The following is a 117,242-nucleotide window of genomic DNA, read 5'->3' as shown; positions in this document are numbered from 1 at the left end:
GTGGAGGTGAAAGCAACAGCTTATAATTCACTTATGTTTGGCAGCAGCTATTAACCCTCAGCAGCAGCAGCAGCAGCAGATAGATCGCTCATGCAGGATCTAGCACACATCTCTCTTCCTCGCTCCCTCCCCTCGCTCCCTCCATCCTCTCCTCCTTTGCACCGCTAATGAACCGGGCTGCTCGCTCGCCCCTCTCGGACAGAATCGGACATGAAGGCTGTTGGCTCTTTAAAAAAAAAAAATGATTAAGATGTTTCTGATTATCACTGATTTTGCGGGACGTGCGTGAAATGAAGACGACAGCCAAGCGTGGATTCTGCTCAAGTTTGTTTAATGTTAGGAGTCTTTCATTTTTTTTCTTTTTTTTTTAAACCATAAAAAGAAATCATATAATTTGACTTTTCCACTCAAAATAAATTACAAAGCTCACTGCTGTGACTCACACACTTGGTTATAAACAACAAACTGTCTGATTTTCAAACTTGTCTCCCCCCCCAAAAAATATATTTTGTGATCAGCTTTGTCATAAAACACCAGAAATTATTTCCGAAGTGAAAATCAATCAAGCGTGGCTGAAAAATTTCGGCGAAAAGTTAATTAAAAATTAATAGATTGATAATCATGTCTTAGTCTCTCAAATCACTGTTGTTTTAATTACAATTTAATGAAAGCAAAACACCCCGTAGCACACAGATCAAAAGCAGAGTTAAAACATGGATCAATTTGAAAGGAAAAAAAACTTGATTTGTAAACACTGAAATATGATTTATGGCCTTTTTTCTCCTCTGGATTATTGAGATGCTTTCGTTACATGAATGAACACAAGCTTCCAACAAATCAATGTGCCAGAATTATTCCAACTGAATCCAATCTAAAGATATATAAATAAAAATAATATAAATATCAAATACAACAACTTGGAATCAAATATAATCAACACTCAATCACGAGATTAACATTCACCAGGCCATCATCATCATCATCATCATCATCTTCCTTATAAGAAAAAATAACAAACAAACAAACTCGGGTGAAGTAATTCTTGCATTCCGAGTTATTATTATTATGTTGATGTATTTGTTCCGTCCTTATGTGTGATGTTGCACCCGGGTCTGAATTGTCCATATCATTAAAAAAGTCAAACTCACCACATACGGGGCCTAAGCAAGAGGAGCGAGTGAGAGTGTGTGAGTCTCACCAGGCTGCAGCACTATCGGGCTGCAGCCGCGCGCCGGAGCGCCGCGGCTCGACAGGAAGCGTCAGCGCGCCGTATATGGGCAAGACTCCGCCCCTTTCCGCGTCACGTTCTGACAGCGCCTCTCCCGTGGGTTTAGAGTTTTGGCTCCCGGGAAAGATTTCAGTCCTCGGGGAAAGAGGGCTTAGTTTTGCATGTTCCCATCCATCGTGCACGACGCGAAAGGGCCCCTTATCCGCCTCTCCTGTGTGCTAGGAACACCTCCACTGGTGCTCAGCCTTCGCCTGTGTTTGTCTTGTGGAGAAGCGAGCAGCAGCCACCACCTTTTCGGGAGTGGGGTTTTTGTATTCAGCGAGGAAGAAGAAGGAGAAGAAGAAAAAGAAGAAGAAGAAGTCCTGAAGGTTTTGGACGGCGGCGCTTCGGGGATGTGGGCACTTTGAGAGCGGCATCACCCACAACACTCAACGACTGACATCGATTTTTCTGTAGAATAGCGCAAAAAAACCAACAACTAACCTAAACAACAAAACAAAGAGGAACAATCGCAACACACACTCACTCACTCTCTTACACACACTTACACACACAGAGAGATAGAGAGAGAAAAAGGCACCCTTGTCTATTGAATAATTTCACTTTCCCAGTGTGTGGATACCGCTGTAACTAAGTGCAGCACTTTGAGAATTGTTCACATCGGACGGACTGCAGAGGGAGGAGAGACCTGTGGACCGACCGGGCTTGACTCGGGCTCTCGCTGCTGCCGCCGCCGCCGCCGCTTCATCCCGAGCGCACACACACGCCAATAAAACACACCCGAGCGAGACCCTGAAGGATAACACGCCGTGGACGTTTATTTGCCTGTATCATTTTCGCAGGAGGCTCCTTTCTCTTTTTTTTTCTTCTTCTGCCCTTTTTTTGGGCTTCTGCTTCTTCTTCTTGTGTCTTCTTTTCTCCGAACGCCAAACAATAACAAGAAGAGAAAAAAAGCCTCCCCAAAAAATATCAACCAACAAAAATCCGTCCTAAATGTTTGGGATTCAGGAAACTATACCGCGGGGTGGTACGACGATGAAGGAGGAACCGCTGGGTGGACTGAACTCGGTCCGCTCCTGGATGCACACAGCTGGGGTGGTGGACGCGAACACAGCCGCCCAAAGGTACGCAAGCCAAAAAAACACGCATCTGATTTTTCCCTCTCCTCACGCATTTCCCTTCCTCATCATATCGACCCCTCAATCCCCTGAATACTCTGTATCAATTACGGTCTCCCAATAAATGCCCCCCCTTCGGCTTTCCCTTCTTTCATTACATCAGATTACACCATTTATTGTGACAAATCAAGAATTCTTCCCCTCTAGAAATGGACCCGAGCGGGCATCTCGCTTCTTCACGTTTCTCTCTTCATCTCCAAAATGTTACTCCACCGGCTCCTCGCCACCACCGCCGCCGTCGCCACCGTCATCCTCCTCATCCTCCTCCCGTTGTTGTAGCGTCCCCCGGTGTCCGCCACTTAACCGAGCTGGTGTCTTGTTTTCTCCCCGCAGCGGTGTCGGCTTGGCTCGGGCACATTATGAGAAGCAGCCCCCATCCAACCTACGAAAATCCAATTTTTTCCATTTCGTGTTGGCGCTGTATGACAGACAGGGGCAGCCCGTGGAGATCGAGCGGACAGCTTTTGTGGACTTTGTGGAGAAGGATAAAGTAAGCGGCGATTTATTATTTTTATTCCTATTATGATGCATTTTTGTGATTATTTAGCGGAAACGCGAGCACGTAAATCGCGCACGTGTGTTCAAATTACGCGATGGCTTTCAAAAGGGGCAGTCACGTGTAATATTGATTTTTTAAAAACTCAATCGGTTGATGACAGAAGGTGGTTTAGATGAGATAAAGCTGTTAGGCAGTAGAAGAGATATTATTGTATTTTTTAAAACACACACACTTTCACACACACACTTATACACACGTGTAATGGTGATATTCAGTTTTCTATAGATGTTGATTTTGCTCAAACTGTCTTATCTGCCTGCAGGAACCAACCAGTGAAAAAACGAACAATGGGATTCATTACAAACTACAGTTATTGTACAGCAATGGTGAGTTCACGTGTCACTGTGCTTCTGGAAACACACCTGCAAATAATATAATATAATAACAACAACAGCTATAATTATAATAACCCTTCCATAAATTGTGACATTTGTTGAAGACACTAAAGGATTTTTTATTCTTAATCTGAAAAATTGCACAACTTTCCTGCAACATTTCCCCCTGAATTAAACGTCTCATTTCTTCCTCCTCTTCCTCCTCTTCTTCTCCCCTTTCCTCTCTCCAGGCGTCAGAACAGAACAGGATCTTTACATTCGGTTAATCGATTCCATGACGAAGCAGGTAAGCTGCTGTTCCACTTGTTTCCACGCACACACACACTTCCACCACCGCCCTGCACACACACACACCCATACACACACACGTCCACGCTTTCACACGTGCAAAAATCTTAACACGCCGTGCAAATTGTCACCCTTGAGATATAAACACACACAACCTCACACAGCATTTACACACACACACACACGGTTTTCTCATTTCACTCTCCAAATGCAGCTGTGTTGCAAATAAAATCAAACGGTGTAACAAGAAGAGACAGCTTCCATTCCGACTGTTTACGTTCGCTCAGATCAGATTGCGAGACTCACAAAGTCATTTTTTACTCCGCAGAGTTTGTGCAGCATTAAAATTTAAACAGCTCGTCTGCTGCTCATCATCTGATTCACTCCGCCGCCATGAATCAGCGGCGACACACACACACACACACACACTCTCTCTCTCACACACACACACACCTTTTATTCGCATCACGTATAAATTTCTCCTTATATAAATATTAATATTATCGTAGTGATTTCACCCAGTAACATATAAGCGACTTCCCCCCCCCCACACACACACACACACCACACACACACACAGCCACACACACTCATTGCTATTATTGACCCTTTACTTGCTGCTCTAATCAGACGCGCAGGTCTGCAAACCCAATTATAATTAGGGGGATAAAAGCAGGCGTCGTTATTGCGGCTCTGCGCGTCTTGTTTTGTTATTAAATGGAGGGTTGGAGGCGCGGAGCTGCGGTGGAATAGAGCCGTGCAGCTCTGACTGGGCCACCGGTCACACGCACACACACACACACTCAGTCACACACACACAACATTCCTGCGCGAATGATCCGAGTCAATGACGCGGAACAAGCAATTTATGGATTTCTGTTTCTACAGCTGCAAATAGCGACATAAATCAAACCAATATAGATAATCGCCCCGGTGCTGCAGGAAAAGGGAGAGACGAAGAAGAAGGAGAAGGTGGAGGAAGAAAAGACAGAATAAAAATATAGTAATACATGTGTCAAGTCAAGTAGGACAGCTTTTAACAGCGTGTGTGTGTGTGTGTGACGCGACCTGGTTCAGATGTGTCACTTTCACACACTTTACGTTAGTGGCGTGCAGCGTTCGGGACACACCGAGACAAATCCGAATTTATGGGTGAAATGGTGGGGAGAGAAAAAAAAAATCCTTGTGTTTATTTATTTTTATTTCCTTATTGCGTTAAGTGTTTATTTTTAATTGCGTTTTTTTTTCTGGCTTTTATTAGTATTTTATTTGAATTTATTTATTCAGCGTTTGCACTCGGTTTGCACGCTGTAATATACGCAAGCCAGAGTGAAAGTGGCTCGTAGCAGGAGGAGGGAGAAAAAAAAGAAGAAGAAGGAGGGAGGGATCGAGGGAGAGAGAGAGAGAGAGAGAGAGAGAGAGAAGAGCGGCAGAACTGATAGCTCCACGCCATCTGTTTCAGCCAATGCTCAAAAATTACTCAACCGTACCGCCAGACACCGCTTTTTATCCACAGAAAGATCATTGTTAGCGGCTCAAAATAAACAACAGATTGCCCATTAACACTTTCCCCCAAATATCCCCAGATTATAAGCATATTGATGACACTTCTATTGGATCTGTGCTTATGAAAATCCCCCCCAGCTCTCTGTTCCTCTGCCTGCTTTAAAAACAGAAAAACACACTCACTACTATTATTATTATTATGAGCAGGCTTATCAATACTATTCACATGATATTTGATCAGATTTATTGCGGCTGTTGTTCATTGTGAATAAATATTTGTCCCGCTTTGTTTACATGGAAGCAGGTGAATTTAATTTACAGCACATGTGAGTGAATATGAGATATATTTATAAACATGCTCACTTATATTTATGAAGCACAAACACACACATGTCAGAGTCTTTAACACGCGTCAATGCCACTTTACACACACAACTCCTCTCCTGTCTGTCTGTTTCTATAGATCCATATGTGTATATCTATATCTGTATATCTATATATATGTTTCCTTTTTCCACAGGCCATCATTTATGAGGGCCAGGACAAGAACCCAGAAATGTGCAGAGTTCTTCTCACTCATGAAATTATGTGCAGGTAAGCGTTATTTTCCTACTATCCGTTTTGCAGATACAGGCAAAAAAAACACACACACCAAAAAAAAAACCTCCTTCCTTTCCTCCTTTCCTCACCCCTCACCCCCTTCTCACCCCCCCCCCCCCTACTCACTAAGTTCTGGCTCTGGTGGTGATCCAGACTCTGGAGTTGGTGTCCTTATGTGTGGTCCTGCAGTGGCCACAACACCACAGATAAACCAAACCAGCTGCACACACACTCACACACTCACACACACACTTCAGCCTTAACGTAGCGTGTGGTGGATGTAACGTGTTAAATATAAGGAGAACAAGCTGGGTTGTGACGGTAATAATGTAAAATAAAACACACTCAGCATCACATCTTTGTGTTTGTGTGTTCCTGCCCCTCTGTCGTTACACACACAGGCCTGTCAGATCCACTGTGCTATCTGTTTAGTTATGCACAGACATCTCCAGCTTATGTATGTATGTGTGTGCGCGTGTGTGTGTTTGTGCGCGTGCGTGTGTGTGTGTATGTGTGTGTGTTCTCCTTCCTTCCTTCTTTGAGCACAGAGTCAGTTCTCGGTTGATCCCACCTGTCAACAATGATCAGCCAGCCTTTTAGCGTCATTTAACCACATAAATCTCCACCTCTCATATTGCGCTGCTATTCACCGGGTGTCACTGATACTAAAAGGAAAAACGTCTTTTGTTGTTATTGTCGAGCTCAGCACGAGCTTTGTGAACATTGAATTCGGATACTGCTCGGTTAACCTCTCCCTTTGTTGCACCGGTGCATTGTTCAAGTTGCTTTGGCTTTTTTTTTTTTTTTTTTTTTTTTTTTTGAGAAGCAAGTGCAGCACGAGCACCACGAGGCTGAGAATGATTTGTCTTTTTCCATGCATAAACTCATCACTCACGCTCAATTTATACATGCATCCATCACTTATTTGTGACACGTTGAATATGCTCGTGCTCGGAGAGGTAATATTTTTTTTTTTTTGGTGTTGTCAGGAGGAAGTGTGTGTTTTGCTGTAGAATAAAAGACTTTAACTGCTGCTGCTTGCCTGCTTGTGTTAGCAGATGAGAAGCTTAACTTAATTGACAATTAGATGCGTTTTTTTTATTTTACCTTTAATAAGACTTGGCGGAAGTGCAGAATATATTTTTTAAGTCACGTAAATCAAATGTGTTTAATGTGGTGACTGACAGCAGCTATGCAAAAAAAATAACAATATGTGTTTTCCCTCAGCTGCATGTAGCGTAAATCACTCTTACCCGCGTTTGCTTATATGTTTGCATTTCAAACGGAGGCAGGGAGGATGTTTTGTTTTTTTGTTTATATTTTAGTTTTGATTCAAGTTCCAATCCAATCAAAAGAAAGTGAAAGGCACTCAGGAGCTGTGTAGGCTTAGAGAGGGAGAAGGGGCTGAAACATGTGCTGGAAGATAGATTAGTGCTTTTGAGGCCATAATTGATAAATGCCCCACAGAAATATTGGTTGAGGGTGGCACCTTGCATCTCCCTCAGAAATAGCAGCTTGGCAATTAGAGGTAAACAAAAGCTGAAGCTGTGAAAAGTGACTCCCCTGCCTCCTGGCCCAATCCCCACTCCCCTCCCCTCCAACACCAAGCCAAACAACACAACATGTTGTTTTCACCGTTTTTATCAGCCATCAGCATCAATGGAACCCAGAGATTGAGTGGAGAAAATCTCATGGCAATTTCCCTTTTTCCTTTCCCCCCCACATCAAAACTAATCTGAGCCGCTTAATAAATGTGTTTACTTAACGTGTGCTATGTGTGTATTTGTCTTATATCTGTGTTAAAGTGTACCGTACTGCCTTGGTTCTGACTCAAACTGTCTCTGCTTCCAGCCGGTGCTGTGACAAGAAAAGCTGCGGGAACAGGAACGAGACCCCATCAGACCCGGTGATCATTGACAGGTAGGCCTCGCTCCGTATGTGCGACGCTGTGTGGGAATGAGAGAGTGAACGAGTGAGCGACAGGGTGAGCGGATGAGCGGGTGCGAACAGATGATGAGAGGTCCCACACCCCCCTCTCCCCTGTCGTCCCCCTGCGGCGCCAGACGGCCCGCTCGGGGCTGAACTCGCGTCCTCCAGGTCCCGGAGTGGCGGAGTGTGGGAACTGTTGGGTTGATGCTTGTGTGTGAGTGGCTGTGGGGCGTCTTTCCCAGGTACCTGTGCCACGGAGGGGGCGGTCACCACCTGGATGGGGGCGGGAGGGGGGGATGGGTAGGTTTGCTCAATCACAGGTGGTTCAATCGCTAGAGGATCATGCTGGGAATACAGCTAATTAGCTTAGTCAACTTCACGTTGACTTGGCTGGCTTCCTCTCCCCTGTCTTTGTTTACGTCGGTTTGCTTACTCTCTCTGTCAATAGTTTGTTTTTCCACAAGTGTTTTCCTTTGCTGTGAGCGAGACATCCGTGAAGTTTCCTTTTAGCGCGGATAAAAGCAGGGACGGAATCTGCCGCCGCGCTAAAGAGGGAGCATAACTCCCCCAAACTAGACATTCTTCTTGCTGCATATGCCTGGCTGAGGGTGTGTGTGTGTGTGTGTGTGGATATAAGGGTGAGGTAGGGGGTGTTAGCCGGAGCGTCGATCTCAATGTAACTCTCACCACGTCGTAGGGAGAGGCAGCAATGCTAATGTTTGACTAGGCGGAATCACTGTTTGCTTAGCGGAGAATGCCTGGTATCTGACAGAGGGGACAACTCTCTTATTAGTAATCAAATAGGGCCGAGCAGTTGTTGCTGCCACTCCACTCCAGCGGCTTCTCATGCATCAGGAAGTAGGAGCTGGCTGCCCTGGGAGCCTGGATGGATTACCAGAGCTACTGCTGTCTGAAGTCAACTCACACACACACACACACACACAGGGATACACACACACACACACACACACACACACACTCACCAGGACAGACACCAACACGCACACGCACGTCCATGTGAGTGTACTTGGCCCCTGTAAGGACGTTTAGCACCGACGCCACCACGCCGGAATTAATTTGTTATCCGTGCGGTATATAAGAAGATGGCCCCGGACATTAACATACAACTCCAGACGTCTACTTTGTCTAATTTCCGCCCCGGCTTTCATGTTTGCTTTGTTGCCTCTCGGGCTGCGTAGAGTTTCGCGCGCCATTGTTCTTCAATCTTTTGCGAGGAGGGGAGGCGAGGGGGGGGCAGAGGAGGGAAGGGGGGGAGCAAAAAAACGTGTAACATAAGTACAATAAGCGAAATGAACGCAGGAAGAATTAAAGTCAAGAAGAGGGGTGGGAAAGGGAAGAGAGGAAAAAAAAGAGCAGGGGAGGGAGAGAGAGAGAGAGAGAGAGAGAGAGAAAAGAGAAGCGGATGGATATTGTAAGCTCAACCGGCTCAGGGAGGGCTCGGATTTTCATTGTGACGAGCCTGAATAGGAGTGGAGTATCCCTTTCCTCGCACAATGAGCGGCTCTGTTGAAACACAAAAGCATATGTTCCTCATTAGACCCTCCCATTGTCTCCATGTCGTAACTATGAGCCCGTCAGCTCACCCTAACAGACCCGCACAGGTTCCCAGTGACTGAAGGAGGCTCGGTGAGGAGGAGGAGGAGGAGGAAGAAGAAGAAGAGGGGGCGTTTGGGAAAGGTTGCAGGGTTTAGCTTAGAGAGTTACTAAGGGGGTTTCGGCGAGGAGAGGTTATTTACTGCGATCGCACCGCCCGCCGTCGTTCCCGCCGTCGTTCCCGCCGCCGTCGCACATATGGGCGAGCTTTTAGTTAAAGCTTTCCATGTTTTACAGCCGTTTCTGTTACATCTGTCATTTTCTCATGCACATCATTACAGGCACCTGTGCTGCGGTCGCTGCTGGCAGAAACTGATTATTTCCAATTGAGTAGAACATAGTTGAGTGACACAAACCTAGAGGAGAGAGTTTGATTGTTGAATCAGGCATGTCTCATCTGTCTACAATTACAGTATGAAAAACCCGGGCGAGCGCTTGCCACATTTTTTCCCGGAGAAACAGTAGCATGGCCGAAAAAACCTTAAGAAACAGATTTGGGAGTGAATCATTGATGGCGTTCGCTCGCTGTAACATTTTCCCAGATGGTAAGAGGGGGAAAGCGCACACAGCTAGCTGGCATCTAGCAAGACATTAACTGGCGTTCCCATGGATCTGGCATATCCAACGGAGTTTGGGAAACTTATCATTCCAAATGTGTCCTATTTTCCTGCGGTCAAGCCAGACATCTGTTTACCCTATTTTCTCTCAGAGTTTTGATACAGATTTCTTTTTTTTTTTTTTTTTGAAGAGGAAGGATTCGCTTTAAAAAGAGAGCGGGCGAGAGAGAGAGAGAGAGAGAGAGAGAGCGAGCAGAAGAAGGAGTAGCAGAGGAAGAGGGAGTGAGTTAGATATAGGCCCAACAGCTGTCGCAAAGTTTCAGCGCTGCTTTGGTCTTTAAATATTTCAGCACTCAGATTTGACGCCCTTTCATTTATTCATGCTCATTTTGGGGGGATGAAGAAGAAACGTCTCATCTTTGTTGTATTTGTGCTGGTTCCTATGTGTGCGTGTGTGTGCGTGTGTGTTTGTGTGTCGCGCCTGGAATTTCACAAATTTTCCGGGGGTGGGTTGGGAAAGAGAAACGTGTTATCGTTTGAACGGCAACGATCCGAAAATCTCAAATGTGGAACGTTTTTCGTCGAACGGCATCGGCGGCGTCGCTTTGCACTTTGCTCATAATCATCTGTCGCCTTTATGAATTCAGAAGTGCTACAGATGTCACATCTTTAAGTTAATGGTGCCTAAAAGTAAGCGAGCGCCTGTGTGAGTGTGCGAGTGTGTGTGAGCGTGTGTGTTCAGACAGTAATTTGAGTCTTTAGAGTTACAGTGATGAGGAGCCAATATCTGATTAGATGGTTTCCCCCATTTACAGTGAGCAGCGCGCAGCCAAACATAACTGGATTTGTGACGACTCTCCTGCTCTGGTATCCGTCTTCACTCTGGCGGCGTATTGACTTTGTCTCCTCTTGTGTGAAAGATTAGATACATTGTTCAGGCTTTACACATGGATTTTGTAATAAGAAAGCACATGTTGTTGAAAGAGGAGAGAAAATGACTCATTCGGCGTGTCAGGGGGTCGGAGGTCGCGCTTGACTCTGAGAGAAGCCGCCGCAATTTATGCAAGGAGCCTCGGGAGGCAGAGAGAGAGAGAGAGAGAGAGAGAGAGAGAGAGAGAGAGAGAGAGAGAGAGCTGCGTGTGTGTGCGCGCGTGATCCATACATGAATTTTTTTTCCGGGATTTAATGTATGTTCATAGAGTTTAACATCCTGTGTCAATTTAACGCTGCCGTACCCCAAACGTTGATTCTGGAGCAGATCTAAACATGTCAGCTCCATTTATACCGGCAGCTACTGCGCTCCCTTTTCACTTCCTGTCACAAAGGTCAAAAGAGCGCTGACCTCTGGAGTGCAGCCCAGCCACTGAATAATTCATGACATTGACTTGTTTTTCCCCTTTTATTTTCCCCTCCTCTTCCTCTCTCTCTCTCTCTCTTCCTCTCCTTCTCTCTCTCTTTCTCTCTCTCTCTCTCTCCCTCCCTCTCTCTCTGGTCAGCACACATGGTTGTGCTGTGGGAGGCTTTTATTCATTTAGCTCATTTATAAAGGCCTCGCCGCACCTGTTCGTGTGTTAATGCAATTAAATTTTGTCCTAATGTAAATTTTGCTTAGCTTTCCGTTATGTCCCTCATTAGCGCGCCTGTATTTTCTAAACGACTTTGCGTTATCGTTCATTTGCCGAACACCTACGAGGTCATTTCCCAGAGTGCACTTGACTTGTTGTCAAGTTGTTTACCAGGAAACAAAAGAGCGCAGCCTTGGAGCGTCGCTCCCCTCCGCCTTCTAAGGAACAAATCGGAAAATTTGTGCGCTCCCATCTGGTTTTTGCAGAACCGTGATTACCTCCAAAAGCTGAACAAATGCCAGTATTTATAAGGTCAGCCCTTTATGTGGAAATGTGATGTAAATGAGAATCAGCGAAAGGGGACATTAAACAAAATTAAATTCATTGTCTCCTTTAATGTCATTTACATTTTTGGCTAAGCCCCGGACTGTCAAAGAGGATTTCTAAAACCATTTTAATTGCACATCAGCAATGGAAAAGAGGGGAGCGATCTGAGAGAGCCGCCCGCCTCCCTAACCTGCCGAGAGAGAGAGAGGGAGAGAGAGGGAGATAGAGAAGGAGAGAGAGGGAGAGAGAGAGAGAGAGGATTCTGTTTATGAAGTCCTAAATGACGCTCGTTCCTCCGCCGCATCTGTGGAGGAGGGAAATGAAGATGGCACGCCGATAGGTGGTGTTCATCTGGCGGAGGGGTCAGCGTTGTTGTGACTGACAGCTGATTGCTGCAGGTGTTCCTCCACCGTTACACCGCCAGCAGCAGTGGAGACTCGCCTGCTCGCCTGCTCGCTCGCTCGCTCGCTGCTCGTTGTGCTTTTTAGGCGTCACACTGTAGTCAATTAAAGCCGTTAACTTGTATGGGAAATGTTCTCCTTCTAATTCATACACACACACTAGCACACACACACACACACACACACTTCTTGGCTGCGGCTTAACGGTATTTTCATCTCAACGTGTTTTTTTCCCTTCCTCGTTGTAACTTTATGGCCGCTTTACGTGTAATTCACGAGACAGATGTGAGTTTTTGACACCCATTGAGAAATGGGAGAGAGCGCGCTGGCCACCCCGGCCTCCTCGGCAGCGGCGGTGGCGGCGGCGGGCGTTTTGAGTGAAGCCTGTCTCCTCCCCGGGCCAGGGGCGGGAAGAGCAGGAAGTGTTGAGAGCGAAAGCTGTACTTGGCAGCTCTCCGTTGGCTTGCACTTGCCGAAAAAATGAAACCCAGACCCTCTCTGCAGCCCCCCGAGCCAGAACCTCCTTCCCAGAGCTCCAACATCCAGGATTGGGTAATACTGTTCACTAAGCAAAACATTACCTCAAATTATTCTCGCCCTGTTTTCTATTCCCTCCTCCCTCATGTCGGTTTTATCGCAGTTTGTAAATGTCAAGACACGTACAAAGACGCACAGTATAAATGATATTTTCCAAATTATGCTCTCATGTTTGGGTTCACATGAGTGGCGGCTGAACGTAACGCGGTGCCTGGCGCTCCCAGGGGACGCCCACCTCACTGGGGTAGGATTCCCCAGTGGCATCAGCTAATGGCAAGACTTGACAACAGCAGAGAAGCCGGGGGTGTTGTGTTTTACTAGCGCTGAGCAGGGGTGATGACTTTAACATGTGTGCGGAGAGGGAGAGAGGGAGAGAGAGAGATGGAGAGAGAGAGAGAGAGAGAGAGAGGGAGAGAGAGAGACGGAGATGTTTGCGTGGCGTGTGCGAGCGGGCGTGCACGCGGGACACCGCTCCCGTGTGTGTGTGTGTGTGTTTTTTGCTAAAGACAGAGAGAGAGAGAGAGAGAGAGAGAGAGAGAGAGAGAGAGAGAGAGAGAGGTGTGCGGTGCGAACGAGTGGCGCGGGCCAACAGTGCGACGGATTCGGCTCCAGCTTGACGGCAGTGAAAGACGAAACATGGTTCCACATGTGTTGAGAAAGAGCAGTCCATCTGTCCATGGAGACAACCCCTCCCCCCCTTCGCCCCCCCTCCTCCCTCTCTTCCTCTCCCTCTCCCTCTCCCACTCCCCCCCCCCCGCTCTTTACTCCCCTTGCTTCACTGCTGACAGAAACAAGGCCAGAGCTGGGGTGATGGGATGAATACTGGGCCAAGAGCAACACTGGCCCTTGTATACACACACACACACATAGTCACATACACACACACACACGCATGCATGCATGCATGCAGAGGAGAAGTGAGACGAGGTTATCGCAGATTTATTTAGGTGTGTGTGTGTTTGTAAAGTTTCCCGTCCTGCTCCTTGTGTGAGCGCCTGTGTTAGTGTGATGCAAAAGCAGCTGTGGCGCAATGGAAGTGATTTATATTAATATTATGAAAGAAAACAATCTATTAAGATTTATTCACTGCCCCCCACGCCCCCCCCCCCCCCACACACACACACGCCACAACACGCCGCTGCAGTGAGACCACATGGTGAAAATCTTACATTATTGAAATTAAGTCTGAAGTCAATAAAACATGCCACGCTTCCTCAAATATTTAACAGCTCTCCTTTATAATGAAGCGTGTGGCGGGTTTGAAGGCGCTGTTTGGTTTCTTAAAGCATTAATGACGCGGGGAGCTTTGTCGAGCAGCTCCCGATGCTGTGAATCACATTTAGGTCACTCAGACCAACCTTGTTTTTTTTAGCCCCTTTTTTCTTTTTTTTTCTTTCCTCTTTTGAAAAAGGGTCTCCTTTCTTTCTCTTGGCATGTTCTCACTTCCATTCAGCCCTTATTAGGTTCCCCCTAATTGTCAAACAAACTGTTGGGTCAACCTCAGTCGTATCTGGCCGTAAAACAGCACATTAGGCCCTGGTGAGGGATATATGTGGTATTTCATCGGAGACGGAGTAATGCTGGGGTTTTATGGTTAAGTACCAGTTCACGCCCACGCCATTTGTTTCGCATTAGAGTGGAGGTTTTGTAAATCAGATCAATATGTTCTCTGAGATGTGATTCCTTGTCGGGATCTCCCGAGTCGTTCTTTCCTCAAGTATTTTTCTTAGGGGACTGGTTGTCGATTCACAATCCTCCGCTCCCCCTCCCTCCCCTCCCCTCCCATCCTCTTCCCCTTCTCCCTGCCTCCTCTCTCTCTCTCTCTCCCTCTCTCTCCCTCTCACTTTCTCTCCGTCCCTCCTTCCCTCCATCCCCGCCTCAATCTATTTCCATTTTCTGAATGTAGCAATTTGTAGTGTGACACGGGCGAGATTAGGATGGGAAGCAGTCTGAAGATTTCATCGGACATGGTCCTGCTCCCGCCGGTGTGAGGTCACAGGACAAAGACGGGGGAATTCAGGGAGAGGGTCATCAGTTACCTCGGGGAAACGAGCTGGTCTGCTTGCTGCTCCGTTGGCCCCAGGGGTGCCTGGGATGTATCGGAGGAGAAGCCCCAGAGAAAGAGCCCTGAACCAGTGTCATTTATTAAAAGTGACAAGTTATTTCTAACTATAGCTCTGTTTTTATTGTTTTACAATGCTGTCACTTGGAACAGTGCCCCTCTGTTCAGGAATCACAAACAAGTGATGAACGAGCGAGGCGACCCGCTTCTATAACATACACGCCGTCTCCACGCACTCCCGTGACATTTGTGCAGCGTTGAAATTAAATCACGCACATGTTGTCGCGGCGCAGTAAATTAAACAAAGGTGCAGGTTTAATAAAGATGGAGCGGACGATAAGCGGCGTGCAGATATTTCACCATCCACCCGTTTGCTTCTCCGGGACATTTGTTCAGTAAATGAATAACAGCTTTACAGTATGAATCTCAGGCCTGACCTCTGCATAATCAGGAACAGGAGTCTCACAGAACATGACCACATTGCGGTGTGTGTGTGTTAGCGCACATGTGTGTATGTGTGAGTGTGTGTGTGTATAGACAGAGCAGAGCATCGTCTATTTTAGTCGATGGACCTTTTTTTTTTTTCCTGGAGTTTCTCACTAAGATAACATAAGATTCATGTTAATAATGGAGTATTTATTCAATGTTTGGCCAAGCAGCTACACTCAGGGTCTGGAGGAACTCTGCCCCCCCCCCCCCCCCCACCACCACACACACACCCCCCACCTCGCTATTTTTTTTTTTTTTTTTACTGCCTGCCCCAACTGCGTTAATGATATATGACAGAAATTTCCTTGTGCTGGTTCAGTGGCAAGAAAGGTCCTGGCTAGTCTATATCAATCCATCTGACTTATGTTCCCATGTCTTGAATTACCGCTTGATGGAAACCTGCTGCGGGCTCCTCTTGCCAATTGAAATCAGATCTCCTCCACAGCCCGGTGTGATATTGATCCATATTCAACACCCGGGCTGCCGATCGATCAGTATTGATTTACAATAAAAAACACTCCTCTGCTTGTTCAGCACCGCGTTCGATACTTTAAAGCTAAAAAAAAAAAAATACAGCAAAAAAAAAAAAACAGGAAAGGGGGGAAAAACAGGCAGTGACCAGTAAAAAGAAAATGCGAGGAGATGTTTCATTTTGTGGAGTTTAAGTGTCCAAACCTGGACCACACAGCCACAACGAGGTTGGGACAGCGGCGTCCCTCTGCAGCCACGTGAGAGCGACCAATAAAAACGCCAGAGCGGGATGACACCTCTATAAGGACTCGTTTATTGAGGGAGGCGTGTCTCCGTCTGAATTAGTGGCACATCTGCACGGCGATGTGGAGCGCTAAAGCTGTCATATCAAATCAGCCCGCAAATTGAAACGGAATGCTAAAGTACTGGATCAAGCCGCAGCACTTTAGCTTGATTTCTGCATGTTAACACCATGACATGATTTCCTGTGGTTTTGATATTAATTTGCGTCTCGCTCTCCATCCCGCCCTCGCTCAAACACTCACACACACACACACACAGACAGGCGTGCGCGGGGGCCCTCGGCCTCCCACACGGTCATCATTAGAGCTCAGTGCAACACTAAACACACTGGAAGAGAGCGAGGCGACCCATTCAGCTCCATTCCAGATCCACTTTTCTCCCTGTCACATCTTAGTCCTAATCTCTCGGACTTCCTCCCCTCTGCCAAATAACTGTTCCCATCCAGCAGGTCCCAGCGTTGGCCCGGGCTGCCAACATCTGAAAGTTATTATCCCCAATCTCTGACATCCAGGAGTTTACAGTTATATAATGATGGGGAAAACCACATGTCCCCAGGGGCAGAGAACATTTTTGAGATGCCTCCCCATCTGTTTTGGGGGAGCTGCCCATTTTGGGCCAAACTCAGAATGGCAGGCAGGCAGATTTTTTTCTAATCTTTTTATTTTCGAGCATTGGAACAGGCCAGTCTGGGAGTCATTATGCGGGGTGATAAAGCAAATCCAATTGGGTCAGGTTCCGCTTGCACACAGCGCTGGTGGCACCGGCTCTCCCTCGCCTCGCCGCTCGTCCCCCGCCTGTGTAAGTGCTGGTTGTTTGTTTGTCCTAGAGAGGCTTGGGCTGGGGGACTAATGCAAGCCCGGGGGCCAGCCAGGTCGGAGGCGACGGTAAACCCGAGCCGCCTGGTGCAGCAGTGTTCCCTCTCTGCTGGCTCGGCCTTGTTTGGACTGCAGCTCCGGTTTGCTTTCTTAGAGGGAAGCTGAGCCCCCGTAATCATTGAGCCCTTCCCTCGGGTGGGGAGCGCAGTGGAGACCAGAGGGAGTGATGACATCGGTCCGCAGAGGCCTGGCCCGTCCACCCCTGCTGCTCTTAGCATATTTATTTTCTCTTCTCATTGTATGGTTTAAGTCACACCGTATTTTGTTCGGCCCTGGTGCACGTGCACAGCCACTCAGATGCGATGAGGTGCATGCCGTAAAGCTGTAGGCTTTGTTTTTACTAATAACGCCGGGGATTAGTGACTTGCTGACCTCAGTGTTATCTTTATTAGTCTGTTAACCATATAGTCTGGTGATGAAGAAGCCATAATTGATGTGAGTGCAGTGACACAGACGTGCATGTCAGGACAACAGAGGCTTAAAGCAGCGGAGCAAACAAGGGCCAAAGCACTTTATAACAAATCCATCTGCCCGACATTATTGGATTGATATGTGCTTGATATGTAGTATGTGGAGATTCGTGTATGTTTCCTCAAAAGGATTCCAAAAATCTCACAGATTGAGATCATTTAAGAGCTCCATCTTAACCCCCTGGGCTCCCCTCCCTCACAAATGTTTTATTCAGCATCGCGACTCTGTTTCTGTTTTGTTACGTTATTGAAATGGGTTGTCGATTCGAATAGAGTCAACCTGGTGGGCCAATCTCATTGTAGCCAGTGGAGAGTGAAAGCCATCACTGCAGCATAGGCTCACCAGAACACACACAGAGAGATTGGACAAGGGGGGCAGTGAGAGAGTGGCTTCTCCAGATGGAGATCCCAGATATGGGGGAAAATGTCCGGGCCATTTTCCAGGGTTTCCATAATGGGAATGTACCCCTTGCTTGCTTATTAAGTTGTGCACACAAGGAGGAGTGAGAGGAGAGACGGAGAGCAGAGGAGATAAGGGCAGGCGGCGCGAGATGGACAACCTGCGCGCTGTCACCTCTCTGTTGTAAGTGTCAAGCAGACCCTGTCGGAGAAATCACAGGTCATGTGGATAGATGATTGTCAAAGAAGCGCGTTGATATAAGGGCTTTTTCTTTCTCCCCTCCTTACAGCCGCGGAGGCGCATGATAAGATTTGTTTTTGTTTTCCGTCGGAGAGGGAGAAAGTATGACGTCCGGGTCAGGGGGGTCAGCGCCGGGGGTCACGGGGTCACGGCTCTTTTGGTACCTGAGTGACCTCACATGGCTAACCCATTTCTCAGGCTCCCTGAAATGATGATGGGGGAGACGAAGGGGGGGTTGGGTGGGGGGTCCGAGGAGGGGGTGGGTGGGTGGGTGGGCAGGAGTGATCTATCAGCGGCAATAGCAGACATGCAGACAGCATGGCAGCTACTGCAGCTAAACAGAGTGAGACAGATCGGCAGGAGTCTCTCATACGTAACACCAGGAGCTTCAAGAAGACAGCGCTGAGTGTTATGGATGCTTGACATTGACCTCATATACAGAGATGGTGTATTTATCAGCATTGTAGCACCACAGTGTGTTTCTCGTTAAATTATTTAGTTGGCCGGGTGAGATGTGTAGCGTTTGCCACTCCTGCAGGGATCTGAACAATCGCTCTCTCTTTTGCACCTTTTTGCTTCCTGTCAGCTGTTTTGCGCCACGCTCAGAATGGAGGTGATCATATTTTGAATACTGTCACTTCTATCACGCCGCATCCACTTTGGAGGGAGCGGGCGGGAGGAAACGCTCTGAAGCTTACATTTTTCTTGAAGAGAAATATTTGTGTATAGATAGGCCTGTCATTTTGTGAAACAACATTCATGATTCTTTTATTGGTGCTCAGCCATCACCCCCTCTCTTCCTCTGTGGAAAAAAGGGCTAGTCTACAAAGTGGCTTTTTGTCGTTTGAGAGAAGTAAACTTCATCAGGTCGACGACGAGGTGTGCTTCACATGTCACTCAGTCGAGCTCTCTCCTAATGAAATGCTGCATACAGATTTCTGCCTGCGGGCTCAGGGGGATAAGACCGTGGTAACAGAATGAAACAAACCCCTTCCCATTCCCTTCACTCACAAACACACACACACACAGTCACACAAAAACATACACACACACACACGCACACACACACACACACACACACACTCTCTCTCTCTTGCTGGAGAGCATCCATGTGAGGAGATCCAAATCTGCAATTTATTCAAATATTGATATTTCTACTTGTCAGGAGAAAGGTGCCTTGAAATTTCCTCTGAGTACTCCTGTCAAAAAAATAGCAGGAAATATGTCAGATAATTCATAAATGGAGTTCAGCGCTGGAAAGTCAGTTGGGAACAGCAAAAAATATATATGCTTGTCAATGAAGAATAGGAGCAATATTACAGAGGCTGCTGCTCATTCTTCCATCATGTCAAGCAAACAGCCTCTGCAGCCCATAAGTGTACGCTTCAGCCTGCCTGTGTATTTGTGTGTGTATGCGCGTATATTTGTATATGTCTCCATGTATGTACACGTGTATGTATATTTATGCATGTGAATGTGTGTGTGCTTTGGCTGTGTTGTGACTTCTACTTAGATGTGTTTGTTATCTTTCTCCATCGAGACACCCCATTTCCCATCCCAGAGCAGCCAATGGGAACGTGTCCTTTTTTTCCCGCAGAGGTCCGTAACCGGACGCTGGCCTCCATGTGGTTTGAATTAGGGCCCCCGAAGCTGTGAAGGACGCCTCGAATGACGTGAGGCACTTGCACACCAAATTCCATTCTGCTGAATGGTGGAGAAAAGAGCTCTCTGGAATCCTCCGAGATTTTTTGGCTGGAGCCCGCCAGCGATTAAAACAGGGCGGAAACCAATAACTCAATGAATCATGGGGCAACGTCCCATGAAATCTCTGGCTGCTCTGTCACACCCTCGCACAGACCCGAATCAAGTCCAACTCTGCTGATTAGTCTTTTCTCCAAAGTCCAAAGACAAAACTCTTGTTAGCTTGCGAGAAAAAAAAACAGAACTTTCTCCTGTTGGAGCGTAAAAGGCACCGGCTCCTTCCTCTCTCTCTCTCTCTCTCTCTCTCTCTCTCTCTCTCTCTCTCTCTCTCTCTCTCACACTCTCCCTCTCTCGGTCGCCTCCATTTTGACAGACAAACTGGAGGCTTCCCGGTGATGCATCGGTTGACCACGTTGTGCCAAGGCGAGACAGAAAAGGGCCGCCCGTATCTGCTGTGGTCATGTGATGCCATAGTTCATAGCTGTTGATGAGATGCGGTTTGGCACAGCTTGGGACCCATCTGGGAGATGCAGATACGCAGACAGGAGAAGTATTTTACAGCAATGCATCTGCGCGCTTGAAGAGCTATTTAGCATATGCTGCTATATGAGAGAATTTGCTTTGCTGTTGCCAGCTGCAGATTAGTCTTCATTTCTCAGAAATCCTCTGGAGCAGCTGATCCATTGTTAAACACAGCCAGCAATGACCAAATTAATGTTTACGTTAATATAGCACGCTATTTGCTGCTTTGTTGAATTAATTCGGCAATAAGTCGAATCATTTTTAATATTAAAGGCCAGAGTCTCTTCCCAGTTATTCCTGTATCAACACTAACAATGTCAAGCAGCGCGGAAATGCTGCTGCCAGCACCGACTGGTTTGTTTCTGTTAGCTCTAGCAGGAGTCAAAGCCCATGCTGCTGCTCTAACTCAAGTGGCTGATGTGTTAGGCCATCTAGGGCATGGCAGGCGGTTGACAGTCCATGCAGCCTGTCTACCCACAGGACATCTCCACACAGTGTGTCCACAGCAGGGCCAGCGCTGTCATCTGGGCCCCACTATGGACCACTGCACTGCTGACAGTGAGAGGGTAAACGTTTACCACCTCAATCCCCCATTAACTCGGTGAAGGCGCTTCGATCCTCTGTGAAAATAATGATATTGATTGGAGCTTGGCTCTACAAACGAAACGGTTGCAACTAAAAGAGGGATGGGCCCCTGCATTAGAATATGGGATTTTCGAGGATAAAAGAGTGTTTGGATCTTGTTATATTTTTCCTCTCCTCCATCTCCCTCCAGCTCTCCCCCACCTCCGCCTCTACTCGCTCTCTGCATTTTTATGTGTGTGCATGTAGTGTGAGAGCGCCTGTGTGTCTCCTAAGATTACCCTCCGCTATCCCCGCAATCAAACAACAAATGACAACATCATTGCTCAGGCCTTTCAAAATACGACACAAAAAAGCGCGTTGTAGCTACATTAACTTGCAACAACCCCCTAATAGACCCTTGTGGGTTCTGCAGCGCTCCCCCTTCCTCCCCTCTCTTCTCTCTACTAGGCTGTCACATATCCACCCCCCTTACAGAGCGAGCCTCCGAGCCTCGGTGGAGATCAGGAGCTCCCTGTCGGAGGTGCTTTGTCACGTAGCCCAGGGAGCGTGGAACTCACCCAGAGCTGTTGAACAAACACAAGCACAGGGGCTGTCAATAGCAGCTCCGCAAACTAATTGCCTGTCAAATGAACCACCCTCGTTAAGCTGCCCACACACACATGTGCGTGCACGGTGACACACATGCGCGCGCTCACACACACACGCACACGCGCGCACACACACACACACCATCAGCCGATTTGATTCAAAGTGTAGTGATACCTTGTTAGAAGCAAAGACACACGAGTGGCACTTCGCTGTTTGCCACCTTGTTTCTGCAATCGTTACCGGCGTGTGTAGTGCAGTCACCGTGAGATTGCCTTTTTGTTATTATTAAGGGAAACATAGCATTGTATAGTGTAGCTGATGTAATCCAAACACATCCCACACACTACAGTGCATCAGCCACTGTTATATTTCAGTTTTTAAAACCACTCATTAGATGGTAGCAGAGCTCCATACGCCGAATGTTATTGTTTTTGTGTTTGTTTAGCTTTTTTTTCTGTAGTCATTAGGCAGTAGCAGTGTAGTGCCCAGCGCCTTGTCTGGGTGCCTGTAACAGTGCTGTCGGATTGACACAGCTGGGGAGAGCAGCTTGAGGCTGCACGCTCAGGAATACACAGGGGTGTTCAAAGCCCCTCTCTGAATCCTGATCAGAGCGCTGCCCCGGCCAACTGATGGCCTATTAAATATACATGCGCAGAGGTCAGAGCTGGAGGTCCCGGCTTCCTCCCAGCCATGTGCACTTAAGCGGAAGGGCTGGGCAACAATAAAACCTCCTCTCGCTCCAGCGAGCTCTCCCCTGACACCCTCACCTCCAGTGTGTACGTCAAGTACAGTGCTCACCTAGCGCTATATTACAACTGCCTTTGTGAAAAGGCCAAATGATGCATTTTTTACATGGTTATTATATATTTATATTCAATAACACCAAGGACCACTCTTGCGTCTGTCTGTCTCGCCTTTTTCTCCGTCTGTCGTTGATAAATAGCTTTAGTTGATAGGAGCGGGCACTCCTCCTCCGCTCTTTGATGTTTACCCCAGACTGAGACGAGGAGGAGAAGGGAAGAGCCCCATAATGGCCGGTCATGATTAACATATTCAGAGTGACACTCTCTCTGTGTTCGTTCGTTAAGCCTGGTCTGTCTGACTAATGAAGTGGAGCGACAGTTTATCAATTAACCAGCGCTGAGCCGTTTGTGTTGGGGCTAGCGCTCGCACCGGGCGTCACGGTGATCCAGTTTGGTGCCCTTTCACCTCCGCCGCCGTCCGACAAGGCAGGAATCCGCAACAATGACAGAGAGACACGCGGGCCGACAATCGGCGATCCGCTAAACAGGATTTGTGCCTGCTGCCTGCCTGCTGCTCGCCGGTGAAATGCGCAGGGAAGGGCGGCGGATTGATTTGGTAATAGGATCGTGAAAAAAGATCTCCACAAACTAACATTGGGGGTTTTCGGCGTTCTCAGAGTTCACATAGATCATAGCAAACAACTTAGCGCTGTCTCTATTAAAACAAGCCCTCCCTTGCCATTATCTTTCCCCCCACTGCTCCTTCCTCCATTTCACATTGTTTGTGTTCATTAAGACATAGGCGACCTGCCTTATCCACACATCAGACCTCGCTCTCAAGAGTAATTGCGATGGTCTCGCAGAGGATAATGTGGTTTAAACTCAGTATAGCCTGTCTATTAGGAGAGACATGATGGCAACCACAAATAATAAAGAACTATTTATTCCTCTCTCTGTGACGCTAACTAGGTAACATATCAAGCCGGCAGCGCTAAGGGTCTCTCTTACTGTCAGATATGGCACCCTTCATCCATTCCCAATGGCCCTCGCCTCGACATGTCTGCTCTTCATTTTCTACATGAGCCCGGTCATAAATGCACACACACCTCATATATATTTGATAGTTAATATTTATCCTCACTAGGGAAGTGCACTTTACATGTGGTAACATACGATTACCTGCAATTCTTATGGCAAAGAAACAAAATCGATATGGATATATAATTCATGACGGAGGGGCTATCAGTTTTTATGGCTCTCTATCCAGCCTCATTAAAGTTTTATCGTAATTGACTGCAAGCAAGAGTTTTTAAGGCATGTTTCTCCCTCACTTTCTACCTTAAATAATTAAGTAAAGTTTAATTGGTTGTATTTTGAAGCACCTAGCGGACGATAGGAGTCGCCCAAATTCAGAGCCATGAATTATACAGGGTGATATGTTATGCATTAACCTGTCAGTTTGTTCATTTGTTAAGGCAGAAAAGTGCGGACCCTCCCCTCCCGACCCCCCCAACCCCCCCAAAAACACAGAAAAAAAATCAAATAACTGGCTGGCCGCTTCAAAAAAAATTCCCTTTTACGTCTCTCATTGCCGTGTTAATGTAGTGACATGACGCTGTCAGTCAGAATGCTCCCGTCAGGCGGCGCGGCCCCCCAATCGACTCCGCCGATTGGTGGTCAACTTGTTCTCTTGAAGGGAGATTGACAGACGGAAAATTGCACTCTCAGATTTCACCCTTCATTCGTCGCAGTTGTTCTTCCACTCGTCAACTCTCCGCCATGCCTGAGACAGACAGAGGCTTTATCCATTAGCTGCCGGCTTGGCGGGTGGGTGGGCAGATTGAGGCGGGATGGAGGAGGAGATGGGGGTAGGAAGACAATCCTACATTTGAGCACTCTGAGGGAAAATCAATCATGTCATCATAAGTGAGAAGTATGGATGAATTTCATCAGCTGGTTCCTGTCCTGTTCACGCCGCTGGCTCCCTGACTGGCCTGTCCCTCTGATTGGCTTTCTCAATGACCCTTAAATCCGGACAGGGAGAGGATCTTGGAAACACTTAAGCTGGAGAAACCGGACAGAACTCTCAGCTTTATAATTTCCCACTTTGCCCGCTGCTACACTACAGGAAACATCAAGCGGTTTCTTGACAGCGGTAATAGATTTACCATATGATTTTGTGCCAAACCAGCATTAGGCAGTTTTGTACGAAAATGTTTCTCAACAATTTTCCACCCGGCAAACACGGCGGAGTGTTATAAAGGGCAGCAGCACTCTTGACTGGGAGAATTCATTCTGTAATTTCCCTCCCGACTCACAAGGTCACAGATGAGCCCTAAAAGCAGCACAGGTACCGGGTGTGAAGCAATCAAAAATGGATGAAAGTGAAGACATGGAAATCACAGATGAGAAATTGACAGGCGTTTACAGCCGCGCTGTCGATGTGAGTGACACAGAGCGAGGGAGGAGCGGGCGGGCGAGCGAGCGAGCGGCAGGGAGAGAAAGGGAGAAAAGGGGAGTTAAAGTGGTGATAAATTTAATGGAAAAATCAAATACAAAACAAATTCATTCCTCTGAACTTGATGCTTGAGTCGTTCTTTTCTTGGCCCGTGCTAAGCCTGAGAATAAACTGTCACTCCTTATCGATCGCATCTGAATTGTTACCGAGATTTCTGAAAAGTAGTCTTGACACACACCCGGCGAATAGTAATCTTGGGAGACGAGAACATCCAGCCTGAGCAGCTAACACCCCTGACTTAAAATAAAAGAGGCTTTTCTTTTCGCGTCTCCTTCTCAAATCCTCACTAATACACTTTGGCGAATTACAAATTCAGCGATAAATATGTTTTGCGGTGAAGGATGCGCCCTCGTCGCCGGGCCGTCATTGTCTCTGCTGATTAAGCGTGAGTTGCGAGCGAGCCGGGCGTCGCCGTTTTGTCACGGGGAATATTTATACACGACAACCGAGCGTGAAATGTTTGTACACGATTTGTTTGCCATTTGTGATGGAGATGACATGATCAAAAAATCAATTCACTTCACGTTTGATTTCCAGCGAGCGGTTAAATGACTGCTGTCGAGAGCGCCCGCTGAAATCCATGTATCATGGTATGGTTCATTATATTCCGATGGTGTATTAATTATGGCTATAGATAGAGAGCTCTGCTGTGAGCTGTAGCCTGGCTGCTGTGTGCCAGGGGGAGCTAGCCTGAGGAGGAAAGCTCTGCTTGTATCCACTCATCCCTCAGCTGACAGGCCTGCTCCAGGAGAAAAGGATTTCTCCGGATTGAGTGCCATTTTCTCTTCTTTAACAAGGAAATTAGTGTGTAAAGGAGATCTGTCAGGATAAAGTGCAGCTTGACTGCTGCCGCCCTCCCCTCCTCTCTGTCTTTCTTTCCCGCCCTTACCCTCCCTTCCTCATCCTGTAACTCTCCGTCTCTCCCTCGCTTTCTCTCCCTCTATCTGCCTCTCTCCTTCCTCTCGCGTTCCTTCCCTTCTCCACTCAATGGCTCCCTCAGGGGATCTTCCTTGAGCATTAGCAGAACACATCCAATGTCCCAGCTACATGATTTCATGATATGATTTGTACCGGGGATTTACAATAATCCGCAAATAAAGTTGAAAGTGAATGACTCTCAATAAGAGGAGCAGACAAGCAAAACCAAACCTTTTAAGATTTTCTTTATCTTTAATGGCATGAAAAATGAATCCATTTTGCATGAGATCGCGGCAGTTTAGCGATGGCCTGGGTATGTTGTTTTGTCTTTGGCTTTTATGATCATGATTAATTCCTGCACAGGAACCTCAGTGATATACATAATGTATCATTCCCTCATTTAAATGTTCAGTTCCTCTGCAGTTGCCGAGTGCTTGGTAGCTCATTACACATTATCCATGTGTGCCTGGGAGTTGGAGTCTGCCAGCCACTCACTTGTAGTCAAAGATAGAGTATCTGCTGCTTTAGCAGGATGTCATGACGACGTGATTAAACCCGGTTGTCATCCCGGGCGCTCCGGCTTCACTCACCTCATGTTAGTTCCTTTATTTTGCCTCCACATCAGGGAGAAGCAAGTTTCCAACCTGGAGTAGATGGACAGGGATGAGCCCCACCGGCACATTTTAATAAGTCTGCTTCAAAGGTGGAGGGTGAGAGGGGGGGAAAAAAAATCAAAACATTCCAGGTTAATTTGAAATGTACTCTGCATCTGTGATGGGGAAACGGCCTCACAGGTAAGTAAGGGAGACAATTAGGGAATATCCGTAAGTGTGGGAGCTGCATACTAAAAAACGCAAATCGCTATTTCCCCCATCTGGCCCCCACTGTGCCGAGAACTGCAGCTGAGGTCCGATTTCACCCGTCAATCACGGCCGCCTCACGGTGGGGTGTGTGTCCTGGTGAGAGAGCCTACCCCCAAGTCATTAGCACACACAGTCAAACTGTACTGAGAACTGCCCTGCACGGCTCGGCTCCGCTCTGCGCCGCGGTTTAAATATCCCCAGCCTGTGACAGGATCAGTTTAGCGATCTGTAGGATTGATCTCCTCTTTAAAGTTTTGCCTGAGGCGACTCTAATTGGGAACGAGGCTGCCTCCCACTCCCCTCACTCCCTTAACTGTCAGTCTTGGCTTTGTTTACTGAGGACATGCCCAAACCTATTTACTCAATAATGAGGAGACGTGGTGGGGATGCTGCTGATCACATTGAGGCCCCCAGCGGGACTCCTGCATGCTGGGAAGGGCGGGAACATCATTTTTTTCCCGACTTTTCGGCGAGCCGGTGAAAGTTAGCCTACGTCTGTGTTACGGGGGAAGATTCTCCTCCTCGCTCGCTCCTCACGGCTCTCGTTTCTTGATTTGCAAAGCACTTGTCTTCCTCGGGGGAGTTTGTTTTTGTTTTTTTTATTCCTCCCTCTGTCGCTCCGTGTAGTTGTGTGGAAAAGAGCAGCCGCGGCGTTCCCAACACAAAGCAGATGAGTCGCAGCGTTTTTACACTTTGTAAAAGCTCCTTCCATGTGTTTGACTAAACAATCTATTTAGGACTTAAATGGCGGGGGAGGAAAGCCCTCTCCAGCCCGAGAGAGGCCGTGCCAATGCCGCGCCGTAAAGTGGACTATTCATGACTGGAGTGCTTTGGCCTGTTGGGCCCATTTCCTGATCTCTTTGAGCGGATTCCTAAGATTCTCGCTCTCATTTAGGTTGTTTTCGCTGGCAGTGAATGACGAAGCCTTTGGTGTGGATGGCGAGGAGGCCGAGTCCATTGATGCCCATTGGGATTATGAATGATGAAGTGGAGAAGCCGGCGCTATCAGAGGGACACAACACTGCGCTTAATAGAAAAGCATTTAGAAAGGCAGCGGGGAGGAGGCGTCTGTGTGTGTGTGAGTGTGTGTGTGTGTTAGAGAGGGGGGGGGGGGCTCTTTCTGACACTCGACTGATAAGAGGCAGCTCTTCAGAGGTGGTAGTGTGTACAATGAAACACGCTGATGGGGATACAATGACACACATGTTGCATCTGACAGGAGGTGATTTAGACGTGGGGGTGAGGGAAAAAAAAAAAAAAGGGAACACACAGAAAGAGAGACAGAGAGTTTAGTGACGCGAAAACACGCCGGTGCAGCCGCGTCTCGCACGGCAGCCACGAGACGGGATCTTTTGGGGGGTGCGTGTTTGTACTTATTGGTTTGATTTGAGGGAAAATGCATTGTCATTACTCATATCCGGCCCTGACAGATTGGCGAGAGGGAGAGGGAGAGGGAGAGGGAGTGAGAGAGGGGGAGAGAGGGGAGTTAGCAGTGTAGTGGCTCGGGAGTGAGAGAGAGATATGCAGAGAGGGAGAGCTGTCAGTTTGAGGAATGAGCTTGATAAGAGGAAGGGACTCAGCAGATGGGCAGAAGGAACCGGCAGCACACTTCTCAATTAAACATGTAAATACAGAAAGCAGGCAGGAGTCGGGGATGAGTGAAGTTAAATAAACATCTCGCCGTGCTGCGATTAGCGGCTCCAGAAACAGCAGCACCTTTGCCATTTTGTTCTAAGCCGCCGTAACCACAAGGAGCCTTCTTCAAATCCATCTTAACTTCTGCTCCAACATATTATTCTGTATATTTAATTTTTTTGCCCGCCTCTCTCCCTCTGCCTCTCTCTCTCTCCCTCTCTCTCTCCCTCTCTCCCCACTGTTTTGAAGCGGCTTTGATTGATCATCTCCCGTGGCGGAATTAATTCAAGCAGAGTCGGAATCTTTGGGAAAGTTGCGAGGCCCACCAGGAAATCTTGATATTGAGCTAATTGAACTATTCTTCCTCTGACTCCATCCTTTATTGCGGCGCTATCGCTTTAAATTTTTTTCCCTCCTTCCCTTCTTCTTCTTCTTATAATTGTTGTCCATCATTTTTACATACGTGCCCCCCCGAGCGCACCCTGCTGGGAACTACAGGGAGTATCTTAAATACTTCTGTAGGCTGTGTTCCTGACATTAATAACAATGAGCTTGGCATAAGCACAGTGCGTTCTTAGGGAAGATTCACAGTTTGACATTCAGCCCAGATGCTATCGCCGAGCGTCGGCGTTTAAGAGCGCAGAGGAGACAGACATCTGTCACTTGTTACCTTTTGAAGTGAATAAGAGAGCCAAGGCGGAAAAACACAGTGGACAAAAGGCCATTCTGACCACAGACCCTCAGTGTTTACAAACGGAAAGAGAGAGTGACAGGAGAAACTCAAGATGAATGGATGAGTGCCGTTGATCTCTCCGCCTTATTCCGTGTGCTAAGTTATTCCGTGGCTGCTGCCCCACTGGGGGGGGGGGGGAGGGGGGGTGTGGGGGAAACAGGAAGTTGAGAGAGGCAGGCAGAGGCAGACAGAACGCCTCAAGGACTCTGGAGGAGCAGAGGAGGGGGGAGGAGGAGGAGAGGAGGAGGAGGAAGAAAACCCCCCTAACAACTTACTGTACACTCCTCTAACCCGAGGTAGCAAATATTACAAATGTGAACATAATCCAAATTTTAATGAGTAGATGATGCTATATTAAGGCAATATTTGCAATCGTGTTGATGTGTTTCACTTTCAAACACACACTTCCCATCGCGTTGGCTTCTATTTATATCCCGGCTCTGCTTCGCGCTGCAGTTGGAGAGGAGAGGAACATTCAGCGTAAAGAAGTGCATTTTGATATAATTATTAGAACAATGGCCAGATTCATTTATCTCCTGTCAGATCTCCTCAGACCTGTTTCTATTTCAGGTTGCATGTCAAGTGAGAGCAGCTATATCTGGCTGGCAATTAAGCCGGTCCTGCCTCCCCTTGATGCTTGATTAGTCCGATTGATGGAGGAGGCCATATGTGGCGGTGTCAAAACTTGGCAGCCGGGCTCCATCCTCTCAAATGAGAGGCAGGCAATAAAGAGGCAGGCTGCCCAGAGTGGGTGCACGTATGTGAGGGGGCCTGCAGCGCCCCGATTCAGGGCCCCCTCCCCAAACCCCCCCTACCCCCGCCCTCCTGCCCCGATACCGAGCGCTTTCTCCAGGGGGTCTCCGGGGCGCTGACCGCTCAAGCCAAGTCCTCGTAGAAGGGGCCAGGGGTGGCCACCGGCTAGGGGGTGTCCCTGTACCCGAGCCCTCTGGGGGGGGGGGGGGGGGTGCGGGGGGGCCGGGCTCCAGGCAAAGGCGTGAGGGTGGAGGGGTGGGGGGGTGTGTGTGGGTGGATGTCTGGGTGGGTGTGGTGGGGGGCTGGGAGGTTTTAGAGAGCTGAAAGATATGGCCCCCTTCCCAATCTCGCTCGGAGACAACAAAAAGGGAATGCTTGAGAAGGGGAAGCAGCGGGAGGAGAGCACAAAGACAAAGGCGCGGGCAAGGTCAGTCTAGCTAATGGGCCTGAGCCGCGGGCTGCCTGGGGCTAGGCACACTTCTGTTCTCTCTCACACACTGGGCCTTCAAAGACCCTTCAGTCCACCCCTCTCCTTCTCCTCTCTTCTTCCATCTCTTCCACTCCTCTTTTCCTCCCTTCCCCACTTCCACCGGTGACACTTCCTCCCATCAGAAAGGATCGGCACAGGTGTCGCTCTTTTTTGAAAACGCCACTCCGCCACCGCGTCGATACTTTGCCTCCCCCAAACGGGCGAATTACTCTCCCGTAATTCCATTAAACTAACTGGGGTTCGCAAATTTCCTCAGGTTTCGCCTGCCGCCGCGCGCCATCATTAGGTCGGAGGTGGGGTCCCGGGGAAAGGTGCGGAGAGGAAACTGTTTGCGAGGAAGGAGGAGGTGGAGTGTTGTTGTCAGGTTGGCTGGCTGGCGTTGCTTGGCTCCACTCGAGGGCTCCTTTAATGTGCAGCGGAGTAGAATAAGTGAGTGGCTGTGGGCACCAGCTGAGCTCACTCTCGTCTTCGCCTGGTAGCTGAGGGGTGAGCCGCCGCCACCTGACACTGGGCACACGGCTCAGGGCTCCTCTTGGCAACGTGGCACGGCACACATGTCCCCTCATTTGGATGGAGATTCAGACACAACACACAAAAGCTTTACCCCTCCTCCTCCTCCTCCTCCTCCTCTCTCTCTCTCTCTCTCTCTCTCTCTCTCCCCCCTCCTGTGTGTGTGTTTTTTCTCTCCTGCCTTCCTTTAGTTTTTGACGGCATCATAATAATCGGCGGATCTTCTTGATCATGCCCCGTGTTTTCTCTCTTCTCTCCCTCCTTCCTTTTCTTTTTCCTCCTCGTCTTCTTCGGAGACGAGTTTGAAATTGCCTGCGTCAGGACTTTGCTAATTAAAGTCATACTTTCAAAAATGCCATAATAACTGTTAATTAGCTTGATGCTATTTTCAGCATAATTTGCTAATTAGTGGAAAACCTGTACAGCGTTTCTCTCTAATTACAGTATGGCTCCGCACGGCGCATCTGTGCCTTGACTCCAAATGATACCATTACAAAGTCCCGTATTACGCATTCTCTCAAAACAGTTAATTGCCTCCACAGATAGTGAGATACTTCAGTCAGCTGATTTTTTATGGTAATAAATGGACAGGCACAGACACAAACCTCCCTGGTTCATATTTATGAAATATGAAAAAGGAAAACAACCTCCTTATGATATGCGGCGTCTTCCTCTGGAATCATCCGGCTGCTGTGTGATGATTTTGTGTGCTCATGCGTTGAGCTGCCGAGACTTTTAATGAAGTTTGATTTATTCGCCGTTATAACCTTTTGGGCAAGAACGCCGCCACGTTTGTAATTAAAAGCTAAAATGGCAGCGTGGCGACATTAACGGGCGGCGTGTTAAATAAGGTAAAGCCTTTCAGACGTGGTTACCGTGTAAATACAGTCGGCGACATAATGCGGCCGCGCCATCGCTTATTACCGGGGCGATGTAACCGCCTCGTCCCCCCGCCGGTTATTTCCATGTAGCCGGGCGAGGGGAGAGAATTATGGACATGACCACAGGTTGACCCTCATACACGTGTATACCAGACACAAATTATGACTCATTAAGTGCGGCGAGGTGCGTGATTGGCACGACCTTTGACCCCGGGACGTCAGCCGTGCCCATCCTCCGCTCTGCCCCGCTTTTGACAGCCACCAGTCTGACAGGGCTGCAGCAGCGGCGCCGGCTAATTAATGCACCACTTCAGAGACCCTTTCATTTATGGCTTCTGAAAGGCATTATTAAATTAATTAAACCACCAAGAGTTAGTCATTATGAAATCAGGAGGTTTACATGGATGACAGCGTTTATGAATTAAACATCCCCAAAGTTCCTCGCAGGAGATACCCCGAGCTGCGTGCGGGTACCTAGTGCGACAGATGTTTGCCCCCCCCCCCCTCCTCCCGCCCCCCCTCTCCCTCCCCGAGCTAACCTGTATTGCAAGCGATTTAGGTCTCATTTGGGGGTTTGAAAACTGAAAGCAGGAGAGAAAGAGGTTCAGGATAGCTAATGAGCAGAGAAAGAGAGGGGAAAAGGAGGTCAGCCGCTCTGTTCATCTGTAGACGGTGCAGATGGTACTGTTTTATACAATACAACAATGGCGTACATCAATTTGTTGATCGTTAATAGATAGCTACTCTCCCATGAATTGGCCCGAGTCGGGATGGAGTTGTCGGCGGCGATGGAGGGAGGGGAGGCGAGAGGAGTCGGGGGCGTTTTATTTTTTAGTTGTTATTTGGGCGAAAGAATCCCACATTTGTAGCCTGGAAACATTTAAGAGGAGAGTTTGTTTGTGTGTGTGTGTGTGTGTGTGTGTGTGTGTTTCTTCTTTTTTCTTTCTTTTCTTAAACTCAATGGCGGTACGATGCGAAAAACTACAAATGGTGGGGCGAGATAAATCCCATAAAGTCGGGCTTAGCTGGAGAGCACGGGGCAGAGATGAGTGACTCCTTTTCATCTGCCGACTGAGATTCACAGATTATCTCAAGAGGCTCTCTATCTCTGTCCTCCTCTCTATCGCTCACTCTCTCCCTCTCTCTCTCTCTTCTTCCCCTCTCTCTCTCTTCCCCTCTCTCTCCCCCCCCCCCCACCCCTCCCACCTCACGAAGCGATTCAGGAAGTTTGCCAGCTACTGTCTTTGTTTACAATGCCAAGGGAAAATGTCAGAGCCGTTGAGAAAAAAAAAAAAAAAATCCTTAGAATCTCTCTCTCCTTTTTTTTTTTTTTTTTTCATCTTCTTAATCTAACAGTTTACTGAACTTGATAAGTGTCCTATCAACATGCTAATCAAATTACTTCGGAACCAAAATTGACAGTTTTCATTAATTATACAAGATTATTCTAATTGCAATTCAAATTTATTCATTCCGAACAGAAGGTATTCAGTAATATTTTACAAAATTTGCATATTAAATGGAGGGAGTTGTGCATTATGCATGGTAATGTATGCACAGTTTCTTATTTTTAACTTCACGGCCATATGTGGTGTCGTTGTAGGAGCAGGTGAAAAGTCTAAGTGTGTTTAATTTGCTTGACAAACATTCGGCTGGAGCTTGTCAAGGGGAGTATTGTGAGTGCCAATCTTTATTCCCTCTTTATTGATTACCCCAAACTCCAAACATCTGGAGGTAAATGGCACTGAGAGAGATGAACTGAATCATGGGATTAGTACCTTCAATGACTGAATCACTATCAATTACTTCAATAGCATAATTCAAGTGTACCGCATAAAAAGCTACAGTAGCTCAGCTTCAGACCGGATTAATATTGCAATTTAACGCCACAAAGGAAGCACGGGAATGATATGGAATGCGTCCAACTCCTTTTCACATTGATGTCATAAAAGCTAATGCCGTTATCTAAATACAAAATGTATTTAATTCCTAATTTGGGCTTTTGTTTGTGAAATGAAAAGGCTGAGCGTATTAGCGCGCATGTTTTAAAAAGGTAATGGATTCTGTGAGTAAAACAACCTTATTTATTCACTCAGACGCAAAACCCCCAATTTGCTCTTTGTTTTTATTTCCTAGAGCGGGCAGTGAAGTGCAAACAGCTTACTGGGGGAAGCTGTTTACTACTGTATGCCACAAAAAGAGCGCCCGCGTCTGTGTGTGTGTGTGTGTGTGTGTGAGTGTGTTTACGGTGGAAACGAGAGAGAGAGAGGGGAGAGAGAGAGTGAGGGGGTGAGGGAGGGGGGTGGGCTCCTCTTCCCAGCTCCACAGGCAAGGTCTTGTGTTGTAATGTAAGCGTAATAATTATCAAACAGCATCGGGGGCTCTGGTGTTGGGGCTTTAACAGGGGGAGAGCATGTTTGATATGTAGAATCAGCCCATAGTGCATCCATAGAGGGTGACTAAATCGCACGGTTCATGGATCACATTAGTATTGCTCTGCATCCACCCGCCGCTCTATAGGTGATTTCCATTTAGACACACATTTCCACATGAAGATAAATATGACTTGAATCGTAATTTCCCTGAAGTAAATATAATACAAATACAACATAATACAGTGTCAGGCCAAGCGGGCTAATAGATTACTGGCGTGTTTTCCATTTGTATGGTAAGTGGCGAGCCTGGGCGGTGGTCTGGCGAGTAACAAATTGAATGTTTAATCCATCTCAGTGCAGATTGAGGGTATCGGAGAGATCGGGACTGGTGCGAGTTCTCCTGTGACTGCCAGTGTATTAGATTTTTCTTTCTTTTTTTGTGTGCGCGCGTTCGTGTTGTTACGGGATTAGCGCGAGGTGCAAAGTGGTAGATAAATGCGTTTCCTTATCTTTCTCAAAGTCCTCTGTTACGTTTCCCCCCCCCCCCCCCCCCGCCCCCAAATAGGTGTTGGGGAATTTTTTGACATGCAACATTTCCATCGTCAGGCGCCTGATTACCGCCGCAGATTAAGACCCCGCGTTAGTCGGACGTGCGCGCGACTCAAACAGCTTTACGGCTTAATTTGAGTGTTTTATACAGGCTGTCTCGGCGTACATACGGGCACCACATTACGCTGCACTTTATGGTGTTTTCCTCTACTTTGGGAGGCTTTTCCCCCCCCCGCCCGTCTGAGTGAGAGCCAAGCCCGGCGTGAAGAAACCATGACAAATCTGCCCGAGACGCGCTCGCTCTCACTACATATTTAATTCCTTAATAAATGTTTACTCTGACATTTTGGAGAAGCCAGATTAGCATCGACCTCGCAGCGTCTCATATAAAGTGTGACAAATTGATATTTTTATATAGCTTAATCTGTTTACTATGATGTTTATGCGAGGAATTATTACAAACTAATTAAAGAAATCACTTTGATATAATTAGTCAGATTTCAGGAAGCTCATTAGGAGTAATTTGCATGAAAAATAAGCCCTGTAGTGGTGCTTAGGCCCAGCTATTCAATCTGTGTTTTATCTGGTTACACATCAACCCCCATTGTTTGTTGTTTGGAGGCTGTCTGAAGTGGCCCACCATATTTTCAGTCATTGCCCTGAGAAGCGACGGGGTGCCTTTCAACAAATTCCTCCCCTAAAGCAAGTCAACCTGTATGCGTGCCTGTGTGTACATAAGGCAGGAGGAGAGAGAGAGAGAGAGAGAGAGAGAGAGAGAGAGAGAGAGGCAAAACACTGTCTATTTATCTGTCAGGCTCCTGACAAAGAACTGAGCTGACAAGCCAGGGTTTCCCTCAGCAGAGCAGGGGGGCTTTATTCGCCGCACTTACATGCCCAGTCTATGCCCAGAGACTCATGTTATTTGCAAATCACACTCTTTGAAAACTCACAAACGGGGCGAGACATGCCACGCTACGGGTTTGTCAGCTGCCTTCACAACAGCGCGGCGTATCGCTCACAGCGCGCGGGTCGGCACGGAAGCGGCTTTCTCCCAGCATTTGCCTCGCTGTCACTTTTTCCAACACGTGCGATCTGTGTGTCTGTGTGTGTGTGTAGTGTGTGTGTCTTCATGCTTGGGGTCTCTCCTCCCTCTGAGGGTTGCCATCTTCCCTTTGGACTGACAAACACTACGCCCACGCTCCCGCTAAAATACAAGGAACACTAAAAAGACACTCCTGGAATGACATCACACACACACTGTTTGAGTAATTGAATAAAAAGTGGATTTATATGTTAGATGCAGCTAATTAGACGGGGAGGAACGTCGGCGGCGGTTCCTCTGCTTGTGTTTTAGCGGCGAGGGGGCACAAACACAGCTCCTGTTTATTCTTTATACCCTTTTCCCACCGCCGACGAAATCCTTCCCTAAACATCCGGACAGAGGAGCGCTTGTGTGGCGCTGATGTCACAGACCTACCTGGCCTCCCTCTCACAAAGGCTAAGGTATCATTAGCTGGACCCACACAATGGCCATTCAACCCAGCACCAGCGCTCCTCGGGACCCGGGAACAATGTTATTTTTTGTCTCAGAATTATAAAGACAGAGTTTTTGCAGGAAACCTGACAGACAAAACCCTTTAGAGGTAAATGCTCCAGGCGGCTTTTGGGTTTAATCTTTTCCCATTAGCATTTTGCCCCCCCCCCTGCCCCCCTCCTCCTCCCCCCGCTGCCCCACGCACACACAAAGAGCATATTTACAGGGTCAAAAGTAAAGGCTGGCGGTCTCAGGAGGCTACTTTTTGTGGAGACCTTCGCTACACTTTTATTTTCATTTTTGCGAATGTATCTCTCCGGTTAGCAACACGCTGCTAAGCCATTAAAGAGATACTTAAATAAAACCACTAATAAGTATAAACGCTCGTAATGATAAATACTAACAAAACAGGACAAAACAGCTCTTACAATTACGCAATTATGCACTCGGATCCTTAACCAAACTTGCCATCAATTACAAGTGCAAGCATATTAAAAATTATGAGCCTATAACGCCAGAGTTTATATAATATAATTGTTATATTGTCAACAATACAACAGCTAAGGGTTCATATGTGCTACCTTGGTGTGTGTGTGTTTGGGTGCGTGTGTGCGTATGTGTGCACACATTGACTCCCGCTTGTGTGTGTGCGGGCACGTCGAGCGCGTGTGTGTGTGTGTATGTGTGTGTGACTCCATGTGTGTGATTCATTCCAGGGCAGTTTTAGTCCTTATAAAATATTCATTTTGGTTGTGCAGGGCCCTGTAATTGCCATCTCTCACCCTGAATTATTTATACCTCGCACAGACTGACAAAGCTTTGCCATACGGCCCCAGATGAATCAGAAAGCAGCCATCTCTGCTGCCAACAGCACTGGGCTTTCACACAAATATGGCAGCCACGTCTCTCTGCCTGGCCTCTCTTAATTTGACATTTTCTTTTTCCCCCTGCCTTTGTCCTAGGTGCACAGAAAGGTTACCTGTTAGCTTTAAGCACCGACCCGCTCTCTGTCTTTCTGTCTCTAACTTCCCCCTCCACACACACACAGACACCACACACCACACACACACCCCCCCCACCTACATGACAGTCCACCGTGGGTGTGTTTTCTCTCAGCCAAAGCGTTAATGCGGCCGCGGCGTCAGAGTGAAGCGCCTCATGTTTTATGATGACTGACCGGTCCTGACAGCCACTTTAGATGTATGTATTATACATTAGTAATAATACCGTGTAGAAATACACTCGCGCACATTTAAACATGCATGGACACACAGCAAAAACCACAGACCTACACACACACACACACACACACACACACACATTCACGTACATGCAATAAGCCTCCACTGTCCAGCCGGATCTGTAAACGGTCCGAGCCCCCCCGCCGGCCTTCTCTCCCCCCCCCCCGCCCTCTGGCGTTCCTCCGCGTCCTGCCTGGGTCCGATCACGCCGCCGGCTGTATGGCTCTCATTGTGGGTCGGTCCACAACCCCCCCAGCGCCCAACACCCTAAATACTACTATTCACCGGGGCCAGTCACTCCAACATATGCTTATCTTCCATCTCACTAGTGCGAGGAGGTGCTGACTGGTATTTCCTCAAGGCCCCGAGCTCCCAATGCTGACCGGTAATCAAAGCGCCATATTTCTCCACTCGCGCAAAAACAAAATAAGCAGGAGAAGCCTCGTGCCCGTCCAGCTGGAGAGCAGGTTCTGGGTTTCTGTCATGTTTACGTCCGGCGCCCGAGCCCGTCCCGCTCCTGCTCATTATCAATAATCACTCTTGGGTTTTTGGCGTTGCTGAGGATGATTTAATAATCTTTCACCCACATGTGAACGCTGTGGAGGCTCGCCGCTGTTTGATTGGCGTCTTCTTCACCACAGGGCCGCACAAGACAAAACAAATGCAGAATTATTTATGTTTTGCGTCTTATTATATGGTGTTCAAAGCTGATTCAGAGCCAGAAAAAGAAAAGAAAACAAAGAACAGCGTGCAACAGTACACAGCCCTCAGTGTGTGTGTGTGTGTGTGTGTGTGTGTGAGAGAGAGAGAGAGGGAGAGAGAGAGCTCGGGGCTAAACATGCAGTATGTGGCGGGCGCGGAGCTAAAAGCTGCATAAAGCACACAGCCTTAGTCCACTGTTACCCAGTGATGGATAGTTAGCAGCAGCGGCCGAGTCGTCTTCTAATCTGTTACAGTAAACCTGCGCTGAAGCCTGAAGGAGGGGAGGGGGGGGGGGGGGGGGGGGGGGAGTCGAAGGGGGGGCCGGGCTCAGGAGTGAGTTTGACACGGGGAGCCATTTGTGAAGACGAGCGCTTCTCTTAAGTAAGAAACTAGCAGTGACCAGAGAGAGAGAAGGTGAGGAGAATGAGGACGAGAGAGAGAGTGGAGGAGGAAGGAGAGAGACCATAATGAGTCCTGTAGCCATGGAGTAAATGAAGAGGGATTGACAGAGTGAGGGATCCTCAAGTGAAATAATGTCAATGCCACTCTGCCCATTAGAGAGGAAGGGGGATGGTGGAGGAGAGAGTAAAGAGGGATGAATGGAGGGACACGGCTACATCTTAGGGTGCAGAGGAAGCACATCAATTATTTGTGACACCCCGGCAAAACACACACACACACACACACACACACACACACACACACACGTAGAGCGCTAACAAAAATATGAAATATGAAACAACAAAATGAACTGACAACGGCAGGCGAATACATAAATAACTAAATAAATTAAAAAAAACACGACGACAACAACAAAAAAAAGAGCTTACAAACACCCAATAAATTCTTCAAGACGCGTCGCCGCCACCGCCGCCGCCGTCGTCGGGATGTTTCATGTCGAGCAGCAATAATCGCCGTGACATCTGCCTCGCCGCTCTCCGAGGAGCGGAGTGGAAAGGGTTAATCTCCCAAACCCAATAAGGTGGGATAGTGAGGCACTTGTTCCCTGATAAAGAAGTGATAGGATCTGCGGGTCCGGTCCCTGGGCGCTTGTACAGGGGTAGAGCAAATATTGTTAATGTGCTGTGGTTTACTTCGGCTAAGGCGAGAAAAACAGCCGGGCTTGACGAGGGGAGACAAGCGGCCCGGAGAACGCCAGAGCTGCCGCGCCAGACCCTGCTTTCTGCTCTGGAGGCTCTGGACTCGGGGCCCTGGCGGGGACGGCCGCTGGCGAGCACGCAGCCCAGCCCACTCAGTTGCATAAATAAGTGTTCGCGGAAGATTAAGATCTATAAGTGTCTCTATTTCTCGTTTTACCTGCTCCGCCTTGTCACAACAGGGATCTGAATGCAGTTCAGTGGAGTGCCTAATAACTGGAGCAGGAGGTACGGGCAAGGCAGGAGGCTTGACATTAAGACCCCGGCGTTTTGGAAATCCGATACGCTATTGACCCGTGTACTACTATCTCAGCGCGGAGATCTGGTGTCAGCAGATTGTAGTCTGGTGTTTGGGAGCCGTTTCTTACAGGGCTCCTGTAACAGGGGCCCATTGAGTCTGGGAGGCAGCTGGGGCCTGATGGGCTGGAGCTGGGGCGGTGATCGATATCCACCGCCCCGCAACGGATGACCTCACTGTCATGGCTGCCGGCTGTGGACACTGCACGCTAGTCATTAGTGCCGGGGCACCAATCAGGAGCTTAGGGTTGTCAATACCTGACTGGTGCGGATAGTGTGGCCATCTGTCAGCATATTGTGTAACGGCCCCAAACAAACACGGGGAGGAAGGCTGTGCAATCAGAGCGGTGAGGGGGGGGGGGGGGCTTCAAGAAATGAGGTCGAGTAAGTAGCTCTGATTTAACTTTCCCCTCTTTTTATTCTTTGCAATTTATTAGAAAATGAGAGAGAACAAGAGGAAATGAAAGCATTAAAAATGAATGACATTGATGGCAGAGCTTCCTTAATAATACAACATTATCCTTATTTGCCCTCTTCTGACAAATCAAAGCCGCCCAACATTTATGGGTGACTGACATCAACCCGGCAATTAAGTTGGCCACTTAAATGAGAGGAGGCCCTTCCTCACCTCGCCTGTTTGTTTTCCCCCCCTCGTCCTCCTCTCCCTCCTTTTTCCTTCCCTTCCCTTCCCCTCTCCCGTTTGATGATGGGAGCGGGCGAGCGAGAATTAGGGCGGCGGGGTCTCCCTTTGAGTGTCAGCCTAAAATGATCAGAGTAAAGATAAGAGGGTCTAGCAGCCCTCAAATCAGTCAAAGTGCCAAAGTCGGCCTTTTTCTCCTCAATTACCGGGCCTGTGAAGCCGGGGAGTGGAAGGCGCAGAGCCTCCTGCATTACTAAAGAGACAATCTATTTCCCCTTTGACCAGAGGGAGAGAAATCATTATGGCATGATTAGTAGCTCCGGCAGTGGGCGAGCGTGGAGGTACTGCAGGAGCGTCGTATTAATTGCCGTCGACCGCGGCACACGGGCAGGATTGTTTTAATCTTGATTTGTGGACCTTTATGACGAGCTGTCGGAGATTAAAAAGGAGCTGACGTCAGCCCGGCGTGCAGGACGCAGACGCTCGCTGTCAAAATGAGCTTCGGCTAAGGCCCTGGAAGTCTCGCCTGCCTCCGTCTTTGTCTTTCTTCACACTTCATAGTTTTCCTTTACGCCTCCCACTACTACCCTGCTCTCCCTCCCTCCTCCCCCACCCCTCAGATGGACTACACCCCACCCCCTCCCCCTCTCTCTCCCTCCCGCTCTCTCTCTCCTCTCCAACTGATAGCTGCCTTGGCCGATTATTTCATCCAGCGCGGTCCACTGAGAGCCTCCTCTCCCGGCTTTGGAAGAGCTTTAATTAGCCATGTTAATATCCCCTTCATTGGCCTTAATATCACTCAACACCTTCCTCCATCTCAGCGGCCACCAGGGTCCCCCTGTCCTGTCAGAACAGCTGATTATTGAGAAGGATAGCTTTAATCAAACCTAATTGCAGTTCATTCTTTCTCTCTATCCCCCTTTGCCCTCCATTGCCAACATCTAATGGCAGCGACGACTTGATATCCCATTAAAAAACAATTAAACAACCTCCTTTTGTCTCTGTGCGTGCCAAAACACCAGCACAAACTTCTGTAGATATTTAAGAAGTAAAAGAGAGAGAGAGGGGCCTCGTCTTAATTGCTCTCCTTTCCACCAAGGACCAATTTGCTCCGTGCTCATGTAGAATCTTAACCAACTCAAATGTAATGGATGCTATAGCACTGCCACTGCTGCGGACTATGAAAATTAAGCTTATCTTTTTAGCAGAGAAATTGTGCTTAATTGCCTTCATAACAGTAAACATAAAGGAGCTGCTTTATGATCGCGTGGGCACTCCATTTCTCCAGTTTATTGTTTCTTAACTTTTGGTTTCGCTGGAGTAGGAACAGTGTGTAAAAGCGGAAGAGAGGAGTCCAGACAAACGCGGCGAGTAATGTGTTTCTTTTATGAAGTCGGAGCAGAGCCTGGGAAACCTGCTCCATCTCTGTCGCTGACATAAATTGTCTACCAATGGAACATGCACACACACACACACACACACACACACACGCACATCCATGTAGATGTGTTTGCACCACACACACACAAATACACACAAACACACACACACACACACACACACACACACACACACACACACACACGTGCACAAGCTTTACCCAATCTGTACGAGAGGCGACAGACAAATAAAAGTCGTATTTCAGGTCTGCTTTCCGCAGATGTCTGCTGCTCTACATTATGACTCTTTGGGGAAATAAAAACAGGGTCAGGGAATTAGAGTACATAATGGTCATTTTGATGATCAGCCAACAGATGCAACCCGAAAACACAGCGAACACAATCAAGCGAAATGCACTAATGACAAGTCAGGTTTTTTACGGCCTCGCCACACACCGACAGGCAATCAGCATTCTGGCATGGGTTAAAACCTCCTTTATTGATGTCCGAGCCAAAGCCCCTTACACGCCGAGCGAAAATATTTTCTCACCTCTCCTCTGCGTCTCAGGGAAAGGAGGCATAGGAGTCTATCGAAGAACGCTTCCAAATGACCAGCGCGTGTGTTAATGCGGCCGGGGGTGAGAGGGGTCAGTCCAGACGCTGATTTACGGCCTGGCCGCGATCCCACCGGGGCTGGGCGGCGAGGAGTCTTAAAGCGCAGTGAGAGAGCGTCCTGCCAGGCCACACAAGCCACCGCGTTTAGCTGAATAAAATGGCCACGCAATCTATGGTGCAATCTATGGTAATCCGATGAGCCGCTGTGATACTGGGAGCCAAGTTAGTGTTACAATGGCAGCCACAGTATTGCGTGTGGTAATCTGAGCGCAGGATGATGAAAAATAAACATCAGTGCGCCCGTATTCATAATGAATTGGGAGAAAAGCGAAAGAACAATCAAGGCGCGATTCTGTGGGGAGAATTTGCAAAAAACACAAGAAGTCAATTTCATTGTTTGCTCTCTGCCATTGTGTCACATTTCACACAATGGGCAACATCTGAAACTATTTTTCTTATTTTTTTCCCCACTTGTTTGTTTCTCTGCGCGGCGCCGTTTAGGAATCCATAGATGCTCGATAGCGCCGGCGAGACCTCGGGAAAAAAGGGGGACGAATAAAAAAAAAGAGAAGAAGCCGTCTCACAAACCGACCAAACCCCCAGATCTCACTCAGACGTGACATTTGTTCAGAGACGATTAGCCAGGTTGTAATTTGTGGCATAATTGCCTCACCCACCCACAAGTGTATGCATGAGTGTGTGTGCGTTACGCGTATGTGTGTGTGTGTGGCATACGGCGGTCCCAGGAGTGTCCGCCTAATTGCCTGACAGGACTATAAGTTTTGTGGCGCGCTCTCACCTTGTTAGGTCCTTTATCCCTGATGCTCTTCAAACAAGACCTGGTCACAGGTGGGCCTCATTTGCCTCCCTATTGAACAGGAGAACTTTAATTGCACAGGGGGTGTCCTGGGATTAAAGAGGTGGGTGGAATATCAAGTGACTTCCTGTATGTTAGTGGCAGATGGGTGTTGGGAAAGACCCGTGAACTCAGGTGAGGGGGACGGGGGGAGACAAAGAGATTGATGTGATAGATTTTGAGGGATATAATAAATACCGCCGTCTTCCCCCGAAAGCAGAAGAGCGGAGAATGATGTGGCTTTGATGTTAATGAGACGCGAGAGTTCCGTTTCCAGCTGATTGGATGAACGGATCGGGACGTCTTTTGCTGTGAACGGATATTGAAACGTTACGGGACTTTAACTGTTGTAATAATTTGGGATGAACCGTAGAACTAAGCCGTTTTTCTTTGTGTTTTGTGCTCTCTTGCAGATTTTTCCTCAAGTTCTTCCTCAAGTGCAATCAGAACTGTCTGAAGAATGCAGGAAACCCACGAGACATGCGCAGATTCCAGGTGAGCTCGTCGGCCTTTTCTTTCCCACACGCTGACATATGAATACCATTCTATTCTATTATTTGCACTGGAAGAAGGCAAAGAGGAGGGAGCGGGGGAGATTTGGTGTCCCGCGCTTTGTGGAACACATGTACGGAATATTTATTAGGGAATACCATCTGACACAAAATAAGGATATAGGATTTAAGAGTGCCATCAATTGTGTCCCTGACAGCTTTCTGAGCCCCGGCACAGAGGGGAGGACGATCCGACCACATGTAACAACAGTGTTAACTCAGGATCTGTCTGGCAGCGGAAGCACATACCTTTTCGCACACATATGCGCCAGCACGCATCCGCACACACACACACAGACACATACATACATACATGCTGGCTAAGAGACGCATATATTTGCGAAAGGACTACACGTGCATAATGCCTCTCTCTCTCCCCCTCTCTCTCTCTTTATCTCCCTCTCTTGTCCTCAGATGCAAACGTTCTCACTCGCACGCATTCGCTTCCGCACATAAACGAAACCTGACAAAACGCAGCGATTTACTTAGAGAAAGAGACGCGAACATGAACTGCTTTGGTGTTTCTTTGCCCCTCTCGCCTCTAATGTGTCAAGGAGTTTAGCCTTGAAATTAATCACCCCCTGTTGATCCTTTTATCCGACCATCCATCCATTCCGCGCAGACACCTTCGCCACAAGCGGCACCACTAGGTCAAGGTGAGCCGGCGAGAGTTTAGCGTGATTTGTCCTATCTGGCTAACGACAAACTACAGCGGGGGGGCGTCCGTCACTGCCAAGCGCGCTCTGTGATCGACACGCGAGCCGGCATCCTCCAGCAGGAAGCTCAGACATGAAACAGACAAGACAGGGTGTCCCCCGTCCTGATGTCACCACCAGCAGACCTCCCCTGCCGCCTCCAATCTTCCCTCAGGGTGAATCTGGACTGATGCGTGACAGCCACCGGGGGCTCTCACCCCTTTCGCTTTCTTTTGTGACAAAAGAAGCGCGAGGAAGTCGCTGCTGCTTTCTGCTAAGTTGCGGTATCACGGAAACAGAAATGTTTGCCTGAAACAGGACAGACAGAGCTGATTCTGACGTTTATTGTTCGGGCAGGGGGGGTGGGTGGGGGGGCCGCTGGGGCGGGGGGGGAGGTGGAGGAGGAGATTTGTATTTTTTACGATCCGGCCCTTGTTTCAATCCGACAGTTAGTGTGCCATTTTTTTCTCCCTCCTTTAAATACATTTCCCAGATGCTCCGCCATAGGTGTTTCTCTGGCCAAGGTTGTGTATTCTGCATGCCTTCCACTCCACTTATTACCCCCCAAAACCAGCTGGAGGCCAGAGAGGGCCCAATCCATCATCCTCAGCTTGGCCCAGCTCTGAACCTGCTCACAAGAATGGAGCTCTTTCACTTCCCCTCGCTCGCCCCCCACCCCTGCCCCCCTCCCTCGCCCTGCAACCCCCCACCCTTCCAAAACCAACCCAAAAAAAAAAAGCAGCCCCCCCACCCCCCTCTAAATTCCACTGCTACACCGAGGTCACTTACCGGCGAAGCAAACCTGAGAGGGGCTCTCTGTTTCCGGCTCAGAAACACTTTGGCCATTCACACGAGGCTCTCTGTTTGGGAGATGTGGTGGCCAAAAAACAACAACAAAAATAAGCATTATGAAATATGGAGTGTGGCTTGGAATATGATCCTGGTAAAATGTTTGTTGAGTGATGGGATGGAGTACACGCTTCACTTGCTAATGACTCCAGTAATATTTTAAAAGGGGAGGGAGGCCCTTCCATCCTCAAATAAGATGGACGAGCCGATCAATAATTCTGCAGCTCGGGCTTATGATGACATGTCGGTGGAGTGGGTGAACGGAAATGGTATTGGGAGCGATTGAAAAAGTCAATTAGCCGTACACACACACACACACACAACAAAAACGCCAGACACCAAAAAGCAGAAACCCAACGAGTGGCTGGGAACCAGGGGAGGGGAGGGGAGGGAGGGAGGGAGGGAGGGAGGGAGGGAGGGAGGGCAGGGGTGTAATGCGATACGTCCCGAGGAGAATAACCACTTGGAAAAGGTTTGGACGGTCGTAATCAATAACACGCAGATCCAGAATAAATCCTCAAACATCCTCCTCTTTCCAGAATGTTAAAGTTGAAAACAACAGAGTGGCTTCATCTCGCCTTTACCTCTTGCTTCTCCTTCTCTTTCCTCTGCAGGTTGTCGTATCGACGACCGTCAATGTGGACGGCCATGTCTTGGCCGTCTCTGACAACATGTTCGTACACAACAATTCCAAGCACGGGCGAAGGGCTCGCAGACTCGACCCTTCAGAAGGTACGCCTCCTTATCTGGAGAATGGTAGGCTCATTTTTACATCCTATGATTTGCTACGCTCCTTTCCCCCCCCCCCCCCCCCCCACCACCACCAGCACCACCACTTCCTCTTTTCCTTTAAGTCACGCGTCCACACTCTGCATCTCGTAGACGTAGCCGCCTCTAGTTTGGCCTCTTAGTCTCCTTTGTTCCTCCATCGCTCCATTTGACTTTTTCTAAGTTGCTTTCTTGCCTCCCTCATACCTATTGTTGCGTGCGACGTGGAAACAGTGTGCATTACCGGCTGTGTTTATCATTCCTGATATCACAAATGATGATGATAATACCCAGGCTTATCCGTGATTTGAAAAATGTTACACTATTTCCAGCCGCCTGCCGCAAAAACGCACCTACATTTGTCCTAAAAGCCGATGTGAAACATGATCAAATTGCTTAAGAATTTGGCTGTGAGGTCAATTTCCTGTCATTGGGTTCTGCAGATTTAGCTGTGAGAGAGCTGAAACAGAGGAGGGGGGGAGGGGGGGAGGGAGGGAGGGAAGGGTGGGATGATGGCGTGCGTTCGTGTGTGTGTGAGTGAGAGAGAGAGAGCGAGAGAGTTGGGGGGGCGGCCTATGAGAAAAACAGAACTTACTGTTTTTCTTCCAACTGATTCCATATGATAGACTGATTGCCTGAGCGGCCAAAAGAGAGAGAAGACGGACCACCAAACCCTGGGAAATCCAAAAAGTAAAATGCACTAAACATAACCTTTTGACCCGGTTGGCCTCCGCTCGCAGATGGGAGCTCACACACACAGGAACACACGAACACACACACACACAGGAACACACAGCTGAAAGATTGAAAGGAAGAAAAAAATAGAAAAGAGCGAGAGAAGTGAACGAGGCCAATTGTGCAAATTGCTTATCTTCAGATTTCAAGAGCCAATTATGGCCGAGCAAACAGTTTATATACACCACTGACTAACACAAGCTCCTCTACACATTAATGGGCATTAATGGTTCTATCACCAAAAGCAAATGTAATGTTTAATACAACAACTACTAATAAAAAAAGACCAGACAATTAATATATCTGGGCGCTCTCCGGCCCTGGTGGGGGAAAAAGCTAATCTATTTGTTTTTGTCTTTATTAATGACTCCTCTACTGGAGAACAAAATCAAATAATTAAAGTCCTGCCCGGAGCACCAAAGTCATTATGTTCGCTGACGTTCTGTTTGTGTGTCTCACGTTTATGACACGATAGGTGTGGATCGCCTAGCAACCAGTTTCTTAATGAGGAGAGCAATTAAAGAGGTTGAGCCCTCGCCTCCATGTTCCCCCACTCCCACGGGACCCCCCTCTCCACCCCCACCCCGTGTTTTGTGTGTGTGTGTGTGTGTGTGTGTGTGTGTTCTTTACAGGTTACACCAGCCCATCCTTTTCTTCCTCTCCCTCACCACACTCTTCAAAGCAGCAGAGTGACGCCCCGTAAAGCGAGCGAGGACGCTATTGTGTCATCCGCCCAGTTGAACACGTCTTTGTCTAATAACTTTAACACACCTTCACACACTCCGATAAGTTGGGAGGTGTGTTATTTTCCTCCCACAACAAACCCGGCTCAACACGCATCGCTCGCTTTGTTCCCAGTCACCTTTAACAAACACTTAGGGGAGGAAATGATACCTGCTCGCTAAAAAAAACCCCAAAGTAACTCCAGCCACGTCGGCCATGACGCTCAGACAGACAGCGTGCTTTAAATTAGCAACACATTCTTCCCTGGGAGTTCCCTGGGTGAGAAGCCTCAGATCTGTGGCCGCCTGAGTGCGACTCTGTGGCTGCAAACACACAGGCATCATCCCGCTCTTCACTTCACACTCCAGCTGCCTCGCATTGATCAAGAGGTGCTGCCCCCTATTGGCGCAAAGGCGGGATCGCCCCCCGGTGGCTGACAGACAGACAGAGACTCTCGCCGTGTGACAATTTTGTTTGCCTGTGTGCACTGTCACACAACAAGCATATTATGCATTCAGACACGAATGTGCTTTGTGGTTGCCTGTCAGTCAAGCGTGTATATATTCAGGCTCAAAGGTGCATAAACACGCTCGCAAATAGCTCAGTCTTTTACACACTGCTGTCACCCCCCCACACACACACACACAGACAAACACACACGCAGAAGCGACACGTACGCTCGCTCTCTTTCACACACGCACGCACCCCACACGTTCCTTAGCTCAGTTCCGCCATTATAGAGCCCCAGACAATATAGGAGACTCAGCACAGAGCCTGCAGCGCCTGCCTCATTTGCATGCCAAGTGGCTGTAATGCTGTTAGGGTTTATGCAATAAAGACAAGTGAATCCAGACTGCTGGGCCTAAGAGGAGAAAAAAAGAGAGAGAGAGGGAGGAAAAGGGGGGAAAAGAGGAGAAAGAGAAGGAGAGAGTGAGAGATAAAGAGAGAGAGAGGGAGGGAGGGAGAGAGAGAGAGAGGGAGAGTCAAAGGGAACAGATGGCCCAGGGAGAGGTAAAAGGTATAATCCCATCAGCTGCACTATCAGCCGACCATCTGGACATCCCACAGCACAATTACAACACATTTCAGCAGGCAGAACAAAGGACGGCTTCGCGGGGCCACGTCGGACCTGTTTGAGCGTCGCAGCGAGGGAGAGAGAGAGAGGGAGGGAGGGAGAGAAGGAGAGAAAGAGAGAGAGAGAGACAAGACCTCCTCTGCTCAGATCTGGGATCAGTGTTGATGTCCTCCAGCGGCCAACCAGAGGAGAGAGAGAGGCTGAGGGGCTGGGGGGTCAAAACTGCAAATTCGCAACACTTTTGGCTCTTTAAGTAACACACACACACACACACACACACACACACACACACTAAAACCAGGATGACGCTTCAGACAACCACAACAAACAAAAAAAGAAAGAAAACACTTGATGACAGAAAGCAGGCGATCCAGCTAATAGATCTCGGGGGGACAGGTGCTAAATGCAAAAATCAATGCATTGAGACAGAATAAAGAGGCGACGCCGCATGAATTCAGATTTGGATTTTTCCTAATGCAGTCTGAAGTTTAGTGATGCAACAACTCCTCAGAGCGGAGCAGCCGGCCCCCCGCTCTTTGCATCCTCCTCCGTCCACTCCTGGCGATGCCTATCATCTGCTGAAGGGGCATTGTGCGTGTCTGTCATCAGATCGCCTGCGCTGACTGTGTAATCCACTTTGCCACGGTCCCCATTCAGCACATGCTCCCCTCTCTGTCTGCGCATTGAGACATATGCAAATTATCGGGCAGAAGGGTGGACGGCTTAGGGCCTCAGTCGCTGCCTCACCATGGGTCCTTCTGTGTGCGCGTGGGAGGGTGGAGGGATGGGGGGGGGCGGGCACTGGGATTTCCGAGGTGGTTTCAGTCTGTATGTGTGTGTGTTCCTGTGTGTGTGTGTGTGTGTCTGTGTATGCGTGTGAGCCTGTCATAGGTTTCAGGCTGCAGCTGCCCCCCAACAGTCGCCGTCACCATCAGGCCCTCTTCTTGCCTCCTCCTCCTCCTCCTCTCTCCTCCCTCCTCCCCCCATCCCCAAAGTCAATTTGTTTACAGTAATTTTGAAGGGTGAATTATTTGCTGTAATCGTCCACACTGATGAAGGTCAGGCCCTTAGAGGGGGCCCAGCATGCCCATAGAGGGTTGGTCCTCTTTCAGACGCTCTGCTTCGCAATTAAGGAAAGCAAATGTCACTCCTCCAGGCCTCACAAATGAAAATCTGTACGGGGTGATTAGCATGAAGTCAACAGCGCCTGTTAAAGTCAGATTCCCTGTAGTACCGATGTGTGTGTGTGCACTTTATGGGCAGGGAAGAGAGAGCAAACATGACCCGAACAGACCCAACAAGCAAGGCAAACAAAGGGAGATGTCTCGTCTGAGGTGATCCGCACAACAATGGCCGAGTGTGATTTACTTACTGGATGGGAAGGATAATAGAGGTTTAGAAGTGTGGGAGCGTGCGGAAGGGGACGGACGCGCAGAAACAGCCCAGTGAGTTTTGCCGGCACAGGGAAAAACATGCACAATTCATGGTGTATTAAAAGATATTGATGGAAATAGATTAAATTTGATATTGCTGTTTTATGGCGGGCTGTCATGCTATTTCTGTTGTAAACATGGTGTTGTTGCTGAGCGCCATATTAAGGTAATGCATCAAATGACAGTGAACGTGAGGCGCCAGATCACTCAAATTAGATTATAATAACAACCCCCGGACCGTTGATGAATGGCGGAGGCACGTCGCGAGAAGTCACGCCAGATGAAAAGCATTGTAATAAACAACGCGGAATGGATTGAATCGATCACCAAAAGAGAGAAGGGGAGGGAGAGAGAAAGAAAGAAAGAAGAAAAAAAAACCACACAAACACCAAAAATCTGAATAATTCATGAGCGCGTTTCACGTCAGGAAACCTGAAACGACGCCTCAAACGTGTTATCGTCGGCGTATATGCAGAACAAAGGTAATGAAATAAGCGTGAAGCAGCAAAGCTTTAGCTTGTCGTTTCCGCTTTGACGGCCGGCGTTCTTGACTCATTTGCGACGTGTTCAACTTTGAAATCTTTACTGTACACGCCGGCGCATGCTTAATCAATTCTGATAGCTACATTTGCCCTGACACATAATTTGCTCCATCAAATCATTTTCCTGGTGAGCCCAGCGTTTAGCCTTTGTGAAGTGGACCATTTGAAGGGTCTGCTTAACTACACCACTCCAGCGCTCTGATAAATGATTTTGATTCTCGTGCCTTAAAGGACAAATCCATCATTTTCCTGGGTGGGGGGTGGGCAATTTCCATGATATGTCTTTTGTGGGAGAGACATGGCGATGCAGTGATATGTCTCTGTGGAAAGAGAGGGAGTGGGAGAGAGTGAAACGTTGAGGGCAGCGCGTGTTGAAGCCCGGGTGCTGAATTTGCTCTTCTCTTTGTCTTGCATAAGCAGCCACCCCGTGCATCAAGGCCATCAGCCCAAGTGAGGGATGGACCACCGGAGGAGCCACCGTCATCATCATAGGGGACAACTTCTTCGACGGCCTACAAGTCGTGTTCGGCACCATGCTCGTATGGAGCGAGGTACAAACATCTGAAAACACAGACATCTGGCTAACTTTAATGACCCTGACTAGATTTCCGCTCTGTTATGGAACTCCAATCTCTCCCACGACTTATTAGAGCAGAGGGCTCATTATCTCTTCTCTTCCTCTCCGTTACCTCAGCTGATAACTCCTCACGCCATCCGTGTCCAGACTCCTCCCCGGCACATCCCCGGCGTTGTGGAAGTCACGCTGTCCTACAAGTCCAAGCAGTTCTGCAAAGGTGCCCCTGGGAGATTCGTCTACACTGGTGAGTCTAGAAACCCCTTCTCTTCCTCTCTATCCTTCTGGCTCCCTTCCTCTGTTGGCCCGCCATGTCCGGGCGCTAATGCTAATAATGAACCCGGCCAGGCACCCCGCCCGCCCCCCCCCCCACATCCCCCCCTCTGCTTGTTGAATGTTAAACGTGTGAGATCTGCACAGCTAGCGGAAAGGTGTTTCGTGGAGGGGGCTCCTACAAGTGCAACCCGATCTCCCTCTGACCCGCCGTCGTACAAGGGCGCTGCCAAGCTCTGTTAAACTCAAGCTGTCAGGATAACTCATTCTGCCAATTCTCTTTATCAGCCCTGTTGCGAGATAGATAATGTGCTCGGCTCATTTTGCAGATTTCCCAAAGACTAACTGTGGTTTCATGTTTTCCCTTTTTCATGAATCAGATTACAAAAAGCAATATCTCTGTTACGTGTGCGAGTGTGTCAGCAGGAATTCACGTGTGGTTAATACAAACGCTTGAGAGAGATAGTACGTCTGTGTGTGTGTCTGAGAGAAAAGTGTGCGTTTTGCGAGTGTCACACTATAAGTAAGGGATCTGATTATCTTGGCTAACAGAAGGAAGTGGCGGTCTTATCTGTCATCATTGGTGAGGAGACAGAGGTCGCTGGGGTCGCAGCCTGTCTGACCTGGAAGCCTCTGTCTGTTCCAACTCTGATGGGCAGAATGAAACGGAGAGGGAGGGCGGGGGGCGAGGGAGCGAGCAAGCACTCTCACTCTCACTTACCCCCCTCCCTCCCTCTGCCCTAGCACCCCCAGGCCTCCAACACAGCCCTGGCCTTGAGCGCTTTGCAGAATTGCAAAGTGAGGGCCGGACCCCCCCCTCTCCAGAACCCCCACCCACCCCAACCCCAACCCGGGGCAGCTGTTTCTCATCAAGTGCCCCCCCCCCACCCCCTGCCCTCCCCAAAACCTCCACTGCTACTACCTCCCCCATCCCCCCACCCCCCCCAGCCATCCGTCCCCTTCTCCTCCAACCGTGCAGTCTGGCCCAGGCTCTCCTGCGTTTAACCTCCCTAGCAGGAGCGGAGCAGAGGCCAACAAGGCACCGGGATAATGAAACGGGAGTGTAGTGTGCCGTGCAAGTGTGTGTGTGTGTGTGCGGGCGTGTGCGTGCGTGTCTGTCTGTTTTCCTGAGTGTGTGTGAGAAAGAGAGGAAGTGTGATTGCGAGTGTGTGTGCGCGTTAGTGTGGAGCCCTGAGAAGGTGTATAAGTTAAGACATTAATGGCTTCTATAGCACCCCGGTGAAAGTGCCAGGTCCCTTAAGAACAGACCCCATTAGTCACAGAGGCTAAGCGGATTGGGATGATTACCATCAGGTTTTACTGGGGAAACGTGTCCCCTTCTCTCTATCTTTGTTGATTCCCCCCCCTGCTGCCTGCCGCCGCCCCCTAGCTCTTCCTCTCTGTCTTCCCTGGGTTCCTTCTCACTTCCAGTTAGTATAAAGATACAATTACCCCAGGAGGCAATGGCGGTACAATTGATTAGCGCGGAGAATTAAAAGAGAAAGTCACCAACAGACAAGTCCGGCTCGTCCGCTCTGCTTTTCCCTGTGTGGCTAACCCTGATTGTATAAGGGTTGACGCCAGAGAGAATGAAACGGCAGAACATACAGCGATAGAATGAGGTATAACCGAATCCATACGTACGCTAATTGCTAGGTGATACGATGTTAGCTGCCTCTATGCAACGTTACAATGTGAACGGGTCAAATGCAAGAGACTGGACGGCACATTTCAGAGCGAGAGCGGCTCACGTCGAAGCGTGTAACAGCTTCGCTTTCGGCGTTACAGCTCTTGAACAAATGGTACGCGCACGAGCGACTCACACAGATTAGGAATGACCTCCAGTTACAATAGCAAATTAGGTGGGCCGGAAAGGGCATGTAGTGACACGGTGCCGTTTGAAAGGCACAGAGCGTTCCAGTGTCATATTGGAGAGCAACATGTGCATATCAAAGGTCCGGCCATCAAAGCGCCGTGCTTCAAGCGTGACTCCAGAGCGCCAGCCTTGAGAGGAGAGCCTTCTTAGACCCTCTTTTTCATGTTGACTCTCCGTGCACCGCCACCCTAATTGTGGAGATTTAACTCGCTCAATTTAAGAAATTATCACAAATTACCGAGAGTCAACATAGAGGAGACTGCAGTCAATTCCGACAGCGGAGGGACACGTCCTCAGTCAGGTTCCTAGCCTGGAATGGCTCCAAAACTCACAATCCATTCTCAGAGAGAGAGAGAGAGAGGGAGGGGGAGAGAGAGAACCCTGTAGTGTATATCAAATAATCCTGTTGGCATTGACTGTTGAATGTATAAAACGCTAATTAGACACACAGATATACTACGTAAAACTTTACTAGCCTGTTGTTCAGCGGCGGGGTTCAAATACCTGGTAACCGCTTTTAATTGGCACATTTTTAAAGAAACGACATGTTTGCTATTTTACCTTCTACCTTTGTAACAAAGCCTCGTCCCCTGGAGCTCGCTAGCTTGTCCTCCATCTAATCCATGTATTGGTTATCCATTGGTAAGGACAGCTGGTGGAGCCAACTGTCAGCAAGGTTGTAGAAAATCAAAACCAGAAAGTCCGAGCTGCAACCAGCGTCGATATGACTCTATTATACTTAGCGCTTTATTCCAGAGGAAAGGCGCTTGTTTAACCTGACACTTTTCCATACAAACAGCCTCTATTTTCAACCTCATTTGCAGCCACTGTAACCTTTTTACCGCATAGTTAGAGTACTGTATGAAGGAGTAAATCATAAATAAAAACTTTGACCGTACAATTTATCCAATTTAAGCACCTAATTGCATCAGAGCTTTTGGTTTTCTATCTTGGCCAAGTTTCCATGAGAGCTCCCCTCCAGGGGCAATGATGCAGGCCCTTGGTAATATGGTTCTGCAAGCAGTCCTAACACACTCAGCCACTATTTATCCTAATCAGTGACATCCATATAACCAGGATTGCTTAAAATGAACCCCTTCCGCGCCCCAGAAAACGCACATTTACCAGGACCCCATTTGTCACGGGTAAATTGAGGGTCAGTAAACTTCGCCTGTATCCTCCAGTGGGGATCCGAGACATGCATCATAACGTTAGGAGAGAATGATTGGCGAAGGCGAGCTGTCACACATTTGTCAGGGGGAAGGGAACATTATTTGCTAATTTCCCAAGCTGGGCACTGACAGGGTGCTTCGTCTTCAGACCTTTGGTGACCAGCGTGGCTTCCCAGCTATTAGTACAAGTCAAGTGTTTTTTTTTCCTCTTCCTTTTTTCTTTTTTCTCTCTCTCCCCCGCCCACTGTAAAGCGGCGGTAACAAGCGCCACTCGCTCGACCTCGCGAAGATCGGAGCACACTGGGTGAAGGATTTTTTTGGACGGAGCAGATTGCCCCATACAGCGAGCTGCTCTTGCCAGGCCTTAGTCGAGGGCCAGACAGCCTTGAGGGCTGATGGATCACAAACTTTCCTTGTCAAGGTGACGCTATCGACTCCACTGCACCAAAATCTGACAAAATGGGTATGAGGCAGTCATTCATCAACATAAGGACAAAGAGGTCATGTGTGCTTCACTCAATACTGGGGGAGATCAAGAAATGTCAGCCGTGTAAGGGATGGAAAAGGAAGATGTTGATAGAGCAGGAGGAAGGTCTCTTTTTATCTAAGCTACAACTGCTGCAGATCACTTATAATGTCTTTGTCTTTACTTTGGCTTTAGAGGAGATTTTGCTCCAAGTGTTCCGTGCAGCAAAACAGAGACACAAATAGCGATAGCAAGTTCCCAAATCCAAAATTAAACCCACTTCCTGTTCCGCTCTTAGAAAGACGGCAAAAATTGTTATGAAGTTTCAAACCTCCCTAAAAAAAAAAAAATTACGTAAACACACACAGACATTTTTTATCAGGGGAGTGGATCAGATCGGACCCTTCGCTGGAATGGTCCTGTCCTTACGTCTCCTCTCCACCCTGCCGTCACGGAGAGCTTTGAAGTCTCAAGACTCAGAAGCTGATCAGATGGAGAGCTTCCTTTTCATTTCCTGTCCTGCAGGGCTGGGTTTGGTACGCCAGGCGGTTGCTGGTCAGCAGCGGGGTGTGACCTACAGCAAAGATATGCTATAATCAAAGGCATTCAGGGAGGTATGTAAACAGATCAGCCTTGGTGTAGGACTTGGAAAGGCACCAAATCCCTCCATGTAAAGTCTTGAATCCTCTAAGTGTAAGGAAGTATTTTAGATATTTTCCACAACTAACACAGCGGATTTAAAATACTTCGCCCCGCCGTGTGAAGCACTCGGGCGAGTCGAGGATGAAAAAGGCATTTATAAATGTCATCGCCACAGTCAAATGGCTTGTAACCAGTTGGCACAACAGTTTTAGCATGTGTCAAAGCATGTTATCCACTAGCCACATCCCCATACCTGCCTGTCTCATTACAACCCTGGTATTTAGCGCGAGCGCCGCAGGAGTGGAGCAGACAAGTCGTTGCCAAGTTAGACGGGCCTCGGTTTGAGGGCCTTGAGAGCTTGTGTGGAGCGCGACAAGGTTCCGCGGGAGGAAGGTCCTTGTGTCCAATTAGAGGGCTTGACGTGACACGTGCTCCAACTCCCCCACTGTCAGGCAGCTTGTCAGGTAGGCTTTGAGCAGCACACTGTGGCATTATTCCACAGCGTGTTATCAGCAAGTGACCTGTGAAATCCAGCTCCGGGAAATTGATTGAAATAAGCACTCGCGGTTGATTCCCCCCCCTCCCTCCGCCCCGTTACGTTCTCTCTCCCTGTGAAATGTATCTTTCAAGAGAAAAATGAAAGTGCCTGTTCATTTTTTTCCCCCTTTTCCCGCGTTAAGGATAGAGCACATTGATTTGATTTTAATTGGACCTTTACTTTTTGTCCCCGCGTATCGTTAGAGCTGTGTTTTGTAATGGCTCTTTAAATGGATCGTCCTCGCCGAGTCGCGGCATCGGTCCTACCCTGCGAGGACGAGGGACGGAGGAGGTGTGGGGGAGGCTCCTGATAGACCAGGATCCTTCCCCTCCTCCTCTTCCTCTTTTTTACACCTCCTCCTCTTCTTGCCCCATTTTCAGCATGATCCACACCCGACGGGCTTTAAAAGAACTCCCCCCCCCCCCCCGCCCACTACTGCTCCTCCGCCGCATTTTGATTGAAATTCATCGGCAAGTTTATTGAGAAATGAATGAGGGAGGCAGCGCGGTATTGACTTTGAGAGGAAAACACAACTCATCTTGAATGAGGGGGGGAAAACGCAGCCGTAATTTAGCCGTCATCGATCTGCGCCCCGTCCATGTATTGATCTTCATTTTACAATATTAATTTGCGCTTGCAATCAGCTGTGAAGGGAACCCATTTGATTTCTGCTGGCCGGTAATGTGTGAAAGTCCACCGGCGTCCTTAGAGAAGTGGCACAAATACTTTAGATGTCATCTAAGAGGATTGAACAGGTGTCCTCGCCGCTTTCTAATAATATGACCAATATGAAGGGAGGCTGGAATTATGGATGTGCAATCTGTAACATTGCTCCCTTTTAACCGTGTTAATTACATTTTATCTGTTACAGGAGCAATATCTGCTGGAGACTGTAACTGTCTAGGCTTTTCTCATCTGTATTGGCTCAAAGTTCATGAAATTTCAATGAACATTGATCTGTCTCCATTGATTTATCTTAACTGCAGATCTTTGAAATTTTAATTTCCTGTTCATCTCGAGACTGCTGGAGATGGAATCACTCAGTGGTTACTGGGCTGCAGTGGAAGGAGGTGATATGGTCAGTGTGGAAACGGTTGAGGTTTGGTTTTGCGTGCGTTTGCTGTGAAAACTCCACTTTGCTTTGGTTTTTGAGGGTGTCGTCTTCTCCGTATGCATGCGTGTTCTCTATCCTTCCCACCCTGGAACACATCTGTGCTGCACCCACTGTGGAGCGGCAGCATGATGTCTGAATATCATCTTGCCCTGCTGTATAAAGTAAACCAGTTTAACTCCTTACAATAACAGCCAGATGATATTGACTCTTCCTCTGTCTCCAGCGAACAAGTCAAAACTATCCATCAGCAGGACGAGGTCATTATGTGTGGTGGTGCTGTTCTCAACTGCATCCATCTAACAGACTGCAGGTGCCTAGAAGGCTTTCAGTGAGACTGTTTGACAAGTCACAAATGCAATAACACTTGAATGAACTTCTGCCTGCGCTGTTTATCTGTCTCCCCCTTTCCAACTCCCACTCCACCTCTAATTTGTGTTAAGGGGAAAGAAAAAAATAACTGCTCAATGGTGTAGGAGGAGTGGAGATAAGCTCGAAGCAGTTAAGTATAATTAGCGAAAGTAATAGCTGGCAAATGGCAACAAGGCTAGGTTTTTATCTCCTGGAAAGATAGAGTTATCGTAATAAGCTGTAATGGCTGGCAGGAATGCTAGCGCGCTGTTCAAGCTTCCATTCAGGCTCGTAGACTTAACAAGGAACAATTTCCCTTAAATTTACTGCTTTGCTCAAACATTTCCCTATGTTTATACCCTGATACTGTAAGTCAATACATGTGTTCAATCCACTTGCTTAGACGGAGGGTACATGGAGGTGTATTGCCATGTAAGCACTTCTATCTGCCAACGTCGGCCATGTTACACTGTTCCTGCAGAGCGGTTACTCATGTCCTATTTCTAGAGAACATGGAGAAGGAGCAGCAGAGCAGCTCAGATGCCATGTAACACGCCATCCACTCTACATTTTAAGTAAAGCAGCCAGTCTGAGGTGGCGTCGGCGGCGTAAAGGAGCTCTCAGAGAAAATGTGTTAGCGGCATAAACGGACGACAGAGTGGATGAAGGCGTCGGATCAAAACAAGATTGGGAAGTGCACATTCCAGGGAGAGTTATTCCACTGAAGCCGTGCCATGTGTGCGCGCGCGTGCGTGTGCGATATTCAAAATGGGAAGCGATATGGTCGCAGCTGCGCACCGAGTCATGCATTCCAATTCCTCATATTCTGAAACACGATCATTCACTCTCCAGAGTGTGAAAATTACTGAAATATTCATAAAAATTTCATCCAAATCTCCGCGAAGAAAGAGCGCACACACACACACACACACACACATTCTGCAGCGAGCCGGCTCCTTTGTCAAGAAATCAGTTACCGTATTCATTTTATTCAAATGTGGCAATAATTATTCCCCTTTTAGCTGTCAGCTGTTTCAATTGACACACGCTTGCTGTCACTCTGTTGTCTCCTCTATTAGACTCGAATCATCTCGGCAATGAAACCATGGAAACAAACCCAACGGGTGTCGATCGCCTCACTTGTAAACGCAATCATGGAAAAAAGATATGAGTGACGTAACTGAACAACACATCTAACCTGTCTGAAGCTGGAACGGAAGATGAGAGAAAATGAAAATTCTATTAGTCCATAATGCCCCCCCCCCCTCCCCTTCCTCTCTTCCCCCCCTCCCTCCCCGACTCTCTTCATCTCCCCTGCAAAGTATTCAAATGCAAACCCTGCCTTACCTCCCCGTGTCTCTTTTTCTCTAATTATCCATGAGGTCAGTAAGCAAAATGGGGAAGAAGCCAGGAGATCAATACAAATTATCCCTGAGCAAACCAGTGCTGACAGTTTGAATTGCAGCATATGTTTACCCAAAATCAGGCAATTTATCTTAATATCAGGCGAGTAATGCAGCAGGGGTGAGAGGTCACACAATCTCTCCACCTCATAATTACCCGCCTCTAAAACAGGAAAGTGGTATTGATTGGCCGCGGGCCGGGAAGCGGGCGTGACTGGAACGTGCCAGTGACCCCCCCGCCCCACCCCCCAGCATCCCCCCCCACCACCACCACACACACACACACCCCTAGCTCCCTCAGTCCCTCCTCCCCTCAGCTAGTCTCCCCACCCAGTGCAGGATTTATGGGATGTGTGTGGAGGGTTTCATGTTTCCTTGCAGCGACTGAGAACCCTTACAGAAAGAGGAGGGGGGGAGGAATGGAGAGGGAGGGCGGGGGGGAGGAGGGGGGCACACACTCCTTCTCCACACCCTAGCTTCCCCCCCCACCCAGCCTATCCCTACCCCCTCCCTCGGCGTATTGTATTGGGAAGGGCGAGGAGGGCTGAACTAATTTTGGCATGCAAGGAGTCATGCAAGGGCAACACACAGAGCCGGATTGGACCGCTGGATGTTTGGGAACGGAGTTAAAGTAAAGTTAAGGACAAAGTGAGGAACCTGTGAAAACGTTCAAGGGATCCAAATTAGTCGATAGAAATTATTAAACTATTGTTGTTCAGACTATTTCACCCCGGAGATCCTCTGCGTTCTTGTAGACTGAGCCACACCCGACCCAGTTTACAGCAACAACAGAGCAGAACATCACAAAACAAAGACGGAGCTTTAATCCACCTCAGTCTGGACATTCTACAAGTGAGATTTAGTGCTAATTGATGGAAAATTGGAAGAGAAAATGTAAAAATCTGTTAAGGAAAAACCTCAAAAGGCAGGAGAATCTAATTCTTCAGGAAAATAGATTCATAACTTTTGATGAACAGATGAAAGGAGGTAAAGCTGCAGGCTTATTGTGCAGGATGAATATACATAAGTGCTCAGTATATATCATCAGCGGCTCTTACGGGATTATTGACATTGTCTGTGTCTGTCTGCGCCGCCGTACATGCCGTGACTACAAAACTGTCAACTCATCAACTGACAGCACCGTTTAGCGCTAATGCAAGTCTCCATCAGCTGTCAAAAGCATTTGCATGAAATCAATAGCAGATGGCGGTGTGTGTCACCAATTTCATTACGGCGGGGTTGTTACAAAGATCATCTCCATGATAGATGAGACGGCGGGCGTGTCGACGCGGGGAGATCACGCCTGATATTTGGCCGGACCGGACCCTGGACTCAGGAGAGCCGGTTAGGGACAGGCGCCTGAGCTGAACCCTCTTCTGTAATATAGAATACCATACAGCGCTTTAATGTAGTCGCTCCGGATATCACATTCATCAAAATTCTGGCGGTCCACGTGCGCAGACGGGTATCATTACCATCGCAAAGGCACATCAAACGGCGGAACACCTTTCCCCCAACCCTAGGTCTCGTCCTGTACTGTACATCTCTCCGGCTGCGTTCCCAGCATGCCCGGCGGGTTGTGCAGGCCCCAGCTGAGGCAGAGGACAGGAGAGCGTGATGTATCACCCTGAGAGAGCCCACTGACAGCCTGTGATGATGGATGGCCTGATTATGGAGTGCTTTTTACACATACACAATTTACATCACACTGAGCAGCGGGGTCTGGCAGGGCCGGGGTTGCACATACACTCGCTCGCTCGGGCGGGCGTGTGTGTGTGTGTGTGTGCACTCACGTCCGTACACGCGCCCCTGTGTGTGTGTGTGTGTGTGCCTGTGCGTGTGTGCATGGGACTGCCAGAGTGCATACATAAGAAAGGGGATGGAAATAACAAAAGAAAAGGTGCAAATTCCTCACTACAGCCTTGTCATGTACGATCAATACGGCAGATCAATCCTTTATTAAGGGGAAGATGGCATTCCCACACATTCGGCGGTGGAACCTTTGTCGTTTCAGGATGCATGATGACATGTCAAATCACATTTCCAGTCGTGTATGGTGCTGTGTTGCGTGGGATTTATTCAGGTGTGTGTGTGTGTGTGTCTGTATTTGCAAGCTAGATCCTCTCTATTGATTCATCCCCTTGCATTGTCCATGCTTGAACACATAATTGCTCCGTTTGATCACGGTCGAGCTGGCAATTACTGTACAGGGGATGTGTTCTATTGTGTGTGTGTGTGTGTGTGAGCAGGTACAGTGCGTGCATGCGTTTGTTTGTTTGCGTGAACAACAAGACGAGAGAAAAAGAAGAAGAAGAACAACAACAAAAGGAAAGAGTTAGAGACGGAAACGCCGGTCGGGTTTTCCTGGCGCCGGCGTTCCCGGCTCGTGCTTTTCCGTGAGCCCGGCTGCTTGGGCGCGTGTGTGTGTGTGTGTGTGTGTGTGTGTGCGGGGGGTGTGTGCGTTTGCTCGCTTTCGCATTCTCTGGCGTTCAGCAGGTTCAGCGAGCTGTGCGGTGTTAATGCTGAAATTACATGCTGAGTAATGAGTGATGGGCCAAATTACAGGCTGAACAATGAATAGAGGCAGGCAGCTCTTATTAGTCTCCATAGAAAGCCATTGATTTATGAAGCGCCTCGCTCGGCGGAGTTACTCTCCTGAAAATGATATCTACATTGAGAAGTGATGTTCTCTATTAAGTCGTTCCTTCCCCCTTTACACCGCTCTCCTCCTTTCCTGCCCCCTCCCTCCTTCCCTCCCTCCCTCTCCTCTGCCCTGCCTCTCTCCCTCCCTCGCCCGTCCTGCCTATGAGTGTACACATGATTGTTTAGAATCAGGCGGAGCTGTAAGGAAGCCTTCAATTACCCATTAGGACTGTCAGACATAAAACGCCCTGCTCTCACCAAAGTCTGGGTTATGATTCATTTACTTTGTGCCTCTGATTCATCGCCCAATATGCCTCGTGCCCCAGATTACTATTTGAGGGGTGGGAGAGATTAATGGCTCCGTGGGATCCGCCGCCGTATTTCACGGAGCCAGTGTTGCAGTACAGTTGGTTCAGAAGGGGTGAAATGACAGCAACTTACTGTAGATCAATGTGTGGACAGCCTTTCACAGATTATTAAAGCTCTGTTAGATTAAAAGACCCCCGCTATGTAGTTTGCTGTAGTCAATATTCTCCGGCAGATAAAAAGGGGGAGGCGCCCTCGGAAGGATTCTCAGACTGATGTAGGTCATCACGGCTGTTAATGGAATAACACTCGGTGACACGAGGAGTCAGAGGAGCTCGTGTCATTTTCTGTGGCTCGCCCCCCCTCAGAGCCGCCGCCGTTTCATAAAACATCGCCTCGCCCCTGAGGTTTCTTTGAAATTAGGCTTTTATACCGCAAACTCTAACAGATTTCTCAATTAGTTTCTGTCTCCGGCCCCTGGAAGGATTCTTAATTGTGGTCTTCTCTCTCCCTTTCAGCCCTGAACGAGCCCACCATCGACTATGGCTTCCAGAGGCTGCAGAAGGTCATCCCCAGACACCCCGGTGACCCTGAGAGGTTACCAAAGGTCAGTGCGCCCCCCTTCTCTCCGCCGCATATCAAACATCACACCTCACCGGGTTGTTTTTTTTTTTGGTCGGGGAATCTGAGGAGAATAAGCAGAACAGCATCACCATCAACGCAGAACAGTGTGACCGCCGCTCCTAACGGCTCTGCCTCACATATGTGGCGTCCCCACTAACCAGCGTGGTAATGGTATTGGTTTTTGTGTGTGTTGAGAAGCGTAAACTCCCTGTGTGGTAAAATAGCTCAATCAGGCGTTTTCCTCTCCAGTAGTCTGTGGAGATGGTAATCTGGTCAGAAACGACGTCTGCACCCTCATTACCCCACTCATGTTTTCCTTTCATTTTCCACAGCTCGATTTGGTTTAATCTTTTGTTTACAGAACCCTGTGCCGTAAACCCCCTCGTCTTAGCGCGGCTAATAGACAAAGAGCGCATGTTATTACGCCCAGGCTTTCTTTATTGTTTTCTTTTTGAAGAAACCCGGAGCCATGTCAGGTCCAGACTCAATGTGTGTGTGCATGTGTGTGCGCCACATAAACAGGTTTCCCATATTGATAAAAAAACTAATATTTCCCCGCAGAAACCCTTTGATTCTCTTACTCATTCCACTTCCTGTTGATAAAATCGATCGGCGCTCGGGCTAATTGCTACCCCGCCAGTACCCATTTGGATGACGGGCATTCCAGATGTGTCAACTATAATAATATGACTGATTAGTGCCTTCAGAACCCCTCGGCTCCTAGTAAATTGGTGACCACCTCTGAGTTTTAATAATACTGTAAAGCCTTTAAAGACCTTATCTATTAAATCCCAGCATGCAACACAGCAATATCATTAACGTCCAACGGACAATTTAATAAAGAGCAGACTGTGTGGTAGCTATAGATGTTTGACCAAGTCAATGTGAAGAAATACGACATCACAGCCGGTCCCTGGTTCAGTATATGAAGTGTTTCAATTAGAGCCGGTCCCCGTGGAGACAGGAAACAACATCCAGGCATGAAATGTTACTCTAATTTCAACTGTAAACGTAGTAAAGGTAAAGTACACTTACCTTTAATATCCACATGACTTACTCGGCCGGCGCGCGCATCAGCGCTCAATCTAGCCGCTCGGGTTCAATTTTGCAAAAAAAATCCGAAGCGTAGGAACAAAAGAGAAACACGGCTTTATTGCAAAGGAACCTTGAATACAAAGCGTCTTTGGCTGCGAGACAAATTTTGACACTGAGCCCAAGATTAGTTTCCTGGGTGTGTGTGTATACTTAATATAGCAAGGTCTCCCAGCCTTTGCATGAAACAATCACGGAGTGAGATGAAACCCTGCACTTCCAATAAACAACATAAATATTTGATTTGCTCTCTAATGGACCCAAATATGGGGTTCAGGGGGCATGTAAATGATCCCGCCGAGTGATTCGTCATTGTTAAGCTTGCCATCTGAGGGTCAGCTCCCGGGGTCAAAAGCACATTCCCAATAAAGCAGCCCGAGGCGCTGCTGAGGCTGGCATGTAGGTTTGGAATGAGAACAGAAGCAGCATATAGAGAGCAGCCATTACAGGGTGCAGGTGAGGTAGGGAGACTCTATAAAAAGAAGATAAAGCTGGAGGACGCGCGGTGTGCATTAGCAGAAAGGCAAATCGACACCAAGCCCACTCACCGCCTCTACACCCCCTCCCATGACTTCACCCTCCAGTTGATAATATTACTGCGCTATTGATTTCCACCAGCCTTCTCCCTGGGACCAGTAAGACACGTGGTAATTGTAAGGAGACAGAAAGCCAATATGGGAGTGCTCATGGATAGCAAGGGATGCACGCTAATATTGTTGCTACACGGAGAAAAAAAGGGGGGAAGCTGCCTCTGATTGAAGTTTACCTCGTAATTCTAAGACAACATCGTAGATGACAGTCTGACCCTGTGGGAGGAGTGGAGATATAAAAATTCAATGCAAAGTCCAGGGTGAATATGAAAGTAATAAGTGTGAGCAGTCAAGTGATGAGAAAGGAGATTGGTTTGCGGGCATGGCGTTAAGTGAAGAGAGACTTTGGAATTCACCCTCCTTTTTAAGATCTTGTTATAAAACAATTTTCTATTCATAATATAAAAAAGACAATTTATAATACCATTTTGTGCCCTCTGGCAGTAATGGACAAATAGACTGGATATCACATTATATCACACTCAATTTCTCTCTTCTGTAACAAATTAGATTCATTATGAAATTAAAAGTGGAAACTCAATATTGTTTTATTATTAAGCTGATTGCTTTGGATTCTTTCCTTTCCTCCCAAAATGAGCATAAGCCCATTCTTTTCCAATTCTTTGTGTAATCCACAAGGAGAAAATATTACAAATGTGTTCATGTCAAGCAATTACCCATGTATTTAAATGAATCCCTCTTCCTGTGCTCTTTGAAGTACCTTCATCTAATGGCCCTATGCTTCTAAATGCATTCATTACCTCAGGCTAGAGCTAACAGAGTAATTGCCTTACAGTTTTATAATGGCATTAGCACTCCAAGCTACATAACCTAGGCCCTCTTTTATTAACTGTGATAATATAAATACAACATCCATGCTAATCTAGTGCTCCAAGAATCACATTTGGGCCGTCTGAGCCCACGTCGTCGCCGCCGCCGCCGCCGTTGTTAGATATTTTTTAGAGCACATCATTTGTTATGGATTTCCCCCCATTTTTGGCGGCGATAATGTGAAACAGCTCCCGAGTCTGAGGCGATCTGTCATCTGAACAGTCCCATTTAAACAGTTGTTGAACACGAGACCTTTATGCAAAGCGAGGCAAACAATAGCAGGGATCTGTCACGCATTTGTCACAGAACAACAGAAATCATTTGAGGCCTTTAATTGTTTCAATTTAACATGGTGTGTTCTGATATGTCTCCATGACAAGAAAGCCAATTACACTTATGCTGGAGTAGTATCGAGATTTACATGGAAATGCCCTCCGAACACTATTCTGTGTTAATCGTATTCACAGCGTGAGCTGATACGCGTGAAAGCGTCTTGTCAGAAGAAAACAAACTTCTTCGTTGATTGGGTGCAGCACTTCTCATCATCCTGGGATATGACTAGGTTGCCACTTAAGCATAGCCTTGCGAGTCAGCTTGGTTAGTTAAGACACCACGCGGTAAACGACAGATTAAGGATGAGAGGCAATATCGTTTTCTCTCCTCCTTTTTCCAAGCTGTCCTTATGTCACTGCTGCAAAGTACCATATGGACAAGGAGGGAGAGGACGTTTCACACAGAATGAAACATGGCTTGCAAACGCGACAGTCTTAATTGCTTTAATTGTTGTTTAAAATTGAGAGCCATGTAGGAGATCTTGAAATATGATAGAATAGATTATTGGTAATTATTAACTGCAGAAAAAAGAAAGAAAACCACTTTATCTCACTCAGCTAGAGAGAGAGAAATCTGTTCTGCCTGATGAGAACACATCAAGACAGCTGGTCCTCTCATTTAGTCTACCTGCCACACGACAACCATAATTCTTTATTTGTATGCAAACTAGATGCATGCAACGTTGAGCATACACACCAATTTCAGAGGTAAATGCCCATTCTAAGAGCCACCCATCCGGTAACTTGGGGTGGATTAAGCGATATGTTTCTATAAGAGAGCATGGCATACGCTGGAAGTGGCTTCTATAGTGATTCATCTTGATAAATCAAGGACTGTGCTAGATATGCTCTTCAGGATGAAAGGGCCCATACACACACTCCATACACACCCCATACGCTGCGCCTTGGATATGCAGGCCAAGTCTTGGAGGCCGCTGTTTGAAGGCGCGAAGGCTGTGTTTACATTCATTTACGGCAGCTGCCGTCTTAATCCCACACTGCTATTGCCAAGTGATGGAACACTTCAGACAAATTACTGAGCCCCGCAAAAGAAAACACAGAGAATGTGGGAAGAAAACAAGCACCATCTGAGATGTTTCTGCTGACAGATTTGCATTGCTTTTAACCAGGGTTCTAACAGCACAGTCGACAAATCTCTGCTCTACAGCAGGTGACAACAAGCGTGCATTTTAAAAAACACACACAACAGCCATGTCTGCAACTTGCCTTTGTCAGATTAAATACATTCTAAATGGAGGAGAGCGTTTTCATAGAGCACGCTGCCTTCTGAAGTGCAGAAAACAAAGAGAGCAGTTTGGTTGCTTGAGAGGGATTTAATTGTAAGTGCTCAATTCAAAGAGCAGATAAAGATACACAAACGGGCCAAAAACCCCACCTAGCCCAGAGCCCAAACAGGGTGGGGGGGAACGGGATCTGGGGCCAACTCATTTTCAGTGTTAAGAGCCAAAGCAACACAGCTAATCCGCATTGTCAAGCGGGGGCAAGCATGCAGACATGGATAAGACCACATCCTGAGCATCCGTGTCCCCAAGGCACAAGCACCCAGCTCTTGCTGGATGGGAAGTCATTTGTGAAGTCCTTTGCAACAGCCAGTCAAAGAGGTTAATTGAAAAATTCCTTAATGTCATTACAACAGAACTAGATTAACCCAGAGCTAATTCACTTTATTGTTCTGAAGAGAGGCGACTCGGAGCTGAACTCCGGTGCAAACGTGAAGCCAGAATCAGGGTGAGGTGTTGTTTTTAAAGGACTATGCCAGTTTAATTAAGATAGGGAACATTATTCACTGCTCTGCTTGGTTGGAGGGAGAAAAGTGGAGCTGCTGTAGAAACACAGCAATGGTGCTTTTTAAATCAGGGTGGCTTTTATTTACGCAATTCAATATGTAAATATTTCCGAGGCGCGCCGGGGGTCTCCATTGTGATTCTTAAGTGTTTTTGACCATCGGGGTCCAAAACATAATCAGTTTAGCTCTTATTAACTTGACTCTCCCTCTCTCCCTCTCTCTCTCTCTCTCTCTCTCTCTCTCAGGAGGTGTTACTGAAGAGAGCAGCCGATCTGGTTGAAGCTCTGTATGGAATGCCCCACAACAATCAGGTTTGTACGCATGTGTGTGTGTGTGTGTGTGTGTGTGTGAATGCATCAAATCTGGTCCTCTGCCAAATAACAAGCCGCTGTAAAACGAGAGATTTTACCACTTATATCTGGATGTATGTATGTTACATGCGTTCCGGGTTAAACATGCAGCCGTGAACCTCAGCATCAAAGCTAAGCATCGCTATAAAAAAACTAAACCTCTGGCTTCTCTGTGCTTGTCAGGAGATCATTCTGAAGAGGGCAGCCGACATCGCCGAGGCCCTGTACAGCGTTCCACGCAACCACAACCAGATCCCCTCCCTCGCCAACACAGCCTCCCACGGCATGATGGGAGTCAACTCCTTCAGCAGCCAGCTAGCAGTCAATGTGTCCGAGTCACAAGGGAACGACCAAGGTACGGCAACGACACCTGAGCGGCTCCCAAAGAGGGGGGTCCAGGGACCAGAGGGGGGGAAGAGGAGGGGGGTTCTTAAAGGGATTCCACCAAAATGACTCATAGTGAAGGAGGATGTTTGCTCCCGGTTAAAATGGGGGATTAGTCACACATGTACAGTATAAACAGGTAAACAGCTCTAGACTCAAGTATCAAACTACACAGTCTAAGCTGAGGACAATGTCAATATTCTGTTCATTAATTCATTTAATCAATGAACACGCAGCAAAAAAAGGCTCCTTCTTCTCTTTGGTACAGCTATTAGTTCCTTTTCCCTCATATCTCAGGACGTTGACGCTCATTTATCTCAGCCTTCACATACCAGCTCCATTTGTATTGGCCTCAGCTCCATGTAGCTTCACCACACTGACAGATTTATCCCTTCACTCTAAGAAAATAAGAGCTTTCCTAACTCACCGATAGCCAAAAAAAAAAAAGATTTATTTTTTGCAGTGTGACTTCCCAGAAGGTGGAAAGGAATGAAACGTATTTTTTCCATGGGTGTGTTTTTGCAGTGGGCTACAGCCGGAACACCAGCAGCGTGTCCCCCCGGGGCTACATCTCCAGCAGCACCCCGCAGCAGTCGAGCTACAACACCGTCAGCAACAGCATGAACGGCTACGGCAACGCCGGCATGAACCTGGGAGTGCCAAGCTCCCCTGGGTTCCTCAACGGATCCTCTGCCAACTCCCCATATGGAAGTGAGTAGCTTGCCACTATCACACGGCGGCATCGCGCTAAGCCGCCGTTGATTTAATTCCCGCAGTTCCCACATTTGTTTTTGCAGGACTATGAATCACTTGTGACAGGGTTACTGACGATGATAACGTGCGGCTAGGCGTTCATGGAGGCCTTGTTGGGTTTGACGTGTTTGAGGGGACAAAGAGAAATATTCCTTTTTATGTATATTTTACTTCACGCCACCCGTATTTGTTCAACCGGACAAGATGTTGATGGTAGGAGCCTGTAATGGCGTGTGAGTACTGATGGTGTATCCCCCCTGGCGGTAACACTATCCCTGCCTTACCTTAACTGCCCTCTCCCTCTCTCCAGCACAACTCACAGCACGTTCTCACTCTCACCCTCCCTCTTTCCCTCTCCCCTCTCTCCTCTTCCCTATCGTCTCCGCAGTCAAACAAAAGAGCGCCTTCGCCCCTGTGGTCCGACCCCAGGCCTCCCCACCCCCCTCCTGCACCAGTGCCAACGGCAACGGACTGCAAGGTGAGCCCCCCTCACCCCCTCATCCCTTCCCTACGGACTACTGGTCAGATACCGCTGCTCAGGCCTCTGTCCGGTTTGGTGAGGGATTAATCATTACAAATATATGCATTTTGACAGGCCAATTTACACCTTTTTCTGTTGACACACACACATTCACATACACATACACACACGCACACGCACGCACGCATCGCATTCCCACAGCCAGACGCACGCCGATCTTCGTACGTCCTCGTCGCTCTTTGGCACAAACGATCCGCTCTGATGTCGGAGGAAAACACCTTCCCCGGAATTGTTTTAGTAATTATGTTTATTAGGTTTTGTGCATGTGTCATGACCAACATGATTGCTTTGAAAACAAGCTTAGCCGTAGTGTGTGCCCCAAGATTAATAACATTGGGCTTAATGAAGTGGGAAATTAAAGTTCATCTTGCTACACGTTCATACTTATTAATACATGTTGTGCAGAAATTAATGAGCAATGCCTTGCCATCATCTGCGCTGGCAAACTTAAAAGCATTTCAACCATGACTCTACAAATATACTCACAGCAATATAATCATATATCATCCCGGCACTTCACTAGTTGCCTAATTGTGAAAACGTGTGAAAATACCGAATATATAAACTGGGAGGGTGAGGTACAGTTGCTAATGACATCCTCAGCAGATGGCGATGGAAGAATAACGGAAGCTACCTTTGATCTGAGCTAATCTCTCTCGCGGATAATGACACAGAAACGGGACCTAAGGAATGTGTACGGGAGACGAGGGGGGACTAATGTGGCGTACAGTAGCGGGGAAGGGTGAGGAAGAGAAGGATGAGGGGAGAGCGAGTGTGAGGGGAGAGAGCGAGCGTGGAGTGCTGTAGCCGCTGTGGTATTGTGGGAAGTGACCGTGTTGTTGCTTTGCCGTCACCGCGGCTCCGTCTCCTGGGAGTCTGGGCCACTGTTTGCCATTACCCCCCCAACGCCAGGAGAAATATCACACGTAGCAAAGAGTGGCGTGCTGGGGGCTGAAATGTCAGAGCAGGAGGGAGGGTTCTCAAAGTGTGGCCGTAAGCGGGACGAGCGGGCGGCAGCAGCGGGGAGGCGGGCGGGCGGGCGGACACGGCAAACACACACAGGCGCAAACGCAAACAGGACGCGCGTTTGTGCACCGTCACATGGCTGGAATCATATGCACACACACGCACACACATATACATACACACACACACGCACACACACATTTAGAATGTTACTTTTCTTTTTGCTTGTCTTGTTATTTGCCCGTGTGTGTGTCTCCTCGCAGCACACTGACCTGCTCTCTGTCTCTCTCTCTCTGCAGCCATGTCCGGTCTGGTAGTCCCTCCAATGTAAATGCACTTTTTTTCCGTCATCTCAAGCACCAATCTACTACACTACTACCACTTCACAGGACACACACACACACCCCTGACCCCTGACCCCCCCCACACACACTCCCACTTCAGCACACAGCAACAAAAAAAAACGCTGGTGAAATGTATAGTCGCCCCCCCCGGCCCCCCCAGCCCCAAACCCCCTGTGTTCTGTTTTTAAAAATGAAGAAAAAAGAAGAAAACGACTTTCACGACCTGAAGTAAAGGATTTCACCAGGAACTTTTTTTTTTTTTTTTTCATTTTTCTTTTCTCTCTGAGGGATTTTTTTTTGTCTTTGCTTCATTTTTCCCCATTTTTCTCACCCTTGAAGAGGACACGGGATGATGAAGGGTTTATTTTGTATACCTGTCGGGTCGCGCTCTGGCCTCGGATCTGCCCAATCAACCATACATCCAATACTGGAAGGGACTCTGAGGACTCCGCCATCTGGTTGTAAAGTTAAAAACACTGATGTACAGCACATTTGCCAACGAACTCGTTTTTGCCTCAGAAAAAAAATCGCTTTTTTCTGTTCCAGCTCTCTTTGAATAGATCCACACCAACAGTTGTGCGTCTTTATAATGTGACTTTTTTGTATTTTTATGTGTGAAGGAAAAATACACAAGGGGCCAAGACAGTTTGAAATTTCAACTGGAAAAATATATGAGATATATAATGTAGAAAAATCCATCTTAAAAAGTACAACAAATACAAGTTAACGGGGCGGGGGCGGGGCTGGGCGGGGGAAGGTTGTATTATGTTTCATTCCTGCATTTTAACTTAAATTTTGTAATTTATTGTAGCTAGAAATCACCTTCAAAAGTTAAAAAAAAATCTCCTTGACTCAACAAGCACACTGAGGTGTACAAACACTGCTCTGTTGATGAGAACGATGTACTTCCATGTCTAGAGCTTCCTTTTAAGCAAGTGTGTTTCGCCATGTTTTTCAACTTTTTTGCTAGCACTGTATATTAATGCATTCCTAGGCTACTGTGAAGTCTGTTTCTTGTTGATGGGGAGCGGTCGCCTCCCTCTAGCTCCAAACTCCCTTATGTGTTTTATATGTGGTTAAAAATTGTAGACTATTGTGATATTGCCAAACTTGTGCTAAATATTTATACATCTGTCTTTTTTCATGTTCTTTTAGATCGACAAAAAAACATTTAAAAAAACAAAATTAAAATCCATCGAGAATGTAGGCGTATAGTAACTTCATTGTCATCTTTCTGTTCAAACACACACACACACACTTGCGTTCACTGAGGGAAAATTTTGTAACATATCAACTATAAATAATGTATTTATCTCTGAAATTTTGTATATTGCTTTTCATTATGTATGTATTAATCGTCATGCCCTTAATATAGTGATGCAGCACAGATAATTCAGCCAAGAACTGTTGCCTTCATTTCTTTTCTTTTTGTATTTGATGAAATGCAATGTGCATATATTTCACGTGTATCCTCAAAAACTTTGTGTTACTCCGTCAAGACTCTCTGTCCATTTTTTTTAAGGGGAAGTCAAACTTCATTGTTTATTTTTATATTGATTTTAAATTATCTATACAGACCATTTTGGAGAAAAACTTTGTTGGTTGTATTGTCAAATAAATTGTTTGTGACCCATATGATAGTTGTTAAGATCCAATAGAGACTAATGTGCATGAGGGGCAACCTTGGAGAAAAAAAGCACTCCATTTGTGGTTGTATTTTTTTCTGTTTTGTAGAATGTATAGAAGTCATTTTTACTCACCACTTATGACTCTGCCACATAGCTTACATGTGTTTACAGGGAAGAAAATTTAAAAATGTCAACATTTGGAATGGAAACAGAAATGAATAAGTGATGTTTTATTAAAATTTTCAGTAAAAACACAAATAGCTCCTCAACTGTGGACTTCTTCAGCTTTGAGCTTTGAGCCTGGTACAGTTTGGAGGTCTGACTCCCGGGACAGTAGAGACCAGTAGAAACCTTTCTGAGGACAAACCTGTGATCCGTCTGTGCGTAGTCGTGTTTAGGACGTTACCATGGAGATAACTGTTTGAAACCTGTGGAAAGTGTAACACTGCTCTTGCTCATATTCTTGAAGCGAGGCACTCTGACATTGTGACACATGCCTACTCGTGTTTGTATCAGCACATCCTGCATCTGTGGTGCTTTAAAGCTTCATTGTAGTCTTTCATAAACAGTGCGAGCTTTTGATTCAAAGCGCCCCAAACGGGCCTCATTCAAATCCCTCATTTCATTGCATTAAGCCACCCAGTTAATAAAGAATCAATACATTGAAAGAGCAAGGTTATCCTTTGTCTATAAGGGCTGGTATCGTTTTGAACCTCTTATAGTTTGAGAGCTGAAAGAGGAGGGAGGGAGGGGGGGGGGCTGTGTGTGTGTGTGTGTGAGGGGAGTGGGGGGGCTACTGTGAAATCTATACTCATCAAGTGGGTCAAACCGAATGATAGGAGTGTTAGGGGAAAGAATGGCACTTCTCCTTAAAAACAACTGAGCGTCTTATCTGCTGTCCTGAGTGGTCACGGCGAGCGGGGTCACAAAATGTCAATTTCTCATCAAGGCAACATTGTCCGCCGCCACCGCTCCCTTTTAATGCACAATTAAACGCCAGCGACCCCGAGCAGCAATCAGCATATCACAGCTTATTATGTCAAAGCGCCGTGCATAGATTCTCGCCGTCGCCGCCGCGTTCAGATAGTCCGGCAGACTGCTGATAGCGCAAAGGGCAGATAGACTCAAAGGGGGCCGTTTTAATTTTCCGCCGCGATCGCCTTGTGCTTCAAATCATTCCCCCGATAATCCAATGCGTCTGATAACAATGGCTGCACATCTGCTTCCTGACATTGCATTATCTGTTTCAGATACGCATACACAGGTTTTGGATCCATGGCCTCCCTGGCTGTTGTCTCTATTATTTAATGGCAAAGACTCGTCTAAGCAAGGACGCGTACTCAATCTATTCAGTGTGAGACGTCCCTCACGCTCCAGAGACTGTCCCTCCCCAAAAAAAGGACACAGGAACAAGACGTTTAAATATAAAAGAACAATACGCTGTCGTGTGTGTGTGTGTGTGTGTGTGTGTGTGTGTGTTCTGTCCCTGCCAGTTGTGAGCCGGAGCGTTTGGCAGTGCACAGGTACAGTATATTGTCTCAGCACGTCTCTCTGTACCCAATGAGCAGCCACCGGCTCTGCCACACCACTCAATCATCGTGAGAGCCTCTTTATTGGAGAACTCTAATGGCCACCCTCCACCATGATCTTAATGTGTGCATTAAATATTTATAAATCCCGGGTCAATAATGCCCCATAACCAGAGCCTGACAGACCCCCGCCGTACCATGTGGCCGCCTCCCTCTCGCGCGCAGGCAAAGGTCACGGGGTCACACAATCAAAAGGGAGCGAGGCTCACCACATCCATATGTTGCCACTCTTATCAAGACTTTCCTCAGTACTGGTTATCTGTCAAAGGAAAGAAATATTGAAAGCAATATCGATCTTAACTAGCCTTGTGTTGCCGAGGGCCACGCTTCAAACATCTGCTCATGCATTGTTATATTTCAAAAAAAAAAAGAGAAAGGAAAAAAGAAAACGCCTCCTCTCAATAATAAGAGCCCGAACAGTCGTATTGAACATCGGCGTTCGATGTCGGCAGCCTGAGCGCGACTAATAACCATATTAATAACCGGAGAGGCCCCGGCTTTGTAAAAAGTTGATATTAAAAGAGTTCGGTCATTAGCGGCGTGTTAATTGTGCAGCCGGGCGTCTACGTGGGCGGCTCGGTTGCTTAAGGTGACGGCGGCGGTGGCGGTGGCGAGGGGGGCTCCACTGCTGCTGTTGCTGCTCAGGTGAAAGATTGTGCTCCGGTGATAGCGCGCACAAAAGGCCGGCCGGACAATGAGCCAGTCAATGGAGAGCTCCATTTGAAAGAGCCACAATGGCCGTGCATGCTGGGAATTGGGCTGGATGATATAAAGGAATGAAACCTTCATTGAGGCCATGGAGGACAAGCATTCAGAAAAGGGGTTTTGTTTGCTCTTTATCAATCTGCCATTTCCCATGAGAAAAAACAATTCAAACTGACCTTAAAAAGAGAATATTACCTTACTCATCCACTCCCTATGCAACTCTTATAGGTCCACTGTGCTGCTGTAACACCTTTGTGTCACATGTGTACAGTAGCACCGCAGGGCGCCGTGTAAAGGGGAAGGTGGGGCGCTTGTCTCCGCTCTTTGCTTCGTCAGCGCCGAGGGGGAACTTTGCTGCCGCGACGCCCCTGAAGTTTGGAGTTTAAAGGCGAGTTGCGTGTCCCCGCTGTGAGCCTTCCGACCTGCGCGACTCCAGCCGGATCGTAACTCCGCGACCACGCCGGATCACAAACAGCGATCCTGACCTTTTTGTTTTTTTCCCCCTCCCTCCTACAAACAATTCCACATTCCGAATCAAAACTGAGAATCTGACCTTTTTTTTTTCTTAAACAGTCCCACATTAGCGCCGTCTCCCGTCTGTGAATCAGTACATCAGATAAGCCGGCGTTCCCCAGTCACTGTACACTGGGAGTCGGCTTCGCTAGGAAAACTCGAGATCCTCGCACAAAGATTTCCACTTCACTCACCGCGGCGGGGAAGGATGAGCAAAGTATCCCAGTGCTTCAAAATCCATTAAACTTGTATTTGGGTGTCATTTGATACTTCATCAATGTTTCAGTGCATTCCAAGCCCGCAAACGCAGGATTTACCCCGGCAGAGATGCAGGCTTCACCCTATTCTCCTTTCATGAACTTCACTTTGTCCCAAACTCAGAGTGTAAAGAAAGGCCTGGTCAGAGTGATAAAATAATATCACTCCAGCTGCATTTCTGCCCCAGCCTCACACACATAGAGCTCCTTTCATAGTACCCTTCTGTAGTGCTTTGTCCAGTAGTTCTGGATATGATATCATCTATTAATAATGTATTGGCAATGGATTACATAAAAAAGGGAGCAGAAATAACATCCAATATTCATGCCCCCTGAGCTTGACTGTGTCCAATCCGTTTGGCCCATAAAACCTTAGCCCCATTTCCATATCCGCTGTGGGTCACGACAGGTCTGCCGCACAAAGGCTCACAGAACAGTTCCACTCAGGAAAAGGGCAGTAAAATGGGGCGGATATCTGAATCCTTATGAAACAGCCCCATTGGAAAAAAAAAAGAAGTGAAAAAGGCCTTTTCCGATTTCAGCGCCTGTGAAAAACCTGGTACTGTATTTCCCTCTTTAATTGTGCCACTTGAGAAATTGACGTGCCTCTGAAACATGGCATGAATCTCGCAGTTATTGCAGTCCCCTTGGCGGGGAATGTTGATACAACATCTGCATGCTATAGAAAGTAATGGAAGTAGCAGAGGTGGCAGCTGCAACTCTACAGGAAGTGTGCCATTTTCAGGCAGCGCTGCTGTGAGAACCACTAACTGCCAGCCTGGTCTTGCAGGCAGCTCTGATTGCCAGGACACTATGACAAACACGCAGGGGCTGGGAGTGTTGCATCCTGGGGGATGACAGCTTCTGTTTGATTGTCAATAAGGCTCATTAGCAGAAAAAATGGAGAATGCAAAAAGAGATTAAATGGCTTGAGACAGGGTCTCCCTTATGTTTCATTACAGAGGATTTATCAGAGCCTTTATTTCATCAATTCCTCATTAAAAATATCATCGCTTCCAGAACCCAGTCAAGTCAAAGTTGAGGCTGAATTTGTATTTCTAGAAATATTGTTACGTCAGCTTAAATTCCAGATTTTTATCAATTAAATGAAACCCCAGTCGGTGAACGCGAGGCGTTTAAAGACCTCGCCGAGCCGCCGCCACCGCCGCCTCTCACTTTGAGCCACTCTCATCTTGTGAGCGGCGGCGGCGGATGTTTCCCTCCATCTTAGGGAGGAACAGCCAACAAAGCAGCGTGTAAGGGCCTTTCCCTGAAGAGTCCTTGTCACGCCGCGCCAAACCTCTGTGATTATCGTTGTTTTTGCAGAGAGTGTCCACGCCTGCCAATACCGCTGTTCCATAAATGAATTTGGCCCCTCGTCAACGAATTACCTAACACGCAGAACTGTGTATGTGTCACATCCAATTCCAACTCACCGGCTTTGGCGGTGTGTGTCAGCTGGAGGACTTAATCATCAATCGTCAATCATAATAAGCAAAGCGCATTGATAGGGCTTCTTTTCCCGCCGCTGCAGAGTGAAATAAAGTGTAAAAGGAGAAGTTAAGCCTGACCTTGTTAAACTGCGGCCAGCGTTTAGATTCCTAATTTAGTGTATGGATTAATTAGTCTTGGCGAAGTGTGTGTATCGCTTTCCATCTAGGAACTATATCTGCCTGATCAAATCATCGCCCGGCTTCTGTAAAGAAATCTCTGGAATGATATCTGTCAAACAAATCTTTATCCGTCACCGTGTTTGGCTCCGAAGAGTCTTTGCATATTTTTGCACTTTTAATTAAGACTTAATTGGACAATTTATAGAGAGCATTTTTCCAGCATTAGCCAATCGATAAGCCCATCTCACGTCATGAAAAATTAATCACTATGACCTGTTATCAGGGCCTAATGCAGGCATACACACACACACACACACACACACACACACACACACATACACACACATATATATAACATGCTAACTGGCAAAGCATGCACAGGGCTGAGGAATCTGGCAATGAGGCTCATATTTTCCCTCTCCCTGATCCAATCCACTCCTCTCCCCCGTCATATAGATCGGAGTCTGCGGGGGCCAGAGGCGCTGACAGAGCCCAGATGCTCCCAGTCTGTCTGGGGGACTGGGGAGACTGGTGCCATGGGGTCCTGGAGCCTCTGAAGTGCCGCCCCTTCGTCAACATGACCAAGGCTAGACCTGCACTTTCTCCAGCCTGAGACGCTCTCCTTACCACGCTGACAACTGCACAGCGCGCTCATGGATTGATACGTGAGCAAAACACACACACACACACACACACGCGTACACACACACACACACGCTCACTCACTCACACGTACTCGCTCCCACGTCATGCACGGCCACTCATCAGCCGTTCCTAATTAGAGACCCCCAGACCAACACTTGGGTTCACGGGGTTACAATGACACAGTGATACAAGGTTACTAACACGCACACACACACACACACACACACACACTCCGACGTGGCTCCGCTTCTCTCTCTCTCTCTCTCCCTCTCTTTCCGTCTCAAACTAAATCCGAGGGGGTCTCTTTGTTCTAAAGAAACAGAGAAAGCCTCGGCGTGGATCCTGCGTCTCTCCAAACACAAAGATCATTACGAGAGCATCAAAGTACGCCACGTTTGAAATGATATTTATCTTTGTACTTGCGGCGCGGCGTGCGGCGTGTTGGTATTAGACGCTGCTGTGGCAGCTGTCGCTGGCTGGCTGCGCGGTGCCTCGGTGTCAGGGCCTCCGAGGCCGGCCCGTCTCGGCAGACAGACAGAGGGGGAGGAAACCTGATACGGCGGCCAAGCCCCAGTCTAATGCCCGTCTATCTAGCTATCTATCCACCGTGTCTGTCTGTCTGTCTGTCTGACGGACTGTTGGACCCTGCCTATCTGCGCGGCGGATACTCCTCTGGCTTTCCCAGCAGCATTGCTCCGCTCGCAGCTGGGATAAACAGCGTGTTCCAAGAAGTTTGGCCGGGGAAAATAACAAAACTTGTGTTGAGGTCAGGAAGCGGCTGAATAAAAGCCTCTCTTTAAGAATCCCTCACATTAACTCCTCTGTGTGTGTGTGTGTGTGTGTGTGTGTGTGTGTGTGTGTGTGTGTGTGTGTGTGTGTGTGTGTGCGTGTGTGTGTGGACGGGGACGCAGGCAGGTTTTGTCGTGCCATAATGTTAGAATTGCGAGCCGGCGTGGATGAAGAGCGAGATGACTGCGAGATACGGAAGCGGAGAGTTTGTATTTGATGTGGGGGCAGAAAATTGCTCTATAATGAGGAGAGGTGCCAGGATGTGAGAGGGGAAGTGGGGAGTTGGCGACAGGATATAAGTTATGAGAGGGAAGCTAATGTTAGGAAATGTGTTGTTGTTGTTGTTGTTGTTGTTATGTTGGGGCTGTATAAGCTAAAACGTATCCCGGGCCGTGATTAATCTGTCCGGGCCGGGTCAGAACCTCGCGCCCCCCGAATGCCACCGAGCGGCGCCGCGCTCTTTTTCTGGGGCTCAATTGAGTGTGCGTGTTGTATGTGAGAGTGAGTGTGTGTGTGAGGGGGTTAATAAATGTTGAATCAAACGCCGCACGAGACACTCACACTCCTTAAGGGTTGCCCATTAGCGGTGTGTGGGTGCATGGGGAGTTTATCAGTGTCTGGGTGATTTATGAAGTCAGACTCAATATCATCCACTTCACCCACACACATATGGACATACACACACGCACACATGTGCACACACCCAACACGCGTGGCCACATGCTCGCTCGCACGTGCACACACACGCGCGCGCGCGCTCTCTCTCACACACACACACACACACACACACACTCACTCAGCCTCTCTCTCCCTCTGAAATGGAAGGAGATATTAGGGCAAAATTAAAGGTTTCACAGAGATTAACAGTGCGGATGATGAGATCGTCTCAGCCTCTTTTAATCTAATTCCTTTTTTATCAGCGTGCCAGCATGATACAGAAGTGCTGCACGGGGCGACGAGATGACCGACGGAATATTACAGACATAATAAGAAACGCCGCCGCCGCCACCGCCGCAGCAGCTACTACTTCTTAATAACAATCGATACTGCCATCATGTAAAGGAATATAAAATAAAAAAGGGGGCCGGACTCCTTCCCTACCTCAGCAATTACACGGCCAATTACCGCCTGTGCATGTGAGGCTTTTGATGCCGGACTTGTTTTCCATCAAGCGCAAGAACTCCACAGACATCAGGATCTTCGCTTGCTATATTCGTAGCATTCCATAGAATTTACTTAGCCACAAGCGAAAAAAAGGAGGGTGCTTACAGTGCACTTCAGAGTGCGGCTGCCTTAAATGGGACCCCTTGTGGCTGTGTCACAGCTCCCTTCGTTAGGGGGCCGACTGTAGCCTGTAGTCACCACAGGCATCATTAGCCCTCTGTGAAACCACAGACTGAGTCTCATTCTTCATCTGCCTGTCTGCTGCCTCGACATCCACGCTGCCTCTGCCTCTGCTGCTGCTGCCGCCGCCGCTCCGATGGCAGAGGAAGCGCGTCCGGCAGCAGACAGATCCGCCCGCAGCAGCTGAGACGGGATAAGGGATTCAAAAATGCAGCAGAAAGTTCAAATGTATTCAGCGAGAGAGCCACTTTAAGACGTCTCTGTAAAGGTTAGAGCCCGGGTTATTTATGGAGTGATGAGGATACCTGGGAGGAGGAAGAGGAAGGAGGAGGAGAAGAAGAAGGGTGAACGCTCTGGAAACGGAGCGGACAATGAGGCGGATCAGGAATTTCACAAAGAAAATAAATAGAAATGTTACAATAGATCAGCTGAGGGAATGAGTCTGAAGGATTCCAGCAGTCGATTCCAGCGACTTCTCTTTCACACACACACACACACACACACACACACACACACACACGTCCGTCTTTGACCCCTTCATATGTTCTGTTCCCAGAGAAGGAATAATTCATCCCAAATGGATTTCACGGGCCGGCGATGAAAACGTAGCAACACACACACACACACACACGCGCACACACACACCAGCGTTTAAGTTACAGATTAAAAGGTGCAGGGAGAACTCAAGGTTGAAATGTTGATTTTCTGTTTCCCGTTCTGTACTGCCCTCTAATGGAAAACACTCCTCAGAAATAAAAAAGGGAAAAGGAGCTCTGACACACACACACACACACACACAGAGAGAGAGAGAGGGAGAGAGACACACACACAGACACACACAGAGCGGGAGCAGAGCAGCATGCAGAGATGATATTAATTGGAGATTACGACACTCCGTGAAATCGATTTTAGAGTTAAATACGAATGAAATAATTTAGCAAAAGGAAGGATTTGACATTTTTTTGGGAGACTTTGTATTTATTTAAATGCGTTGAACATAATTTTCTGGACGCCATCAAACGAAACGGGATCTGAACTAAACAACTACAAAGCTGCAGTGAGCCGCAGACACTCAGAGTCTTTATCACTGGATGTTGAACAAAGCATTTCACTTGGCAGGAAATAAAAAAAAAAAAAAAAAACACCCAACGAGAGGTACAAAGACTAATTCTGCTCGGGTAAAAAAAAAAAAAAACCACAACAACAATAACAAAAACAACAACAACAATGCGAGAGAGACATATTTTAAAAGGGAATAATAATTCTTCAGACAAACTCATTCCAGCTCTATCTGGCAGCAGGCAGCCGGCCCGCAGGCCCGCGGGAGCATATGTTTGGAATTCCTACTGTTCTAACTGTTTAAGTTATTTTTGTACGTTTTAATTCCACGACGACTCGACTCACATTAACAGAGCCGCGTCTCTATTCTTAGATTAATAATAATTCCTTAAAAAAAAAAAATTAAAAAGAAGGAAAACAAAAGGCAGTATGAAGTGGCTCCAGTTGTGAGTGTGAGTGTGTGTGTGTGTGTGTGTGTGTGTGTGAGCCAACAGTTAAAACTTTTACAGCCCAGTTTTGTGTTGTCAAAAACACAAAAACATCCCCGACCGCCCTTGTGTGTGTGTGTATGTGTACAGTGTGTGTACAGTGTGTGTGTGTGTGTGTGTGTGTGTGTACTCTGTCATGCGTTCGTCTGCCCCTCGCTCTCGTGGGCGAGCAGCCATTGTTTGAGATGGTTGCCCTTGCCGCTCATGTACGCGCCACTCTGCCCGCTGCTGGAGATGACACGGTGGCAGGGGACGAGCAAGGGGACCTATCAGAGAGAGAGAGAGAGAGAGGGAGAGGGAGAGGGAGAGAGAGAGAGAGAGAGAGAGAGAGAGAGGGAGGGAGGGAGAAAGGAAACAAGCTCGGCTCTGAAACAACCACAAAACTTTGGCAGAGTCTGAAATGTTCGCGTTTCTCCGTGGCTGCTTCCTGTTTTTGGCCTCTGTGGGTTGAAATCTGCGATCCAAACACAAACCAAAGGAACGGGACACACACCAAAAACATCACACACTCATAACTTCACCCACTAATCTGTCAGCTATCTGTGTGTTTCTGATGAAGCTTTGTTTACATCAGCGATACTTAACTCTTATGGTTTATATTAGGCTGATATTTTGTGGGATTATTAAACCAAACTCTTTAATTATGAAAGCAGAATGAGGTCAAATTCACACAGCGCACAAACTACAAACTTTAAAGCACAATTAAATGAAACAAGTACGGTTTAAACTGCAACACAAGAGCATAATAAACACGAGATGAGTGGAAACATCTCCGGCTGGCGTGATGATCGTCCCTGACATGTCTCCTGTATCAACCAATCAACCGTTTGTGGCGTAAACGTCATGACAACCACATGAAAGCCCGAGCCGACGCGTAGCAAATATGAATCTGCACTTTTTTCCTCCTCTTTGACGTTGACAAACAAAGCGGCGGCGGCGGCGGTGCGTCAGGATCCTGACGCACACGCGGGGCGACGGCTCAGGCTCCGGGTGTAAATGTTTCCTTTCTTTCTTTTTGACTCTTTAATAGTGTTAAAGCAAAAAAAAAAAGAAGCAATCAAAAATTAATGGGCAAAAACAGCAGCAGGATGAATATTCAATGGAGAGGAGTGTCAACATTAAGATCTGATAACCCTGTGATCATTAAAAAGAGGAAGTCGGTGGAGCGTTTACTACTGCTGAGGGGGGTCGGGCGAGGGGGGGCCGGGGGGGGGCCAGGGGGGGAGGGGGTCCCGTGTTCTTTGTAAACTAAATGGCTGCAGAAAGATTAAACAAGTGAGACTGAAACGCTTCCATCGGTACGGATTCGGCGCTACGATGGCGGCATCGATGATTTGAGGGAAATCGCTGCCATGATTTCTCTTCAAAACCATTTCCTCCTCCTCCTCCACCTCTTCTTGTTTCACTTATTCCGTTCTTGTCGCGCACACACGCACACACACACACGCACAGAAGGAAAAACACACACATCCCCAACTCCGTCTGTGCTTTTCCAATTTAACCGAGTGTGTCCGGAATTGACTGTTTCCCTGACTTGACGGCTGCACCTCTTAGACCTTTCTTCATATAAAAAGTTGGACATCCGGCGCGCTCCGGTTCAAATCCATCATTAAACCCGCTCCCATATCAACAGCAATAAAACTTTCCGAGCCCCAGATTAACCTTGCAGACACAGAAAATACTGCTCGAGTATTCCGATCAATAACTGTTCCCCGGGTTTGGAGGGAGAGCAGGGTACCCTCAAGGCCTCTCGGATCTGCCTCTCCACTTGGGGAGGAAAGAGCACTGCGCCGGGCTTATCAATACTCAAATCCTGGCGAAGAAGAAGTGGCACGGCGAGGCGAGAGGAGAGGATCGATTGAGCACACTGAGCTTTTCACACAGCTGAAGCCCGAGCCCAGGCGCCGCTACTGACAAGTAATTGACACTGACAATCTGACTCTGGATCCGTACGAGGAGCTGAGGGCTCAGGGCTCCCAGCCGCCCCGACCAAAGGAGAGAAACGCCTGTAAAACACGAGACCGAGAAGTGCAGCGCAGACATCCACCAGCGACGCCATTGGCTACCGAGAGAGAGAGGAAGAGGAGAGAGCAACTAGAGGAGTTTTGCTGTATTATGGTTTCATTCTGATCCGCTCTGCTGTATGTTTCCAACCATCCCAGAGTGAGAACGCACAATAAAGTCAGGGGAGAGACGAGGATGCACACACACACACACGCACACACACGCACACACACACACACACAGACAGACAGACAGACACACAGAAACACACACGCTTCCCTGTAACACACACGTGCGAGGGAGAACATCTGACTAACTCCATTGCGGCGCAGTAACGTGCGGCACCTCACACAGCACACACACACACACACAGCACACCGGTGGTGCCCACAGCACTACATGGGCAGAGCTAAACGGGCTTTGATCAAAAGGGTTTGATCAAAAGGAGACGTACCACTTGCCCTCTAGCCCTCCATTTTGTACACAGTGGAATCGCCGGGCAAGAAAGAGGAAAAAAAAGAGAAGAAGAAGATGCGGGTCAGGTTTCTACCGGCGAGACTCAGAAGAGATTTGGAGCGAACGTCTGCGGTTTAAGAGTCCACAGAGCAGCAGAACGTCTGGGCTCTGGACCCTGCTGGAGGTACAGCTGCACCGGTGTACGACACACACACACACACACACACACACACACACACACACACACACACACACACACACACACACACACACACACACACACGGGGGTCGGATTACACCTGCGAGTGTGAGATAGTGTGTTTGTGTTGGCTGCTTAATGGCGTCCCCTGAAACGACATTCCTCTTCAATATTAAATGTAAAAATATGTTTGATGCATCTCAGATACAGATTAGATGTCAAATCACTTTGAAATGGAACCAACAAACATCCCAGTCTAATTAATTTATGTATTATATAGGATTTTTTTCTTTTATAAATGCACATAAATTACTTCATAATTATTGTTCACCAAGAAATCCAAATATGAAACCTGTGTGTTTGGTGATCGGATCAAACTGAACCACGGCAGATTCCTGTCTTATTTGTTTGAAAAAGACTAATTAACTTCAATATACACGTTGTTCTTTGTGAGCTCAGCCGCGGACGCCATCGGAATCAAAGAAGCAGAAACAACAACAACAACAACAACGACGCCAACGCCCCTCCGGCCCCGCCGCGCGCATGTGTGTGTGTGTGCGAGAAAGTAAGTAAGAGAAGAAGAAGCCTGTCAATCAGTGTCAGCCGCACTCACTGGGTTCCTCCTCATGGCCCCTCCCACCGCCCGCGCCGCTCTGGGGTTTCCCGCCATCTCGGCGAGGCGCTTATACGACACCGTCTCCCCGCACTTCACGCGCCTCAGGAGCGTCTGCAGCACGCGGCCGCTGAACGAGTCTGAGGGGGAGAGAGAGGGGGAGAGAGAGAGAGAGAGAGAGTGGAAGAGAGAGCGAGAGAGTCACTCATCTAATCAATCAAAGCCAGACAGCTGATTGAGTGGCCGATGACAACAAACCTCCATGTTAAGCACAACAGTGGCTCATTTACTTTGATCCTCTGATTAAAACCCTGCGTAAGAACACATTTACATTTTGTTTATGAGGCCGGCGTCGTCGTCGTTATCAGACGGATGAGACGGCGAGGACGACTGCCACGCCGGCGCTCAACCCCCTTATTACCTCAACGCACACAGAGAGAAATCCCTCCGGTTTGACCTTAGCACCGGCATTAACACGGTACAGTTGCTGATATGAGGGAATTATTTCCATTGCAGAAAAATCTAGGTTATGCGTCGGAAAGGTCACAGCTAAAATTAAAAAAGTTGGCTCCTTCATTTAAAAGGATTAAGAGAGGCCAAAACCACTGCAAATCTGCTCCAGATTTTTAATAATAATAATTTGAATGTTGCACACCATTTGTGGCAGTGGGATGACTTTGAGGTTAATCAGACCAATTTGTCCTTTTAATTGCTTTCTATTCAGAGTAGATTCATTATATCATCTTCACTTAAATGGTGGAATTCTTCAAATCATCCGCAGCTTAACCGACCACATTAACGGCTTTGATTTCATTAGCACTTTAGCAGTTGCATTATCTTTCTCTTTTTTCTGGATTACCGGGCGACGACCGGATGGAGAGAGGGAGAGAGAGAGAGAGAGAGAGAGAGAGAGAGAGAGAGAGAGAGAGAGAGAGAGAGAGAGAGAGAGAGAGAGGCGTGTTTGCAAAGCTCCAATTGCCGAGAAAATCAAAAAACGCGTTTGAAGACGCTTCGGAGGAAACCTTGAGACGCTCCGGTCGTGTCGCGAGTGAACAACACTTTTTTTTTTGGTGGCGGCGGCGAACAAGGGCGGGGAACAATAGTCTCGTTATCAAGAGGGGGTGACATTCTTCTAGTACATACATGTACTCAGTCATGAAAATTCAATTAGCGATCTCCCATTCTCTCTCATTTATATGGTCTAAGAGAGCACATGACAAGTGATCTATGTGAAATCCCTCTAAATTGGCATTGTGTGAAAACATGTCACACCCCTGTCTCTCTTCTACAGAGTGAACATCCTTTGCTCCCCAGGCTCCCTCGCTACCTTATAGTCACTCTCTGCTACACAAAGCCACGCGAACAAGGCAATTTGCCTAAACTGGGGGGAATAAGTGTAAAACCTAAAGGGGATAGATTTGATTGATGCGCACCCATGTGAGTTCTTTGTCTTGAACAAGGCCCGTAGGTACTGTTTAATAATTTTTCAGGTAATAATCACGCTGTCAACGAGATGACGGGCTCTTACGCAGACAGACTTAATGCTACGAGGAGATAAGATACAACCCTGGAAATTCTTTTATGCATTATTCTCCGTCATGACGCTCGCGATTTGGCCCACGTGACGCCTGGGTGAATATGGATGCGCTCCAGTCGCTTCGCCCCCAAAAACCAGCAGCTACGGCAAGTTAGCGACAAAACAAGCTTAAACTCAGGAACGTTCCCCCCCGATGCCACGCTTCTATCTGCAAACTGTGGAAGCAACAAATCCTGTTTACCACTTACACAACACCTGATCGTCAACACTTCAGAGCGGGAAAAAAAAAGTGTCTGTGGTTTTATCTGCGAGTCCAGAGGTTAAAGAACTTTGCCCTCATCAGTGTAAGTGACAGCGACTCGGTGCAGGTCACTGGAGGTGACCAGCAATGATTTGGAGAGCAGTCCCCTAGCCCCATACTTCATAAAGGGCCTAATACACTGTGTCTGGGGTCAGGACCCTCTTTAGATCGGGGTGCAGTGATGTCAATTGTTTAAATAAAAGTTGAGAGGAACCACTTACGTGTTTACGGACATCCCATAATTATGTCACAGGCCATTACCTGCCATAGGGCCAGGTGATAGAGCCGCTGCACAGGCAGCCAGAGATTGACCCGCAGTGAAATCGAAGGGATGGCGTGATTATGAAGATATTGGCATGTATGATTGATCTGCTCATAACTTTGTATAGGAGACCAATTTAGGGGGAAGAAGGAAAACAATAAAGGGAATTCCATTAGCCTTGCTAATGATGGCGTTTGGTTTGGAGAGATGATTTCCAGCTGACAGTCACCTCATACATGCTTGTGAGAATAAAAAGACAATAGTGGAAATACAGCTCCCTCATTATCCTTTGTGTCTAATGGGAGGGAAGACTTTGACTCGCAGTCAAAGTGTCTCTTGAGTCTTGAGGGATCCATACTTTTGAAGGCTGACGGGGTGCTGATGATTCTCTGATTATTCGATATTCTGAAAACGTTCATTTCCCTAATTCCTCTCCACATCACAGGGGCGAGTCCTGGTGAGTGTCTCATCTCACCCCGTGCACAGCACAGGGGGAGGTTCAGGCTCCTGCAGGAACACAGTCATTTGGGCTTTGAAGAGCGCCCTTCCCCCGCTTTGCCCGGCCCCCTCCCCGCACATTCCCCGTGCCGCTTACCGAGACTAAGATCCTCTCGTCTGTTTCATATGGATGTATAATTAATGAGATAAGAATATGCATCGTTTCCAGAACCCACGGTGGTGTCTGTGTTTTTTTTTTTTTTAGTAGGAGGTGAATGTGAACGCACACACACACACACACACACACACACACACGCACACACAGACACAGGCACACACGCCACTCACGCACACCTCCGACGACCGAGCTCGCATGTGATGTGACGATCCGAGTACAGAATAACTGCGCCTCACATCTCCTTTCATGTCACCTCTGTAGCTCCACTACGTCTTGACAGCTAATATGAAAAGTGGCTTGTTTTGTCAGAAATGTGTAAATAAACATGGCAACACTTCAAGTGAAGGTCACAACTCAATATTACATGACAAGTGCTGCCAGAGAACTGTCGCGTTCGGGGTTCTCCCACAAGATAACTGTGCAAACAAAAAAAGTTGGTTGTCACAGATGGTAATGACCTGATTAAACTTGTATTGTTGTTTTTTTTTTTCCTAGGAAGGCAGTGGGCTGGGCGCTCGACTAGACCGACTAGGAATTTTTGCGCAGCAGGCAAAGCAAAAAAAAATCCTAATCCTGAATATTTGTGAATCAACAAAAACTGAAAATGTCTCCCCTCAAAAAGATGAATACTCCTGATGCGTGCGTTTAACATTTTTATGCCGACATGGCCTTACGTGTCTGACTACCGAGAGCAATCCAGCCCTAAATCCTGTATTTACTGAGCCCCAAAACAACAGGCGAGGGAGAAGAGGTGGAACGCAGCACAATCACCTATTCAGATCAGGTACTAATGAAGAATTCCATCTATCCTGAAATTTAATTAAAACCCCAAAGACTTCAGATGAGATGCGATTTGAAAGAGCCTGGGGCTGGTACACAAGCACTTGGTGGCGAAGGGAATCACACTGAAAGTTGATATCGTAATTGGTCCTGATGTATTTCTGCATTGCCTTTGCGGGAGCGTGGGACTCATAGCTGTATACAGGGTCTCCACGGACTACCTGCTCATTGAAAATGCCATCACTCAAGCACTGCAGATCTGCATGAAATTAGAGAGCAACTTAGAGCTGATTGCAGGGGAAGAGAGGCACAATTGTTAAATGCATATATTAGGAGTTATTTTTCCCCGCGTAGGTGTGCTTCACCCTGGAAATGAGTTCCTCTGAAAAACCTTTAAGTTAAAATGCGGCGGGCGTCGTTGGAGGGATGAAGAAATAAGCTGTAATTGTTTCGGCGGAATTGGCACCAGGCGCCTAAGTTTACCGTGTCAAAAATGAGTTGTCAGGCCGCGTTACTGTTTATTTCCCCCGAATCAAAAACAGCTAACTGACAATTATTCCCTCATTTCTTATCTCAGCGCTCCCTCTCTCTCCCTCTTCCTCTCTCGTGTGTCATATCTACCAGTTGAGGAGAAACTAATTGTCCGTTTTTTTTGCAGTTGCTGTAGGTGACCGGTCAAGCCAACAATAAGCTCATTCAAACTTTACTACCATTCACATGTTCTCATTAAATAAAAAAAAAAAAAAAAAAAAAAAGGCTTCCCGTCTGAAAATGTCAAGAGTGGAATTCGATCAGTTTCAAAGAATGTGCCAAGAATCATGGAAAAGCTTGCCAAGACTAACACGCGTGGTAAGAGCTGCCACAGATTACTGAACCAAGTTACAGCTCTGTGTTCTGTTCTCTCTCTCGCTCACACACTCGCTGTTCCCCCAGCTCTCCCTCGCCCCTCTCTCTCTCTCTCTCTCCCTCTCTCTCTCTCTCTCCCTCAGCCATAAAATACTTCATTATAACACAGTGAGCCAGTGAGTGTAAGTGATGTAACTGACAATTAAGAGTGAAAGCCTGATCCCAGTCATGGCTCTGCAAATATTTATCCATGACAGACCTCCTTGCAGGGCGGGGTGGTGAAAGGCAGGGAGCGGGAGACTCCCAGTGGTCCGCGGCTCGCTGAAGTACGCCTGGAGCCATTCGACGCAGCGCTGCAACTCAGGGCTCGTTTCTGCCGGGCTATCGTTGACCACGCGGCTCAGGGGGGCCCGGCTGCTCCTGCGAGGGATATAAGGCAGGACGGGGAGGTGAGGCGGGGATCAGAGGAGTAATCATAATACGGAATTCTTGGTTGAACAGTGCTAAAATGTGTCACAGGAGTGTAATAACAGGCCGTGAGTGACACAGACGCGAGATGACATAACATGCCGAGTGAAACTAAAGTTGTTAATCAAAGGGGCTTTTTAAAAACCTTCTCAAACTTTCTCAGCGCGGTCGCAGCGAGTTTTCCGAGCTGGGAAAGACGGAGCAAGGACGGCGACTCTGACGCTTCTTTGCCGTAGAAACACACTCAGTGGGCACATTACTACACACACCTGTGAAAGGCAACACAATCTAATAAAACAAGCTGCTATAACTCGACCTTTGTGAAGCTGCTAATCATTGACCTTGTGTCAGACATGCTGTTCTGTCCGACCCAATGACATAAGGAGGGCAGAATATTAGTCACATTTGAATAAAACATAGTCCTATATGTTTATATTATATCTAACAACACCACTAACTACAGACACAACTACTAATGAGCTGAATGAACGCCACTCTGACACAGTGTCAACAAAAGATGAACATGAATAGATTAGCAAACGTAGGATTCATAGTGTTATGCTAACCTGGAATGTGCCATTCTGGTTGGTCTATCTAAGAATTCTACGGTCAGTTTTCTTATCTCATGTCTTACTAATGACTTGAACTAGATAACTGACTAGAGCCCTTTTGTCAAGTTACCAGTAGCTTATCAGCATTCCTAGAAACTAGCAATGCCTTCCTGCTAGAAAGAGCAACATGAAGCCAACATAAACATCCCCAAAGGCGACTCAATTCACTCTGACGCATTACACAATTAATAGAAATGGACAATGTGACTTTAAAACCCGACACAGGCTGCTACTACAGGATGTAGCTAGCTAGTAGCCTCCACTCTGCTGCCATTATTATAGTATTTATGTACAAGCATTGTTGCTACGCTAGTAACGGCGAACAATTTTTCTCTACAGTAGCTTATAAAGTCATTAAAATTAATATGCGGTGTAAAATTATTGATTTGGAAATTTGCCAGACAATAAGTGGGGTAATGTATTTTCAGCAGATACTTTACAGATACTTGATCCCTTACGTATTGGATTGTGCAGGTGTCTCTAATAAAGTCTCCACTGAGTGTATGTTTATAGTATGTATGCATCATAAAGTACCAACGAAAACTCTTGTCAGGTCAGGAGAAACGCTGTTAACAATTCATTTCAAACAACTTTGGGGGAGCAGAAACAGTTTTTCACAGGGAGTTTTGCAGCTGTTACGGCGTAACAACAGTTTCAGCTCTGCTTGGGTCTGGTTTATAGTTCATGACAAGAATAAATGGATTTTTTGGCCCGAGTGCTGCTGGCCAGCAAAGCGCTGTGCTTGGACGTGCATCTTAGCATGAGTAGACGCTTGGAGGAATTTGCCGATGGTTGAGTTGGCATCACTTAACAGCTGAATGTCTCTGCGCTGCTGACCACCCCCCAGGTCAACGCAAGCAGACTGACCCATATTTGACACTTAAAGACCCTACTGGGAAGGTCCTCTCCTCGCATGTGCATTACCGTAAAGTGGACCTCAAGCTGTGTTGCGGATCTGAAGCGGGGCCGCCAGTTCCATTAACTGGTGTACAAAACTTATAAATAACTAATATCGCCATTTAAGTGCCCCCTTTACAAAATTGGCTTATCCTGTACGGTATTAATAATAGACATTTACTTTGTTAAACACACACACACATACATACACACACCGCCGTCTCTCTCCTCTTTGCCGTAACACAGTTAACATGGCCCTAAGTGTTTTCTTACACTTCTGCCGCTCGCAGTTTGAGCAGCAGCGATTTTATACTGGGACACGTGAAGCCGGGGGTTTACTGGAGTGTTATGACTGAGCGGGTCAGTTTTCAGGGAGCCACTCTGCCGCGCTAGTTTGTGGCCGTGCGATGGAAATCTCCCGGGGGCCGTTTAACAGTGGGTGTAAATACAGTAAAAGGTGTAAATACTCTCATTTCTAAATAAACCGCGCAGCAGTTTATAGTTGAGTGGTGAAAAGTCGGAAGCCCACCAGCGGGTCCTGTGCTGAGACCCACTCAAACAATGGCCATGGCTCATGGCAATCTCTGTCGGCATGGGTGAGTGCCCAGCCAGCCCCTACTTGTCATTGTCTCTCCTTTCTATCCCCCCCCCCCCAGCTCTCCCTCCTCATTTCCCCCCTCTCTATTTCTCTATCCTCCCACTCTGGCTCTTTTGCCCCACACTCACACACACACACACACACACACACCCACCATCCCCCCACCTCTCTTTCTCTCAGCAAGGATCTTCAGGCCACTGTTCCCTCTCTACACCCACCACCTCCCCAGCGCACCTCCTTCCACCACCACCACCACCACCACCACCACCTCCTCCTCCCTCCTCCTCTTCCTCTACCCCTCTACACTCTCCACACCCCCTCCTTCTCTCTGAGAGGATGTTCCAGCCGCTGCACACTGACAGCTCGGGGATATTGTGTGTGGAAATGTTCCTGTTGGACCCGCAGGCCCTTACAATCTACCGGACAAAGGGTAGAGCACCTTTGCTTAAGGCTCGGCACCTTTGACCTCCAACTCACACTTCAGACTTGTCACCGTGGCTAATTTTCCTCCCCTCAGTCTCTCCGTTATGTGGATGCGCTCGCCTTAAAAGGTGTTTGAGTGATACAACATTGACAGTAGTAAAAGTTAATGCAATGCAGTACATGTTATGGCTGGCAAACAACACCAAAATAAATAAATAAAAACGGAACAACATCAGTGGAGCTGAAGTCTGTCACCTCTAGGTGCGATGGGGGATTGTTTCTAAAGAGCAGCTGGCCAGTGGAGATGTAACTCCTGCACGGGGCAACATTTTCAGTTGCCACGGTGAATCGCAAATCATGCGGCGCCGGCTTAACGGAGACCAGACGTGCAGATTAGAAATTGAAATGCCCTTGAAAGGAGCGATTACAGGCGTCTAATAAATGTCTTCGCAATTACAGAGAAAACTCTGTACGCAACAATTATAATTACTACTGATAGGATTTCAATAATTTCAAATTTGTTTTTATGAGCCTATCTTTTGACTATTTACAATAATAATGTTTAAAGTATCCTGTAGGCGCTCAGTATTTCATCACAGGTAAGGAAATAAGAAACTAATTCCGAACTAGCTGCGAGTTGACGAAGTAAAAAAGAATATTTCCCCTGATAGAAGATTGTGATTTGAGAAAATTTCTAATATTGTGCTCCTGTCACAATCAATTTCCAATTACCATAAATCATTGGTGTGCAAAGTGGGAGTCATTTGGAGTTCTACCTATTTTCTAACTCTAATATAAAGAATGAATTGAGCATTCATCCTGCAAGAAACAATCAAAAGAGACAAAGGGAGAAAAAAAGGAGGTGAGCAATAGCGTGTCCGGGAAAAAACAAAAGTAGCTGACATTAATTTCATCAATTTTCTTTCTGGCATATTCTCCGAGTCGAGTTGCACAAGACTTCAGGAGACTTTTTTTCCCCCTTCTTCTTTCCATCCGCAGCAGATGTGAGAATGAAACAGGTTAACCACAAGGTCTAATTGAAAGGAATCATAGCAATCTGGCGAAGGGTGTAATGGCGTATCGCACAAAAAGGGGAAAAAGTCAGAACTCATGCCTCCATCCTGTGAAGCGTGATGGCGCTCATCCTGACTCGATCGGCTGTCACTTTTGACACAGCCTGCCAGAGTTCTCCTTCACCGATCATGGGTAACATGGCGGGTCAGGGGATGAAATAGAAAAGGCCAGGACCAGTCCAATATTTTCCTCAGCCTTATAGCTGCAGATACTTAACTCGGACACGTCAAAGACTCAAGAGAGCATGAAAAAAGCCTAAAATGACTGTCTAAAAAGGGGAAAAAAATACAGCATGTCTCTATGAATGTCAAGATCCTGATGGTGTCTGAGCCAAAGGCTGTGATACAATTGTAAGCCACTTGCTCAATGCGGCTCGTTCAACCATTTGAAGATCATTCAGATTCCTATCTCTGCCACTGCAGCACTAAAGTCAAGAGCTTTTGGAGTGGTAAGCTGTAAGTAATGCCTCCTATTCCGTGCAAGGGCCGCACGTTCTCTGCTCTCCGCCTGCTATTTCAAAATAAAAACAAACCGGGCCAGATAAACGGCTCTCCAGATATCCAACAACTCTTATTAGCGAATGTCCACCAAAGAGGCCACAACGCTCGATCCAATACATAAAGGTGGAGGTAAAATACTGCAGCGTAGGCAACAAAGCACACAACAATTAGGTCTTCTCCCAACTGGCTAGCCACAGGAGTCAGTGCAGGCATGTATTACCAGAGCCTTAACTCTTACTCCATTATGTAGTGTATCCACACCCCGACGCAGCAATGTTTATCTACAACAGACTACTGAGCAGTTTCAAATAGCGTTTTTAGCCTCTATTCTCAAGTGCCACAGTAAGAGATTCCAATTACCCGAATGGTAAGGAGCCAGTGAGGGAGGCATAAAGTACATTAGGGATCCCCTGTAACTGCTGGGACCTTTTAGAGCCTCAACTGAAGAGGGCCCAGAGACTGGAGGGACAGTGACCCTGCATGGATAGCCTCTGTCAAAATTTGACCACGTCAAGCACAAAGGCATTATGGGAATCCAGTGTCACCAAGTCCTAATTACTGTCTGTGTTCAGAGCAAATTACTGCCTTGTTCCTCTGATTAGCGAGGAGGCTAATCTTCACCTGTGTACGCCAGCACTGCTGAGGGCCCTTGAGTGTTAGCGCTTCGTCTTCTGTAATTTATTTTTAAATCAGTGCCCGCTCCCAGGAGTTTTGAGTGTTTTGTTGTGAACCGCTTACCATGATCCCCACCACCACCCCCTCACCCCTAAATCCTTGACTAAATCCTTGTTTGGTGCCGCAGGAAGATAAGCAAGAACAACACTTGGGCATAATTGACTCGTACTCCTCTCCAAGATGTCAGAACGGAATCATCTCTCTGCATATTGCCTCAGTATGTTACACACCGCACACTTCTGCGTGATGCAGATATAGAATCCAATCAAGTTCTAAAACAAACTAGCACAGCCCTCCTGCCGCAAAACTTCTCGGCTGACGGCAGAAAAAAACTGCAGCGGCTGCTTTTAGCCGCGCCGCTCCGGGTCTCCTCCTCACCCTGGAGGGTCCGTTTTAGAAACCACAACATTTGCAAATATTTCGTCTTGAAGAATGAGTGAATGTCAGCGTCTCTGTCTGTGCAGGGCGGTTTACAGGTAGCGTGTTACACAGGTGTTGGTTTACACAGGAAATGGCACATGCTGCCTGATTGGGGAGGGGGGAGGAGGAGGAGGGAGGGGGGAGGAGATCCCGGGAGACAGCGGCATAAACATAGAGCACAGATGGGTCCAAGGGCCAGTGGGAGCAGCACCTTAATGAATACGCAGCTGAGTACTACACTTCACAACATGCAAAACAATATTCTAAGGCCGCCGTAAAAAAAAAATGGAACAAAAATCATCTGAATATCATTACTCAATGAATAATTCATACCATTTCTAGAGGGACTACGTCAAAAAGTCTCCCCCGGCTTTATTGATGATCGCATTCAATATCTCAGCAGATCCCTGTTTGTATGACATAGCAGTTCAGTCACAATCGTGAGCAGTTTACTTAGGACGGAAAATTATATTAAGACAAATTCTAATTTGATTTTTAAAAAATGCTTTGGACTAAGTATGACAGAGAGGAAAAGAGGGAGACAGAAATGACTGCGGGAAATAATGTGAGCGTGGCGGCACATAAACAGGCCCCAAACAGGAAACACATTTACCATACTGCTATTCAGTGTGAACCGGGACATTGATTCACAACACTACATGAGTGTGAGAAAACGATAAATGCATCACCTCAGATATTTCACACTCGCGTCGGTATTGTGTAAAAGCTGTTGTGACAGCTTGGGTATTAGGGCTGGATAGATGGAAAAAAAAGTCTGTCTGCTTATGAATGCCAATGTGAGCGGGGTGACGGGTTCGACACAAAAACACTCCACCTCACAACAATTAGGCTGTTTTCAGGCCCCATCCAGTGTTGTCAGTGATAATGGAAAGCTGTGAGGATAACTGGTGATAAATAGACTTTAACACCCTCCTCCTTAAGAGCAGTGCAGTCCTGCAGTCCTCTCATATGCTTAACTAATCATGACCATGGCCGGCAAATTCATACAAAAGACTAATTACTGTTGTACTTCACTTCAGTCTCAAAGGCCTCTTATAGGAGGACTTGGGGGTTCTCCTGCCTCTTTTCTCCTCTTGATGGGTATTTTTTTACAAGTAGGCCTGACGCTAGACAAAAGCGTTTAAAAATTGGTGATTGCTTTCATCCGCTTTAATTACATTCAGAAATGGCATTTCTGCCACATAATACACCCCTATTGTTTCAGAATTATCTGGCTTGGGGAGTAAAATCTACAATATTTGACGATGCTCCCGAGCTAAATCGCCTCTTGAAATTGAAATATGCTGGCGAAATACAAAATAAAAAGCCAGCCTTTGCTGCTGATATACTGGAAGCTCCTTGGCTTTCTGCAGAAAGCTATTATTATGCATATCCAGGTAGAAAGTTAATTAACCCAAAGCTTAAGCTAATTATGGTAGCAGAATGCTATCAACCAAACGCTTTCAGTCAGACAGCTGTCCGGAATTTCATTTGCTAATCATTTGTCTTTTGCCGGAGCATATGGTACATTTCCCCGCTATCACAGCAACAACAAACAGATGAAAATCATTAACTAAAAACAATGTGCAGTGTGAAAAATCAGACACAGATTTATAAGGCTTTGTGTCAGGGAGAGAGAGGGGGAAAAAAAGCCGGATTTATGGTCGGGGAAATATAATGATAATTTCTGGTTTTAGCCACTTAGGATTTTAGGCAGATCACATGACCCAAGTGTGCTGGGAATTCAGATGCACAAATATATTGTTTATATCTATATGCAAATGAGACACAATGTTTTTTTGTTTATCCGTGTAAAATTAATTACAATCTTCTATAGGAGCATATGCAAAGAGCTTAACACTTCTTAACAATTTTTAGCTCCGAGTACATTTTGTGCTCGGCTTGATTTTTTTTTGTTACCCAACACAACATTTTCATGTCGTTAAAAGTAGAAATCCCCCACCTCCAAATTAAATCAATTATTTTCTCAGAAATGCTCGGTGCATTATTTTCTTTCATAAAAACACATCAGCCCGGCTGTTAAAGTGTGATTGATATCAGCATTGCCTGGTGACATTATCAGGCAATAAAGGCTACTCAGGTTCTAATGCAACATGTCATACACGGGCTCCTGTAGTACATTTCTATTGAGGACCTCACAAGCTAAATTGCTTTTTTCCAGCTCCCCCACATCTCAGCCAGCTTGACAGACAAATTGATCAAAGCATTGTAAAATAATATGCTCACAAAATGTCTCGGGGCAGGAGTCCAGCCCTTTTTTCATTTTTCACCCTAATAAAAAAAGTGCTCTATGATTTCCTCTGTATTATGTGTCTGTGCTCTGTGTGAAAGAGGCACGAAGCATCATATTTCAGATAATAGTAATCTCCTGTAAACAAAATGCGTATCATTTTTCTGTGAACGCTGTGGCCATGCTAAACTAAGGGGGAGGCTGGTTAACAGGGAGGCTGGTGCGTAGGGCCCCAACAGGGGTTGTTGAGATGTAATGAATTTGTTCATCTGATGGTGCCTTCAGGGCTGTCGTTAGACTGGCAGAGGAGGTTGATTTCAGGAAATGTTCCTAAGATCAGTTAGGAAGCAAAAGGGGCTTGAGACGTTTCTATTAGAAAGAGCTGACGGTCATGGTGTGTAAGCAATACTTCAAGGGCGTTTATGTAGCTATAATGGCATTTATCAATAACTATCTATCAATGCCACCAACGCTTTCGCTCCTGCTGCTCAACAGCAACCAATAGTGAATTGTGAAAGAGCGCAGAGAGCAAACGGGGCTGGTGGAAGCCTGCGCAGCTTTAACACTGGGTTTCCCTTTATGTTATGCATAGATGTTATCTATTTCCCTTATCCAAAATATGCTCTTAAACATCATTTATCACACTGACTTCCTAAGCCTGCGCCACACCACAGCCAAAGCTGGAGAGAGAGCCTTGTTTAGTATGTCATAAATAAATCAATGGAAATGGCTGATCTGAACTATTACCGCTACAGGCAGGCTTTTGTGAGATCTACATGTAAAGCCGGTTGCAAAGATAAGCCTATATTTTGTCACTTTATCTCGCCTCCCTTAATGCCTGTTTACATTGTGTTACTCCATATATCTGAGGTGGCTCTAGTTTCCCCCCGTCCTGTGACAATAACATCCCATTCCTGATCAAAATCTAAACATTTTGTTTAATGATTTCCAGCGCACACCTTGGAGAACATACAGAGAGCGACGTAATCCAAACTACACTTATGACCGACATAGCAAATGATATTAAACTGAGAAATGATCTACTGATGCGAATCATTAAATTCATTTGCATATTCCTACTGAACCCGAACACACAAATTAAACCCTGTTCACGAGGAGACGGAGAAAGGTGCCTGCACATGGTTACAGGACATCTTCCATAATCAAAATTCCATATTATTAATTTTCTCACTTCAACTCATTAACAACAAGTGGAATGTTTTTACTGCTTGATGAATTTTAGGAAATAGCAGACAGTCAGGAAGGAAACACGTGTTGAGGTATAATATACACGGTCATTAATGGGTTTCCATAAATTAGAATTTTGCCATACATTTTCAAAAGGATAACTTCCTATCCGGGTGCATTTGGAAATGGTTTAATTTCCCAAACCATTCAAGTTTGTCAAATGCGAATCCGCAATACATGGATATTTAATTTCAATCTAATCAAAACTAATCTGGGATGTAGGATGTGGACCTGTAAAAATAAGGAATAAGTGCTTATTAATGCTGAGTTTAATCAGTTTCAATCGCTTCAGTAAGGCTGTCAACATTCTAACAATTTTGAGCGATGGGGAGGGCATGAAACGCGGCCGCATATTACATTTCTGAGTGATGGTTGACACTCAAAACTACTGTGTACAACTTGGAGGCAACATAAATAAACAGGAGAGAACAGTCCGGGCTCCCCATGGCCTTTGCTGACCCCACAGACTTCAGCTCTAATCAACTCCCCGGAGGATAATAAACAAGTTATTTTTCTGAAATTTCAAATATACTGCGGGAAGAATCACAACCGCATGCCACCGGAAATCTAATTTCAAGCCCAACTGTATTCTAGTGCCCCTCATATTTCTAGTGCCGGCTCATATTTGCCCAACTTTCTCCAGGATATTTCTTGTGGGATCTACAAAAATGCCCTGCTTCCAATGAGGAATGGTGACACTCCATCACACGAGTGGATTCTGTCTGCCTGTAAATTTCACACCTTTGTTTATCACGTCACCAGCCCGGCTGTTGTACAGTACCTTTCAGCAGGTGCGACATCCATTAGGATCTGGATGGTGTGCACACCATTCTCACATCCACTGACTTGGATCTTCCCCAGGGGGCTCAGCAATGAGATGGTCTTCTGAGTGCACTGGCTCTCCCTCTGCTTCTTCATCTCACTGCCCTGCTAAGGAAGCACAAATTACACCGCGTTCATTGACATATTCATGTGGTAACTTTCAGAATTTCCCACAATATTTGCATTGAATGATCTATTGGAAACCTAGCGGGCCACCAACGGATGATGACTTACATATTTGAACACCTAGCCTCCAAACAATGTCATGATTTGACTTGATCCCTACATTACTATCCAATATTTCTTTTGTGCATGGGAAAGAATACGCCTATCTAACCAATAAATCGCCCATTTTTTCCCCTCTTTCTGTTCTATATATCACATAAATGAGAAAAACAATGCAGTCTGTTCCCTTGTCTGGTGGGGGATTCCCAAGATAGCTCGACATTATTTTCAATCCGTCATTTTTGGTTGATGGCCGGGATGTTTTTCTAGCATTAAATTTGTTCCTTAGGGTGCAACTCCGATGGGATTCTGGTTTCCAGCCCTTAACAACAGCAAAAACGTGCAGCTTTTCTGACGACTGAGATGGATACTGGCAATAACCAGACAGCAGTTCCTTTTTTATTTTTACTTTGAGGGAAGGAGAGATGATTGACTATGTTATATGTGAGTTTTTGAGAGATGGGGGTTATAATAAATAAAGGTCACATTGATTGTAAGAGTTTCAACCAAGCAACCTTTCTTTCCTGGAAGCCTGATCTGAACACCGCCTATAGGCTTTGTAGGAAAAAGCTGATTTTGAATTTAATACTATTATATAAATGACATTCATTCATTTCTGCGTGTGTTAATTGTGACAGCAGAGAGAATCGGTTCGTTTCTGCAAATGGAAAAATTTCCTCTGCAACATTCTAATTGAAAAATTAAATAAAAGGATTTGTATTGTTCAGTAATTATCAATAGTACAAAAAGGGTTCAAAATGGACTTTAAACTTAGACAGAGTCCTTGTGTGGGTAATGAGTCTATTTATATCCTCTTTAAAAATGCATAAAAATACTCTAAAGCCAGTAATTATTATTTCTTAAAGTGCTGCTACAGTCTGTCGCTACTTTTAACTACAGAACACCGCACATAAGAAAAAACAAAGGCAAAGTACTCTTGCTTTTTACACTATTTCACCCCCCCACCCTTCACACACACATACACACACACACACAGACACACACCACCGTATCTGTCATGGTATGTGATCACAAATGTGTCTGCTTCAACTTTCTTGTTTCTACTTTTGCTGCTCCCACTGTATTCATCAGGGGTTTGCCTGAACTGACAATAAAGGCGAGAAATTTCAGAGCCAAACAATGGTACAGTGCACTTTGGATAAGCTCTGTACACCGCCTGCCATTTAGCACGCTGGTAATAGACCTACAGATAGAATAATAGTCTTTGGCAATAATGGCCTTGGCTAATAGCCCACACTGATTAAAAATAATACTATAATGTGTTATTCTGCTGTTTTTCCCGTCTAAGTGACTACACTTGATGACCAGTTGCCCCCCGAACTCCCCGGCTGAGGAACAGCAAACATCTTTACTTTTTTTTATTCCTCACGCAGGCTTGTGTGTTCATGTTCCTCTGACTAGTTCACCTTAGAAAAGTTAAGGGTGACTCCAATTTCTATCTTAATCCCACAAATCCAGGGTTATTCACACAATTCTATTCTAATTCCACGTTTCAAGATAATATAATAATCTTCACACAGTACAGATATTAGTATTTAGACAGTTATTCTATATTTTATGTGCTTATTCCTAAATTTTCTGAGTAGTGATTTCGGGTTGAAGGTGAATCTTTGATCTGAATGAATAAACTAAAAGGTCACACCAAAATTAAAAATTAAGGGAAAACACAGAGATAAGTAAATGTAAATGAGCTGATTTTTGGATCGTGTTAGCGGTTTTGTAAATCAATAATGTTGTAAACACAGCTGGGACAGAATACATTTCAATCAATAATCAATTGTGATCAGGTGGCAGACATCAAACGCTCACTTTTATCATTAAGACGTGATGTATAGTTAGATTATGTGACTTTAGCTGGCATGTACGTGCTTATAAATGAGGAAATCGCCGTTTTACTGTGGTTACTTGGTGATTTATTGTTGTGAAAATGCAACACGTGTCCTTTTCTATGTAGCTTCGCCAAACTGTGGATTAAATGAATTACTATCGGAGCAGTGACGGTGATTGCTTCGACTTTATGAGTGTGTGAGTGTGTTTAAACTCCTGCAAACACGCGTTAAACCTTGTTATTGTGTGTGTAACGCGCTGTGCAGGCCTGCAGCCCAGTGTATCATTAAACACGCTGATTGAAACGCTCTCGGTCGCTTACACGCGTGTTTACTCGACGTTGTGAAAGATAAGAACACTGCAAATGGAGCCGACTGCTTACAGTGTAGCTTCGTGTCCCGAGCGATGTGTGTGTGTGCGCGGCGCCTCTCTTCTTTCTTGTCCATGTGCAAAACAATAAGCAAAGTCTCTTCCTGTTTCCATACACAACGTGCTCGAGGCGGCCAATCACAGGGCGCCAAAGTCCGCTCCTGCTGTGTGATTGGCCGGAGGAAACTCTCTGCCCCGCCCCCGCCACAGACAGACAGAGAAAGCTTGTCTAATAGGTCTCAAACTGGGATTTGGGGTCCTTCAGGGGCTCCCAGTACACACAAGACTAGTAGTGGTTGCGATTTAGATATTTGATTTACTTGATATTTTTATAGTAGTAAAAATATGATAATGTATATTTCCTATCATTATTTCCAACCACCGTCTTTCCAATTACAGTTAAATCCAGCGTCTCCAGTGACGGCTTCTCAATGAGGTCTTTAGGGTGCCAAGCATGGAAATGTTTGGGTGGGAACACACCTACACTGCTCCAACCGACCAATAACATCTTATATATCACCAAAGAATGCTATCATCACATTGTTATGAACAACACTTAATGCTGTGGCGGATCCCTTCGTTAGACTTTTATGCCTTTTAAAGGAGAGGAAGTGGCCTTATGTTGCTTTGGTGTACTCATAGATTTAGTTGAAACAAATATTTCAGTCATTATGTGTGGCATCAGTCATTTATCAGTTTAAAAGTGCATGTTGTCCTCTGCAGCTTTATTTTTATTTCTGTGGCGCCTTCAGCTCTCTGCGTGCCTCCATTTGGAATGTGTAGGCCGGCATGGGCCTGTGGCCCACACCCCATCTCAGCGGTGAGGGTGGGAGCGGGGGAGAAAACGCCACCCCTGCAGAGACCATTTTGAAATCTGTGAGGATTTCCGTGCCATCTGGACCCGCTGCCAGTCTGCCCCAGATAGTAAGGGTTGGCAACGGTACCCGACGGTGCAATATGGCTCTCTCTTTAATGAACTACTAACTGTCCCCCGTTTTAATTGATGTGACATTTGAGCCATTTATCTCTGACATTTCAATGAAGGATGATTCTCAGCCTTGCCATTTACTTTTTTGTGCTATTTTCTAAGAGTCATTTGCATTTTCTGCTCTAAACCTGCCTTTTGTCTCTCATTAGCTAATTAGAGAGGAACATGCACAATTAATAAAAATTAACATAACCTAGTTTGATTTAGGCTTGATGAGGGATAATCAGAAAATCAGTGTTTTCTTAATATTCATCAAAAATGACGTGAAGGGCTACCTGCGGTAAGAAGGTGACTTGGATAAAGCCTTGTAACCTTTACCCACATACCAACATGTAGCCTACAGTGTGGGACAACTTATGTTCACAGCATGGGGAGAATCAAGCTCAATTAATCAGCATATGATTGCAGTAAGCAGCCCCCTCTGCTGGATCTTCTGGGCCATACTGTTTGAGATGATTTTAATGCTGCATTTTCAGTGGCCAGACAATTATCATATGTTAGGCTGTGGCAGGAAGAGTGGATGCTCCTCGTGTTTGCTCTATTTAGTCAATGAAACAGCCTCAAATGTGCAATATTAAATAGATTTAAAGACAGCCTTGGTTTTTGATTAAATAGTAAATTAAAATTAATCTTCAATTTGCCACTCCTGGCACTTCATCGCTGCTTTACAAATTTCACATTTTGTTATTATTACATATTTATTATGAGCGCAGACATTTGATTAAAAAACAGGAAATGCTTTGTTCATGCTGGGATTGAGTAAACAGCCTGAAGTGTGAATGACATAACAAGCTCGTCTACCAAAAGGTTCCAGACCCGATTGTTTTCCATAATGACAAATATTTCAATCTTTTTAAGATATCCTTTCAAAACAGGGCTGCGTTGATGACGACTGTTCCTTTGATTGTGAGCGGCATCATAGCCAAGGTGTGGTGCCCTGTCTGTGCTGGCAGCAGGGCTGATATCTTTTGTTTGAGACTCAAAGAGCTCCTTTTCCTGTTCAGTTTCCCTGACTATTTTTGTTTGTGTGAGGTGCTGATAGACTTATATGCCTCACAGCTTCCTTTTAGTGTACAGCAGCAGATGTTTGTGAGAATAACAACCCTAACCTTTTTTTTTCACAGTGACAGAAATTGTTTATTAGCTGTTTTGTCCATCCGGATGTATGTATGATTGTCACAGCTCCGTCATTTACTGCCTGTCTCTGTCTTTTCTGTCTCTTTTCCTGTGTTCGCAATCTCACTCTCATGTCAGCGTGGGAGGAGTTGAAGTCATTTATGATATCAGATATTCTCTAGGAGAGCAGGAAAGTCCTGACAGACTGAAGAACCAGCGTCCTCTCACACGGCGGCGTGTGTGAGTGTGCATGTTAATCAGTCCAAATGGCTCTGTGGGCCTCACACTGCACATCGAGGAGGTCTGGGTGTTCTCACTGTGTATACTCAGTGTACAGTAGATGTTAAGTCTGTTCCTCCAAATCAAAGCATGGAGCAGGCGTGGAAAAAAGCAACCTGTTATTTTCTACTTTTTACTTTGACACTTTGTTATTCTGCTCCTCTCAAAAGAATTAGCCTGATCACCGTGTAAGCAAGCAATGCCCCGACCACAAAGACGTGACAAAATGTCTGTGTTCCCTCTCGTGTCCACTTATTTAGTGTGCCTGTGTGCCTCTGTACCTCCATCTCTGATGTGATGTGGCTTCTCTATTTTACTGTTGACATAGTGATATGAATGTCTGAGCACTTTGCAAATGAAGAGGCTTGAACTCCTGACAGGCAGTGTCGCCAGCACCGTGACACACTGGCCCGCACATGCTGTGCGGCATAATGATGACATTAGGATCCAGTGATAATATCAGGACGCACTTCAGATAAATGACTGATAAACCAGGGGTTGTGCCTCTCGTATTACACGCTTGACAGAGCAGCTAATCAGTGTCCAAGTGACTGCTATTACATAAATCATGAGCTCGACTTTGATGCATATTCCATCGGTGTTCCCTATTCATCACGTCATCTGGGGGAGACTCTCTGGATGACTGGCTGCCGGGCCAACACACATTTTAAGAGCACATTATGTTTTCATTAGAATTTGATATGATCCATTCCAGTGTTGATTTGATTTTATGTGCTCGGGTCATTTGATAGGAAACTACCAAGGAGAGCCAGTGTATTGTTACACCGGCAAGCTGTGCCGGTCGTCTCTCTGTCGCCGGCCACATTTACAGCAAAGCATGATGTTGATTAACAGCATTGTTAGGTGTATCTGACAAATTATTTTCTTTGTGTTATTTAAGGGAATTACACCCAAGATTATAAATGTAATTTAAAAAAACCCTGACATTTAAATAAAGGATATCCGGTGCCGAGTGAGACATTGTTTTATTTCGTCATAAAATCAAATCCATGCGCAGATGAAGTTGGAAGGAGGACGTGAGGTGTTGAAGTGAGTCACCATGTATGTTTTATTCCTCAGTATTGGGGTCAGAGGATGTGAAGGTGGGGGTGTTAATTTAATCCCCATTCTTACCCAGAGCATGGCCACACTCTCTAAGGAGCTTTATCTCTGACAACTGTGTCAAATTAGAGAGACCACGAGCCCCTCATAAAGAATATGTCTGTCAGACTACATTGTTCCTGGCCTCTGAAATATACGGCAAGAGAGACAAAAATAGAAGATAACACCGTAGTCCCACAGTTGGACTTGGACATGATGAAATAATTTTCGAGCCATGCGATCCCGTCAGCGAGACAAACCACCAATAAAAGTGACGTCCGCGTATTCTTCTGTACCTTCTGTGGTTTTAACAAGGATTACTGCTCCATTCAAACACAGCACATTACCTTCCACCCCCCCACCCCCATCCCCTAATATTTGCTCAGTATGATTACTTAATATACTAATAAATTGCTGGGACATAATTATTTAGGAAATTCCGTCGGACATTAATTCATTGTAATTCAGCCTGGCCGTATATAATTGATGGGAGTGTAACATTCCATTAGGCATGGTACATAACTCTAGGTCAGTCCAGTCTGATAAGTGCACATCATTTATCTCGGCGGTATCATCGCTGTCCCACAGTCAAACATGTAAAACAACTGTTAATGTTCCCCCGCGTCCCCTATGGGTGTTTCTCCCCGTTATCATCATTGCCTCTATTCTACGGGGACCTCCTCCAGAGACAACATTTTCATAGACCTTTGACCTAAACCATATTTTCCATTTGAATGGTCTGACTAGTGAATATTTACAAGCATGTTTAATGTATAATAGATCTCATCTGTGAGTATCAGGGGCCATTTTCTGCTCAGTCAGGTTCCGGCGTTGGCCTTGGCCCCCTTTTGCTTGAGGTGATATTGACCCCTCTTAAAAAACAAAATGACCCGCGACTCATTTAGGCCAAGTAGCATGCATGCGTATTGTACTAGTCCTAAGGGCATACATGTTTATAACGAGGAAAGCTGGCAGTCTCGAATGTAAACATCTTAGCACTGTAATATTATTGTATCAGTAAAGTCCCAGAAGATGGTAGATTTAATAATGTGGGTGGATTATATAAGAGAGAGAAATAAAGCAGTAATTTGAAATTGTTTGGGGACCTTTTGTGTCAATGGTTATGGAGGCTAAGGGACAATTCCATTCCCTCAGGCCACTGTTAAAAAGGCAATGACTTTTCTTGTACATGCACAGCATTTTGGAATCTACATGCATTACCAGCACCAAAGGCTTTTATCATGTGATTAGTAATACATAATACATTTGATTCCATTATCACGACGAGCAAAAAGCTGAATGAAGGTGGGCGAAAGAGGAACACGTTGCCGATGAATAACATCTCGCTTGTAAGAGCCCGAATATACATTTAATGGTGAAACAGATCTCGGTTTGCTTCTCCGTCGCTTATACAACCACAGGGTTTTTAATCTCTTTCTCGCCGATGAAAGTCCCAGTAATTGCTATATTTCCCTTTTTGTTTCAAGGACCTTTGACGATCCCTCGGCTTGCATCAGAGGGCAAAGTCATTAGTGGAGAAATGAGCTCAAGTGAAGAGAAAGAGATTGCCGGGCTCGCAGCATGATTGGAAACTTTGCCTCACATTGCATCCTTAATCTGAATTCAATTTCCAACGTATATATGTGATAAGAACAATTATAAAACATATACTTATAAAATATTACTTGTGTTTATTCCTGTTTCTCTTTCTGCACACGACGGCTGCAGTGCCCCCCCGCTTCTCTTACTGCTTATAATATCAATTTAACCTCATTCTGACACCTTTTACTCTTTTATATCAGAAAGCGAAACCTTAAATAAAACTGCCAGCCACACAACACGCTAAATACAGATGGGTTCTACGGCACAGCAGCTATAATGGCAATATGTTCCGTGTTATAATGCTGCAATCATCATCAAGTTGTTCAGAAAGGGTGGGGGTGGGGAGGCAGAGGGGGTAGGGACATATGAAATATGAAATCCTGTCAATCAAACGGCGGTATACAACACGTTGTTGCGGTTGGTTGATGGTGGTTCTTTCATGTAAATCACAGACATTAGGAATAAAAGACAGGCCTGTTGACTTGTTTCATGCTGGGAATCGGTGGCCCAGCATGTGTTGCTCTGTCTGTGCTTCACTCTCCTGTGGAACCGCTGTCCCCTGGGTCCTAGCACTGCTCCCAAGGGTGCACTGCATATAATTACCCACAATCCACCCTGAAACAGCTCTCATTTACAGTAATCAACAGTCTGCACTTCAAAGGATCCATGTGGCATCAGACACCAAGAGCCAGCGAGTGTTATAACAAATTATTATTATTGCCTCTCGGTTACCTACACACGCTAAAGCTGAGCGCCGCGATAAATACGGAGCTTACGATCGTCATATATGATTATTTTTGCCCGTTAAGCGCTGATGAGGGACGTGATGATATACTGCAACTTCAAAAGCAGCTTGGTTCAGTATGAGGTCTGAACAACAGCAGCTGAAGCCTCAGACGTCTCTGGCATTATACAGGAGGGTGTGAAGAGAAACGAGCGCCCCAGCTTCATCAAGGGCTTACATTTACATGACTAACGAATTCAACGCGCAACTAAGAAATGCAAGATCATTTGATCATTTGGCACACACGATGGTGGTCCGTGTGATAATGGTCATTATCATAAACCGTAGCCATCATTAGGCTTGATTTCAGATAATGGTCAGTGTGGAAACCATTTTATACAGAGAAAAGCCTCTCCCCATTAAAGACATATTAAGTGAATTAACTCACATCATGAGTGGGGAACCACTGTGTGGTATTGCCTGGAACATAATGTGCTTATAATGTGAAGTGATTTCTCCTGACTGGAGACAAGTCAGCCGGTTTACATTCATAACAGTTTGCTTTAACCTTGCACCGTTCAGCTGTTCACTACAGGCAAAATGTTTTCTTTCCATGCGTATCCATAAAATACAAATATGCCAGAAGCGTATATGTTTTAAAATATACAGCTGACATGTTTTGTACACTATTCTGTATTTTGCCTTACGTAGTCATAGCCAAACAGAGTTATTCAGTATTTTACTGCATATGTTTTGTCCTGAATATTATGTTGTGTTCCATGACACGCAGACGCATTTTATGAGCCTCATAATACAATTTTGTCAGCCAATAAAGTTGCATATAATCCTACAATTGATCTGCAAGCTAAATGTAAAGTTACATAGTTTTCACTGGAGTGGAATTATGTACAAAGTAAATATAAGGATAATATTGTATAAATAGTCTCTGAAAATTCTACAAAAATCTTAATTATTTCTTGTTCATATATTAATATAGAACAAAAGAAATTGGCTAAATATTTAAAACAGATTTGTATTTCATATGCACATACTGCATATGTGTCTGTGTGTGTGTGTGTGTGTGTGTGTGTGTGTGTGTGTGTGTGTGTGTGCCGTGCCGAGAATGTGCAAATACACACATCTGTAATTCGTTAATTTAAAGATTCTTCTCTCATTTACCTCTCGGCAAAATGGCTGCTCTGTACCCAGAGACCACCTTCAGACATGACATCCTGGGCTCTCTGGTGGCCACGGCGGCGTCCTCCACAGAAGCTGCCTCTGACCCTCTGGCACTGCTGGGCCTCATCATTGCCGGTCCATTAGGGATGCTGGAGCAGGTCTCCAAACGGGCACGGCTGCACCACATTACTCCTACCCCTCACCGCTGGCAGGTCCCCTAGTGGCCAGGTCATGTCATGGCATGGGTGCCCTGTGAGTGAGCTTGTACCAGGTCTGCCCTTGACATGCCCCCCTACTCCTCCTCCTTCTCCTCCTCGGAGAAGCCAGAGCAGACCGTCCGGATGGGGCACTGGGGGTGCCAGCTGGTGCCAGCTGCGAGGGGAGATATCCAAGGTGGCGGACACCTGTCCTAACTCTCGCCCCCCAGCTCCCACAATGCATCTGGTGCGGCCCCGCAGACCCATCGTGGGGAAATGAGGCGCTAACCTTGAGGAGAAATGCTCCCAGCGTCGCATTAAGAGAGGCCCTAATTGCTGAGTGCTAGCACTGCCAAATGACATTAGGAAGTGCTGTCGTTTACTTTAACATAATGGCTCAGCGTGTTTTTTGGCTAAACTTCCTTTGCTTCTCTGAGGTGTTTCACCGCGGTGGCCATTTTGGCCCTGTCATGACCAATCAGTGGAGGACGTGAGGATGAAAGTGATTCTTGAGGACGATGATTCTAAAGACATTTGAGAGTTGGACATTTGAATGTAAAAGGGAGCTCTATATGGAGGACAGAGCTCAGCACGAGCTCCGTACTATGAACTCACCACAGCGTGTAAATAGCTGCCATTTGTGAAATAGCAAGTGCATTAACTGTACAAGCAGGGTGAGTGATTGTATTATTTATTTCCTTTCTTATCAGCACGCATGCTTGTATGGCTTTGTCGTTTCAAAGAAATACTAACACAGTCCACTCAGTGTGATTAAATTAAACAAGCATGCTCATTACATTATGCATACTGTAATAAGAATAGCCCTGACCGGTCTGGAGCGGTATGGCGCCGCTCCACCGAGAATGATCACATGTTTCTCTGCTGTACTAGTTTTTGGGGCGCCCATTAGCAGAACAAAAATCACCTTTGATTTAATGAAAGGTCCTCATTTGCTTACCGGCTCCCCTCACTTACGGGCACACGGTTAAATTAAGCCCCTCCACCACTCCACTCCACAAACCCCACCCCCCTTCCCCCTCCCCCCCACCTTCGCCTCGGTGCGAAGGAGACACCGTCCCCTCTCCTGCAGTATAATGCTGTGATGATTCTATGATCTGGTGTTTCAAGTCTGCGGGAGTGTCAGAAATCCACTGCAAGGTGCTTCTAATTGCAGATACACCTCAGCACTTGAAAGTAATGAATGTGAGCACGGTGAAACCTCTAAGGATCAAACGCTAGTAATACATCATCAGTTCTGAAAAGGGTAATTCGTTTCCCTTCGCCAAGCAAAATATTAGAAGTTCAGATAGGGGGGTTTTATTATTAATTTATTCTTCCCCCAATACATGATTTTGTAATTGAAGTGCTATGAATAAAGTAACCCATATATCTTAGCGAGCCACTATGCATCCGTTGACTAGACGTGGGATTTGAGTGTGTAAATATTGACGGTAGCGAGTCGCAACAAGGATGATTCTTCCTCAAACACACTTTGATGATATGTTTGATTGGATTTTGAGCCATGTATTTCCCAAGACCCTAACAAATCACCCTTTATTGTGTCTCATCTTAGAGCTACGCCGTTATTTACTGTACCTCACGTCAGCTTAACTTCCACTATTCTGTTTGAGTTTTTGTTCCGATACGTATCGGAATTTTTCCTGTGCCTTTTGTAACAGTTTAAGATTTAATTTGAACAGATCTTTTTGCAGATTACAGAAGCTATCCGCGGTCTATTCTGCTCCCGTAATCCTCAGAAATGTCCATGCATATAGTCTAAATGTTATTTCTAAAGCTTGTTTCACCTGACTTCCACCTCTAGCCGTTGTGAAGTAATCATGCCACAGGGACTCAGTCAAAACAAGTCTGGCAGCACAGTAGAAGCCGGCCTCTTACTGCTGGTTGACCCTTGTGGCCACCAAGCTGTTGACCCCAGGAGCGCAGGGGTAAGAAGTTCAAAGCCCAGCTGTCCGTGCATGATCTCTTCGTCTAGGCCACGGTCGTGCGCCGCGGGGCCACTTCCCCCCATTGCCTGAAAACTGGTGTTCTCTCAAACAAAAATCAGGATACGCTATGCGCCTTCAATGGTGCTGAAACGCAGTTGAGCGCGCTGTGTTTGTGTGTTCGCGGGATGTAATTTACAGCCTCGTGTTGAATGCGAGCTACCAACCTTGTGCGGGGACTAGTGTTGCGGCTGTTCATAGCATCTGCTCAGAGGGCCACTAAGGAACAAGAATAACAATGTGCCATTCACGGGCCAGATGATGTCCAACTGAGAAGAAGAAGTTGGACAGGAAGGGTAGAGGAAGGGCAAAAAAGACAGGGAGAGGTAGACGGACTTTATAAGAAGACAAAGAAATACAGTCTGAAATCACATAAAAGACGGCGGGTAGATTGCGGAGCAAAACGAGTACAATTCATCGCTTGGCATATTTATTACGCACTTACTGCCGTACAGCCTGTCACTAGATTACTCCCGTAATCAATCCCTTGTTATTTCAATGGAGAGACAAATCAGAGTTGTGGTCCGCCGTTAAAGCCGGGGTCTCAGCGACCTGTCATCCGTGTTCTACAGTTAGGAGGTGGCTAACCCCTGGGGGAGGAGAGAAAGTGCTGGGGGGTCTGAGGTGTAAAAACCCAGGAATTTCAGGGGCTGATAAATGAGGCTCTTCCTAACTGCATATGGTATGTGTTTTAAACTGACTCCCCCTCGGCCCTCCTTGTAGCTAGCCATCCTTCATGAAGAGTTCAGGGGCCCTCTGCTGTACATGGGGGCCCTGTTTTGTTGCCAAGACAGGCCCCCTGCATAGGCTGCATATGGGGCTGTGTGACGTGCGGCTTGGCCAGCTTTCATGGATTGTTATGGCAGCGCTATGAAGGCTTCACATTGGGTCATTCTTAATTTACGCTGACTTTATAAGCTATTGGTTGCACAAAGAAAATGGTCTGTCACTCGCCGTATACACCTGCTACCTGTGAAGAACGGAAGAGAGAATTACAATATGTCTAAAAGGAGAACAGTCAAAAGTCACCGCTTTGTCTGATGTCTGTCTGGCGGTTTCTTAATGTGATGGCGGAGTAAGAAAAGACACAAAAACAGCTTTGACACCACGTTGCTTTGAATCTGCTGAAATGAGACGGCAGAGATCATAGTTACAGAGGGCACACACACAGTGCACACACACACACACAGTGCACACACACACACAACAAGCGCAGTGCGAACATCACACCATGATGTTTCACAACATCAAGAGCAGCTCGTAAATTTTAACTAGCGACAATACAATGACCTTTTTGGTGCAATGAGCACTTAGTATTGGTCATTTCTGCACGTTATAGCAGACGATTGGCCGCCGCGTCCTGTTTGGTCTTTGAACCAGTCAGCCGGACACATATGCCCCCCGGTTATTCCACCGGACCTTTACCTCCTCTCTTATAATAGCACCCCAGTCTCTTACTCTTTCCAATGTATTCTACTCATTGTTTACTGTACATGCGGGTCCGGAGTAATAATAAATAAGGAGCGTGTGTGCCGTGCCAACATGATTGATTACGACAGGGAGGCAAGGTCAGGATGGAGGAACAGGCTAGGGCTGTCCGACTCATTGAGTTAACACTGTATCCGTATTGTATGAATGTCACCAGCGATCCTGTGATTTATTACTACAGCCACTGCTCAATTCTCCTTTTCTACCTCCCCCCTTCTTCTGCTACCTGACCGAGATACAGGATATGAACAGAAGTGTGGACAAAATCCAACGTGTCACTGAGCAAACCTGTGAATATATACTTTTTTTTAACATATCTTCATTTAAATTGCCAGTCAAGCGTAATTATTTAAAAAAGAATATTAATATAAAAATCGACAGCGTTTGATTTTTCCCATTACAAAAAAAATTGTAAGATCAATTTTAAACTAATATTTCATCTGCCCTGAAGGTTATGATCACATTTATTAATGATAATATTCAAGGATTATGGTTATAATCAAAACACACACACACACACACACATACACATAGTAGACAAACGCGTATCCTGCACCTGTAATCATAAACATAATCCTTGGGAAATTATAATCACATTATTGATTATAATATTCAAGCATTAGGATCAAAACACAGACAGTACACACACACACACACACGCACACACACACATCCAGTATATGCCTGCACACACTGGCTGCTCACCATAACAACAACAACAACGACCTGAGAGGAGCGACTGAATTGTTTATTTGCTTGAATAACACACCAGAAGAAGTCATTGTCACTTTGAAGAATATATACTGAACTATTCTTTCCTTTCAGAGGATCTAACCTTTCGTCTCCGGACTGAATACACAATGCCCCTCTGGACCTCTGGACTGCTCACTCTTTAGTGCATGTCAAGAAGACACCAGTCTGGACTATTTCCTCTGGGAGGTGGGTAAGCAAGCGCCACGCTCTGTCAGTTAGCGTAAAATGTTTCAGACTGAAGATGGATGGAGACGACGTGTCACTACGGCTCAACCGGGCTTTCACTGCTGCCATGGCCATGTCCTGGTCACATCAACCCAAGCGACCGAATCGCTAGGACCTGTCCTTCCTTTTGAGTTAGCATATACACTACATGACAAAGCTTGTGGCCTTCACTCACTCAGGGCAGGAAAAAAGGCAAGAGGTTCTTTTGGTAGGTCAGTGTTTCCCTTTGATGTAACACACTCCCCCTGTTTGGATACACGCTAAAATAAATTTGGTATTTTTCGGCTCAGATATTTCTCACTTGCAGAATATTCCAGAGAAAACAAAACTGGCAGAAGTAGAATAACTTGAAGCATCTAAGCAGAGAGGAGAGGACCTTGACATGGAAAGTCTTGGAGCGCTGACCTCTGCGTTTGACCTCCCCCAATATGTTTCCACAGGCAATTCCATAACTCTCCAGCCAACATTTAAACGCTTCCTGTTTGACAGGAAGTTCCACATCACTCTGTGGGACCCGGGGTAGCGTTCAACTGTGCGAAACGGCAGCGCGTACAACCTCGGGTTAATTTATATCATGTCTCATCACCTTTCTGTGGAAGACTGCACACACACATGTACACAATCAGGCGGAGACAAACATTTGAGCGCAGCACTTTTTTTGGGGCGTGCACACACAGGCGCACACACACACACACACACACACACTCTCTCTGGGCCAGTAATGTACCCCCCATTTGAGTCAAAGGTAGACTATATAGTGGTCATACACACTTGCAGAAGTAAAAGTCTCTGTATGACAAGATATTTTTCTCACACTTTCACTCTCTCTCTCTTTCCCTCTCTGCCTCTCTGTCTCTTACTCACTCACTCACCCGCTATTTCACAGTGTTGTTATTGGAATGTGTGTGTGTGCTGGTGCGGACTGTGAAACTGATGAATGACCAGCCATGGCAGATTCATAGTCCGGATCCTGGTGCAGCTGGAGAGGAAACTAATGGCAAGCTGGGACTATGGAGGTCTCAGAGCTAATACCTGTCTCTTCCATCAGGAGACCTGGGGGCATTTTTTTACACCCAGCCAAATAAGAGCCACCCCCCACCACCACCAGCACTCCTACTTTTAACACCTTCCAACTCCTCGCCACCGCCACCGCCGCCCCCCCCCGCACACACCCACATAACCCCGGCTCGCACGCACGCACCCACACACGCGTGCGACGGCCACGCGTGCACGCACACACGAGGGCAGTCAACCGCAGAGGCACGCAGCCACACACAGATGGACACACACCCCTGCCGAGCCCCCAAACTGTCCAAACTGTGGGGTGCAGAGGGGAGGCTTTAATAGTGAATGGGTGGCCTTAGCGGTAGCCGGGGCGTCAGCTGTCTGGGAGTAAATGTGCGGCAAAAAGACAAGGATGGGCACTTTACTGGACATTTGGCTTTTGCTCCCTGCTGATCAACCACACCATGAACTCAGACGCTCCCTTTGCACCGCACGTTTGGTCACGCAGCACCCACCAATCTCGCCGCCAGCGCGCACGGATACTTTCCGAGGCGCCCAGGTTGAATATCGAACCGGCGTCTCGATACATATATCAATGTTTCCAGTTGTGCGCCTCCCAGTGTTCTCCTCATTAGTGTTCCATAGCGTGTTCTTTCCTGAGAGCAGCCTCTGAAATAGAATCAGAGCACTAGTGGAAGTCATTAGTCAGTTTTGAGTGTGCATATGTTCAATTGACCTGCAGTATGTAAATTCCTGCAATGCTGGCCCTGCATATGGGCCGAGTGCCTCACTGGAGGCCCGTCCAGCATGGTGCCTCATTACAGAGCGGCTTTGCAGAGTCCTCTCTGTTAATTAGAGAGCCTTTGTCCGTCACGTGACTGGGCCGGTCTGACACTCTGAGGTCACAGTAAGGACTTATGGATCTTCCCGGTGCAACGTCTGTTTGTCTATCTGTCTACTTGCACTGCGAGTCTGCTCCGCGTTCACATTTTTCATTTTTGGGGTGTATATGTTGGACAGATTTCGGATTGACTGTTGAACTCATCCGTCAGCTTCTCGCGGTCAAGGGCTTATAATAATTCAGCAACTTCCAAAGTCAATGTTTTGGTTAATTAAGTTTGTATTCCTGTAATGTGTCTGAAACGCCGCCAGGCTGCAGGCGCTTTTGTTATTACACTGCTATCTTCCACAAAATGTCAAAAATATTCTCTTTTCTACCTTTTCACCTGCTTGTCAGGCTCGCGAGGCACTCAGTGAAATTATCTCCAGGGCAACAACAAAGCACTGTCAAGATACCCGGCTTCCTGCGGCTTAATTGTTATTAATTTACTGCAATTAAAATGTGTCTCTCTGTCTGTTTTTTTCATGCCTTGACAAGCATGGATATTGTTTACACGCAAAGAGAAACTGTTGAAGAACATTTCCAAGCAATGTCACTGTCTATGCATGGCTCCAAGCAATTCCGGCACACATCGCGATAAAGCCCATATTTGAATAGGAGCGGATATCAAACACATTCATTAGGTTACATGCTTCACTTGATTAATTATATCTGAAGAAAATTGCGGGCACTTCGGATCTTAGTCTGGTAGTATCGCCATGTGCCACGGATCCCTAATTTCCAAAAGAAAAGGGAGGGGGCTGAAGGGGATTTTTTTTCTCCCAGTCTATCCCGGACAGCCTGCCTCTCTCCCTAAGGAAATGAACGTATTCAAATGTATCTCCATCAATGAGCACAGTAATTATGAATTCAGCACTAATTAGTAGATACACTACTTTCCTTGCATATTTGATTTCCACTGTGAGATGTTAATAAGGGAAGTGCCCATTTTTGTCCTATCTCATAAAAATTCCAGAGTGTTGGAGAGGGGGGGTGGGGTGGGGGAGGGAGGGAGGGGGGGAGTGAGGGTGGAGGGGAAAGGGGGAAGGGGGAAGGGAGGGAGGAGGGGGTCGCGTGGAGGGGAGGGGGGGCAGATGGTGAGAGGGAAGCAGGGGATGCATTAAGTATGCATGGAAGTCGAAAAAAAATAAGTTTACAGATAATTGGCGTGGTTACTGAGGGGCTAAAACAACACAGCTTACCTTAGTTAACATTCTGCTGGCTAAACATGCCTTTTAAAAGACATACATGCATTGTGTTAGTCTGCTGGCGTTTACAGGCCAAATAAAGCCTCAGCACGGCGAGAAGAAAGAGCCCAGATACAATAATAACGTGTTGGATTACTCATGTCACACCCTTTTCACAGCACACACACATTAGCATATGAATAAGAAAACCTCTCATTTCTTCTTTTTCAAATTTTCTATCTTTGTTCAATGTCATAAAAAAGTAAAAAAAAAAAAAAACACCCAAACTGTTTTGCTCTCTCACAGCGCCGAGGGGTAATTACACTATTTTCCCTGAGAGAGAGAAATAAGGGAAACCCTCCCCTTCTTTGATAGCGACGCAGAAACATATTTACAGTGCACCACCGCTTGTGATTTATTAATATTAGAAGACAGCTTTTGTTGCAATGTTTTCATAGCCAGTGATTAGCACAGCCAGCAACACGGAATAAATGCATAAGTGGATTAAATTATCAAAGTGGAATAAATCTAATAATAAAAATGTTCATTGGAAGTGAAGGACTTCATATTTGCGCCGCCGTCAGATTAGGGAGCAGATGGTCGCCCTTATGCCAGTGTTAGTGTGTGAACGCTCGTGTCAGAGGCCATACCTTTACCAATAACATGAACATATTTCTGGACAACACACAATTGCATTGGATACAGTGGATTTATCTAATTAATCCAATCATCTCCTTTGAATGGGGATTTCTACGCCCATTGGTCTCCTCCTTTCTGACTGAGATTGGCGTCTTTGTGCCAGGCTGCCAGGCTGCCAGCATAAGAGGCTGGTCCCCTTCTCAAGGAGACTGTTATGACCATGTGGCGTTCGTGCCAACCTCTGGCTGTGGCGGGGAGATAGGGAGAAACACACACACACACACACACACATGCAGACACGCACACGTACACACACAAATAAACACAGAGACACAGGCAAGAAAAAATAATCACACTTTAACCACAAACGTACAAGAAAACAAACTTATATATTCACAAATGTGCTTGTAACACTGATGCATACACAAATAAATGTTCCTTTTTAGAGGTGCGTGAATAAACACACACACACACACACACACACACACATAGAGAGAGGCTGCCACTCTACAATCTACTTAATCTGTGATCAGATAAACTACAATAAAAGCAATACTGGCAATAGAGGGCACAAGCTATTATGAATGATCTGTACGTCGCACACACACACCCACACACACGCACACACACACCTACATGCATACACCCTCGCAGTAACAAACACGAGGACAGCCATACAAACACACACGTACACACAAAGGCGGCCCCCTCACACTCTTATTTGACTTTGTGTGTGCTTCGCTGGGTTTATTATGACAGGCTGAGCGGCGGGGAGGGAATTAAACTGTTAAGCAGACATCAGAGGCAGTCTAATGTTTAATGCAGGAGCCGGGGCATGTGCTGACTGATAATGAATACAAACAGGCCAACGTCTTATTTGTTGTGCTTTTCATTGGGAACGACTGGGGTGCTTGACATCCACAGCTAATGTACTGTACGGGGGCTATTGTTCTAACCCCCCTCTCATCCTCCCTCCATCTCTCTCCCTCTCTCTCTCCCTCTCTCTCTCTCTCTCTTTTTCATTTCACTTGTCTCCCCTTATTGCGCTGATTTTTCAAAGCGCCCCGCACCCCCGTCACCGCCAGAGCCGTCAGACAGGCGAGCCGAGAAGCCGTCCTGAGCGAGATGTGACAGGATAATGTTG

At 46.8% G+C, this 117,242-nt stretch overlaps 2 protein-coding genes across 8 annotated transcripts; one reads left to right on the top strand and one right to left on the bottom strand.

The window, feature by feature from the left end:
* The first annotated feature begins 868 nt into the window (after positions 1–868).
* Positions 869–72,039, top strand: LOC142991667 (transcription factor COE3). 6 transcript variants are annotated; one of them, XM_076141762.1, is made up of 16 exons: positions 869–2,352; positions 2,740–2,896; positions 3,228–3,291; positions 3,531–3,586; positions 5,615–5,688; positions 7,546–7,614; positions 43,133–43,214; positions 45,429–45,546; positions 50,511–50,641; positions 50,785–50,911; positions 61,964–62,052; positions 66,967–67,032; positions 67,255–67,426; positions 67,981–68,166; positions 68,597–68,686; positions 70,015–72,039. In XM_076141762.1, exons 1-16 carry the CDS (start codon positions 2,222–2,224, stop codon positions 70,044–70,046), a joined length of 1,644 nt encoding a protein of 547 aa, XP_075997877.1. In that variant the 5' UTR covers positions 869–2,221; the 3' UTR covers positions 70,047–72,039. The 6 variants fall into 6 exon arrangements, with proteins under 6 accessions (XP_075997877.1, XP_075997874.1, XP_075997876.1 ...); XM_076141759.1 differs by having other exon boundaries at positions 68,597–68,764; XM_076141761.1 differs by having other exon boundaries at positions 50,508–50,641.
* Positions 72,040–80,321: 8,282 nt separating this feature from the next.
* Positions 80,322–100,833, bottom strand: LOC142991616 (methylated-DNA--protein-cysteine methyltransferase-like). 2 transcript variants are annotated; one of them, XM_076141685.1, is made up of 5 exons: positions 100,746–100,833; positions 98,250–98,398; positions 88,563–88,723; positions 83,962–84,101; positions 80,322–80,955 (listed from the first exon to the last, which is right to left on the bottom strand). In XM_076141685.1, exons 2-5 carry the CDS (start codon positions 98,384–98,386, stop codon positions 80,824–80,826), a joined length of 570 nt encoding a protein of 189 aa, XP_075997800.1. In that variant the 5' UTR covers positions 98,387–98,398; positions 100,746–100,833; the 3' UTR covers positions 80,322–80,823. The 2 variants fall into 2 exon arrangements, with proteins under 2 accessions (XP_075997800.1, XP_075997799.1); XM_076141684.1 differs by having other exon boundaries at positions 98,250–98,395; positions 100,746–100,825.
* Positions 100,834–117,242: the final 16,409 nt, after the last annotated feature.

The sequence above is a fragment of the Genypterus blacodes genome, unplaced genomic scaffold (assembly GCF_046128005.1).
Source record: "Genypterus blacodes isolate CSIRO-AG114 ecotype Tasmania unplaced genomic scaffold, CSIRO-AGI_Gbla_v1 ptg000020l_1, whole genome shotgun sequence".
NCBI lineage: Eukaryota > Metazoa > Chordata > Actinopteri > Ophidiiformes > Ophidiidae > Genypterus > Genypterus blacodes.
The sequence above is the reverse complement of the archived record's forward strand: the minus strand, read 5'-3'. Positions and strand labels throughout refer to the sequence as shown.

Bases quoted from the DNA above. Each gene is read 5' to 3' on its own strand.
- LOC142991616 (XM_076141685.1), bottom strand. From the start codon at position 98,386: ATGAAGAAGCAGAGGGAGAGCCAGTGCACTCAGAAGACCATCTCATTG. The intron at 88,724-98,249 runs GTACTGTACAAC...TATCCCTCGCAG, and splicing joins GATGTCGCACCTGCTGAAAG to GAGCAGCCGGGCCCCCCTGA. The intron at 84,102-88,562 runs GTCTGTCATGGA...TCTCCCCCTCAG, and splicing joins CCACCCCGCCCTGCAAGGAG to ACTCGTTCAGCGGCCGCGTG.
- LOC142991667 (XM_076141757.1), top strand. From the start codon at position 2,222: ATGTTTGGGATTCAGGAAACTATACCGCGGGGTGGTACGACGATGAAG. The intron at 3,587-5,614 runs GTAAGCTGCTGT...CTTTTTCCACAG, and splicing joins TCGATTCCATGACGAAGCAG to GCCATCATTTATGAGGGCCA. The intron at 67,427-67,980 runs GTACGGCAACGA...GTGTTTTTGCAG, and splicing joins GTCACAAGGGAACGACCAAG to TGGGCTACAGCCGGAACACC.